Here is a 144179-nt window from a genome sequence, read left to right on the forward strand (position 1 = left end):
ATCATTTCCATATAAGACCCTAACATATTCTTTGTTAAACGATAGAATGACGAATTCCTCAACAAATAGACAAGTTAAAGGATCTAGATATTTCTGGCTTATTGAAAAACAATATTTGGTTTTTAGATTTTTGGTTTTGTGAATATACTTTTTCACTTAACTTGTGTTCATGGAAATATAAGACCGTACACATCGTTTAGTGTTTACCCATTTGAATGCTATACGTAAATAATATGTTGAGCAAAACCGACTTAGATTATTACAAAGTGCAATGTTTAAAAATTGACTACCTATACTATTATATCGAAACTCGTTCGTAACTGATTTAAATATACATTTCCCCATTTGGCTCTGCGCCCCCAACATTGAAAAATATTCAAAAGCCCCCGGCAATTGCCGGATAGCCGGGTGGGCCATACCGATACTGCATTAATCTCTCATAAAAATGTATATTTCTTTTTATACTAAACTTTTTTTTATTAAATTCCAATAAAGAAAACATATAAGGAATCATGTATTGAAATTGAAGTTTTATAGGTAAGTAGATATATAAAAATTGAAAAATGTGTTGATTTTAATACAAAAATATTGACATATTTTATTAATTTTTATGGTTAAAAATTCAAAGTTGTAAAAAAATTCACAATTGTAAAAAAAATTATAACTGCATTTTTGTAATTTGTTTAATTATTTCGGTAAGAACAACTTATGAGGATCCTTCAGAGCAGGTATTACATTTTCAAACTTTGAACTCACAAACAACAAATTACAGGCTTGAATTTAATCACATGAATCCAAAATAAACTAGTACATGCCGTTATAAATATATTTCAAGTTTCTACAGCAATTAACTCTGAAAATATAAAATTTATTTTATAAAAATCTAATGATGTGTAAGTATTTCCGTTTTTGCCTATTTTTTACCCCCAATTATTTTGAAAACAACTGAGAATTTTTCCTTTTCACCTTGTACAAATTCTTAAAGTTGAAAATTAACCATTTTTAGAGGTTTTTAAGACTAAAGTAACGTAGGACACACGGAAAAAAAATTCATTGTAAAATAAATACCTAACACTAATCGCTCCACAGTCTTCTTTTCAGAATCCAAAAATGTTTAATATTTTCAAGACATTGAGAGAACATTTTCAAACTGAATGATAATTAAATTATGTTATATTATATCTGAACTTGTTTAGTAGGCACATTATCTCCATAAACAAATAAATATCTGTACATGTTTACGAATCGTCTATTTTATATAGGCATTATGTCCTGTCATTTGTTGACGACACTTGCTGTTAAAGGAAATATTATTATAATAAGCACCCAATTACATTTATTTTTATGTTGATGATAACATTATTATTAATCGCAACCGATATAAGTATCGAATTTATCAACCTATCACTACAAAAAATAATGTAGGATGACGTTATTTATCGAATTTTTTTTAATATAATTTTCAGGATCTTTTTTGATTGTCATCATATAATATTAAATTCAAATTTATTGTAATAAGTAAATAACATACCACTATTCAGTGCTGTGGTGAGCTCATTGAGATGACAAGTGGGTGAGTGATTCCCTCCCCCAGCCTAACAGCAAGGGTGCGTTCAGTGGTTCGTTTAATGTGTATACATAATATATTTATATAAAATATCAATCAAATGTCCAGACGTTTAAGCAAACACTCAAATAGTTAAATGTGACAGAGTATTCATAACATTTTAGTGACCATCGCCTTTTTGTTAGCGTTTATCGTAGACACCATTGCTTACATGAAAAAATGAAAAAATGAAAAAATATCGATACACGTATTATTTATTTATTATTACTTGGATAATGATGTATGTATTTTACCTAAGTCTTTTAAAAATTGATAAATCTATAGTAATTAATTTTAATTTAAGCTAAAACTTATACGTACACCCATACATTTTGAAAACCCTTGAGTAGACCAAAACAAACTAAAACCTTTTGTATGTATTACTCTGTATCAAAATCTTGTATACAGCTAATCAACAATATACCCATTAGATATACTATACGCGTGCAGATAAAAGCACAGGGCACAGCGAATCCTTGCAAGTTATATCAATTAATTATAAAGCGTGTGTTGAAATCGCAAAATGTCTGTATAGAGAGTACAACAACCGAGAACCGTCACTAAACAAATCGATGTTGACGCAGTGATTGTACTTTGGACTATTTAAAACGCACGTTGCTAGTCACACTTCGTGCAGTAGATGTAATATAAAGGGCAAACAGTTGGCATTTAACCGAGGCACTTGGAACCGGACGCTCTCCAAAACCTCTGGATAGTCCACTTTGCCATATCATTATTTGTTTATTCGTGGATGAAATAAGACATCACTTCTGAAATATGTCAACGAATAATATTATATACCTATAGGCTATATGTTACAAGTTATATCTATTTAAGATTTAAATACCTATGCCAGATTGGACGTATACCTATTATATGGTTTTATTTAGCTTAACCTGAAATATTCACATATGTGTATGGATCTTAAGTCATACAAAATAAATCCGCATTGTCATAATGTAGCTATTCGTTACTGTATCGTGTAAATTTAAATAATTCTAATTACATTATATAATTATTAATAATTTATATGTTATGTCAGTATAAATGTATCAGTATATCATAATTATACATATACACATCTATAAAAAACTTCATTCAATAAAAAGCTTTTTTATATATAGGTATAAATTTAAGAATCTATTGATAAAAATATGATACCCTTAATACATTTTAACTTTTATGAAATAAGAAAAACCTCGTTTTATTTCCTTTCGACAATAAACTGTTTCTCTTGTAAAATTAAATAATCAAAAGAATATAAATAATACCTACGTAATTTGTTAAAGTACAATAGTTTGAATGGTGTAATAATAAATAAATAAATAAATAAAATATAATAAATAACATTAAATACACTATGAAGTAAAAAAAACTCGTTGTATACATGTAATTCTTAGTTATATTTGAAAATTGTAGCTTTTGTCAATTAATATTGTTGTAAATACCATGAATGTGTGACACCGTTACAAACTATAAACATAATTAGGAATAATGCTTACTATAGATATATTATATTCCTCCGTGTACTCATATACATATACTCATGACTCATGTTAATATAAATAAGAGACAGACAATGATATGTTCAATAGTCTTTGAACATTAATACCTATACTTTTCCTAATTATCAAATTGAAAAAACTAACAAAAAACAGCCAGAAAGTAGGATTACACAGAAAGTGAGAATATTTTCCCGACACTTATTTTCATCCAAGCCGATTTAATTTTGTTGTTGTTACTAACAAAGTGTGATATATAAAATCTTTGATGTTAAGATTGATAAGAAGTACATTTTTATGTAGTGCAATATGTTCTATGCACTCATTGCTTATGTATTAAAGTGACAACATGTTCTGTTAATCATTAATTCTTTAAAATAAAGTTACAGTTCTGTTTAAATTAAAATGTTCTATTTTATTCATCGCAATCTCCCAACTTATTGACACGGCGTCAAACATTACATTAAGAAATAAATTATTTTAATCTTAACATTTTAATGATAAAATAATTTTCTGTATACGACCAAATTTACAAAACGTGTTATTTATTTTAGATTAAATAATGATTTTTAGATTCTGAGCTGAACGACGAATTTTTTTTTTTTGTAAAATGAATGTATCCAAATCAAAATTTGAACAAATATAGTTTCTAAGTTATTAAACATTATAATAATTGTCAAGGTCGTTAAGGATAGTTAATAACTTGAATAGTGTAGTGAATCAAATTTTGATTTAGATACATCGAAGTTCAATATTTAAAATGTTCGAAAAACATATCTACAGAATGATTTAAAGTAAAAAAAACTTGATACAGAAATTGATATAGAAGTTTATATCACCACATCTTTAAATGGTATGAAAAAGATATAAAATAACCAAGAACACGGTCTTTAAGCGTACGCGAATTCCAAGAATCAGGCTTTTTATAGCTATCTACGCATGATTAAGGAGAGAAGCATACTAGGACATTCATTCTGTATTCGAGCACAAACTGCAAGGGTCGTTGGGCAGGTATTGTATACTTTTCCATATTTTTTTTATGTAAATTACGTTTATGTCATCGATCAAGTTTTCACCGTCTCCGGAAACGCATATATACTGCAGTCGGTGCACACATAAACATGCACATGTACATCATACATTTCTGCGCCATCATCCCTTTAAATATGTAATACATTTTTTTTATTCCAGAACACTGCCGATACCGGAAATCGCATAGGTATGTAAATAATATTTATACTGGGAAATTGCTAATGACTTCTGGTATGCATAATGATGTAAATACGTATAATATATACATAATGTGTTCACGACACATATGTGAGAAAAAACCTATGTATACTAAATAATAATATATTTATTACGGACAATGAAGAAAATCAGAATTCTGTAAAATTCCGATCACTAATATATGTACAGAATTCCAATGTATAGACCGGTAATGTAAGAAATTTAGTAATGAAATGAAAATATATTTATTTTATATTGTGTACCTATATTAATATTGTATGTATTGGGAAGTCGTTAATTATTATAAATAGGTATTATTTGACCTTTTTTTTAATTAACATATCATTAAGTTAACCAAATGAAAATATAACGAAGTCTTTGGTAACCATAGTAACGGTTATACTACCTACGGAATTATATAAGTACTACATTACTCATTATGCGTTATACTTCACTAACAGTAGTCTGTAAGTTTCATTATCGACGTAACTTGCCAAATAATTAAATAGAATACGAACCAAAGTAGCAGTCTATATATTTTAGAAACACAAAAAAAATCAATAATAATCCCTGACTATATTATAGGCATTCACAACCACCTAGAAATTATATTGTTAATTGATAAAAGACCATAGCAATATGATATCGTTGATTATAAATACTAGTAAACTTGTTTATAATCAATGATAATATTAATACTATAGACGATAGATTAGATAACCTTATTATATTATAATAGCTATAGGTAATGACCTACATAAAAAGTTTTATTTGGGAATAAATGAAAATTAGATATAGAAAAATTGTGTTTTATCACTATAAATCAATATATATGTAATTCAGTAATTCTATACTTAATACAACATAAAAATAAAAATGTATGTAAACGGTAGTTATTATTTTATGTTACATATAGGTATGTACTCGATACGTTGAATTATATCATTGATTTTTTTTGTTTATACCTATGACTAAAATAATAACTTTAGTTTTAATATTTGGTCCAATCATCTAATTGCATTCTTCTGGATACCTTTTTGAGAAATAATTTATTAATAATGAAAATATATGCATGATGATTTTTTTCATCAAACTCATTATTTAGATAATATTATTGCTATCATTATTTTTATATTTAATAACAATGTACATTTTTATTTTATATTCCAAACCTGAATATACTTCAGAGATATTTTATGTATATAAAAGTCAAATTTTGAATAATTAAATTATAATTATACAACTATCTAATTAAAGTTGCAAAAAGTTAACGTTTAGAGGAGCACAGTGTACCTGTATGTTATATAGTGCAGGATAAACATCTTGTGGAATTTGATGTTGATGAAAATGAAATTTCAACTAACGTTAAGTGATTGTATCACATTTAATGTAATATGATAATAATATTATGTCTATCTAATCTTAGGTAATACACTAAGCACCCGATTTAGAGTGAAAACCTTCAATTTTATTGAGTCAAAAATATATGCTCGATATCGTATTATATTATTATATGCTTTTACGTATCAAGTTTTCAACGCGGAACTGATTAAAAACAATTTATATCTTAAAGTGGTCAATGGGGAGGAGCTTCCCTTTAACTCCTGGGTACAGCACTAATAACTAATAAGTAGAATAAACTAATAAATAGGATATTAAACAAAAATTATATTTAACACACTGTTTTCAGAAGATAGTTTTTTAATTCAATTTAAATTTACGCTCAACTGAACAACATAATTAAGTATTATACAATTAGCATTTAATTTTATTATTAAAAAGTTTACATTTCCGTCGATGTCTCGGGCATTTTATCACATTACCCGAGCATTTTAAAGTATAAAATGTATAAATTGTTTAAATATATATTGCACCAACATTCCGAGCGTGTTTCGCACACACGAAAACGGTCGGATTTTTTAGATAGTTCGTAGCATATCTGCAGAAGTCTGCGTAAACAACAATTATTGCGTACTTCCAATGACTCCAACTAAATGTGCTGCGGCTGTGCTGCAATGTTTTAATGTTTAGACATCGCATTATAAGAAAATAAAAAATTTTAAAAGCAACTCCAATTAACATTATTGCCAATTAAGTCTGTATTCGATAAAATTCTAAACGAAAATTAGGTCAACGATGTTTGTAAGACCGATTTAGTGCAGGGCGAGGGATGCTTAATATTGAAACAAATATTGATGCGTCATTATAATTTATAATCCTAAGTGGATTCGTAACGACTAACTAGTCACGAAGGAATGAAATTTATACTGAAAATATTTAATATTTTTTAAAGTTATTGTAAAATTGCATAACTATATTTTATAGATTGATTGAGGGAGATTTGAGGACAATAGGCAAAGCTCACCACAGCAATTTTCCGTCAAAAAACAATAGGTCTCCCACTCCCATTAATTTAATTCCTTATTTATGCGAATATGATATAAATATATCTGATGATATATATATATATATATTATACCTATTACTCATATATTTTATATGACATAGGGTTTTCCAGGAAAAAGGGAAAATATGAAAGATGAAATAACTCTCAAAGATTTAAAAAAATGTGTTTATAAAATGTTTCCATGGAAAACAGAAACTACATTATACATGCCATTAGGAGTCCAACTGTTAAAAATCTATAAATATCCGTGAGATGGTGTCCATTCGTCTGAAATCAAACGCATTGTGCTTTGGAGTCCATCATTAAAATTCCAGTGGGGACATTGTACTTTATTATTATTTTTTAACTAAAATTAAGTTCGTTTACATAAAATATAATACCAACTATTATATTCAAAGTACGGAAAAGCCAGGGAACTTGTCCGCCCATTAATGCCCATGCTTGGCTCCTAATATCAACTTAAAACAGAGTGTGTACCATCAGGTGCCTTACAACAATAATTATTGGCGAGTTGAAAATACATATTCAAAGAGAAGTTGCTAAATTCTCAGATGATAGACGACGGAAAGAGACGTTCACAATGTCTGCAGAGTTCGATTTTTAGGAATTTAATGACAATGAGAATATTTAATTTCAAGATGTGAGATTTTTTTTTACCTTTGGACTCTTAAAAAATTTGTGAGTAGATTATTTGTAATGCCTATGTAATTTTTTTCCCCCCTGTTTTCCCGGAACACCCTATGTGAGTAGATATTTGGTTTTAAGTGATTAAATTCGATTTCTGTACAGGCTGAAACGGCGCGCGCGCGCGCGCGCCAACTAATATATTATTATAACGCCATTCGTCCGTTGTTAGAGTAGGTACCTAAGCCACGCCGGCGGGGCAAGAGCAGACATCGGATCGGCCCGTTTCGGCGCCAGGGCGGATTTGTGCTTTTCTGCGTGATATAATATGCGTCGTGCGGTAGTGGGGGCGGCGCGTGGAGGCCAACGAGTGAGAGAACAAGCGGTGAAGCTTTTTGGGCGTCCGCGTTCGCCGAGAGCGAGAGCGACATAGAGCCGAATTGCGCGGCTAGAGCGATACACAGACAATTCGCACGCCGAACGTTATCGTATAAATTATAAAGCAATATCTCTCCCTTTTTTCTTAAGCTTTTTCACTTACGTATAATCATAAATAAACGTTAATATGCCTACGCCGAGTTACTGCAATCACCAAACGGCTAATGAACCTTTAAACAAGAATTAGTGGGCCACGGTGATTGGTCCATTAAATTTTATAGCGATCCGTTAAATTAATATTTTTTTATGCAAGTCGACGTATTTTAATAACACGAAAACACGTAGGTATTTCATGTTTGTGTTTCGCGTTACGCAACGGTTTTAAAAAAGCTTATCGGAATGTAAATATATGATAGTATTTAAACCGTTCTCCCACTGCTACCACACGGCGCCGGCCCTGCGACCGTTTCTCGGTCTCCGAGAACAGCGTGAAGCCGGTGGTACACTTGTCGTTTATTTATTTATATTTATTTTACCTAACGTGACGTAAGACGGACCGGGACTGAAAAAATACGCTTATGCTCTATATATTGTGTGTTGTACTATTATTATTATTGCACATTATATTTTAGCTGGTCGCGGGTGCATCGTGTCCCACAACAGAGACGGCCTTTTTTTCTGGAATTTTTTGCTCTGTTCAACCGTCGAAACTCACAAACCCTCGACGCACTTAGGCTAGGGCTAGGTGAACGACGTACGTATATTCTAAGGTGATCGGTGCGCGCGCGTTCGCGACCGTGTGTGCGTACGTGTGTGTGAGTACGTGTGTCGAGTGTGCTTACGTGTGTGTGTGTGTGTGTGTGTGTGTGTGGTGCGTGCGGTAAACGCAAACGCTGCCGCGCCGCAACCGTAACCAGTAAGACCAGCCGCCGCCCGGGGTCTTCCGTCACCGACACCGCCGCCGCCACCCACTATCGATCGGCCACCAAGCCGCCCGGTGACCTAGCGGCAGACTCTTCTCCGTGCGTGTGTACATGCACGAACCCACACGCGCGCGCGGGTGTACCTGCCCCGTATAATATCATACCCGCAGCGCCGCCGAACGCCTATAGAGTCACCGTCGGGGTGGATATATAACACCGTCTTCAGACTTCAGCCGTCGCCGGCCATCCGACTGCGCCGAGAGACTATAGAGGTGAGTTTTATTGAATTTATTGGATTTTTTATTACTATTATTATTATTATTATCGATCGTCACGGACGCACTCCGTGCACCGCGATTGTTACAATATTTATAATTTATATTTTCATTTCCTATTTCTGTTATCGCCATCGTATTATATTATTTATATGCATTTATATTATCACGATGGATGGGTCATCGCCTCGGCGAGGTACCACTCAAAGGTGGCTTATTGTAGATCGATAAGTATAATAGTATTGTATAATATAAGGCTATCGTAGGTGTATCGCGAGAGCGGCTAGTACACACATTACTACTATATATTATACTTATACGTAACTATTATTATTTTAATATAGTTTTATATATATATATAGGTTACCTAACCTAACCTAACGTGAACGTATAATATCACCGATGTAAATAAATCTGCATGTTTTACCCGTACACTATCCGTCGCCTTTACGATACTTGCAAATAATAGTAGGTACTCAAATCGAAACAACCGCAGTCGTGGGTAACGTTACAGCAGTGCCTATACGAATTCCGGACATAGGACTTTTCTTATTTTCTCATTGGGACCGCCAAAATATTGTACATCAAATAATATTATTATTATATTTGCCGCAGTGCGTACGAGCACATTATTTTTAGCCAAACACATTTCGATCCATGCCGAATCGGATCCGAGCGTGACCTCGCCCGGGTTTGACGGATTTTCGAATAAAAAACGTAACAACCGCGAAACGTCCGCCCGCGATTCACATTATTATAATATTATTATGTGTTCACGGTTTTGGCGGGCTGCGGACGTACGCGTGTTGTGCTGCTGCAGATGTGCCGATCGGCGGCACATATAATAATATGTACACGGTATACACAAGACGTGCAAGCGAATAAGTAAGCGTGTGCGTGCGTGTCGTCGATGGGGCGGTGTGTGTGTGTGTGTGTGTGTGTGTGCGTGTGCGCGCGCGTGTGTGTGTGTGTGTGTGTGTGTGTGTGTGTGTTTGCGAGCGCGTTTGCGTGCGCGTACAAGCGGTGGCAGCGGCGGTGTTTTTGGCGTCCACGCCAACCCGGGAGGTCGTTATAATATGCAATTTTCGCAATAATACCGTGCGGCTTGTGTGCGACCGACCGGCCATTGTCAGAAAGAAAACCCATATTATAATATATCGTCGTTACAACGCGCTCTTGTTTTGCCCATTACACCGCCGCCGCTGCCGCCACCACCGTCGTCTGTACAGTCGTAACACGGCGTACCGGAGACGGCAACTACAACTATTTTTAACCGTTTCCAAGGGTCTGGCCGCCGTCGCAGCAATAATATAATGGTCCAGCACCGTCGGCTGCGGCGGCGGCAGCGCCATCGTCTCTAAATTTAGAGACAGACACATACGCGCACACACATTTCGTATGCTGGCCGCCGCCGATCTCCTGTTTTTCTCGTTCTTTCTTCCATCTCACCGTCTGCCGTCTCTCTCGCTCTATAATTCGCGGGCTCGTTTGACCGTTTTCGTGATGACGGTCGCCGCCACCGCCGAATGTACGACGATGTCAAAACCAACCCTACTCGCGATTCCGGCCAAATCCCGCACCACCAACCCCGCCACCTCCTTGTCGACAACGATCCGGCTGCACTTATTATAACTACTCCTAATTATATTTCATTAAACCACCACAGCCGTGTAGGTATGTCATAACACCATATTATTATATATGGGTACTATGTACGACGCATAATATTATACCACTGGTACGCTTCCACCATCGCCGTGTCGTACCCTCCTCTCACGTAATGACCTCAGGACACGAGTCGAAAGGGGAACTCATGGGGATAGGGAGGTTTTTCGTTTTTTTTGCAAATCACTCGACGGCCGCCGCCACTGCTTCCGACGGGTATGTTTCACAGCGGACGATCGGCAGTGGCGGCCGCGGGTGGCAGAGGGATCGTCGCGGTTACGAAAATAACTCTGTGGCGATTGTTATTTTTATCATTTGGTGGCGGCGACGTGCGTGCACTATCGTACGCCGGCGGAGTCGTCACCACCGATTTTCAGATTCATACGGTTTTTTATTATTATTATTTTTACGAATTTCAAACACGCTATATCTATGCAAACGCTACCGCCGCCACCACCGTCGCCGACACTTGATTTTCATGAGCAGACGCTCTTACTCGTTACAATATTGTATAATAATAATAATAAAATATATATACATTATACATGCACCGTCACGGCGCCACGCCAGCTAGGGCTGGGCGCCTGGGCAAGACGGTTGGAAACGTTCATTTTTATTTTGTTATCTTTCCAAACACTCGTCATGAGTTTCGTACACCTTTATGAATTCAAGATTCTATTGTTTTTAAATACTAAATGTAAATGCTAATGCTATAGCGGCCTGCCCAGTTTTTACTAAATTTAATTCGATAACTAATCGAAATCGTCAGCTAAATAAAAAACCAATAACAATAGGTACACGTTGTTCTTTATTGAAGTATGCGACTTGTTCCGTGTCGTAAACAAAAACTTTATAATCTTTCCCTTCGGTCTACCAGGCTATTATGAAGTGAAGCCACATTAAAGAAAAGACCATGGGTATATATATTATTTCAAACATTTTTCAAGGTATTTTTCATTTATTTAAACTATTGTACTCGAATACTCGCTGGTAAATCAAGCGAAACTTCCGGTTTTCCTATTAAAGCATTATCGCGAAGTCTAAGCTTTAAAGTACATGATCGAAAATTAAAAATCAACAATAACAACACAAACAATCACTCTATTGAATTTACAGATAAACGTAAATCATATTATTAATAATTATTATTTAGGTATTATATTATTATTTGTACACTACTTGTTTGTCTCGAAAACGTTACGTATATGAAATAAATCCAGTGACAGCGCCAAGGGCATGGACGGTCCCTGAAAAATCCTTGGTCCACCCTGAATACTTATGAAAATTTACCTCAAAACCTAGTTATTAACAAATATTTGCATCGTCTTTTATTGGTATGAGGTGAAAACAAAAATTCATAATACACGGAAACGCAATAAGTAATATCTTTAATGATCTATGTAGTATGCGACCGTTTGAATATAGAATATATCATAATATTTTTTCTATCGTCTTTTTACCTTTTTTTATGCATATGTAATAAACGAATACGATAATAGTACATTTGAAATCAATGATTTAGGATTTATGAGTGTTATCGTGTCATCCATATTTATATAATATTATTGTGTACTCGAGATCATCAAGAAACGTAATTATTCATCATATATCGCCTTCACCTATGGCCCTTTAAATGTTTGAAAACAATGATGTAACCAAGTACGAGGTGCGAGTTACCCTGCACAACGAAGGGTTATAAGAGCACCTCAGCCTAGCGCATCATCACTGCATGCATTAATATATGCAATCTAGGATTGCTCGGCGTCTCATGATTTGTTGTCGTCTATAATCTACATATTATTATTTATTATCATTGGACTGTTTGTCAAATTCTGACATTTTATAATATAATATGAATACATAATACATTCAATGATGATGGCGAGGCGTATAAATTTCGACGGGGAGGACACGTTTGAGTGTGTGTTGTTGTCGGATCGGTAAAAATACGACATATATCACCGTGGAGCGTATATTATACGCGTTTGGCTGGCACTGAAATACACGACAAAATGCCCGTGGACGATTGGAGTGGACTATTTTTGAACTTTTGATTTTCATGCTTTACGTTTATTACGCATATTTATTATCGTTAGTTTCCCTATGTATCGATTAAACACTAAATAGTAAATACACATCTGACTATACTCTGCTGCTATGATATTCTTGCATTCATATTCGTTTTCGTCAAGTTATCTTTTTTATACTAAACCTACAACCATTATTACGATGACTGCGTTTTTAATTTTATATTTTTCGGTATCGCAGACAGTTGCGTGGGACTTCCCTCGAACCGCAACACCGGTATAGTTATTGTTTGAGCAACAACTTGGACGTGCCTTTAACATTAAACACACTTAGTTATAGTCTATACAAAGACCCTACCTATCCTTAGGACAATACAAACAATAAACATTATATATAAACTTGTAGCCAAACAGATAGTTACGCAATTTTAGTATTTTACACACTCATTTGTCATGTTCGATACCTCTTCGTTACGAAATCTTATACTTTGCACGCTAACCCTTTAACTATATTTACAATATAAATCATGCACCAATGTGCTTTCGAGTTTACTATTTCCGTGATCTTGTTCATGGATTATTCATCCAGTATATCAATAGTATACACTTGGCTATATAACTATATATAAACTGTCTACTTCTAGATAATTGTACTTATTATTCTCGGTGTAATTCAATAAGATAAGCATTTTGGTTAGAAAACAAGGAGATCAGACATTCCAATTTTAAAATTAAGATTGTATGTTCTTAAATATTATATGAATATACAGATAAGTTCATCAAGTACTATGGTGACCCCTTTTTTTATCCTTAAATTATAAAATTATTAAAGCTAATTATAGAATTACAAGTATATAAATATTGTATATAAATATGGTTTATAGAATAGTTTATAGAATTATTTAGAATATTTATTACTAAAAGACACTAAATTCTTAGATTTTTATACCAGATTTAAAAATATGGTGTCCTGTGGAGAAACAAACTTTATTTCAGATTGAAAACAGAGCAATGAATTTATTGGTTCTATAAAATGGGGTTTTTTTATTTTTTATCTCGGACGTCACCCTTAAAAACAATAAAAATCTTTTAATTTTATGCTTTGAGTATGTTTTCTGGTAGCAATAAGATCTAGTAAATTCTTTAGGGAAGGGGAATCAAAAGTAAAATAATCCAATCATATTTTTTTTTAAAAATATTTGGCTTTGTTCGAAGAACAATAACCTTAGAGATTTGAAATGTTCACCAAATATTTACTACCATATTTTCTAAATATTTTGGATTTTTTTGTATTTTGTAATAAAAGACGACAATTTTAAATTTTCAACTTTTAGGTTTTTCTTCGGTGTAAGAAAAAATATTGATGTTTGTAAGTAAAAATGTTGAAAATTTAATATAACGATCTTCATAAGTTATTCTTATGGTAATTAAAAAATGTCGAAAATAATAATAATCACAATTTTATAAAATTCGTCAAAACTACGGAAAGCTACAAATTATTTTATACTGAACATTTATAAAAAATGGATTATACTGAATTCCTGAAAATGTGATGGGTATATACGTTTTTTCATTTTAATTTCAAAAAATATGTAAGGTGTAAAGCCAAAAATATTTTTATGAGTGTTTATAGTTCAAATGTTGATGACATTGCAGGATATTTAAAATTTTAAACAATGAATAACATAGCAACTTTTCCTAAAATGGCTTTTGTATTTTATTATTGTTCATAAAATATTAATTGTAAGATTATACATTTTCCACTACTACTAAAATAATAATGTGTTATAAACAATGAGATTTTCAGCACATTTAGACTTATTTTGAGCTATTTATAATTATTCAAATTTTCAAAATATTTAGATTAGTTATAAGATACATTATTATAACACCATATATTACATCTCCCATATGTCTCACCATTTTGAGACATGAGCGGTTATGACTTATAATAGTTAAGTATATATAGTCAATTATAATTATGTATGATAAAATATAAACGAAGTTTTAATAAAAATTTGTTCAACATACTGCAAGTACTACTAATAGAAAATAAATCATACTAAAAGTAATTAATATAAGTTACTTATAAAAGATTAAACTCCGATTAGAGGATGACACGCCGTCTCAGAATCGTTTTTTGTATGAATGAATTATTATTGATTTATCATTGAAATAAAATTAAATACATCCATTACAATGACCTACAAAAAGTACAAGCTCAATAACGATAGGTAGGTAGTAGGTACACCGTACACTCAAAACAATCAAATCCTTCTATACAGCAAAAAGACTTCATGTCTTATAAAATTTATTATAACTACTATTTTTACTGTAAATTGTTAAACAGATGATTTTTGGATAATTTTGATGCATATCTTAATCGAAACTCGACCTAGCAGATTTAGAATTAATAAACTTTATATGTACTGGCAAGTCTAAGGATACTAACTCTAAATTACGGTTTTAAATCAAATAAAAAATATATATGTAATATTTAGTCTAGAATAAGTAATATCGATGCTCAGATCACTTTTATATACTAAAAAATAAAAATAAATATAATATATTAATGATTATATTTATTTTAAAACTATCACTTGTCCATATCTTTAAGCCAACATTGCCTTGCGCTATTATCCTTAGCACCTAAATAAATCTATAAGATTCAGAAATTTAAATAGGTCGATTTTTACAAGTAACTTCATCGGAATTTAACAAATTTAATTTAATTTTTAACAAGTTCGTACTACTAGCTTCTAGTTTCAATTTGTTTTAAAGTTGTGCAAAATTTAAGGAAGCTTCGCCTATTTTTCTTCTCCCAAGAGTGAGGGTAACTTGAAAAATGCTTCACATCAGATAACAATTTGTCAATACAGAAAGTTCAAAGATCTAAAGTTGTGTTTTAAAATTTAAACGTTCGTATTTAATGCTTCAGTATTCAGTATAATAATAATATATAATTTTAAAATTTCTATGGATAGGGAAGGTGGAAGAAGGCTGTTTATTATACATAAAATGATAAGATTTTGCTAAATGCAGTGTTTGAACACTTGAGCTGAGGCGTACGCAGCAACATAACACAAAACAGATACCTATACAATGTATAATACAGCAGCCTCGTACAGTATATAGATGTCAAATACAATCGCTTCACAGACGACGTAATATAAATAATATATATTATACAACAATATATTATGTGTCCCATATCACACTACACACATGTAAACACATCCTTCTATAAAAGGTTATTATTATGTAAACAGTTAGGCTTCTGGTTTTTTTTTTATCTCGACGCTATAATCTTTAATATAATGTATGTTGTGTGTGTCTCTTGACATGTCCTAGACTGGCGTTTATCGAGAATTGCAGCCCTAAAACAATAATAACTCTATTTTATGGTTATTCGCACACCACGCCTATACAAAAACTCTCGATTTTCTCTAATATAATAAGACAATAACGCGAATAAAAGTAAAAAATAAAAATAAAAACAATGATGGGCGCATGCGAATTTGCAATAAACTAGTTCTGTCGACAATATATATAACAATAATAATAACGAAAGTAGCTTAAAATGTACTTTTTTGGTTTACCTGCCACGTAAAAATAACTTGACTTTTTTCACTTGCCCCTTTTGACCAATCAGCGACTCTGATTTTTAAAACAATAGCCGACGGGTATTTTATTTTAAGCAGTCAAAGCGGGCGATAGAGTGGCCGCGCCCGTATTATGTATAACATTTATATTCGTAAGTTCTACGAAAACTCGTTAGTGTTTTTAACAAGAGGAATATAACCGGGTGAAAATTTTTTCATTATGATAGTAAACTTACAAAAACTTTATAGCTATTGTAGACTGTAAGCTGTAAAATCATATAATATTAGCACAATATGGTACGTGCAAATGTGCTGTAATATCATCCAGTCTCCACGACGGACGACTATCAAAGCTCATAGAGAACTTTTGTATTTATAACTATAAATTTGTTCATGCAACTTAGTAAATAATCATATGCATTTATTAATTTTAACCCATAGTATATAGTTATTTTAGTAAAACTGTTTTGTGACAAATAATTAGCTATTGTTCAACTTAAACATTATTATATATATATTTTATTTTATTGCAGACAAGCGATCATAATATTATGCTACACCTAAATATTATATAACATTCACAATTTGATGGGCTGTATTATAATATATTAATATAATATAATAAATTAATAATAGTATGCAAGGTGAAAGTTCAAAAAAAAATTCGAATCATGTTTCAAAGTATTTAAATTTGAATAAATATGGGTTTTTACGTTGGCGGATTATGGATTAGATGCAAAATACAATAATGTATGCATAATCGCATGAATGTATTATATTTGAACACACATTGGCATTTTTTTTAACGCTTTGCGTTTTATGCTTGTTATTTTTATGGTTTTCAATTAATTTACTCCCGTGTTTTAAAAAAAAACTTTTTTCAAAAGGTTTTATAGTATATGGTATATTTTATATTAACATAATGATGATTATACGTGATATTAAATTACACACATTATACGCGGTGTCTAATATCTGTAAAGGTGTCACTGTGCGAGTAATACACTACAAGCAATACATGTAACCACTTCACATGACGTGTCAGTCGTGCATATACACCTACCTACATAAGTATTAAAATTTAAAGTATATAATATTATAATACATCGCGCAGCTAACCCCCTCGCACTGCAACACGACCACCCCACATCGAACCGTTGTTGTGCCACCGCCGTGGGTCGCTCATCCCGCGTAGCAGTGCAGCAATGCACGTTCCTGCCGTGGTCCCCACGGATGGCGCGGCGATACGGCGGCAGCTGTATGCGGCGGGCTGAGCGGTTTCAGACTTCTAGAAAAATTGGCCGGGATAGCGAATCCTGCAACTAGCTCCTCAGCCCCACCACACCGCCACCGTCGCCATTCCCGCCCAACACCCACTTTTTATACCCGGGGATATTATATATAATAAGTATTATATAGTATTATACATTATACGCGTATATAGAGCGTCAGACGAAAAGTCATAAACAATTTAATGCAAAAAAATACGACATTATTTATATCTTTCAGCTATAATATAATATATCGTTGCATATATATAGGTATACACTGCTGCATCGGTTGTAACAATGCGTACTATACATGCTTGTGGCCAGTGGATATTATTATGTCGAGTCGATAAACAAACAAAATATATGAATATAATATATATATATATATGACGTATGCGTATGGTGGTTATTATCCGGGATTGATCGTCGTATTATGGTATAATATACCGTACAATAATATTATGTTCTGATTTGTGAAACTCAGAATACTAAGAATTTTGCCGAAAATACCGATTTGAAATTTGTGATTAACCCATTTTGGATGTCTGATCGTCATAATATAAGTGTATTAATATGTTATTAAATTGTATACAATATAATATGTTGTACTGGTTGATTAAAAACACTGCTACTACCGTTGGCAAACTAAAAATACATTCAATTTATATTCGCTTTGTATAATGAATTCTATTATTATTATACTGTTACAACAGTCACTACAGAGTATTACGAATTCAATTCAAAACCACAGCGTTAGGTATTGATTATTTAAATTTTGTCCAAATCCGACAACCATATCCATTATAATATTATACATGTATAATTCGTATAATGACGATTCGAACGAATATTACGTGTTGGGCAACGGTGCTGTATCATCATATCCATCCGTTGTAGTCGCCCACTCAGCCTGACCAATCTAGTGACGGACTTATACTTTTCACATTATTCAGAAGGCTGATAGGAATACAAAAATATTCGGAATGCAGTTGACAATAATATTTCTAATCGGTATTTTCAGCAAGCGTTTTGCATACTTACATCACATTTTATTTAAATTAGAAAATAATATTCAGTCGCAGTTAGTTCATCGTATGTATACGTATGTGTATTATGTAGTGCGTGTACTACTATAATCCGCTGGCTTCAAATCTATAAAATGTATATTATTCGTCCTGGTAAATACATTTTTCGTTTGTGTAGGTTATGTACATTGTATTTTACGTTATATTGAATATTCTGTATTATATACATGAGCATCTGTCACCGCCCACCTCGTGTAAAAATTGATTTCAAAAACGTAATACAACCTTTCTGTCCTTTCTACTACACAATATGTAGTGATATGTTATGCGAAATTCGTTGATCGAAAGAAGAACCTCACCCGCGTCCAATCTTCGTCGCCACCTCCTAGCGGGGGTGGTAGCAGCTTGCGATAGCAGCCCAGCCGTGTGCTTTTCGCTCGTACCACAATTATATTAATATTATCTTTAAACATTAGAATTAATATTATACATGATAACGGTGCGACCGCGACGTCAGCCGTGGTTAACTGCCATGGCGAATGAGCGATGACGTACGTAGCCCTGCGAGTATTTTATATTTTAATACGAATATTATTACACGATCTATAACAATTTAAATTGCATCATCCGCGCTGAAGAAATTATCATTTGCATTATGCCAGCAGCTGCGGCAACGGCAGAGTTAGTGTCAGTGGCGAATTTAAGGGGGGAGGGCAGAGGGCTTGGCTCTTTAGCATAAAGCCTATACGTTAATAAACTAGATCATCTTTAATATATTTATGAATTTGTGGTGTAAGATTTAAGTGGTATATTTTATATGAGTAACAAAATTTAAAACGGTACAACATTTATTGAAATTATGAAAATTGTATGCATTGCTCTTAAAGATAACGAAGATGATGCAAAATGTATCAATATTTTTAATCGAGTGGTATCTAAAGCAGAATATACTTATGTCAAATATTGATGTTAAATTTCACACGAACATGAGGTTAACTACAAGCTATAATCAAAGCAACTATCAAATTTATTCACTTCAAGCACTGTAACTTTCATAATAGATAATAATATCAATATTAATATTCCTGGAATATTTTTAAATTGTAATACATATCACAGTTTTGGACAAATGTAAGACGTTTATTTAAAAAAGGTTTTTGAAAAGTCAAAATTTCGTACCATTTAAAATGCGAAAATTCATACCTATGAGTTATGACTACTTAAATGCTCAATCTGTAAGGTTATTTTGTACTAATATACCTACTTTTTTATTCATGTACATTATACTTATAGTAAATTCTAATTAATAGCTAATAATATTAAAATGAGCTAATCACCTTTATACTAAAATATGGATCTATACGTAATGTTTTTTTATTTTATAATTATGTAAAGTATTCTTTTGAAAAATACATATTTTGAGACCTCGCCCTTCCCGCTTGAAACTAAAACAATATCCTAGATCCACCACTGGTTGGTACTGCTTCTGCATGATGAGAACGACGAACAGATGACGATTTTTTGCTCGGCGGACGAAAAAGGGGGAAACAGTGGAGAAGGGAAACAACTGCAATGGAGTCGTGGTAGGGGGGCGCCTTCGTCGAAAATGACTCATTTTTCATTGTGTGTACAGCAATAACTACCATATATATACATATACAGCATACATTCAACTTTATGATGTACACCGCGCACCCACACTCAAGAGTCACGAGCGCAATACGATCATTATTATTTGATTCACCGTCGCCGCTATCGTTGGGGACTCGCGGGAGACCAATATTATCATAATAATATAATGACGCAAACGTTGGGGGACGGAGGAAAAAATGTCGCCGTCGCGCGTCGTCTTGTTCGTGTCCGGTGCGACCGCCGGTATACGTCTGTACATACGCACATAGAATAATATTATTATCGTCACGGACGTCGCTGTTAACTGCGGCGGCGTGTGAGCACTGTGTGGGGGTGAGCGTTAACGGCCGTCTAGCAGTGCTGTTGTATTATAATCTACCTATAATAATCGTGTAAATATTATATTATACCATACTAATAAAATAACATAATACTGTATAAAATCGGGCGGGCGCCAGCGTATAAAATAGTGTGAGCGGCGGAATTAGCCGTCGTCCGCCGTATTTTGTGACCCCCATCAATTAATGTCCCGAATGACCCGAAAACAAATTACCGTCGTCGTGCAGTCTATTTGACGGCGGACGGCCCATGTGTAATATTATTATCATCATCATAATATCATACGATAAATTCTAATCGAGTCATCGGTGGAGGCGGCCACGGCGGTTCGCGGTGTCTGCGGCGGCGGTTCAAATCCAATCATATTGTTAATATCAATTAGTTAGCGAGCTGCAGCATGCTATGGAGCTGCTAGTATACATATTGTAATTATTATTACTATTATACATGCGCGGGTGCACGGGAAGAGGGCTAAATAATTAAATCAGCGAAGGGCCAAGCGGGTCAATGGGGCGCGTCGGCCGTTCGTCATCGAGCAAGTGCCGGACCGTCCAAACTGCCGTGGATAATCGCCCTCACATGCCGCCACATCGCACTTCCCCTGAATATAATATCCTCTACGACCCTGGTTTAGCCACCGCCTTCGGAGTCGCTGTCGTGGTCGTCGTCGCCGCCGAATAATATTATGCATAGCGCCACTTTGACTAACGAGAGGGTTGAGCGAGCGCGGGCCCGTGTGAGTGCGTATTGCACTGCATAATATTGTTGTTCCCGTGGAAAAGCGGCTCTTCCGCTAGTGCGCGAACCCGCTCGCTGCAGCCAAAACTTCGGCGGGTTTTTCGAGCGGGCTGGCGGATGGGCTGGCGGAAGGGCGAGCGACGGCAGCGGTGGTTGACCGACGACGGGGCGCGACAATGTACGCGGCGTATGGTAGCAGCGCTGCGAGCGGTGCGCAGCGGCGGCGGCGGCGTACGTTACGAGCGTACTACGGCGGCAACGACTACGACGAATATAACGATCGTCGCCGCGGCCGCAACCGCCGTTGTCGTAGTCGTCCGATCGGTGCCTTTTCGTTCGCGCCATCGCCGCCGCCGTGTTCTCCCGGCCGACACGAGACCGCCGCCTGCAGTCGCGTAAGTATAAAATCCTTCAGACACAATTTTTTTTTACACATTATTATATATTGTATGACATGTACCTAATCAAAATTAAGTTGTTGTATCCGTAATAATAAAATGTATTAACGATAGATATATGATTATATTTATAAATATATTTTTTTCTATTTTGCGATATTATATAATATAATATAAATTCGCCGGGGACCTCGAGGTCGAGTGCAAAATGATAGAAGTATAATAACGATTTATCGGTTTATTTGATCTGATTTTTTTTCATGATATATATTAGATAATTATATATAATATGGGTTCAATGATTAACGTTTTAAAAAAAAAAATTCATATATAAAATAGGTATAATATAATTCGATAAAATATAATTATTATTATAAATCATTTCGCATACAAATACTTGAATATTATTATACGTGCGCTGTGTACGATATTGTTATTATTATTATTATTATTATTATTATTATTATTGTTATGCGGGACGGGAGTCGTGACGATCGTCCGGCCCGCGATAAGCCGTCCGCTGTGGTGGTCGTCAGCAGTCACATATTATAATATTATCATCGTACTATATAGGTGTATTATTATTACATTATAATATGATGCGAATTTAGCAGCGGGGAGAGCGAGTCAGCGATCGAGCTAGCGAGCGAGCGTGGGAGAGGGGGGCGATAGCGCGCGACCGGCCACTGAAGCCACGGGTACGTGATTATTGGAAATTGAAAGTTCCCCCAGTGCCCTAGTGCTACAACGCGGTCGTCGCACGTGCGCCCGCCGTAGTCGTCGTACCTAATCGTCACAGTTGTCGCGGTCGTATTATAATCGTAATTCTCTACTTTTTCTTCGCAAATCATTTCCCGCGTTCATGACAGTAATCCTGCGAATTTCTTAATATAAAGTGCATCGTAATAGTCAAATAGTTTTGTGCACATATCGCCACCGCCGAGTAATCAAAATTATTATGTAAAAACGCCGCGACCCCGTACCACCCGCACCACCTACACGGACCGCACCTCTGCCGGGTCACCATTTGAGGCGGGCGTACTCCGCTGCCGGGTGCACGTATCAAACCGATGCCGTTGCACTAGATCACACCATCGGCATTGGCCTATAACACTTTTGGCGATTGTTATCAGGACGAAGAGCACAAGCAACGGTACATAGATTGTAACCAAAATAGATTGTAACCAAACTATTATAATATTATTTTGTTAGGTAGGTGTATAGGACACATATTAACACCATAACGCCATAACCACTACATAACGACATGTCGTAGGTATCAACTCCTTCTAACGATATTTTTTTACGGGCACACTTTAATACTCATCGATATTTTTTTCGATTTTTGATATTTTATAATATAGTTAACACGTTCACATATTATTATACTTAGTCAACGTAGTTTTATTGGTATCGTTTTTAACGTTTTTTTTTTTTTTACCTTGTATAGTAAAATATTAATACGATAACATTGTATAAAATTATATAACGTCTGCTCTTTGTTCGAATACATATTATTTTGTTTTCAAAAAGCGCTTTGGCCGAGCAAAGGGTTTGGTTTTTTTTTATTTAACATTATTTTTATTTTTATTTTTTACAACCCATTTATATATAATAATAATATCATGATTATTTTTAATTAAATTTAACTATATTTTTTTTTTTTTTTAAGTTCTCTTTGAAGTTTTATTAAGATTGTTTTCCCTCGTCACACCGTACATAAAGGCATAAAGCCGGTACCTAATTAATACCCTGCGTATAATAATTTATTGCATTATTATAAAACGTGCTAGGTAGGTATAATAGTCGTCGTATACTCGTATTTGTACCGAAATCTATGCTTAAATACCCACATGTTTTCGAAAGCAATTATTTTGTTTCTAAAAAACTTTAGCACAACAAAAGTTAACAATCCGCAAGATAATTAGGAGGTGTTACTCATTATTGTGTTAAGACATTTTACACGTTAACCGACCATTATACACGCGTAGGTATCTAGTTAGGTGCCCATATAGAGACCACTCGCGCAAATTACCACAATATTTGAATATTGTAATATAATATATTGTCTACACTGGCGTAATAATAATAACAATAATAATTATTGTAATATATTATCGTGTGTGCGCATTGCACCTAATGCAGTATATTGTCCGCGTGTATTATATTATAGGTAGTACGTGCGAGAATTTTTCGCGTCCGACGATAGAAACACAATACAATATTATTGTTGTATTAATGTCGCGGATACAGTCGTACAAAGCTTATAAGACCATTTTGTGTACCGCCTACGGGCGGGCAAATAACAAAATATAATACTCGGATATATATATATACGGTCAGGCGTGACGGAGTGATTCGGGATGAGTAGGCGAGAGACCGAACCGATTTAGTGCGTTTTGAGCAAATAGTCAACTGCTTACCGCATAAAACCGGCGGCGCGCGAGAAAAGTTTAAATTAAAATATCTAAATATTTTAATAACTGTCCAACAACAGCGGTGTTTCGTGTAATGTAATAGTATTAAATTCGCGTGGATTACCCAGTGGGCCGCGGTTCCGGGATTTCCGAGTTTCGAGCAAAAAACGACGACTAATCGACATCAGACAATAGTGACAATATTACCGAGCGATGTTTAATGTTTATTAATTATATTATCATAATTATTGTATTTGTAACTCATTGCCGCCGCCGAGCGTAGTGATTCGAACGTATCATAATACCGTCATAAAATACGGAACGGCGTGCGAAATTCGAAATGATCGTCGGCGGTTGCGATCTGCAGCGACTCGCTGTGTGCAACGTCCACTTTTCCGCTGGCCATTTACACGTCGATAAACGTCACGGGCAGCCAGCGTGACGGTGCCGTCGGCACTTCTGAGTGACAGTCAAGAGGCGGCGATATTATTATTACTATTATTAATTAATTAATTATTGCAAAAATCAGAATCACCAACAGCCCGTGTATCGTAGTAATTGCTGCGATGCGCTTTAACAATATAATATCGTTTACACGTCGCGTCCAAACGAATTACCATCAGCCGAACCGAAAGCCGCGCCGGACAGTTTTAAGTTTTATCGGTGGCGGAACGATGATCGTTTGCGCATGAAAATATACCTCCCGCGATATGCATAGTAATAGTATTATGTCTGTGGTTTGTGTTATTATTGCATTGTACACACATTATGAACTCGTATCGTATATTGTGACGGAGGGCTTCGATGACCCATTTTTTTACGTACGCTATATTAATATTGTTAGGTACAGCAATGACGAAAACGAAATCGTTCGGTTATTAGTTCACACATTATAAAATGTACACACGTGCGCCGAGAGTCTGCTGTTATGTTATTATTATTAAAACTAATGTTTTTATGCTCCTCTACCAAAAGGCAGGGACTGGTGTTGTGCTACTACTTCCACTATCACAACAACTACGACTCCTTCTACCACCACCACTACTACTAACTGTCTACTACTCACAGACCAGCTATAAACTAGTATATTATACTAGTTGTAGTCGTCTACACTTTTAAAATTTACAACACACGTCGTCTGCGGTTACCGCGTACACCTAGGTTGGCAGTACTGGTTCTACGGTGACAGCGCGGCCCGGCTGCAATGATTTGCCGCGGTGGCAGATATGAAAGGCTGGCGGGCGGGTGGGGAGTGGGAACGTCGTCGCTGCCGCCGCCGGTTAAACGCGCCCGCGCGCTCACACACACGGACACACACTCACAAGTCGTGGTTCGCGGGCGGTGGAGAGGTGTGATAGGCCGGCCGACGAGTGGGTGAACAGAACGATATGCGGTAGGGCGCGGCCGCCGAGGTGGCCGGGCGGTCGTACGAGCTGTATAACGAGCCGTCCGGCTGACCGGCCAGCGAGCGACTGGCAGCGGCCAATAGTTTTAATACTCGTTGGGAAGTAATAATAATAATAATAATAATAATATAATCGCCGATCGGCCACGGAGGACTCCAACAAATTATTATTAAAACGAAAGATAAAAAAACAAAAACTGTTTATTTTACAACGACGATAATAGTATTATTATCATAATATCGTCATCATTATTGCCGGAACGTTTTGGTTTGCCGTTTTCCGACGATCGTCGTACGCGCTCGTAAGAGGTCGTAACGTACGCAACGCACGCATTCCGCGCACGCCGGGAACGGACGGTCGTCGGCGAACGCGGCGGCGGCGGCAGTAGTAGTTGGACGAGGAGTGGAGGAGGTCTACACCCGCCGCCGCCGTCGCTGCCGCCGCGATCCCGCATTTGTTTTTTTTTTTTTGCGTTTTCGCTCATTAACCGCTTACCGCACGGTCGTCGTTGCGCGTGTGTACGATTTTTTTTTCGTCAGCTCGCTAGCGCGTGCGTGAGTGTATGTAATTTTCTGTCCGCGCACGACGACGACGTTACGCAAACGAGATATTCGCGCGACGGCGTTCAGACGTGTCGCGATTACAGCGACGGTGAACCGGCGTTTGCGTGGCGACGACGAAGACGATATTCGTGTACCGCTCGTAATTAGAACCATAATATCATTGTATTTGTCTAGTGTACAGTCATTCGAGTCGGCCGTTATAAATCACAGTAATAATAGTATTAGAACGATTTCATTATAAGACGCACGCGACCACACGCAGCACGTACTGGCGACGCCGACCCAAAGGTGAGACCAAACAAATCCGACGCGCCGTAGGCGGTTGTTAATAATAAAATATTGTGTTTTCGGCCTTTATTGCGGCTGCCGTTTTTCTGTTCATCCCCTACTCAAAGGCCTAAAGGATTTTCTCGGCATTACAGTTATGACTCGATTAACGTTAATTCCCCCCGGCGGCGAGACGACATGTATCGCACAAAATATAATACGGCATTATCGACGGGTATCACGGTAACGGGCAATAATAGTTGACGACTATTCGACAATGACGGATATGGGTACGACACGCGACGACGACCCGATCGCGGTTTGTTTCGACTTTTATTGTCGTTATTTTTTTCGCTATCGTTCCGTTCCGATAGCGAAAGAAAGCGCTGAAAAATCGTTACACGCCAAGCGTTTAAAATAAAACACGATACCGCGTACCGAAATGCGCGCGCGCCGGAGTTGGTGATATTATTTTTATCGCACGCATAATTCTCGTCAGTTGGGTACACAAGAAACGGTGTGGTATTGGGACAGCGTTATCGCTCGGGCGAATTACCGTCGGCTTGTTGTTTTTCTTTCCCTTTGTCTTCCTCGTCAGTTCTGGACATCCGGTTTGCACACTATCGGGTTATCGTTGTTGTTGGCCGTGTCCATCGACGAAATAGATCGATTGATCGGACGACCGGCGAAATTTCATGAAAAACCTAATGCCGCCGACGCCAAAATGGTTTATCAAATTATCCACCGCAACCAACCGAACCGTTGTTAAATCGATCTTTCCGCAGATGATACCCTCGCCGATAAACTGTCGTACGTCATCGTTTCGGATTGTTACTCGGCTCGATTTATAATATTATATCTAATATTATTATTGTTATCACATTTTCGGCATCGACTTTACTGACCGTGACTAAACCGGCCTACCGCCGCCGGTTTTAGCCGCGCACGACTCGAAACGTTTTTTTTCAATCTGATAGAACTGTTGTCGCGTCGTACGATACCGAAAACGACGGCATAATGGTCACATCGAACCAGTACAACCATAGTTTTAATTATAATTTACCTGCGTCGGGGCCCGATGGTAACATTTACTTATTGCCACGATAATTAGTTAGTAGTGCGTTAGGTTAGGTTAGGTTGCGTGCCACACGTACAACGACGACCAATGACGTTATTGTAATCGAACACATTGGACCGTGTACACCGAGCCCATCAGTGGAAACGACCATCGGAATTATATTGTAATAATTACTATAAAATAAGTAAACAAGTACAATATACACACTGTGCACCGGTGCGCGTACGTCATATTATTTTTTACGCGGTATCATAGTAGGCATTGTTTTGTATTCGTTCCACGCGCCGCAACGGTCCGGTCCGGTCCGCCGGTGCTCGCCTCTTGTTTACGACGAAAAAGCGCATTTATTTTACTAATAAATTATCATGTCCGGCGGTCGAGGTAATGGACATTTTCTGGGAATCGAAGCAGAACAAACCGTCCTGACACTCGATGCGTTTTGATTTACGTCGGCCCAATGTACTCGACGATTCGAATCCGGGAGGTTTTCATACAATTATGATAAAATATTCAAAAATAGGACACTCTTTGTAATGTCGTATTCAAGTGTGACTAAATATTAGTAACCAAAGTGGTTACATGCAAAAATTAAGGTTTTTGTATCCTCACCACTGGTAATAATATTAAATTATGTTAATATGTGGAATAATAACTTTAAGACTCAATCCGGCAGATAGTATTATAGAAAATTATTATTAATTATTAATATTGAAGTTTATTGAATTCAAACTTATGGCAGATAGCGAATTGATAAAATGTTTTCTTTCACTAGTATTCAAAACCACATATAACCGTTATATTGTGTTAACTAGTAGACACTTCTACCGCACTAGTATACCATGTATTTTAAGTATAGAGCTGTCCTATTTATGTTCATATTCTTATTATCCTTGGAGGTTTTATGTTCTCTTTATTTGTCGCTGCTGTAAAAAGCGCCCTCGCTAACAACGTGAAATCGCCATAATCGTACCGGTGGAAATCGCTTTGTATTTTTTCTTTCGTATGTACAATATTACTATCGTTCATTAATCATTGCGATAGGCAGCATGTACTTGACCACGACGGTTCGTATTTGGTTTTTCTGAAACAATTTAGCTGTAAAAAATATTGTCGAACCATGATATCTCAAATGCTCCCCCCCCCCCCGTTGAGTATAAGTTATAATTTGAGGTGTAGGTATAACGAGAAAAGTACATAAATCGAATTTATTTTTATCCCCCTTGAGATTCGAACTATATTCAGACTCGCCGTATTATGACCTCAAATTAATATTATATTATGTTGTACCGCATCATAAAATGTAAAATGCACCTCCCATAAAGTAGTTAAAAGTTGGTGATTCATCGTGACAGGTCATTTTATTATTTTACAAAATATTTCGTAATTAGAAATCCATAATAATTTAAATCTATAGTAGGTATTAGGTACTAAACAGAATGTCTTTTAAACCTTTAAGTAATTGTTTTATTCGCGTTTCTCAATGATCGAAGATGGCCCATTTGCAGAATTAATTGACTTAGTAGGTATGTAAATGTTTTAAGAGTAAAATTATTACAATTTTTCATTAAGAAATCAAATAGGCCGCCAATATTAATAATATTTGTACGTTTAAATTTTTTGCGGGAGATGGGTAGAGAAGTGGTTTTAGTGGGCGACCGTGTGTCTGAGAGAGAATCATCGTGAAGAAACACCCTGTATAGTTGGCGTGTAGTCACACCTTCGGAATGTCTTCTACCGGGCACTATATTATAAAAGTATCTAGATAAACTGGCTAAACCGCCATTCACAACAGCCGTTATATCCAATAACGCGATTTGGGTATCGTCGATTTGTCGCGTAAAATAGTCGTTAATCAACAATCCGTTTTCGGATCGGTTTAATAATCGTGTACCGCAATAATTAGATTATCACCATTGTCGATTAATGTCGACACGCTTGGTTGGAGCTTTAGATGGAACGGTGTGTCTGCATTTTTCACTTTCGTTGAAATAATTCGAATCCTTTGGACATAAATCTTAGCCCTCAGGGTAAGGAAAACCCGTTTAACCTAATGTCAAAGATAGTACACGATTCGGTAAAATTATTATATATTTTATTTTTTTCAATATTTATGGCAATAGTTGGACTTCGCATATATTATGTACGTATATGAATATATACATACATAATATTCGTAGCAGCCGATGTTGATGATACGCGATTTATAATAAGTTAATGTGTTGTACCTACAGTGCAATAAAAGCTCTTTCCTCGTTGCCATCTCTGTGTAATATTAATACACATTACACCCCGTTGACGTAATAACATATAGGTACATGTTATACGAGGCGAGTCGTCGAAAAAAAAAATTTAACAGCCGTCTACTCGACGATGATATAATAACTGATGTTTCATAAACGGCGTGAGTATACACGCCGAAGCCCTCGACTGCGGTAGTTTTATAGATCTTTTTATTTTGAAGGCCATAGTTGGATTACGTCCTCGTCCGCGTCCCACCGAACCCCGCGCGTGTGTATTATTGTGTTCTATTTCACGCACATCACAAAAATAAATTTATATTATTATAATATTATCGCGAGCATCATAGGTTAGGACCGCACCTATCATCGTCATCGTTCATCGTAATGATGGGCGTACACACCTAAACATTTGTATAATAATAAAGTACATTATGGTTTCATCTTAGGCGATCGCGGGTAAATTATGTTTATATCCACACCGATGCATTTAGGTCTTTATAATATGATTTATAAATATATGCCGTGGTTGGCGACGACTTACGACCGTGACCTGCCTTGACGTATGTATTTCACACACGTTCGACGCTGTATTGCTGCGAATCGGTCATAATATGTATTATAACTATATATAGTACTGACTACCGACTTATAAGTTATATTATAAGTATTGCGCCGGCGCAGCCATAAATCATGACCGTTCGTTAAAACCCTAACAATATTCCCCTATGAACCTTGGAGTGTTGAGCGCTCGTGACGGTTTCAGTGCGACGTGATAAATTGTATTATTCATAATAAATATTTCGGTCCGTTCGTTGGAAATAACTCGAAATATGGCTAAGGATAGATAATAATATTATAATGCACAGCAGTGGTTGAATTGATATAGTCGGCACTACTAGTATAGTAATGTAGTTCTTGGCATATTATGTATGTTATATGACGTTTAAGGTCATTAAATCGTATGGAATACTCATTTTTAGAACTTTTCTGCCTAATTTTTCCAACTCGTCGTTTGTGTATATATCTATTGGGTTAGTTAGCTTATCTGAGATATATAGTTACTTCTGTAACTTGGTACTTATTCGTATTTTTTTTTTCGTTTAATTTATGATACATTAAAATCTTAAATTAAAAGTTCATGTTTATACTCAAGGACTATCAGTATGTCGACTTAAAACTTAACTTAATAAGCGATATAAATACTGTCTATAATTTATATAGTTCTATTCTATGTACTATAATATTTATATATATATATATATATATGTATACATCTATTATGTGCGCAATACACCGATAAGATATTTGTCTCCTCTGATAACAATATAATTTCACTATGCAACCAGACAATTTGAATTTTTTTTAAGTACCTAGTATATTAAGAAATTAGTAATGGAATTTTAGATAGACACATACTAGAACTAGATTTCGTTCCATTTCCATATTAAATGAACTTTAATGACATTAAGTCACTAAGAAAAAATATAATGTCTATAATACGGTATTATGTATTAACACAGTACTAGAAAGAAGGTTTCTATACTACAGACTAGAAGAACACAATTCTCCAATTTTCATATTTTATTATTGCCTTCTACTTTCAAGGACTTCTTACCTATCTAAATGTTTTCTCAGCCCGACGATAGCGAGTCTCCTAAACCTAACCTAAAATTATGACAGAAATAACATTTTAAACAGTAATTTAAAGTTCGAAAAATCATAAATGTATTATATATTTAGATTTGAACTTGCCTTTGCTCTTCCGCTCCATATAGCATTAATCAAGTAGAAAGGTTCAACTTTTCAGATAACGCCTTCCAAAAACTTATTCTTGGAAAGACAATCAAGACCACACATACCGAAAGTATTAGGTACCTCAATAAAATTAATTTTAAAACTTATATTTATAGTCAAGTTATTATGCTTTTATAGTATTATTAATAACATGCTATTATAACTACATTTTGTATCTTTGACATTTTATAAAAAAATTTACCTATACTGCCAAATAATTAAAAGTATCGATAATGTTTGTTGGTCTGTCGTGGAATATCAATGTATTTTATTTTCAGTATTTATTTTTCATCAATTCTGAGCACCACACCACTCACCTATTATAATATATAATAGGTATCTATAATGTTGGTATACGGGTCAATATCGAAATAAATAAATCGAATATACATACTAAGCCATCATACGAATAATGAAATCACGTCTAGCTGTCAATTTATTCAAACGTTTTCTGCTGTTTGTGTGTCAAATTACTGTAAGTTGCGTAAAAGTATGAATATATTTTTGTATAGTGCGATCGTAATGACGTGAGATTAAAATACTACGCCAAAAAACATTTCGTAAGGGCAAACAAATTGTTTGTCAATAATGGCGCTAACCGCTATTCTGCATGGTGAATAGGTTGAATGGACATAATAACTCAGCGGGGTTAAACGAAAGCTTCGGTATATTATTTTTTACACCCTCCCACCCGTTAACTGTTTGATTCAAAGTTGTGGCAGTGCGATATTGATTTTCATTTTCCAAGAACGCACTAGTAAATCGTAATAGTATTATACACCTGCATTGATATTCTAAGGCACATATATGCAGACTAAAGTTAAACCATAATATATATACAGTTAAAGCCCATTCAGTGCTGTACGTTCTAGCTTCTTGCAGTAGGTATAATAAAAAAATAAAAAAAATAACTACTCAAAAAAGGCATTTGTGTACCCTTTTATTTAAATTAGGTCTTATTTACATCGTAAATATGGGGCGTGAAATTATGCATTATACTATGCAAATACCTGTACATATTTTACTGAATAGTAGCCTCCCCGCTCTCCCCTATCGCAACTAAGAGGGTTATTCGGTCAAACTTCATTTCCATTATTCGTATTTAATATTGGGAATTCGTTTTCAATCACAGTTTGTTGTATATTTAAATATTTTCGTCCTTTGCTGTGATCGGATATCGGTTAGAATATTAAATAAGTCCAAATTCGAAATATTGTCAGTTAATTAAATCAATTTGTAAATATTCCTGTATGCATGGCTTCTTATACAGTTTATGCAGTTTTTCTGCATTATCATTGTGAATAACTATTCAGTTCATTGAGATATTAAGCACCAACTATTTATACTTCCATATAACATTTGTCTTAAACGTGTTCATGCCGAAATCTAACCAATAAATTATACAAAAATATGACGACATGACGTACACCTAAGACATTTATAAATTCATATTTCGTTTACAGCAAAACGTTTAAATTTTAAATTATGTTTTTTCAAGGAATATATTATAATATATACTCGAAGGAAACTCATAAATACCTAATTATGGACAAATATAATGTACTTATAAACCGTACTATATTGTACACTCCACTAATATATAAATATATATATATATGTATGTATGTATGTACAGAGGGCTTCACCATGTTTGTCTTCAATAATTGTTTTTCCGTTAAATATTTTTAAAATATGTGATTATGAGAAAAACTTATTTTATTAGAGATATACAATTATTAAAATTTGTAATAAATGTTGGTCCACCCGAACTCAAAATGAAACAATTTAAATTGTATTTTCAAGTTTCTTAATTATTAGAGACATACACAGAGCGAATTTGTGTAGTTATAATTTAAAAAATTCAATTACTAGTTTCTATAATCAAGTATTATTCAAATAATTGCCATGCGGGTATTACATTTTTAGCTGGTGGCTTGTAAATGGGGCGGGGGAGACAATCTGCATGTTTAAAAACATAATTTAGGCTCTATTCTTTGTGTTTGTAAATTGTGATATTGTTTCTTTAATATTACAGTTCATCCTGTACATAGACACAATGCTTTAATACCTGTCTTATAGCTATATGTCGGCTGTTTAAATAATTGATCACAATTACTGTATACTATATGAAGGTACCCAAAAAAAATCTGGTTCATGTACAACAATATATAATGTATTCAGCGCTTGAAATAAAATTGCCCATGTTTTTGTGTACACAATAATATGATATATAATTGCCACAGAGTACTTCATACGTGTGGCCTCTTCGCTCTGTGACTGCAGTAAAATACATATATAGTCGTGGTGTAAAGTACGAGATTTTGTATTATGTGTAGACCGAGTTTTGTGTCGCGGAGTAGCTTTCCCTAGATCTTAAATTATATACGTGATTTGAACGTACAATGACAATAATAATAATAATAATAATAATAATAATAATAATAAAAATAAAATTAATAATAGTAATAAACTAGTCGATCGCGCGACTAGATTACCGTAATACGTATACATCATATATATAACTATATAAGTTCATGTATTCTTAATAAGTCATCGACGAGTATGATTTCTCTACTTAATATTCCCGAGGCAGGCTGACTGGTGGTGATGTTTAAAACAACAAAAAATGTCAGTTCAAAGTGTTGAGTCTTTTGAATGAAATAATAATGTATATTATAACATTTTAATGTGTAGTTATTAGTTGAATACCTCATAAGTAGGCAATAATATTATATTATGGTTTTATGGCATAAATAGGAGTATATTTACTTGCCGCACAAATACGAATGCTAGGTTTTAAAGTTCCAAAGTGAGGGTCCGGGGATTTGCTACAGCACCGGATCCAGAGCGGCTCGGGGAATTGTATTTTATCGGATCGATTTGATCGGCTGCCAGCACTCTTGTTTGGTGGTAGGCAATAGATGCTATACAGGTACTATACATAGTATTGACTAAATGGTATAGTTACTATATTATTATTATACTTTTACAACCAACGTTAGATGTACCATAATATTCAGTCTTGTAAAGAACAATTTGTCTTAAAAATATACTAAGTGTATTTTATACTCATAATAACTATTTGAATAAATGGGACAAATAGTATCTTTAGTATTTATTCGAATAATGAATACTTAAATTAATTTTTTTTTTCAACCTACACTTTTATGGCTTCATGAAACTTTTAGGGAATTTGTTCAATATTTTATGCTAACTGCATTCTTTATGCTTACAATATTGAAAGCCCTTCAACGAGCTAAGTGCTAAAGCCATACAATTTAATTTCCGAGTTAATATTTTAAAACTTTCCAGGACAATCATAAAAGTTATTTTTAAATTATTGATTTAACGTAGATAAAAAATTAACCACTATTTTGTAGCTCAATTACGGGTTTTCTTGAAAAGTTATTAAAAATGGAACTATAGGGTTGTTAAACTCAGCCCATCCAAATATATTCGGTGATAGATACAAAAAAATTTATAGAAATTCTGTTTTTTTTAAAATAATATGTGCATTTTTTTATGTTAAGGGTTTTCTTTAAATTTGTGTGTTAGTAATATATGTACTGACGAGGCAAGTACAAAAATGTTTGTGTTAAAAACAAAAATTAGAGGAACGGATTATTATAATTCATGTTTAGATAAAAAATGTTTTTTCACATACATACAAAATACAAAAAAGAAAAATGATCAAAATATATTATACCCATGTAGATTTTAATAATTCATCTCATATATACATTGATAATTGTATTCAAATACAAACTAAGTATAAAATAAATACTAATAAATAAATGCTCATATTTGAATGCTTTATAAGACTGATTTTGGTTCGGTTATTGTTTCGGCCGTATACTTATTCAAACCGTCGCTGGTGATTATTACTCGTATATCACCTACCTATATTCAATCGTATGTTGTACGGTGTTTGATCAATGTCGATCCCACGTGTGCGCACTTAGTAACTACACATAGACAGTACTCGTTTTGTTAACGGGTTTGTATAAGTTTAGGTACGTTAATGGACTTTTGTCGCCCAGCCAATTCATTCGATCGCATACTCAGACGATTTTAAAATCAAATGCCCATGGTCATTTTATTTAATATGCTGCGTTGTATAGGTAGGTACTTGATTAAAAATAAAATTGATTGTGAACCATGGAATAATAATATACAAATAATTATAACAATTGGTTTCAAATTAAACTCTCAACATCTCTCATACAGTCATAAAATATAATAGTATTGCCTATTCATTTTGATGTTTTACTACATTAAACATAATATATATATATTTATGCCATGTATGTAGTTATATATATAACACCACAGTGTTAAAAGTTATATAATATTACACATTATGAGTGTTATACACGTTATATATACGTACTCTCTCTATCCTTAATAGACATATTTACTAATTTATCAGTCACGTGCCTAATATATACTTCCAAGTTTAAAATATTTCTTGTTATTCTTTAGTGTGCTAATGAAATGTGTAAATATTTTAATTTCATACATTAATAGATTCCTTAAGAATTCCCTATGGACTTTGGGATAATATCTATTGATAGTAAGGCTTTAAATAAATATAACATTGATCCTATAGAATTTATTAATTGTGATAATATGTATTAAGTTTTTGTAGTTTTTATAAATTTTATTAAAAATTTTAAATTTAAGTAGGTATAAATTAAATGTGCCCAAGTTTTATTTTGTTGGTACCTAATTTATTATTTATTTTAAAATAAACACTCCTATAAAAAATACCGTTTTGTTTATCCAAGACCAAAATTGTTCACAAAAAAATTGATTGATATTCTAAAATATCGTTTTAATATTATGTTTGATTTTTTAAATGTTCTCTAAATGATAAGCTTATAAATACAAATTATTGCGTATAAATTCTATCTATAGTTGTGCAGACCGTGTTATTTTTATTGTGTCTATTGTTATTTACTATTATGTCATGATTACTTTTACTATTTTCATTATTTTATAAAAAAAATTTAAAGGACTAATGGCCCTTGCTGTCGAGTTGTATTAACAGATCAATGATAATAAAACAAAAGATTTAGTTGATAAAATGGATATTATACTAACGTTTCCTTTTTTTGACAATTAAATATAACTAAAAATAAAAATAACTTGTAATAATAAAATATCCAATTTTATTGAAATTATTTTTTTTTTTATGTATATTGTATAATGCTATATAAATATTTATGTCGGTACATTTGTGTATATTAAATTCGCAAGATTTGCTATCGGAATAGACGAAAATAGAACAAAATGAGTATTTATATAATTAAATAACAGTGAATGACATGTCTACTAACAAAAATAATGAAATAACTCCACTCTGTGAAAGAAAGTTCAAACATTCTTTGTAATATTTTAGATACTAAACGTGTTTTGAATAATATCAAAGACTTTTTCATTTTCAAACGAAGAAAATACTCATTAGAAGGCAATCTTTGAAAACACCTACCAATGCTCTTTGTACCCCAAACTATTATTGGTTAATTGAAAATTAAACATTAATAACATAATTACATATTGACATTAGGGACAGAATTTGGAGTAAAGGTTACTGGTTCGATAATATTTGGCTCTGACGCCCTTTGTAAACAATACACTATCTTAAATAATTATAACTATTAAAAATAAATAATTTAAAAATGTGCTGATTAGTGTTTTCAACTTGTCAGTTATTCAGTGATCGTTGGGCGGAAACGCATATACGTAAATTATAAACTAAATTTTATGCGAGTTATATAAAAATTATACTGTTGTATTGTAATTAATTTTAAAATAGGGTAAGTAGGTACTAAGTAGTTACACGTCGTGTTTATTACGCTTAGGCATTTCAATGAATATATTTTTAATTTGTAATAAAATTTTTTTTATCAAATATTGGTAGCAGAGATCAGCTAGAATGCATAGAACTTAAAACCTATATTATGTATTAAAGCTAAATTTATTACTGTGATAATATATTTTGTTTTAAATAATTAAAAAAAACTTCTCAACGCAAAATATGGTTTCCTCGTATTTTTCCTATCTATTATAAGTTACAACTATAAATTCAGTTTATGACTGTTACATGGAGATAAACATTCTTAATAATGATTTAACTCACGTAGTACGTTACATAATTCATTTTATATATGCATAATATACTGATATGAAATTATGCAAATTGAAATGTTATCTTTTTTTACTTTAGTGTAAATTAATAAATTAACTTGTACTTACAAATAAAGTATTGACAATTATTACAAGTACAAGTGCCTTTATAGTTTTAAGTATTAAACGATGTTTAAAATACTCTTTTTCATCGGACTTTATGTTATATACTTATTTATATGAATGATCAGATAAACAATGAATGAGTAACGTGAATGTATTAAGTACCTATATATAATATAATTGAAGTATCTTGTAACGAATTAAAATTCTTCGAAACGTCGATAATGGAGATCAAATAGATATAATTTACATTATTATGCAGTAATTTATAGTACTTAAGAGGATACTATTTGTGTTTTATCACGAACCCACGCTCAACATTGCAAATTTTCGTTTGGCAGAACTAACTCTGTGTTATTAATTTTAATATTAGAGTGAATTCACCTATTGTCAAACTTAAAGTTAAGAACGTTACTTGTACTCCTATTTTTTTTCTCCATTTTTTAGTATTTTAATTTGTTTATAAGTTATATGATCATCTAAATTATTACAATTTAAAAATGCTTATAAATTATATAAAAATTAAAACACCGTGAGGAAGCCAACGTTAGGGACACGGGAAATTTTCTTAGCTTAAAGCTTGATAATAGGTGAATTTACTCTAATATTAAAATTAACAACAGGGTTAGTTTTGCTACATATATATTTGGTATGTTATGTGGGGCCACAGGGCAGAGAGAGAAAACAAAATAATGGTGCGCTAACATCCTCTTATAGTAAACTGAAAATAAACTTACCTCTTTGCTTTAGATATTTAAATTTATAAGCTCATTATAGTTTTGATAACTAAGTAAAAACGCTTTACATAGATTTAATTTAATACAAGTAATATGTATGATATGAATATATGATACTGTACATTTTCTCTTCTACATCTTCATAAATATTATATTTGCACCTTGAATCTTGACCTTACACATAACAAATTCGTGTTTTAGTTTTTCTTTTATCTTTTTGCGAATGAAATTAATATCATCGTTTTATTAATCTGTTCGACTGTCCATTAATTGAAAATAAGCTTACCAACCAACTACAAAAAATAAATAATCGCAATAATAATAATAATAATTTTTCAGAACATAGTTTAAATTGCATTATGGATTATTTTTGGCTCAAATGATATAATTGACTCTAGATGCAATGTGGAATATAAATATATACATAGGTTCAATTAAATAATTGTTTTGTAGTTCACTGTTTAGCGTATGTTTTAAAATTAATAGTAGGCTTTTTAATAATTGATAAATGGTGTTAAGTGTTAATAGACTGTCCACATGGAATTTATGCTAATCGTTTAAGAAAATTAATAAAGTGTAAATGTACTCACTAGAGGTGACTCTGAAGTTAATTATTGCTTATTTAGTATGATAATAAATTAAAACGACATACACATATTATTTACATACCTAGATAAATACAGTAATAATTAAAGTATATATATTATATAGTAAAAACGTATATGATTTTGTTAAATATTAACTCCATAGTGTTTCAGACTCTAGTGTCTATGAATCTATATACCTACTACGATCTAAACATTTAAGAATATTCAAAAGAATATTTATTGTTTGGCTAATCTTAAACGTATAAATTATAAAATCATTGATCATTGTGCATTGATAGTATTATACATTTAAATGATGGACAATTATGAATATAGTATTTAATTAGGTATACTTTGTTAAAAAATAACCAATATGAATCTCAATATCTCTTACAAATATCTATATAATATTTGGTATAGAATCATTGGACTTAGCTAGAATAATTATTATACTCGTTGATGTAAAATTGTAAATATTTTGACCAACACGTTTCAATAAACATTTTTTAATAATATTATGTTGATGTTAACAGACAAATTTTGCTACCGGTTCAAAAGACATCACTAGCACCACTGCAGCGGAAGCAGCAGGAGGTACTGCCGCCACTGGCGGTAAGTTTGCCGACGTCGTATGTCTGTCGTGTCATTAACGACAAAAGCAACACGACGTAATTGTATAAAAGTTAATAGGTATAGTTATATACATATTAATATTATATAGTATTAAAACTTATTTTAATTTAAATTGAACTTGACCCAATTTATTCTCCTACTGTATTTTTTTATTTACTAATCTGATAAACGTTGAAAGATTAACATTTTCAACTGGACTTAGTGTTTTTCATTATTTTTTTTTTGAATGAAGGAAATTAATAAAATATTAATTATCTAAAAGCAAATGTATTATTTTTTGAAGTTGACAAAAGTCGAATAATATTCATGATATATTTTGGTTTTTGAAGTAACTTTAAACCCTATAAACCATAATGTAATATTCAACTCGTTTGTACCTAAAAAAACCTTTAGAGAAGTTTGAAACTTTTGAAACATGGAATAGCCTAAAGTTGGCCATGGAATATTAAATTACCTAAAAAAAATATAATTTATGGTTTGAAAGTTTCATGAAGTATATAATTTTATTATTGGTATTCAGAGAAGTGACTAAAATAAAAGCTATACTTTTTGTTATTATTAAGTCCCTACAAACGCCCATTAATTCATATTGTCTAAAAAATAAAACAAATTGTCAAGTTAAGGATTGTGTAAAAACTTATTTCAATTGACTGTTCTACGTTAGTACGTGAATTAGTATTTTTGTTTTTGTGTACTTATAATTATTATAATATGAAATTTAATTTAATTACTAACGATCCTGCGCTAACGACTTAGTTATATTTTCTATCATTATATTCTTAACCCCTATATTATTATCGTTGGGGTTAAGCAATTGTATCATTGTAATTAGAGAAAAACACAATACAGAAACCTTTAGAAATTTTCATTTATAATGTATTAAGTACGAAGAGATTTCAGGTATTGAATACAGTAGAACTTCGATTAACCGTCACTGTCGGGACCGGGGCTATGACGGTTAATCGAATAGACGGTTAACGGAAATTTTGCAAAAAAAACGTGTGCATACATATATGTACACACATTTATTATATTTTTTACGTGTGTGTACTTTAAAAAAAAATTACTTACATATAACATATAAATTAATTATTATAACACATATAAATTATTAACATACATACCACTCATATTATAAAAAAAATCTGTAATTTTAGTTTGATTTTTTGATTCTCTAGCTTTTTTAGCAGCAATATTACGTATTTGACGTAGAAGTAAGACTTGCGTAGCATTTGACAATCGTCTAATTGCCTAATTATTTATTTTTTTCGGCGATGACCGATGACGGATAACAGAGAGTGACGGTTAATCGAAGTTCTACTGTATATTAAAAGAGTATTTATGTGTTTCAAAATATTACAAAACAACATACTAAATTTTAAATTATTTTATTTCCTTTCTACAACAAGATAAATATATTGATCATATTTGTGTAAAATTAACTATTAATTCCATTTGGAATCGATGATTCACAAACGACTTAATAACATGATTAATAAATATTGTTATTTTTACATTAGTTTATTGTTTAGAATTTATACTGTCAAGAGTTTCCAAATCTTTGAATGCTTTTTCTCACAAGTGTATATTTAGTACTTGCATGCTAATATATAACTAAAATTACTTTTTATGTATCCATTTTTCAAATTAATAATATTGCATTACCTATACTAAATTAAAGTAGTTAAATTGTATGATATGTATACACAATTTTGGTCAACCGATTCAAACATTTAAAATATTCAAAACTAATGAACCCTAATCATAAATAGCTGTGTTTAATTACAAAATAACTCTTAAATTAAAACATAATTATCTTTGAAAACTTGGCTATAAAAATAATAACTACCTTGGTAGTATTTATGAAATTATTCTGATGTATACAAATTGAATAATACTATACCTATAGCAATTTATGCATAATATATTTGTCGTTGTCTTTTAGAATACGATGAATGATAAATACTTGCTAAGGGAATCGCTATTAATATTAATAGAATAATATATTTCATAATATTAAGTGATGTAGGTGGCACTGTTAGATAAAAATATTTACAGGGTACGAGATCATTATGTATGATTCATACAGACATATTACCATGGAAAACAAATTCAAAGAAAAATACACATTAATAGATGGAATTGCATAATTTATGCGATCATTAACATATATAAAGGAGTACCGTAATGGCGTTATGTATATTGTCACATAAAAATAATTGTTATTGATTGCCCCTAATTATTTAATTATTTTTTAGATAAGCAAGTACAAATGTATAATATTATGATGTTATCGTTTAATTCAACCCCCGTAAGCCAATAATTCTTGCATCTTTCGAACTATAATATAAAAAAAGCTCGGGAATAGACCATAACGGTGACGGATCTGTGGTGTAATTTTTCAAGCACTTTTGCAGGTTTTTTATATTATTTGAGTTTGGAAACATTTACAGGAGTAATTTCAACATAACAAACAAGTGTATATAAAGAAAAATGATGTACAGCGACATCGCTCTGTACTTACTATTACTTATTTATATATATTACTTACTATTATTACATCAAAGTGACTAATTCTGTAGTATACTAAATTGGCACACAGAAGTTAGGCAATAAAAAGTGAATAATATATTATTTTTTAAATGTTTTTCTAAAAACAGAAAAACCAAAAAATCAAATAATTCTTTCTCGCTAGAATCTTAAATAGACAAAAAACCTAACCTATTACGAGATAATTTGGTGATATTTTTTTTTAGCCCTTTGAAATAAATAACTTTTATCTATCTTAGTGTATTTTTTTTCCTTTGAGCAACATTAACTTCTTCAATAGTACTAAAACGTATTTTTTTTTATAACAGAATGGTTTATTTCATTTCGGAACCTTGTAAACAAATATACTTTTTACATTATTAACTAAAAAAATATAAATACCTAAAAATCATTCATCGTTCATAATATTTACTAAGGTTTCTTCAGCCGTAGATGTATAACTTCTTTCACAGTATTTATTTTATTATTTAAGGTTTTAAATTTTTTTTTGAAACCCTTTTCGAAAATAAACTTTCTTAAATTATTAAAAAATAAGTACCTAGGTATAGTAAAGCTTTTATCTTTTACTTTGACTCAATATATTACACGTTTACACTCGTCATGCATTTTTTCAAATGTCTCGTGTAAAATATATTTTATCAAAGTGATTAAATTTTCAATTTAAAATACGGCTGAAAAGCTTCACTAATCGTAGGGGCTTTATAAATCTTTGTGATTTCGATGATTACATATTTAAATTGTATTGTTTTAAAATGAATAAGGATTGATAACCATAAATGTTAAATTGAAATAAAAAATAATATCATATAAACCCTCACAATAATAAATTAAAACGTCGATTATCATAACATTATTATTAAATTTTGTAATAGCATACAAAATTAACATTTATAGGACCAAATATATGGTGTTGTGAGGAATAAATAACAAATTAAAAATATTGATAAAAATGTTTTAATTAATCTATTTATCTTTGTGATATGATAATTTTTACTAGAAGAAAACAATTCCATGTACAATGTTTTATCTATATAATATACCTTGAAGTATTGTAAAATCAATAGAATTGTTGTGTGATTATACTATTTACAAAATACCATAGCTGAACACACCTGAATTTTAGTGCGTTCATAAAAATAATATTATTTTAAAGTACAGTTTTAATAAAAATTATTTCTTGTGTATCAACACATTTCTCTTATATGAGTAAAATATTAATAAATACAATAAGTACGACCTATATGTAAGATAATTTATTGAAATAATATACAAATAACCTACAAACCTGATAAATGCTCCATTTTTACAACAGAAACAACAGCTGTATTCAAGCTATACTTTTAATAACCAACGATGACTACCCTAAATATATCATACCTACTCAGAAATACACCTAACATAGTGAATGGTGTAAAAATAATTTCAACCTAGGTGACATGGCAACGCCCATTAAAAGCAAGTTAGAGGAAGCCATCATAAAAATAAACAAATAACTTTCATGTAACTATAGGGTACTGGTGTAGACGGCAACGAAATAGCAGAAAATCAAGCCAAAATAGAACTTAAACAGCTAAGCTGGAAGGAATATGCTCTATGATATTAAAAATTACATAAAAGCAAACATGTAACATAAATGTCGACTACTATGAAAACAACAAAAAACCAAATTAAAAACAGAACTTTAAATGGAAAAACTCCAAACTCAAATGAAATGAAGAAATTGCTATAAATCGCCTTTGAATATTTTAAAGGGAACCAAGTTGGCCCCTCGGATTCCTTATGTTCAAAAAAGAACGTGTAAAGTTAACCTTTCGATTAAGCACACAATATCTGAGTTCCGGAAATACAAAACCAAAAAATGTATTCAAACATATTTCAAAACCTTGACATCTCTTGGTCCGAAATTCCTAATCCGAAAAACAACAAAACAATCATACAATTTTTAAAAATAACCAACTTACTCAACAAAATCTATTACCATATGAAAAAAATGTACCAATTTATTTTTATTTTCACGAAATTTCGTATTCTTCCCTCAAACCACATTCAATTTAATATTGTAATTATTTAAATAACACTGTCACGAAATTGAACTGTGACTAATAGATTTTACCGCTGATGTTTCCTCGTGATAAATAAAAGAAAAAAAAGATTGACTGTAATGAAATTTACTGAATATATTATATTCTTGTTTAAAAAAAAAATAAGAAAGAATTATATTTTAAATAATAACTGAATGACGTAGAGTGTTAGTTAATTATTAAAACAACGAGTTAATGATGTCACAACTGAATAAATTAAAAGTTTTATCTCTATAAGCTCTCAAATTTTCCCTTTAATATAGCTATTTCTTTATTTAGTGTTTTAATTATGTATGCGCAAATCCCAATGTTTGCTTAAATTTCAAGGAATTTTTCTGCAAGGACTAAAAGAAAGAAAAACTAATCAAGAATGTAACTCACATTCCCTACGAAAACTGCTCGTAACAATATACCTTGGAATGTCAACCGTAATAACATGTGTGCATAAATACATAATACATTTAATGCTGCATATACTACTAAGTTGTTCTTATTATTGTATTAATAAACGATGCTAGATGAGGGTCAATCAAGTTCGGACCCCTCCTACTGATGTAACTATAGGAAAACAATTCCTAATACATTATTATAATAATATACAGGGTATTGGTATTTTAATCGAAATAATTAATTTATTATTTTCCGTTATGTGTGGGATACCTAGGTACTCTAAAAGTCTTACCAATTTTGAATGTCTTTTCCAATCGTTTTTATTTCCTATAGTAACCAACCGCCTCACTTATCATATGCGAGATATATCACCTGTATCTTTAACAAATAACAATATATTAATATTATTGTACAATGACTGGTTTAATTGCTCTGCATTCTAGACCAAAAAAAATTATATTTCTGATTACCTAATAACTTAGGTATAATAATATGGTCGATCAAGACGTATTAATAAATTACACATTAGGTATTTTAGCTGTGTTATTATTTATTTTATTTTTACTGCGTTATTCCGTTTGTCATTGCCCTTTCGAGACAACCGCCATCTTTGGGTTCGGCAATGTTATTATAATATAGTGGTTAACAAATTCTAAATTAATATAATACGCTTGTGTACAGTTCGTGCGTCATTGCTATCTGGGATCATCTGACGGCGGAAAGCGTAAGCGTTCTCGTATTATATTAGTATAATATAATATTGTATAACATACATTCGCCGACGCCGACGGACGGACAGTAGGTGTAAATTAGTAACGTCCGGTGATGATGAGTACAACAGTGGTAGTATATGTATATATTTATGTCAATAAATGTATTTAGTTTGTGTGCGAGTGAGGTGGTAAATGTGGCCAACGGCGATGTGCATTCGGTGGTGTTGATTATATAGACGTACATACGCTTGCTGCTCGTACGTACCAGTATGTGATCCGCAACTTTATCCCGTTTTATAAATTGCTAAATTAATTGGTACTGTTATTGTGGTAATAAAAAAAAAAAACTGAAATTCGTTTAAAAACTTAATAGTCGCAATAATTATATGATGAAAAAAAGTAAAAAAAAAATAACCATAATAGGTCATGATAAGATAATGATGCGTTAGACTCTATCGGTTAGAGTTAAACTCTATTGCGATGAACGGCATTTACAAATACGGATAATAATTTTTAATTTTTTTTTTTTATAAACAGATAAACAAATATGGCCACAATAGACGGGCGACCCGCCCAATATGGGGTAACGTTAAAACAATTACGTGAGCTCATGGAGCACAGAGGTCGAGAAGGAATCGTCAAACTAAACGAACTGGGTGGCGTTCAGGATGTTTGTAAAAAGCTGTATACATCACCCAGTGAAGGTAATTATTAGAATTTAATCAATGTTATTTGTGTATTTTTAACAAATAATTGTAACTCTATTTCGTTGTTTTTAATACGTTTTGTAGGATTAAGTGGATCTACAGCCGATCTGGAGCACAGGAAAGAGACGTTCTCCTCAAATACCATACCCCCTAAACCTCCAAAGACGTTCATGCAACTTGTCTGGGAAGCTTTGCAGGATGTCACTCTAATTATTTTAGAAATTGCTGCTCTCGTATCATTGGGATTATCACTTTACAAACCAGCCGACGAAGAATGTAAGTTTTTTCCGAAAGTGATGTGTAAATAGTTATTGTTTTTTTATATATTAATACTACAATTTTCGTTATTTTAGCAATGGGTGCAGAAGACGATGAAGCAAAACATGGATGGATTGAGGGATTAGCTATATTAATATCCGTTATAGTAGTCGTTATTGTAACAGCGTTTAATGATTATACAAAAGAAAGACAGTTCCGTGGTCTTCAAAACCGTATTGAAGGTGAACACAGATTTAATGTCATCAGGGCGGGCGAACTGCGACAAATCTCTGTAGGAGAAATAGTAGTTGGGGACATTTGCCAGGTAATTATACTTTGATAACTTAATCAATATAAATAGAAACCAAACGTCATCATTATTATATAGATTAAATACGGAGATTTGCTACCAGCTGATGGTGTGCTAATTCAAAGTAATGATTTGAAAGTTGATGAATCTTCTTTAACTGGTGAATCAGACCACGTCAAAAAAGGAGAAGCATTCGATCCCATGGTTTTATCAGGTATGAATAATTTAAATTTTAATTGTTAAAGAAACCTAATAAATTTTTTGTGCTTAAGGAACCCATGTAATGGAAGGCAGTGGAAAAATGTTGGTCACTGCAGTGGGTATAAATTCTCAGGCTGGGATAATATTCACACTCTTAGGCGCAGCAGTGGATCAACAAGAGGAAGAAATGAAGAAACAACGGAAAGGTAAACTGTTAGATCTCGTTCAAACTTTGTGTAGTTATAAAAATACATTTCTGAAGATAGTTTACTTCTTTACATTGTTATTCTTAAAATTCAAGTCTCGGAAAATTATCCAAATTTGTGTATAATATTATATGTATGTGGACTGTTCAAATAGATGTGATGGCATGTAACAACTTTTATTTTATACTAATTTTACAATTTATTTGATACATTGAAATTCGATTTACTAACTAAGTAATTAGTATCTGGGATATTTTATTTTTTTTAAGATTTTCTAAATGTCTGTCATTGATATTTTATCATACATAATCCATTTATTTTGTATTTATTAGTAATATGCATAGTCAAATACTAAAAAAACTATATACGACAATACTGGAAATTTAATTTGAATGGCTGGCGACAGTGATCAATTTCACCTGAGGTTACCTATTTAAAATACCACTTAAAAATATAGCATATTGTATTAAGGAGATGGATAGGCAACCACTAGTGAAATTGATCGCCACAGACCTACAGTGTCTCAAACAATTTTTGCTAGTTTTCCATATTGTCGTATGTATTATTTAGTATTGTACCCTTAAATAATTTAATTATACTTATTGGTACTGTTCATTTTTTTCTTCAACTAATGATTATATTAAAATAGTTCATTAAAATTAAATATTTTATAAATAGAAGCCAAAAAACTCAAGACAAAGAAGAGCTTAACTGATGAAGTACCACCTACCATCAACAGCCATGCCACTGATATCGGTATGAAACAAATGGATAAAGGAGCTGAAACAGATGACGATGCTGCTGAAGGTGGAGGAAAATCTGGCGAGTCAGAAGAACCAGCAAAAAAAGACAAGTCTGTGTTGCAAGCTAAACTCACAAAGTTGGCCATTCAAATTGGATATGCTGGTAAGTAAACCAATTGTTATCTTTTAGATTTTATATAACACATATTTTATTTTCATTACTAGGATCAACGATTGCCGTACTTACTGTGCTTATATTGGTAATTCAATTTTGTATTCATACATTTGTCATACAACAAAAACAGTGGAAAAATCATTACGCTGGTGAATTTGTTCGTCACCTTATTATTGGTGTCACTGTCTTGGTGGTGGCTGTTCCTGAAGGACTTCCTCTCGCTGTTACTCTGTCTTTAGCGTACTCAGTCAAGGTAATTAATATCATTGTGTTATCTTCATTGTCATCATTTGTGTTTATTAAAAAAAAAGTTGCACTGTATTTTTAATTATTAATATTTATTTTGTAAACTATGTAGAAAATGATGAAAGATAACAACTTGGTAAGACATTTAGACGCTTGCGAAACTATGGGTAATGCCACTGCCATTTGTTCTGATAAGACCGGTACACTAACAACAAACCGAATGACAGTTGTCCAGTCTTACATTTGTGAAGTTCTCAGTAAAACAATGCCTCAATTTGCATCCATACCATCAAATGTTGGAAACTTATTAGTGCAAGCTATATCTATTAATTCAGCGTATACGTCTAAAATTATGCCACCCGACGATCCAACTAGTGAACTACCAAAGCAAGTTGGTAATAAAACTGAGTGTGCACTCCTAGGATTTATCCTTGCTCTTGGTAAAAATTACCAAACATGGCGTGACGATATACCCGAAGAAATGTTAACACGTGTATATACATTTAATTCCGTGCGGAAGTCCATGAGTACAGTCATTCCAAGAGAAGGCGGTGGCTACAGATTATTTACTAAAGGTGCCTCTGAAATCGTACTAAAAAAATGTTCGTATATCTACGGTCGCGATGGTCGATTGGAGAAATTCACACGTGAAATGCAAGATCGTTTGGTGAGAAATGTCATTGAACCTATGGCTTCTGATGGCCTTCGTACTATTTCTGTTGCGTACAAAGATTTCATACCCGGAAAAACCGATACGCCCAACCAAGTGCATTATGAAGGTGAACCAGACTGGGAATCCGAAGACAATATAGTGTGCGATCTCACTGCACTGTGTGTTGTAGGAATTGAAGATCCCGTTCGACCAGAGGTAAAATTTACACTTCCTTTAAATTTAAAGAAGATATGTTGTTTACTTTGAGTTTAATTATAGGTGCCTGAAGCTATTAGAAAATGTCAGCGAGCTGGTATTACTGTACGTATGGTTACCGGAGATAATGTGAACACAGCCCGATCAATTGCTACCAAGTGTGGTATATATAAAACTGGTGAAGACTGGCTTGTATTGGAAGGCAAAGAATTCAACCAACGAATTCGTGATGCTAATGGCGATGTTAGTTTAATTTACTATTTTGATTTTAATAAAATATGTATTAAATTGTTTTGTTCTTACAGGTTCAACAGCATTTATTGGATAAAGTGTGGCCTAAATTGAGAGTATTGGCCAGGTCATCGCCAACAGATAAATACACACTGGTAAAGGGTATTATTGATAGTAAAGTGAGTGAAAGTCGTGAGGTAGTGGCAGTGACTGGTGATGGTACCAATGATGGTCCTGCATTGAAAAAAGCCGACGTTGGATTTGCTATGGTATTAAATATAAATAATTATACAATAAAAGCTAAAATAATAATAACTATATTTAAACATAACACTTAACTACTTATTAGTTGTAAACAATTTCTGTTACTTGTATGATTTATAACAGTTTGTAGTTTAGTTATTTAAACAAAGTAAATGGGTGTGATATTTATTATTAACGATTATTTAATTTAATTTGTTGTAAATTATATGTACCCAAACTATACTAATATACTGTTTAAATATCCATGTCCCGTAGTCCGTATCATTTTGACATTAATAAATCACGTATATTTTTGTTTTGAAATTTAATACTTAAATTAAAACTTTAAATTTCGTTTGATTTCTACCATATGAGGCCCAACATAGGAAGAATGCCATGGTCACTTATTAAATTGTTTTGTGAAAACATCACTAACAGTTAAAACTTAAAAGTCAAATATTAAGATTAGCACCTGAGAGCAATCGTTTTTGTGTGGTCTCTATATAACAATTATTGTATTTAATGATAACTTCACTATCCACACCACCGGCGAAAAACTATAGTCATGTGATATTTGTTCGAATACATTTATTAAAAATGTAATTTACTAATTCACACCTGTAAGGCTGTAAATACCATTCATGTGTGTTATATATTTAAAATACTTTCTTAAAAATAACAATTCACATTCATACTTGAGAAAAGACGTTCTCGCATGACGACCGTCTTTAATTGTTTAAAAGAAATGTCAAAATGATTAAGGACGTCCAATTCTCATGTGAATTTTTATTAATTTACAAGGAAAATCAACTTTGGAAAACAAAGAAGATATATTTAGATCGTATTGCAAAATGCTTTTCCCAATTATGCTGTGAAATAAGTTTTAACGTTTTTAGTTTATTTTTATTATTAATATCTATTCGTTATGATATACATTGTTTTGTTGAATTACATAATTTCTCCAACTTAATAAAAAATATAACTTATTAGGGTTTTTTAATAACTTAACGACACATGTCTTATGCTAAAGAACTTTTTTTAATAGAAAATAAACAAATCGTATAAGTAATTTTTAAAATTTTGATTAACTAAAAAAAACTTAATAAATAACTTAATTAATAGGATTACAAATTTTTGAATATTTCTCATTGGTTTTTTCTCATTTTAATCGTTCGCTTAAGACACTCTTATAGTCTTATGTTTGTTTTTGTAGGGTATTGCTGGAACAGATGTAGCTAAAGAAGCTTCAGATATTATTTTGACAGATGACAACTTCAGTAGTATTGTTAAAGCAGTTATGTGGGGTCGTAATGTATACGACAGCATTGCTAAATTTTTACAATTCCAGTTGACCGTAAATGTGGTAGCCGTTATTGTAGCGTTTATAGGAGCATGTGCCGTCCAAGACAGTCCGCTAAAGGTAAGCATAACATCAGACACAATTGTAGTTAAATTTGTCGTTTTTTTTATACAATTTTATGATTTTATTATTAATAATTTGCAAAAAAAAAGTACAAAATATTTTGTTTACGCACTTACCCAGGCCGTTCAAATGTTGTGGGTGAACTTGATTATGGACACGTTGGCTTCGTTGGCGTTAGCCACGGAGTTGCCCACTTCCGACTTGTTGTTGCGGAAACCGTACGGCCGTACGAAGCCTTTAATATCGCGCACCATGATGAAAAACATCATTGGCCAGGCCGTCTACCAATTGACGGTCATCTTTTCACTGTTGTTCGCCGGTGACAAGATGCTGGACATACCGACCGGCCGTGGAGCCGAATTCGGCTCAGAGCCAACCCAACATTTCACCGTCATTTTCAACACGTTCGTCATGATGACGCTGTTCAACGAGATCAACGCACGTAAAATCCACGGTCAGCGCAACGTGTTTCAGGGATTCTTCACCAACCCGATATTCTACAGCATATGGATCGGCACCGTGCTGTCACAAGTGTTCATCATCCAGTACGGCAAGGACGCTTTCAGCACCAAGAGTCTCACACTGGAGCAGTGGATGTGGTGCTTGTTGTTCGGGTTCGGCACTCTGTTGTGGGGTCAGATAGTCACCACTGTGCCTACACGAAAAATCCCGAAACTTCTGTCGTAAGTAAAATGCTCGTAAGCGCTGAGCCGGCTGTGACAGTCCTGGGGTGTCACCTACCCCCCCCCCCCCACTCATTAACACGCCAACAACATAATATTTTGATACATTTAATATTAGCGATATTCGATGTGTAGTTAGTAGCTAATAGTTAGAATTTAATCTCGGTTCGTATCGTGCAAGCCGTTTTAGTTTAAATGAATCTCTTTTGTTCCGGGATAAATTCACAGCACTCTGTCTAATATTAGATCACATAATTTGACCTCAAGTGGAACTACTTAAGGTTTGCTATTTTCCTACGGCGTTGGCGAATTAATGGTGAAAGTTGAGATCTACTTGAAACAGATTTCGTATCCGAGACGAACCCATATAATTATATCATACCCCAGATCAAATGTCGATTAGTACATTCGAGCTTTCCCACTCCCAGCACTATAAATGTCATAGATTAAATAACGTCCTAATGATTATATTGTTGTAGCATTATTATACCGATTGCGAGACGAACCGCGCTTATTAACCACTCTGTCGCCTTGTGATTTTTGTCATTCGCAGATGGGGACGCGGACATCCAGAGGAGTACACCAACGCTATTAACCTAGGTGAAGAGAACAGATACGATCCCGATTCCGGGCAAAAGCCGCGGGCCGGCCAGATCCTGTGGATCCGTGGACTGACCAGGCTACAGACTCAGGTTAGAGCATCATTGGCTGCATCACTGATTGCCGCCAAAATAGGGCGGATAAAAGTTGATTTTTTTGTCTATTGTTCACGTCGTTTTATCTTGTTGTCAATGTCCATTCTTATACTTTAAATCGTCCTTAATTTTTGTTTTTATAGATTATTTTATTTCTTCTTGCCAATCGATATACACGTTACACATAATTTTTTTAAATTAATGTCTTATCGTCGTATTTCTAATATAGTTATTTCGCGTATATCTTCACTGCTGCAGTGCGACCGTATTATATATTTTAACATGATACGATATATTCTTCATGGATACGACAATTTTTTCTCTTCGTCGTTTGTTGTTCGTTTTTCTAAAATTTGTGTGCAAGTTATTTTTACATACATCGTTTTTTCAGTCGTATTATATTGTTACTATATATTGTTACTATACTCTGTCTCACTATCAATTTCGCCGTTTTTCTCTCTTCTCTCTTAGTTAGTATATTACATTCAGTTTTATAGTTTTGTTTTTTAATTTATTTTAATTTACTTTTCTACCGTGGTTTGTACATAACGTTACCGAAATGTAACATTGTCGTATGCGTATACCTATATATTATTATATACATTTTATGACGATGCGTTTTCGTTAACGTATTTTACATGACACACGTCATGTTGTTAACTATTAACGAATTATTAACTAGAACAACATGAGGGGGCGTTACAAGTGATTAAGCCCTACCGAGGGTCCATAAGATTACTTTATACTAATATTAATACTCATCAGTGATCATATATTTCTAATATATGTGTTATATTATACTGTATAACATCGTACTTATATAATCAACAGAAAAAAGGAATATTAATGATAATCAAAAATGACATCACTGATATCCGTGTATTGTATTGAAAATCGTCGATATTTTTTCCTATAACGTTTTGTCGAATTCTTATCGTACTCTATAGTTGGCCGCGGAGTAGTAAAATAGAAAGTTATAAGTAGCTTACTATAATTTTCTATTTTAGTTTATACATATACGTTGTGTGAATAATATATTATATATTATGTCCGTTACAATATATTATCTGTGACGACTGCACGACATGATAATTTTCTTGTACATTCGTTAACTCTCTCCTCCTACAAACCTTGGGGGATGTTGTAAGCACAACTAAATAACCGTGCACGTCATTATTGTGAATCAACAATGGATTTTCATTCATTAGGACGAATTTCCTACAATATACGTATCGTACGACCGATGCATGACACGAGTGATGGGTCCATTTGTATGTTCCGAGTGGTTTTCATCATTAGGTACCTATATACTTATTCTAGTAATTCCTGAATCCATCCAACCGATCTCGTTATGAAACATGGGAAAATTATTATTCAATATAGATTTAATCGTTTCAGTCTTACACAAAAACATTGGTGTTTGAATAATACTTTTTTCTTGGTCGGTTGAAAACGCGAGTTACTCTCCTGCCCATCAATAGCCGAGCAAGCGAGTGAGCCAGCTAAAATCTACCAATCTCCTTCCTTTCATGTTATTTGGAAAAACCTAATAACTGATGTGTTGTATAATAAGGCAAATCTTGTCAGTGTTCTGTTATCATTTTATTTTTTTCGAAAAATCAATGAAATGCTACATAATAGTAGGTACATGTAATATTATACATATTGTTATTAATGAGTGGATACATTTTATGTGCTAGTTTTCTTTTGTTTAGTTTTGCTTTCACTAAAACGATTCATTATAATATATACACTATACAGTAAGTTTCGCTTCATGTGATCGCATTGGTGCAGATTATTTTGATTTTATTGACTGATATATTTCTTAAAACATATTTTTTTTAATTATCCTTTTTACTTAGTTGATTGCAATTGAGTAATTTATTACTCGCCTTATTTACTCATTAGTAATTTATTTTCTATATTTGCTTGACATGAATTTCGCACATGATATAATTAATAATATTATGTGATGTTATTATGATTAAAATGCTCTGTTTTAAAAGCCGTACAAGCCATACATTTGTGGTTCAATTATCCGGTTCACAGCGGTTCTAATAAATGGTAATTTATAAATATATAATTTGTTATAAATACAACAGGTAATGTTTTTCATTTTGATTCCAGTAGTTGATTCTACAAACCAGAGATCTCATAAGGCAAAGCTCACTGTATACCATATTTTCATTATCATTATTACCCACTTTATTATTTGTTGTATAGGATCTAGTAGAATTTACATAGATATATCTAATAAGTAGATAGTCCGCGTTCCAATTACTAACATCATTTTTGGTATATTACACGTTTCTTAAATTAAGAAATATGTATATTATTATCTTTTAATTTGAAATTGTAGATAGTTAAAAATGTACTGCGCGAAGTGTTGAGTTTTTAAAATAACGGATTAGTAATTTTTTGCATCGACACATAGATGCGTATATAAGTGGTTTTATTGTTTTCATTATAGCTTACGAATCATACTTGACTACGAGTTCGGTAGTAGGTATAATCGTCATAACATAAACTATGTTACCGATTTGGCAATTATTCTGTCACTGTCCAGCGTCCTCACCACCCCTAAATCCCCTACCCTTCCACAACATATCTCTAATTATATGGATTGAATAATAATAATAATAAAAAAAAGTGTATACTTATAATTTAGCACCTATATCGTAATTATTAATTTATTGAAATAAATAAAAATAAAAAGTTATTGTACACATCACCTAAAACAAGATAAAAACACACTTCGCATGACACGCGTGTTGTGTTTGTGTGTTTGCAGCTGCGTGTCATCCGGGCTTTCAAGTCCACACTAGAAGACCTGGAAGAACGACGTTCCATACATAGTTTCCGCACCACTACCAGCTCGCGGGGCCGTCCTTTGTCAGACAACATCACGTACATAGACGAGGAACACAACCACCACCACCAAGCTGTCCCTCCTACTAACAACAAGACACCACTCAGTGAGGGATAAAAAAAAAAATAATATTCATAATAACGAATTGTCCTATAACTGTCTTGTGAACGTCACGTTTAAAAAGGAAAAAAATCGAAAAAAAACAACAAACAAACAAATGAGCAATTTCGTAATAATTTATTTATTTACATAATATATTATTATAAATACAATATAATGTATGTGTATACATTATGTAACGATAATTATTATTGTCATCGTTATTTTTTATTTAACTACATAATATATATAATATATAACATATATATATATATATATATATATATATATTTATTTTTTTTACTAACGTTTTTTATCGACTTATTATTATTATTATTATTATTATTATTATTATTACTATTATTAATATTATACTTACGTACAAATTATATGAATTTTCGAGCTTGGGTATATTTTGTTTTCGTTCTTTTTCTGGGATAGAATATTTTTTTTTTTTAACTAACTGGGTGGTTTTCAATCCTATACATTTATATTACATTATATTCTCTCAATGTCTCAATAATATGTATCTCTCTCTCTCTCTCACACACAAAAACACACTCAATTTCTCTCTCACTCTCTCTCTCTCTCTCTCTCTCTCTCTCTCTCTCTCTCTGCCTTTGCGTGTGCCTCCCCACCAACTGCAGTGCATCTACTGGTCAACTTGGGAATTTGTACGCGGTGTCGGCTGAGTATCGGTTAAAGCTTATTTCGTAAACGCGCGGGCTGTGCTTGAATCTTGATGTATAATGCATTGTATTACTAAATGGGTATCGCGTAAAATATCGACGTATTACTGTTCTATACTAACTTTCGATTATATTTCTGATACTTGAGTTGTGAGATTACAGCGTACTGTCTACATAAACATAAAAAAGAACTAGATAGCCACAGTAAAATTGAAGCCGGTCGCTATATATGCCTACAGGGAAATACATATAGGGCATTACAATATATTACAACTGATAAAGATAATGATTTGATATTTTAATCTTAGATCTAAAAACTTAATATAGATTTTGTAGTCTTATCAATCATTATCAAATCTTATCAGTTATAATGTCTTGTAAATATTGCACTGTAGGCATACAGTTGACGACTTCAACCCTCTGACAAAAACAAGATGTATTTGGCTATCTATAGTTGTTACATATGATTTGTAATGCTGAGTTGCATGTGACATGTATTAATTTAAAATTTCATTCTACAATTTCATGGACCAATCATGGGCCACTAAATCATGTTTAAAAGGCCAATTAGGCCACTATTAATTCATTAAAATGCAACCCGGCATTTGACTGTCTGTCACGAAAAGACAATGCTAAAATCGTGTTATCTAATTCTTTTCAAACACATCCACTGTCTAACGTTGACAATCCACGATGCCTATTTAGTGATGCATTAACACTAACAACCAATATTCTTATTTCACACACAATTAATAATAATATTATAATACCACGCTACCCGTACTAACAAAAAAACGGCAATCGGGTTTTACTAACACAATTTACCAATAGGTACATCAATATAATATGTGAGTAGGCTGCGAAGGCAAAGTTATATATCATATTATTTACATATTTAATGTTATATTATATTTATATTATTACTGTTATTATTATAACTATTGTTATATTATTATTATTATTTCATTTATATTATTATTATTTAATAATGTGCCACATATTTACTTAGGTAAATTCGCCTGCGCTAATAGCTATCGTTTAATGTCTTATTATACTATACATTGTTTGATGTCTGGCTCTCTCGCTCACTCACTCTCTTTCACTCTGTCACTCTTATTTCTCTGTCTCCGTATGTCTATACCTTGTTTATTATCTATTTACACACTATATATTACATATTATACTTACTTATAATCACAATCTTTTACGCACATTCGTGATTATGATACTTTTATTATTATTATTATTATTATTATTATTGTTATTATTATTGTTGTTGTTGTTGTCTTGCTCTTGCCGAACATCGGGCATTATACGTTAAAACTTGCACACCAATACTATAATACTATATAATATTTTATATATTATTAGTATTTCTACTTGGGCCACAACGCGAGGTGTGAAAATTATCTCAATACTGCGAAATATGCAGTATAGCTTCGCAAGCGAAACAACGCTCTAATAATAATTCAAAACGTATGGCTTGTCTGGGCGTGGTTCGAATGATGTGAAAAACCAAAACGACACGCTTATCATGTCACATACTGAATGTCACGATAATCATAACATACTCCTTAGGAATTTTTTATTTGAAGTCTACCACCATTGATTATATTGCGTGTCCCTCATATGTCATAAAGATTTTGTTTTTTTAAACTCTAGTGTATGGATATTGAATGGAAAACATTACTTGTGTAATGCCTATAGCAGACATGCACATACAATAATTTCATACCTAACTCCATCTTAATTTTTAGGTTGTATTTTAATGCTGATGGCGATCATATACTGGTGGCTGCTTTGGGTTTCGATCTCTGTGTATTTGTCTGTATATGACGTTTTTGGAAATATGGCTTTTTTATTTATTGGTGATGCAGCGGTTATATATTGATTTGGTTTGGTTGCGTATACGCGCACTTGGTGGTTATCTTCATTATTTCTATCGCACTTTTTCAACCTAAATGCTATATTGATTTCATTTATCCTTATGGTAGTTTATTACATATTTTATAATATATACAGCCAGTTCATGGATCATGTATCACTATAATATGCGTGATATGCAAAGAATGAAATTGTAATTATTATGGATCTAAATTGAAACATTTAATATTATGTTTTTATTCCTAACAGGAAAATAGTCAGTCAAATTATAACAATATATTATAATTGTTATGATTATGTAAAAATTATTAATGCAATGGTAGAAAAAACATATTTAACGTGGTTTTGATGAAAATTATTCGTTAATCTAATACAATTAATATTAAACGTTAAAGGTGATAGGCGGTGAATTGCAAGAACGTTTGATTCCGGTCCCATACAGCAAGAGCTCCACTGACCAAGCTGTAAGCCGCTTTCTTCCTTAAACTGATTTTGTTTTATTTTCTTGTTTTCATTTGGTTTGTTTGATATTACTACTTTTTGGTCTGCTATTACTTTTTCTACTAATGCTACTACTACTACTACTATTACTACTACTACTACCACCACCTCCATTATGAATAATATTTACGCCATGTTTGGCACATATTTTGTCTTCGTCGATTTTGTTGTTGAAATATTTCTACTATAGTAAAGTAAGAGTAACGCGGCCATGATTGTACAGAGGGAATACAATTCAAAAACTTCACTCGTTTGTTGTATCACCGTAGCGATGGAAATCTATTGAAGTGCATATATTTATAACCTGCCAGATAATTGCAGTTTTGTATTTTATAAGGGTTATTAATGATAACGGTGCATTATATTATTATAATTATACACAATATCAAGCTGGTTCATTATTTACCGTATGTCTGTATCAGAGGATTTATGTGCCAAATTATTGTTTTATATATTAAAATGTAAAGTAGATGGATGTACTAACTCATCCAAGCATATTAACTATCTTTATAATTGCCACTAATAAAGTAGTAATTATAATACACACGCATACTAATCAAAGATACGAAATTGTACCAAAGGATCAAAGTTCGGGGAGTTCGGAGTTGATGCATGTTTAATAATTTAATAACTTAATAATTAATATGTTTCTGTCGATATTATTACATTAACTTAAGTATTATAAGGCTGGTGTGTGAGTGCTCATGTGTGTGTGTGTGTGCGTATGCGTGAAAAAGAGTTGATTTATATTTTGTCTGGTATTTTTGTGTGCAATCTTGGTCGTGTTCTCCATAGTTAGACGGGTCAATTGTTCCCTTGATGTTTAAAATGTTTAAATTAATTTTTAAAAAAACTTAAATTATATTTATGATAATATATCAATGGCGTATTCGAGCATTCATTAAAAACGTAAAATTATCTAAAATCAATTTTCAGTATCAAATATTTTCTACGAAACCTATACTATAGCTAATGCCACGCACACTGATTTGTTCTAACCGAAACTGTCGTGTAGGTATATACAAAATAAAAAATATATCTCTAAGATAAAAACTGAACGTGGACTTCGCAAAGGTTAACTCTCATGATCTGCGTTTATTTACTTACTTTATTGTCTGACCTCTCGATAGGTTGCCGAAATTTCATTTTAAAGTTAATACCGACACGTGAATTGCTTAACAATTACGATTTCTGTGGTCCACGGTTTTGGTTGTACAATATGCGTGTGTCAAATTTGCATCGTTGCGCACGACAGACGATCGGAGAACCCAAATCAAGAGCGTATATTGGCATTTATACTCATAGTATTGTTTTAAATACTCGAAAATTGACTAATAATGTCCTATATCTGATGTATTTGAATACGATACAATATGTTGATGATTACGACCATTGAACTAAGTAATAGTAGTAGTGGTAGTAGTAGTAGTAGTATAGTAGTAGTATATAGTAGTCGAGAAAAAGTAATACAAATACACAATGTAATCATAGAATATATATTATATGTACATATATATATATTTTCCATGATTGTATAATATAGTACAGTTATTATACATAACAATAATGACTATATTACATACTAATGCTGCTGCTACTGCTGACCCAATCCTTGAACCCCTTTAGATTTTATTTTTGAAATTTTATTTTTGCACGGTGTGTTGATTTTGATTTTGTTATTTCTTTATACAGCTTTTGGTATCGGTTGTTATCATTATTGTACTTGATAAGTGGCTTGCTTGGCTTTTTTATTTGTATACTCTATATATTTATTTAATTCTTATTTTCCCACGCGCACTTTACGTCGGAGACAATGAATCATCAATTTCTTTCATTCTAAATGCAATTTTCAACATTGTCGATCGCCGTTACGTTAAAGTGTGTGTGTGGGAGTTGTGTGTGCGTGTGTGTATGTGCGTGTATGTGTGTGCGTTTACTGCCTTTTAATATCTTCTTTACATATTATTACCTATATAATACATATATATTTATTATTCAACAAAATAATATACAATTATTTTCGTTATTATTATTATTATTATTAAAACGAAATATATATAGTAGTAGTGTTCAGGTATATATAACGCGAAAGCGCGTACGCGCGCGTGTGTGTAAAGATATATATATATATTTACAACATAAATATATTTATTGATGGTAATGTGATAGGAGTCGAACGACGTTTTCGTCGTCGTTTTGCGTTAAACACATACAAATATACAATTATTATGGTTTTATACCTCATATGTGATGATAATAATATATTAAATAAATTTACACATATTATTGTTTGGTACAATATTCTGGGTTACAATATAAATGCAATTGTTGATAAAAAATATTAACTAAAAAAAAAATCCGGATGCCGCAGTGTTTAAGGGCATTGCAACAAACGCCACTCGCACTTGAGGTAAGGGTATATATTAGTAAATCTAATATATATAGTATATGTATAATGATTATATTTTGTAATTATTATCGCTGGTGTCGCCGCTTAATATTACCTACTCAAAATTACTTAACACAATAATTTATTTTGTAATATATTCCATTTAAGGAATCGGCTACGTCGTTAATAATAATAATAATAATACATAGTATTATATACCTATTATTAATTAGGTACGTTTAATAATAATAATAATAATAATAATAATAATAACGTTGTTTGGATTTTGATTTTTGTTCGGTGTTTATGTGTGTGTAAGTTTTGCGTGCGTGCGTGCGTGCGTGCGTGTGTCGTGTGTGTGTTTAAGTTTTAACGCGTGTTTGTATGATGAATGGGTGTGGATTTTTTTTTTTAAATACACGCGTGATTTCATGCTTTCATATAATAACTGTTGTACTTTCGAGATGATCAATATACGTAATGTTTTACAATTGGCTGCTCGATTTTGAGGTTTCCTCGAGGGACTTTTTTTTTTCAGTGAAAAGCAAATTTCACTGCCGCTTATGCGATGAGTAATGCGAATTATGTGTGTGGATAATTTTTTTTTTTTATATATATATATTATATATATTGATTTTTTCTTTTGGTTTGCACTTAATTTTTTTTTCGATTACGTTGGATTTAAATTATTGTAACGCACACGTATTTCTTTTCAGAGAATGTGGCAAGGTCAAATGGTTTGACCGGTTGTTGTTGTTCGTCTCGGACACAAGGCACCACACACACGTTAATCGATAAATACCGCGATATTATTATTATTATTATTATTATTATTTAAATGTAAAATTATTATTATAATTAATTTTATAATACATAATAATAGACGCGAAACATCTCTCTTAAAACTCAAACGCGATAATATTATTATTATTATTATTATACTTTACACTTATTGATTATTGTTAATATTTTTTTCACTCGGTCTAAAGCCGCCGCTGTTGGTGGTTTTTGTTGTTCTTGTTCTTCTTGTTCTTGTTATACTTGTAATAGTAGTTATGTATGGTTATTATTAATATTATTATGTCATCATCGTTATTGCGTTGATAGTATCACAGCGAATTTTAACTACCCTTCTTTGACGGCGTCTTTAATTTTAGTAGTGTTTTTGCTGCAACGTCGTCAGAAAAAAATCTGTGCATTTCTTTCGATTGCTCTTCTTATTCTTCATCTTTTTACACGCAAGAATGCGTTTGATTAACGTTTTTTATTCTTGATATTTCCAAACTGTCGTTAAATACAACACACCATTAAATAATATGACAATCGCGATTGGCAAAAATATATAATATTAGACCTCTTTACTTTTTTAGTAGACATACTCCGTGAACGTAATGTATTCACCGGGGCGAAAATTAGCGAATTATTTGAACGTGATTCGCCTACACCACTATCTCACAAAAGAGATGAAAATATTGACAAAAATCTGAGACCATCTGCTTACCCAACCACGTGAACGTTAGCTTGTTTCCGTGCAACGATCGAACCAAGTGTAGGTATTAATTGTTGTACTACCCAAAATAAATTTCGAAAGTTCCGGGGCCAATCTCATTAGATTTAAAGTCATCCTCGATCCTTAACCGGGGCTTTAAGACTATACGCACGTTGATGTGCACGTATATTATTGTATGTATGATAATATGCATTTTTGGAATTTTCTGTGTCGTAAGCTGCTAATGTTCGAATAACGTATGTATTATTATGTCAGGCCGACTCGTGAGGATACATCATGACAATATTTCTGTTTCGATATTCTAATAATGATTCCGTTTGTTCCCTATCAGTAAATGTAATGATAATCGTGAACCATTTGACCAAACGAGTGCCACCATACCTAACAAAGTAATACACAATATAGGTACTGCTATTCGAAGTTTTTATTCTATTGTGCGTACTTATATACCTAAAACATACTATGCTGCAATTGACATTTTCGGCAGAATTCGATTTAATAAATGTTGTAATTCCAACTACTTCTAGATGTTAAAAATATTTAATTGGTGTAAGTTGTTGTAACTAACGTGGGCTCAAATCCATTTAACTATTATTTTAGTTATAAAAAAAAATTAATATATACTTAACTAACGCTTTATTAATTATATTAATAACAAATGTTTTAAAAATTAAGAGATTATTATATGTTCTCGCTGCCAACGAATATTATTAATTATAACAATGTTTATAATGACTTATAGTGGTGAGGAAGGGGAATAAATGGCTGTTTAGATTTTATGTACAATTTACTATTACTTATCTTCAAATGATAGTATTTACTATACTTATTATTATTAATTATTATTATTATTATTATTATTATTATTATTATTACATTATATTATATTATTGAATAGTTTTTATTGTTTGTCGATAGTCACCACCGCAGAGCATTATATAGTACTCTTCTTTATTTAGTGTTTACTTATACCGATTTTCAAATTAATTATAATTATCTAGTGTAGATAAACGCTTGCTATTATATAATATAGTTGATTATTATATTATAGGTGGATTCCGTGAATAATTAATGAAACAATGTTTCTGTTTTATATTGAAAAAAATAAAAGTGCACAGCGATATTATTATCGTTACGTTTATTTAAATTATATTATTTTAAATTTATACATCGTTTGGTTTTACAATACATTTATATATATATACATCAACAATGTATTGGTATATCGGCAACAAATGGATACAGACGCAATGAAGTGTGTCACAAACGAAAAATGCCTATAAATTAAAACTGCAAGAGCAGCGTCAACTGCAATGAGTATTGAAGGAAATGATCGTCGCATGTATTAAAAATGGCAACAATATTACACGTATACACTCCCAAGTATGTTAAAAACAGTTAAATGTGTTTTGTTTCTATTTAGTTTACAGCAGCTCACTTACTTGTAATACTTAAAAAAATGGTACCTACTAATTTAATTTATCTTTAATATTTTTGTCTTCAAATTTTATTGTCGACCTATTGTTTAGCCAAAGGCCGTACATATTATAATAGTTACACATTCAATTCTTTGTTGAGTTTGTGTATAAACCTTACAATTTGCATAAACTAATGTTCATATGTTTTGTTTTTCACACGGAAGACAACAATAGTACAAAATATTCTATTATTACGTTTATTTATTTTAACATCAATCATCGTTAGGTATGTTGTATAATAATATGTGTGTTGTGTGTGTGAGCGTGTGAGACGGCGACTAATTACTATTAGTGTTTTTTAAAATAATAATTAATATTGTTTAGACATATTCTGTCTATGTGCGTGTTTCAGGTTACTTATTACAGTAATAATTATTATTACCTAATTCGCTTAATGCGCGTGTGTACATGTCACGCATTGTTTATTTTGATTTAAATTTACTTATAAACACACTTCTATTTATTCATATTATTAATTACCAAATTATTTATCTGCAACGCAGACAAAATATTAAAATATTCGATCCTTTTAAGACCCGTTTCACATTAAAGCGTACATTTTGACTCCGCCTATCCCCTTGCCAGAGTGACAGTATTATATCGTAAATGTAATTATTTTAATAAATTAACGTAATTTGCGAGTGATGATTAAAAAACACTTCCTAGCCTATATTAAATTCGAGAGATACCTCAATTTATTTCATAATTTATATAGGTGATTCTATATTGGATGAATGTCGTCAGTCCGAGTAAAAAAAAATTTTTACCTGCCTACTATATAATATTATAGCCTCCGGAGGTTTTAATTGGTCTGAGATTAATTACTAAAAAAACACACGCGCGCATCTATCATATTATATTATAATACGGAACATTACTGCACGATAATAATTGTAAAATAAAATAGGTACCTATTAAATTCTCCTCTGCAAAACAATTATATTTTAGTCGTTTTTTTTTGTTTTTTTTTAAACAAAATCATGAAACATAAGAAATACTTATTGTGTTGTCTTAATTTTTGTTTTCTCATATGTTCGTGCATGCAAATATACTTACATCATCAATCATCATCATATAATATATTATATATATATACATACAATGTATATAATATATGTCTCATGTATACACACTATCCAACCGCCGCCGCAGCAGCACTAGAATATTTTGTTATTGTAGTAGATGTATTTAAACTTTCTTGTTTTTTCTTTTAAGAGTAATATTATTGCTATATAATAATAAAATATTTATTGGTAGTGCTCATTTGACATATATTTTTAACCGTATCGTAATTTGTTTTTTTCCCTCCCCGCTTGTTTTATATATGATATAATATATCGTAGTTTTTGTTTTTACTTAATATCAAACGATTATTATTACAAATCCCGTCGTTTACCTGTCGTGTTTCGGCTTCCATTTTATTGATACGTTCTGTATATTATTTGGTCTAAAAAACGTAATATCCGATTATTACCAATATTATATTACAATTATATATAACAGTTGCTCGTATAATATATTATATTAACATACACTATTGAAATATTAATTGATTAGATCTCTGTTGACGTGTTCTAGTTCCTCTTATTTTTATAATAATACAATAACAAATCCTATCAAATTTACAGAGTAGTAAAATATTGCGTGAAAAGCTTTGTTTTTTTTTTTTATCAAGCGTATATTTTACGATCCATATCTTTTGTTGTATTTGGTGTGTAATTGGTTTCGGCAATTTTTTTTATAAGTAATTAAATGTCATAAAACCGATGATGTTATAGTCATCATAATAGTAGTATATATTATATAGAGTTGTATAAATACTTTTTTATGCTCAGTTGTCTGTATAGGTAATACCTACTTTTCTTCTTAATATTTTCTCGACTTATTGTATTTGATTGACCGTATTTTTTTATTAACTTTATTTCAAAGATATAATATTGATCATAAATTCTGTGTGTGGTGGTATATATTACCCTTTTATTTTTAATCTTTTATTGTTGCTCTGATTTTACGGTGTTGCTGCTGCTACTGATACCTCAAATTTTACTTTTATTTTACTATATTATACTTGTTAATATTCAATACTATATTTTCACTGTCGCTATACGTGTATATAATATGTGTGTATATAATATATTATATACTTCTAGGCGATTTGTCGTTGTTTTTTTTTCTTCTACTACATAATATAGATAATTATTACTTATTAGTTATTACCAAATGACATTTTTTTGACTTTGAAATTCCCCTGTCGTTTTTTTGCATTCGATTTTTTATAAGGGTACGTTTTATACATGCCCATACTGATTTGAAAAAAAAATATAAGGATAGCAGTAGGTATATAATATAGAATAATCTGCGGACGAGCGTAGTGACGTGCGAGTGTGGTATGTGTGCGCATGTGTAATGTGTAGTATGTGAATATTGTATTTATTAAACTTTAAAACTATAATCTATTATTTTATTACTATTATTTTAATTCAAATTGTATACATGCATTTATTACAATCATAAACACTCAACAATACTAATATTTTCAAAACCATTAAATTCATTTCGATGTCACGGTGTATTGTAAAAAATGACATAATTGCATTGATACTCCCGTACTACAGATCACTGCAGTATACATATACCATACATGCATACACACCATACTTGCAGTGCGCGACTGCACCAATGTGCTGTATATAATATTATGTTACACGTCATGTGACAATAGCATAATATTACTATCATGCATATACGTGTTGTACGTGCTTGCCAGTGATCTAACGATAATAGAAGTGACCTATATGGTGATACGGTATAGTGTGTTTCCGCTTATTGTAATATGATTTCGTCGAGATAACACGTCATAATGATATAAAGATGCTCTATAAAAAAAAAATGTTTAACATTACTTGGATGTTATTATTGTTCATCGCATTTTCGTATGTGCACTACACAAAATAAAACACGTATGGTGGTGATGCTGCTCTAAACTGAGTCTCCGCTGCTGTTGCTCTTTCCTCCCGTTTTCGTGCATAGTGTTGTTTATTACCATATCAATAATATAATAACACTATGCATTGTTTTTCTATTCATGTTCACTTTCAATAATAATTTAAACAAACCCAATTTTTTTTTTTTTTTTGTGGCGATTATTGATTCTGTTCGAAGGTGGCCGTGAAGAATAATAAAATACAAGTTTGAACAAGACAACCTCCGACTCGACACACGCGCTCGACGTCACCGCAGGATTCCGATACATACCGATAAAACCGCGATCGCGCGCCCGCATGTGTGTGTGTCCCGCAGTAGCTAACGCCCCATGTACACACGTCCGTGCTGTGGCTGCTGCTTTTTTTACTACAGTATAACATTAAAATAGGTGTGATCGTCTAATTTTAACATAATAATAAATAATATGATTACAGTTTAATTAAGGTTATTATAATAATTATTATTATTTATCAAGTTTTGTAGTAGGTAAAATCGTTATCTTTCCTCGGCGACAATATTTATTATTAATTTATTATTATAACTGTTGTACCGTATAATACATAATACTACAATTATTATTAGACTTAAAACGATTAGTTTATGCGCGTGTATAGTGGAGTTGAGTGCAAAAAACCAGCAGAGGACTTTATATTTATATTTGATGTACAAATATAGGTATAATATGCATTATTATTATAATATATTATATTATATTATATTATATTATATTATATTATAGTGTCACGTGTTCTCGTTGATGATGTTTTTTTCTCATTATTTTTTCGTCGTCGCAGTTATTATTATTATTATTATTATTATTATTATTGTTACGTGTAACATCATTACAATCATTATTCTCATATATTATATTTAATGCGCGTAGATGCTATGTTTATTGAATACATTATACTTACTCATTGTGTTAAATATAATATGATACGATTAGGATATAATATTATTATTATGTGTATTCAAAATAGGTTAGTATAGTGAGGCTGGTTGCGTGTATTTCTACGACTTGTACAAGTACGCGATGTGCGCGTATCGTGTATTGTAAAATTTAAATACGATTTTTGCTCATCGTCATCAGTCAGTCGTTCGACACGTCATTATCTCGTAATTATTATTATTACTATTATAATTTTTTTTTTAGAATCGTTACGAATATTGTTATTTAGTATTACTAATTTATAACATAGTTTGTACGTTTACCTATATATTACATATAATATATTATATTTATATAGACTTTAGTGTTATAATAGTATCGTTGTTGTTGTTGAGAATATTGTTACCTATACCTATGAAGTAGGATATTATTTAATAATGTTGACGACGGTGTTTATTTTGTATAGTGTTGTTGCCGATGTTCAATACTTTTTTTTAAATTTAATTTACACACGTCACACATTTACAAGACTCATATTTTTATTATAAACATTATTGCGATTACTATATTAAAATAATTATAGTATGTATAATTATATAGAAACAAATTATTTTTTTATTTTATTTTAAGCAACGGCGTTGTAGACGGTAAAACGACCACCCCACTCGGAAAAATAATATACCATATAAAAAACATCGCATTCTCAAATAATATTTCCAACTAATAAAATTACCTGCGACGAGCACAATACGCACCGTGGACATTCCCTTTCGACGTTATAATAATATATATCTCCCCTTATCTGTGACATTTTACCGAGCACGGCGATATGCCATCATTCATCATCAGGTCGACGCGTCCGCTCGTCGCGTGTACGAAATAATACTATTTTACGATATTTTGATATACTTTTTCCTCACGGCGCACAGCGTGTATGATTGATTTATTTTCCATAGACGCTGGAGTTCAGTGGTATGGTGAACGCGTACACAGGTAACACATGTTCGGAGCTCTCCCCCACAACAAATATACGCTATAACCTCTGCCATAGTTTACACGCTTCACAGTGATCACAGTCTCATACACCATCACTGACGGTATAGACATTTGTATAGTGGTGTACCATATAATGTCATGTCGACGGTAAATATGTTATCGTTTCGCGTAAGGCCGGGGTTTGAAGTCTCCTCCAACCCTATCCACCACCGACGACGTACGTACTCTATACCTCTGCCCGACTGTGCTCACAATGCATATTATTCCAGGGATGAAGATTTCACACATGCGCGCGTATGATTGGTTTTTTCCTCTGAAACTATTCTCAAAATCTTTATATATACCATTCGCACTACTACTATCATTACTATATATCACTGCTACTATAATACTATATTATATATATATTATCATGTGTTCCACTAATCTTACTATATTGTAATACTGTTGTTTACCATTATGTAACCTGTAATTAATATAATATTATTATAATGTGTGTAGCTGTCGCTTTGAACTATTGCTTTTATTGCATGCCATAACACTTGTCCGTGTATTTTATATATTATGTGTACTTACGTAGTGCCCGCGGGGGAAGATTAAAGTATTTTGTATTGGTGCGTTGTATCATGTAATATACAACACAATACGGTACGTCGTCTTGACATGTATATATGTAAGGTGCATCTGGACGGGGGACGGAGTTGACAATTATCGTTATTTAAATTGTCGAATCCTCCAGATACACCCTTTCATATCGTGTACACATCTGATGCCGTTTTTGCATGTAAATCAGTAATTACACACCCGGCTCCCCGTCAGTATAATTTGTGACTTGTAAGGTATAATATTATTATACTTTTCGTGTCTCTCGATTGTAATAATGCATATTACAATAATGACGTAACAGCGTTCTTATTGTCGACGTGCAAGTATTATACATATTATGTACATTGTGTACACATATTGTACCTACCACCGTGACACGGGGGAGGGGCATGAACTATATTGTAGCCATCCCTCCGTACAGGGCTCAATATTAGGCAGGTAGTTATATTGAAGAAACCGTTGAATTTACGTGGGGAACAGGTTAATGGGTTATTAAGCTTAAAAAAAAATCATTGGGAAATATATCACGCGTGTTGTGAAAGGAGCTCCCCACCCTCACCCCTGGAGCATCGTTTGAAGCTATTTGCCGTGCCGGGTTTTCCAGCGTGTTTCATCATCATCTTCATCATCGGTGACGATAAACATATATGTAATATGTTTAACACACTACCTAATCTGTCATCTGATCATCCTCATCGTCTTCATAACCGTATGGTACACATTTTTAAGTGCGTCATTACATTCTTATATCCATGTATGCTATGTACACGCAGTTAAGCCAGGACCTATATAAATAAAATTACCTACACACACGCGCGTCACATACATTATTTAACTGTACATGTATCATTATACTACATATATATGTATATTGTTCATATCACAGCAATGCGTGTTGTTCTAATCGGCTCGCAATTGTTCGCAATTAGTTGTCATTACGATTGCCTACTGTTCATTATACTATTTGATTATATTATATATTTTACGCTCATAACACGCATTATATATTATATAATTATCATTATGATATTATTGTAATATACAATACATATAATATAATATAATGTATACCACCGCTGCCGCTGCCGACGCCGCTGCTGATGCTGTTATTGATTTTTGATTTAATTTCATTACAACTAACATTATAATATAACATAACCGTGTATTACCTATCCTTCATATAATAATATCATCTCATAATCATCATCATCATCATTAATAATACTTATAATATTATCTTCGCACACCGCCGTATATCTGTTGTAACATATACGTAATATACGCGCAACGATACGTATATACGCGCATTATGTATATTATAACGATTTACATTATTACTACTCACATTTTAATGTATTGATGATGATTAACATTAAATAATATTATAACGTTTTGCGTACTCACACACCCGCATTCGAGTCGTATTATTATTATATTATTATAATATTATATAGGTACCTAGACATATTATGATATTATATTATCGTTGCGTATGTGTATATTATATACCACGGCTTCGTTACATAATATAATGTACCTATATAGTGGGTACGATATATTATAGTATGTAATATAATATAATCTATATACATATTTGTCACCGGTGCGCCGCGGATGTACAGGGCGTACGTTCTCCCGACTTTCTTTTTTTAAGGCGGCGTAGATCCCCGTTTCAACCAGCCGCTATTTATTGCTGTTTAAATTTCAAATCCGGTAAATACTAAAAGGACTACACCCGCGCCCTGTATATACTGCGCGCACGTCATGTAATCACCATAATGACATTATTATTTGTGCATATATACATATAAATATATATAAGCACACGCTGATTATTTTATATTTTTGTTTACCTGCGTAGGCGCATTTATATAATATATTGTGATATATTATAATAGAGCTCGGTCGATTTTTATAGTTTGTTTGTTTTTTTTTTTAGAATTTTTATTCTTTTAAACATTAATCATTTAATTATTACGCACATACGCGTAGAGCAAAACGTCGCGCGTTGTTATTCTATAATCGCATAATTTATTAATAAATAATAACCATAATTATTTATAACAAAATATTCCGCGCTTTTTGCCGGGTCCACGCGTAATACAGAAGAGCTAAAATCCTTTACTGGACGGTACAAATTGTGTTCAAAAAACGCAAACACTTCTGTTTTTATTTGGTCGTGTCACCGCGTGACATTAATATTATAAGATAAACGATTGTTACATTTTATACTTGCAATACAATTTAATGCGGAAGTATGTGAATAACAACGCTCGCGTTCATATTTTTGTTTTTTTTTGTTTTGGTTTATTTTTGTTTTCTTATCATCGTTATTACTAAAACAAAACGTACACATGAATACCATTTATTACGCAGTAAATATATGTTTATATAAATGTTGTTTTTTCCGACAATTTCCACAGATACGAGTGGTTAACGCTTTCCGGCAGGGTCTGGACGCACGTTACGGCGAGTCGCTGGCTGAAGTTTTGCGCAAACAGCCGTGCTTCAGCAAGAGACTGTCTGCGGCGACGGGCGGCAGCGGCGGCGGATCGTCGTCCAACACCGGCGGTGGCTCCGGCGCCGGCACCGGCGGATCCATCGAATACGCTGACAGCGACAACGCGATCGGCGTCCCTCACATCGACGTTGAACGTCTGTCGTCTCACAGCCACACGGAAACGGCCGTGTAAATCATTTTTATTACTAATTATTATTATTATTATTATTATTTTACTTTTTCTTTATTTCGTCGCTCGAAAAACACGACATTTATACTTTATATACATTATAATATCCATTCGTTCACCCCTTCCCCCTCCAGTGACAAACCACACACGAGCTTTTCGTTTCTTATAGTGAGTTTTTTATTTTGTTTCGTTTTTTGTTCACAGTAGTCATATGTAGTATATATATATATATATACCGTCAAGCCATAAACTCTCGTTACCATTATTATTTTTTATTTTTTTTTGCTTAAGACATAAAACCTACTCGAATGTCAGTAAACATATTATTTTCATCAAAATAATATTTTAAGCCTAGCCCTCCGTATCCATCATTCCGGTCCCGTCGCGCGATGTACCAACTCACCATAATACTTCCTTCCGTTCCACTACTAAATATTAATGTTAGTGATAAACAAAAACCAAATCCCCTAAACAAAGTACGCCAACAAACGCTATTATTGTTTAATAATTAATATTCACATCACTTATATTTATATAATGCTATAGTATAATAATATGCGTGTTGTATATCCATTTTAAAATATAATATACGTATTGCAAATATTTTAATTTCAACTAAAAAAACTCGTTACGTGCCTTATACCAACAACAATAGATAATAATATTATTGAAATATTAAACGTATTACGTACATTTATTATTATATACACGTTTTATATTATTAATATCGTCACGTTATATATTATTATATTTCCGGGCGTCGAAATATTGGACCGGTGTGGGAGGGTTAGCTTTTATCGTTGACTCATCACATACATAGTTGTATCGTGAGCGCAGATAATGATCAATTTAATTAAATCAAACCAATTATTTTACCATTCCGACTTGTCCGTCATCATTTATGTTATTATTGTTGTATCGATCAAGCTTTTAAGCTCTCTCGTGTGTACATCGCAAAGTACAAAATAAAAAAGAACCAAATTCCGTACGTATTTTACACTTTTTTCCCCACGCCCTTCTTGACTCAATTCAACTTTAATATTATATATTACGATAAGTGTGTTGTGTGTGTTCCTTTCGCTAATTCTCGTATATGGCATTACCAAAGCATCGTTACAATTAAAAAATTAATAATAATAATAACAATAATAATGATATCAATAATAGCTGATTACGGAACACGATTTATATAATATATACGCTATATATATATATATATGCTGCCGCCGAAGTTGCATTTATCATAAATACATTTAAATACTAAACATTTTTTATTGTCGACGCATTGTAGAAACTCTCGGAATGTGTTCTCTTAAATACCTACATAAATTATTACCTACTACTATATTATATTGTTAATACAAAATTTTATCGCATTTTTAATGTCGTGTACTTGTATACATAATATTATATACCTATTAATACATTTATTTCGTTTGTAACAATAAAAATAAAATAATAATATTTTAGACGTGTTTCGATCAAACATAGAAACAAAACAAAAAAATTAGTTTTGTAGTTTTAATTTAATTTTTTTTTATACTTAACGTAATATTATTTGTTTTGTGTACATATATATAATAATATAGTTTTTTCTTTTTTTCTTAATTTTTTTTTTCAAAATCATTAAAATTAATATTCGATTAAAATATTATTATTACCTATGTTTTCGTTAAGCGTAATATGTATATATTAATACTTTTGATATGATATATTATTGTTATTTCACGTGTAGTTTATTTTATTAGCAACACGGAGTCGGAAACGAGCCATACGACGCTTTTCGTATTAATAATAATACAACATTTTAAATAATACTCCAGAGTGACTATGTAAATTTAATGTATAGGCGTGTATACAATAACATTACATTATGTACACTAATATTATAATAATATAATGTTAAGGGCGTCTTGTTTTATTTATATATGTATATATATATATATATATTTGTGGGTGTGTGTATATGTGTATGTATAGTGTTAGGTAGTACGTTTTGAAACTAATCGGCTCAACTTTTACCACATGGTTCTCATATTATATGTATAAATATTTAGATATAATGTATAGACTATAGATAGGTATGTACTAGATACTTAACCCGCGTGCCATCGAAGGTCCGACCTATTATTTTTTTTTACGATTCTAAAGAAACGAATAGCTTCGCCTTGTTGTGTGATTAGGGGAGAGATTCAGAGGAGGTAGCCTTAGAACTTGTCGATTGATAGCCATAGGTGTAACTGTCCCATCCTGTCGTTATTTCACGGGCGATGAGATGAAAATAGATATACATTTTTAGTAATACAAGGCTGTAACACATTCGAATATATATTATACCATCAAATTCGGTTTGATTCGTCGTCGTGTTCTCGTGACGAACAAATAATTATATGCCTTAACGGGTGGGGGAGGGGAGAAGGGTGTGGGCAACCCGAGTGAATACATTTAATGGAGTCCTGACACTGCCGTATTAATAAGGAGAAAAAAATTGATGAACTTCAGCAAGTTTTAATGATGAACTTCGAGTCAGTTTACGGATTTGCTAATTATTGAGAAAAACCATTTGAAAAATCCAAAAACAAACCTACTCCAATTATTATTAGTTTTTACCATCCGTATGTATTATTATGAAGTACCCGCTGATGATGTACATCACATCATTATACTGTGTTTTGCACTGCGTGATTTCGATCGTTTCGCCAAAAAACTGCACCAACCGTCGATAGTGTCGCGTTCGGGTTTAGGGGGAACAAAAATCATTACGTATAATAAAGTCAGAAGCTACCAGCCATTGCAGTGTCGAGTAGATCCAGATATACCGATATTATATAATATACAATATATATACACACACAACGTGAACATTTTACCCTCCCGTTGTAGGTGCCATGTTAATTGTTTCGGGTCCGTTACTATATATATATATATGTATATAAATACATAATATTACTTTATGTATTGTTATAACCGTAGTTTAATTATATATTTTTTTTTTTGTTTTCGCATATCGATGATAATATTACTGCTGAAACATTCTGGAGTATTGAGTTCGCCTTATTATACTTAAATACAATATTAATTACACGTATGATTTAAATAATTAATTAATTAATTTAATATCGTATATTATATAAGTCAATATTTATTATTATGCAGTAGCAACGTACTCGTTGGAAGCTATAATAAGTATATGTTTAAGTGCGCCAAAATATGTAATATGTACTTTGTAGACGGCCCAATGGATGTCAAAATGTCAAAATAAAATGCAATTTAAATTTTGTATTTAATTTTTTTTTTCTTTAAATGATAAACAGTTCAAAATGTTAGCGTAGAAATTAAAAATTTTAACGTACATACATCACGATGTACCTACAGTATTATAATAATACATACATAAAATATAATATTTGTGTATATATTATACATATTACATAATATATACCTACCTACAATATATAAGTATTAAAGTATATACCTAAAAACACCTCGTAGTAGTGTAAGAAACATTCGATCAACAATATATAAGCAACATTTGGTTATAAAAAAATTATCATAATTGTTGTTATTTATTGCACCGGATTACCATCATACACAATAACAAAATTAATATTATATTCATATATTATGTTACAACGGCTTACGTATAAATTATATTATAGAGTATTATGGATTTATGGTATCTATATTTACAGTGGCGTATTCAAAGGCCATGTCTCCTACCTATTAATCATATATTTATATTTATTTAAGATTTATTTTCTCAAAAATAAATTGTCCACATCTATTTGATCTGCTGTGAAAATATGCAAAAATGATATTTTGTTAAACGCATACGGTTAGTGGTTGCATTATAAAAGGTTGAATTATTTATGTTGCAAAATTACTTTAATTTTAAATGTTGGTCGACAAAATTGTGCTGTGATTAACCGAAATAACTATTGAAGCCCAACACTAGGTATTGGTAAAAAAAAACTCCATGACTATATTTAAAACTATTAAATTTCAATAAATATATTTATCGCCGATTTTTTTTTTAATACCTAAGAATGATGCGTAATTATTTATGTTATAACAGAGATTTTATGATAAAAACTAGTTTGTGAAAATAATTGAACTCATGCAAGATTAAAAAGGGGAGAAGTAGGTAACCACTCTACTGTATAGAAGGATTCAAGTGTGCCTTGGTATTGAGTAGTTTACTGTAATAGATGTGATAATTTGAATTCAATGTTTATCATTGCATAGTATGATGGTCAATTGATTTTGTCTAGGGCGGGATATGGCTGAATTTTTAGCATGCACTATTTGATTATTAAAAAGTTTTGTTTATGGTCATCAGCTCCTAAACATTGAAAAAAAGTCATTGGAAGATCTATCGCTCTCGCCCCGTTTGACCACCACTGATCACATACGAACAACGATTCGGAGCTCAGATGATCTGATAGCCTATACATTTGTCATTGATTATTAGTAGGGCTCGGATTTTAAAGCACAATAAATAACAAAAAAAAGCAAAAAAAAATTAACTTAAACTAGGTGTCAACAATTTTTAGAAACAATAATAAGTTAATTTACTTTTGAATATTGAGTTATGTGAAAATTACTATTATAAATACTGTATAGAGAATAATATAATTTTGACGATTATTTAAATACTTCACGGTGAAGATTTTTGTAAAATCTTTTATAACAATGAATTGAGTAGGATATGTGTGACTTTTTTAAGGAGTATTAGATAGGCAATTATTATAACGCGTTTGGTTATTTTTTTTAAATATCTAATAATGAAATTTTTTCTACGAGAACGAGAAACTAATTATAACAAATCCTACCTACCTAAAAGTCTACACTTCTAGAATAAGTACCTAATCAAATTTTAATCACGTAAAAATATTTGATTCTTTTTCTAGATATTTGTGGAATATAATGCACAGGCCATAGAAGTTCAAAACAATCGTAGAACATAAAAAAATATTAATTTTTTTTTGCTAAAAACAGTTACGCTCTTAGTTGTGTGGTTATAAATTGATCTTCAAGTTAAGTTCTCATAATAAATGTAATAATCTAATAAAAATCGGGTCATTATTCAGTTAAAATCAAAAAAAACATTTTCTGTTTACTGATTTTGATTTATTTAAAAACGAAATAATATACTATAAAATATAACATTTTAAAAAAACTAATAATATTTTTTTATGGATAAGAAAAAAATTAATGTAATTCTTAAGTACATAAATTTTATATTAAAATTATTTTTATCCGTTTAGTGTAGATAACTGATGCTACTGAGTACTGATGCTACAGATGAATGCTTAAAATGATTTAAGTAATTTTCTATTGCTTCATTAAACTTGATTTAATCTTGTACCGTATTCTCTAATCCAGGCAAAGCTTCTGAAATTTAAAATTAAACAAGTTTAAGTATAATTGAAATATATTTTAGACAATGGATACTTACGGTGCGTAAAAAGGGTAGAGAAAAGCGCATTCCGTTCTATTTCCCATTGAAGCATAGGTAAAGTTGATAAAGTTGATCTATTTCATGATTCATGGCTGCAACTGTAACCTTCTCAGTTCTCACAAAGAGTGCAAACTGGCTCTAAAAATCTGAAACAATGAAATCAAAAATAGTTATTAAGATTTTAAAACATGTATTATATAGTTTATAAATTACCACTAATGAATAAATGTATTGACAATTAAACTTACCAACATTTCGAAAAGATAAGAAATTTAATCACTGTCGATAATTCATACGTAGTAATTAGGATATAATTTCAATACTTATACGCAGTGATACAGTCATTTTTATTTGAGCCTGGAAGATAAGCTTATAAGCTCATCATATTTTTTTATTTTATCAAATTTATATTGTAACTGACTTAAGTTATATAAGAGTATTGGAATGACAAATAAAAGTTAACCCCCCCCCCCCAAAAAAAAATACTTATGTCATACATACATTACACTACGGTATGTAAAAAAATGTTTATATCTATTTTTGCTCGAAATATTTTTTTTCATCGAAAATTCAGAGCAGTATCTAATCATGATTACAATACAATTTAATACATTGTAATTTGTAATATAGTCATATAGGTTTCAAAACATACGATGATAACTTATTGTTTTAAAAATGAGTGTATTTGTGACTATGTTGTTCAAAAACGGTTCTTGTTATAGGGACTTAAACATTAGAATCAGATTTAAGACGAGTATAGTATTATAGTGACAGTAGTTATTCGGAACCGCAATGTCATATTTCACATCATTATACGTTAATATCAAATATTTTTAAAATATAAGGAATTTAACTTTAGAATATTTAACGCATTATATGAACTAGAAGTAGGATACATATAGGGCACATTAAAAATAAATTTAAGTATAGAATTCAGAGTTATTTCAAGATTCTTACGATGAAATTTTATTTACAAATTTATTTTGTCGTACAGTTTTAAGATTATTTGTGTGTATTTATAATATATATTAATACAATTATTTTGTACTCTAGTATGAATAGTAAATATACTGTTAAGTTTAGGTATATATGTTGTTTTTTTTTTTAAATCTTTGTTTATCTATAGGTTTTTCTATGTGATTTTAATTTATTGTTAAATGTTATATTTTTTCATATCATTGGGAGTAATAAATATGAGTTATAACTTATAACTTATGATCATGGTAATATAGGTGTAATGTGTATGTACTAATTATTACTACATTTTATGTGTTAAAGAAGTAAGAAAATAACTGAAATAAATTAAGAATTATGAATGAAAATAATCATAATTACGCTTCCATCGTATGTAAATGGTGGGGGAAATGAAATCCGGGTGGCTCTTTTTCATTATCACTGGAATAATGGTGAGTCCGCTAGCCAGTATATATTATTATTATCCATAAAATATTTAAAGAAAAATTAAAATATGCTAAAAATTATTCATTTTATATGAATAGAAATGAAATGAAATATTTGTGTGATTCTACTTAAAAATTATGTATTGGTTCTGGCTTATTAAAAATTATAAAACATGAAATGGTACCTAATGTTCATAAGACAACTATAATAGTATCGTATAGTACCTTATAGTTTAAAATTGAATATTACTTACCTATTACCGAATTTTATCATTTTTACTTGAAATCATCCAAAATATTTCGTTTTATTAATATGCATTATAAGTTATAACATTTTGATTACAATTGTATCATTGTAAATATAAATGATATAAATGACTGTTTTGGATATTGTATTTTAATTATTAGTTTGGATTTACTTTATTTTGATTGATTGATTAATAATATTTTTTTTACGTCCAATCTCAATATTCGTTTTTTACATATTGTACTTGTGTTTGTTTAAAACGTCAGTTTGTTTTCAATACAGATAATTTAAGAATTACGAATGATTTAGTTTAAAAGTTTTTTGGTTATTATTATTTGCTTACAAACTCATTGGTGGTGGATATCCGATATGAACAATATAGGGTGACTGATGAGAGTAAATCAAACAAAATTCAGCATACACTAAAGAAAACGGGGTACTCGTCCAACATGCTTTCTACCGTAAATATTTTATCTACTGTAATTTTATGATAGTTTAATACGAGTATGATATCTGCCGTATGTCCGTATGCTGTATATTATATATACTTTGAAAATATGATTAAACTTTTAACCCCAAATTATATTGCATTTATACCTTAGTGGGTTAAGTAGGTCAGTAGGTATACCTTTGTATTATACCTGTTTAGTGTGTGTTAATGAGTTGTGTCGATTATATGTGATTCTACTGTGATCTTACAGTGATTTATTTATTATTATTTATTAACTATTATTATAAGTTTGTCAACTATAAGTTATTTATATCGACACATAATTCAAAATGAAGAGATGTGCGAAAATTGTTTAAACATACGCTGTTTATTACCAATTTGTAATCGACCAAACATGTACAAAAATTAAAAACCAAACAATTTGTGTTGATGAGTTAAAAAAAAAGTCAAAAACGTGATTCGGAAGGTAATATTTTGAAAACAATTTATAATTGATGTACAAGAAAGGGTGAAAAACATTTTACTCCAAACGCAAAAACAATAACTTTTTTACTTATACATGGATAAAAATGGGAAGTGTAACAGTGGTTTAAGTTTGTGTGATATCATAGAATTTGTTTGGTATTGGATATTTCAATTAAAGGTAACACAAGCCGAGGTGTTTGCGAATAGATCAAAATCAACTATAGTCGACGGGTATGATGGTAGATAAAATGTTTACAGTAGATAGAATACTAAACCATCATAGGTACGTGCTGTAGAGCATAATGGACGAGTAACGAAAACGGAATAATAGGAGAAAGGTATTAGTGTATAATATTAACTTTTAGTTGTTATTTTATATTATACACACAACTTTCACAACTTACTATTTTCTCTGGATAATATAATATATCAAATTATATGCAAAATGTCAAAATATTTTTGCAAACAGGTAGGTACCTAATACCTAACGACATAGAGATTATACCGAACACGGTAATCGAGATGATAAACTAATTTATCTATAGTACTTGGGTACATAATAATATGTGAGTGTGTACACCCATAAATAAATAAAACCAATGAATTTCACGAATTTTCCGAGACACGAATTTGAACACGTGGTTTTTTTGAAAAATATATTAATTTAAAATATTAGGTATCGATATCTAACTGTTAACTGAAAAGACTGTTTGTATATATAGGTACTTTAAAATATTAAATATATGTATGATAAAATTTAAGTTAATACTTACCTAAGTATATTGTATCTTAAAAGAATAAATAGAAAACTAAACATTTTTGAAAATCTCAATGGTTCAATGTCTGAATCAGCTTCAAATGAAGACTCAGTGAATACATCGGTATTTCAAAGTGACACCAGAAATGTAATAAACCCGCAAGTCAGTATTTTTTTTAACAATTATTAAAAAGGTAACTATAAGTCTACAGGCATATTAATTCAACTACCTATATTATGAAAAATCAATTTTATATTCAGGTGAAGTCTTGAAAGAAAACACTAATGAATTTGAATACATAGATATTCCAACTATACCTGGTTACAATTATCTAATAGATGATGATAATGTTCAATTAATTAGTCATTTATTACATGAATGGTGATTGAGCTGTCTACACAAAACATCCCTAAGTGTATTTAACATAGTTTGTAAATATATAATACCTAGTTGTATTAGTTAATAGTTTGTATACTGAACCATGTTAATTTTCAATGAAAAAATTAATTATTCAACATTTAGTATCCAACAAAATAGTTATGTATGTGACACTTGCTGAAAATATTGCAAAATAAATTCAAAGAATATTTCCATCTGAACCGGAGGTTTGAATGTTTGTTATTTAATACCTATTTTAAAAATAATTATATATTAATTGGAACTCAGTAAATACTTAATGCTTAAAGAGTGGATTTATATGTAGGTACCACTACCATTGTATCAAAAACATAGAAAATGTATAAAGTACCTATATGATACAATTAAAATAAAATTATGAGTAGGAAGGTACATACACTATCATATAGTCTCTAGGTACTATTGTTTATACAATTAATGAATAATGGCAATAATATTTTACATAGTAACTTGTTGAACTGTTGAAGTATGCTCCCATTTAGTTATTAAATAGTTAGTAAATTATTCCATTTTATATGAAAATTATTTTATGAAAGACCAATTTATACAACCCAAAGGCAAGATTTACTGTAAATATATTAACACAATATGAACATTAAAGACAAGTGGGTTGATAACTAAAAAAAACAAATGAGAGACAAATGATCAAATTCTCCAACAGTAAACTTTTTAGTCGATGAGATAGTAATAATTATGGTAGGTAAGTTCAACAAATTACTAATTTTTTTAGTTATTTATAATAAAATATATTACTAATTTATTACAGAACCTGAAGGAAACATAAATTTAGTTACAAGCCAAATCAGACATATGACAACTGCAATTTACCAGAATTTGAACGTCATTAGGGTGAAACAGTAAACTATCGATGAAATACAATTAAAAAGGCCACATCTACTGAAGAAATCATTAAAGAATTGCCAAGCTATATGATACCAATGGGATATAAATTAGTTTTTATGATAATTGCTTATTTTGATTAAATTAAATTTAAAGTTTTACTGTTATAAGAGCTATATATCTATGTTTTAATATATCTCAACTATTTAATTTAGAATATTCAATTCAATCGAGTGCAGTTTGGCTATTATTCAAAAATACTTGTACTCGATTATAACAAAATTTGATAAATCTCACCCTAATTTAAACCAGATAATGTATAATGAACAAAATAATGCAGTCAATTTAAACAAACTAGGTTAGTTTTATAATTGGTTTTACTATACTATTATAAAGCCACCTACTGTCAATATTATAAAATTAATGTTAAATTAAATGTAAATTAAAATTCACTTATTAGTCATTACTCATTACATTACACTGGTTAGTGGTTATAATATAATATAAGTACCTACTAATTTATTTAATTTAAGAGTATTATATTTGTTTAAATGAATGTTTCTACTACCTTTTGCTCAATGTTATTTTGTTTCTCTTTATGTTTATATATAGTATACAACCTACTGGTTATACTAATATTACATTTATACTTATAAGTACTTGTACAGTTGTACTTAATAATAATACTCAACATAAGTAACTTACTGAGTTTTATGTACAATTTTAAATTATAATATATATTTATCTAGGTACTAACATATTAATTTTATATAGCTACCTACTAATTTAAGTATAATAGGTATATACTTGTTTAAATTTATATACTTTCTGCTGAATACTTCCTTTTTTTATTTTATGTCTACCTATATATAGTTTGTCATTTTCACAAAAAAAAATTTGGTCCTTATACCTATTTATAAATAGGCACAATTTATACATTACATTATAATTTATACAAAAGGGTATATCCGTATGCGCAAAAGACCATGATTATGTAGAGGTTGAAACAAATAAATGCACATATATTTAAAGTAAATTTTTATAACTATTTAACATTGTATGATTAATAATAATAATAACAATTACAGTTTTTAGATGGACACAAATATGTTTAATTTAAATACAAATCAATGTAAATATAACCGTCCCAAAATTGGCATCAAATTATTAAAAACTAAAGTGGAAGTAATGGAAGGTTTCGTCAATATTATTAAAAACAATTTTAATACAGATATAAACAATTGAATTCATATTTAAGTCTTATAATAAGAATTTTCAAAAGTGAAATTGACAAACTGTCAAAATAATTGAGATATCAAACATTTTTCCTAAATTTGAACTTCGTATGAGTGAAACGATTCACGCGCGTGCGTTGGTGGTCCGCATTAACGAGTTTGACGGTAGAAATTGACTTTCCAGCGAAACATAAATTCTTTCAAAATAATTAAAAAAATTATCAACTCTTTCATCGTTAGGTTTTATAGCCATTAGGTCTTCATAAAAACAGTTATTAACCCCATCGGGTTTTAAAAACGAAAGACCAAAGAATAATTTGCTAGCGTGAACAAAATTAATTTCCAACAATAAATAAATTGTATGCCTGAAAATATTATTTTCTATTTTAAGTGTACAATTGTAAAATATTGTTAATTAAAATTTTTTTTAAAATAATTTTATTGACAAACAATTTTAATGTAATCAATTATTTTATGATAAAGTATAAAATACCTATGCTAAAAAAAGGTTTAGTCAAAAGTTCGTTGATTATCGAGGACCTGTTATTATTTTATAACTCTATACCTCTCGAATTTTCGATACTAAAAAGGAAATATTTAATTGCACTAAATGAACTTATCGCACTATGTATTAAATCTAGAATTTGCAACTAGTTGCTTAAAGAATGAGGTACTTTAGAATTAATTATTTGTTACTGTTTTTCTTTATAGTTTTAATTTATATTCGTGTCATTAGTATATTTAAAGTTTATTTTATTGTAAATTACTTTTAAATTTTAGTTTGCCAACTGGCAGTATCGAGTACAATTATAAAAATTCAATTTAAGAAGGGATTATTTTCTTCGTCCTGCAGTAATTTTCGGTTGTTACCTGTATTAGCAAAAATTTGTTTTTTAGATGCGTATCCATTAAAGACGTTGGCCAATGACTAATTTTTGTTTCATTTAAACTTAATTTTTAACGAATGTCAGAAGCAAAAGCAATAGCTCAACGTTTGGTGTGCGGATTGTTGAATGCTTTGTAGTATTCGATGAGAAAAGGAATGTTGACATCTGAAATAATATATATGATAATATAATAATAATTATGTTTGACCTAGTCTAGCCTACCACAAGTGTATCTATTAAAGGGATATGTACCTAATCTATGTATTTAACATATAAAGACAAAATGAATAAATTAAAAACAATTTTTATCTAACAATTTAATAATTTTACTGTAATGCGTAACAATAAAGTCGGTTAAATTTTTTTTTCATGTTTGCATACCTACCTAATAATATGGTGCGTTGTTGTCCACCATAGTTCCCTGGGCCGGGGCCCAATCACATCCAGACCACCGAGACTGGTAAAAATGTCCAGGACCCCTCAAAAACCCAGAGTATTACGGATACAGAGATTAGTTTCGAAACAATATTTAGAGTTTGCGAGTCCGCGGCGTCCTTCGCGTGGCCGACGACGGTAACGACTTATACCCGCGGCGTGCATGTAAACGGTGCGCCCGATTGTTCGATAAGGGCAACCGCTCTAAGTCACATATTATCATATGTGTTCATATTTCTGTGTGCAGGCGCAATATGCTTATTGTTGTCGGGCGACCACCTCTCGAAAAACTGACCTCCTGTATTTTTATCCGCCCTTTCAGCCGGTCCGTTTTTAATTCTTCCTTGGCGGTCGTTTCGTATAGGTACTTACATACCTAATATTATCGTCGTGCTAGTATATTGTTCGAGCATTTACTATTGACCTTTTAACGACCGTGTAACCTTCTGCGGTCCTTATACGATCGCAGCACATTAGTGCAATATATCATAATATACAGTCTACTAATATATTAATACAAAATATACAGCACAGGTATATTATATATTATTATTAAATAGTTTATTACCACACTCGAAATTATATGATATCGGCTGCAGCTATTTGGTATATGAGGTATTGTTTTTAACGTCGCTAATAAAAAAAAATTCAATTTCGATTAGGATACCCTACGGTTTACATCAAAATTTAAAAAAAAACATCTGCTTTATAACTTACAGTATTTTAGGTTGGTTCTGATTTGAAAAAAGTTCTAAATCGCCACAGAACACTCCTTCAATGGTGTAACAATCTATACTTCTTAGAAAATATGATGGTGTTTAACCTTAAATGTGATTAAAAATCCAGTTATCCATTGTATCTAGTTGATGTTTGTTCAGAAGTTCCAGTTTGTATTATTAGTTTTAACACTGGAGTGAATTGACATATTACCTATCAAATTTAAATGTACTCAATCATATGTTTTTTCGATATTTTAAAGCGAGATATGAGTAAACCGTAAAATATCATAATTTAAAAATGTTAAAATCTCCCTTTAAAGTTAAAATATTTCAAAAAAAACATAATGATCTTAGTTCTTAGGTAAATTAAAGTTTGATAATAAGTAAATCAATTCTCTCTACTATTAAAACTAACAATACCAAATTGGAATTGTTGAACGAAAATGTGCTATGTTGTATGTTTTTGAGACGGATAAAACACACGCAGGTGACATCCTCTTAAAAGTATAACGTATAAGTATACCTAATCTGCATTTTATTAAATCATTACTTTTTTTAAGTAACTCTTGAATTTATTACTAACTATATAGCATAATATGACTTTATTTAAAAAAATATATCAAATAAATCTAGCAACAATAAAAATCATTTTTATATTTGAAGCAGATGAAAAAAATAAGGTGTTAATTATTAAATAAATTATACTTATTCGAGCTTGTTTGAACTCGGACGCAGCAATATTTATAAAGTGTGATGAGATGTTAAAAGTAATTATTTCACATAATTATTGTAATTAAACATTTTAATTACATTGCTCAAGTTGCTTTAATTATAGTGTACTTATAATATGATTTACTTATTTACTACCTTGTACAGTTGTGAGTTTATATAATATTTATACGACTATTTACCAAGTGATCCATTTAACGTAAGACGCTTGTTATTTCAAAACCTACTAACGTTTTTAAAAATATTTATTTTTACATTATTTTGAGTCGTTGAATAACCACATTTTTTACCATTTTATAAGTTTTTACTCTTTCAAATGACAACATACATTTTTAATTTCATATTCCTACGCAGAATATTATTTGGTGTGTTTTGATCTATAAAAATCACTTCCTTGATTTCGGGAGAGTAGCTTATTAGTTATAAGTAGGCAGGTATTAAAAGTTTCAAATGATAGGAGTGGAGTAGTACACTATGAAATGCTGGTCCACTACTCCGATCATTTAAACTTTTAATACTTATAACAACTAATAGACTAGAGTTGTCCGAAAATTGATTCATACCGAATTACTCCAAATAATATCCTGCTACAGAATATGAAATTAAAAATGTATGTCGTCATTCAAAAGAGTAAAAACTTAAAAAATTACTACTCAAAAAATTGAATAAAATGTAATTTTTTTTTAAAACTATAGCTTTATAACGATTTAAAATCCTATAAAGAAATATTTTCAAAAACGTAAGTGTCTCGCGTTAAATGGATTATCGTGTAAATGTATGCATAGGAATAGGACTATCTGAGTATCTGAGTCTCGGTACTCTTATGTTTCGTCAACTGCTCTCATGAAACTTTAGTGAGTTAAAGTTATGTTCTAGCTTTTTGTTTTAAGGCTACACTTACTTATAAGAACAGTTCATATGCATTTTGTAATTTTGTCTAATATTGCATTTTTAACAACTAATAATATTATGCAATTTATCGGTAGATTTAATATTGATTCGAATAGATATTTACTGAGACGAAACATAATCGCACAGTGGGTATAATCATATAGAACTATATTATATAGTTCAATTAATAATTTCAAAAAAATTTCAGCCGGTGGGTACAACATATAAATTAAATGGACCGGTATCTGTATAACCAGTTTCGAAAAGCCGACGGCCGAATGCTATCGTAGGTATATTGTCTGCGGTCACAATCGCAGACTTGCACACATCACTTGTCGAAAAAATAATATAGATAGATACGTATAACGTGTTCGTCCATTCCGTATATTATTATATTATGTTGTGATTCGTGGTATTATACAACTCAAATATAATTTATTATGATGAAACACAGAGGCATGGAGTTTATAATAAGTAATAAACAATTTGCCGAAATATAGATCAAAACGATTTTCACCATTATATACTTTCATTTGACCATATAATATTTTTCTTTTATGTATTTTCATTGAGTTATTGAATCACTCATTATTTTTATATTCACTTTAATTAGTCAAAGTGACCGATTCAAATTTTATTTTATAGGTATATATATATTTATTCAAATAAACGTAATGATAAAGATAAGTATACTTTCCGAAAGTTCTTACTTCTGACTTCTAAAGTTCTAAGTAGTAAAACAGTAAGCAAGTTATAGGATAGGTACTAGGTAGGAAGTTATTCTAACTGATTTCCTATTAGCGCTGCAGCACCTATAGTAATATTATAATACCTATTTAAACTTGACTAAATACTTAATAAATATGCCCCATATAATACATTACCATTGTTATACAACGAATTAGTTTATTTTAGAAAGCAATTGATTTTATATAACTATACTACATATATGTACATATATTATTGTATTTTTACTCCAAAATCACGTACTGAAATACAGGCCCGGGGTTAAGACCTTCGTGAAGTCCATAATAGGCTGTGGACAATTTGGTGCCCCTGATCGTACTACGTATAAGAGCACATATCGCAAATCTGTATTATTTAAACATTCAAAATCACGACTTTATTTGATTATAATAGTTCTACACACAATGACACGATGTAAAACATTTCAACCACTCGACGACTAAGTCAACTCAATTATTTGGACATGATAAATAAATAATTAATGACAAGATTTTGCAGACGATTAGTTCAGAATTGAGTTTTATTTTTGAATATTTATGAATATGATAAAATAAACCATTAATTTGGTGACCAACATATAGATATAGGTTGGCCAAATACTATTCAATAAGTATTTAATATTATTTACTATTAATGTTAAATAAATTACATAAATATTCATATTAAACATTAATAATAAGGCAAAATTATCGATCACTTAGGAAACCACAAGAAGAAGATGGATACTGCTCTGCTGTACAGTCTATAGGTTACAATTGGGTCACTGTAATGGATGGTGTAAAATTTGAATTCGATGATTTAATATTATTATATATACGAAAAACGATTTTGAGCGTAGACTGTAAGGTCTGTCATTAATACAATTTTTAAATTACAACAAAATAACAAGGATTTTTTTATTAACTTTATTCTTCGTTCAAATATCTCATTTCGTCCATTTTCGAACTGAAGATACCAATAACAAAATTGTGTTTGTATATTTTTTTTTTAGATTTTTTAATGCCTGTATGGACTACCTATTTATGAGATACCTTGTTTTAAATTTTCAATTCTCGACTATGTAAAACTGAAAATTTTATAAATTCGGGACTACTAAATAATTTGCAAATTTTTAAGATTTTGATCAATTGTAAACTTTAAATACTCATGAAAAATGTGCATGTGTGTATCATTAATGTTTTTATTTGTTATTATAATAACTTATGGAGAACTTTGAATTCAATTTTAAAGCTTTTGACCCAATGAAAAAGAATTAAATAACATTTATAGAAAAAGAACTACAAAAATGTAAAATATTTTATATTTTAAATTTTTGTAAAATAATTAAAATAATTACAATACATTTATATTATATGTGTATTCGTATAGGTTACAGGTAGCTCAAAATGAGACAAAATATTTTGAAAATGTTATCATGAAAAATGATAAAATAATTATTTAGTAAATTTTAAAGTATTTGCTGTCATTTTTTTAATGAATTACAACAAAATAAGAATTCATTTGCTGAAAACACATTACTCATTAGGCTAAAAATCTTATGTCAAGGAAATTTAAACTTCAAATGCTCATAAAAAATTAGTTTGATTTTTCGGAAAAACATTTTTTTTTGTACAAAATTGAAGTAAATTTTCAAATATTAGATATAAATTGAACATTTTTTATGAATTTCTAATTTCATACACCAAAAAACACATATTGTTGTAAAATCAATACATTCTCGATCAGCCCAGAATCTAAAAGCACATACAATTTAAGCAAAGGACAAAATGTATGTAAAGATGTATCTTTTAAAGATTAAATAGTGTGATCTTATTCTTGAAATTTGGTACTCAACTTTTATACTCTCCTGCTTACAACCGAGGGATCGAAATGTTTCACACATTTTGTTTGTCGAATAAATTTTGATCGATTTCAAAATGTTGGAGGTAACAATTTTGGATAAAATAGTCTATAATCAATGAGGGTTGTAGACGAAATGTCTACGTAAATGTCTTATTAATAAAACATAATTTACACACGATTTACAATAATATCATTATTCATAACGGATCTTCGGTGTTAATAATTACATTTAATAATTACATTAATAATTACATATTAACATACGACATTATATAAATTTACCATCACAATATTTTTTCGTTCGTGTTTATTCGAATATCGACTTTCAATGGTTTGCAACAGGAAATCGAGTCCATCATTGTAGGTATTTAATGAAAATATCATTTCTCTATATTTTTTGTTAAGATTTAAGGATTAGCGTTTTGAATAGAAAAATATTAATTTAAAAAAATGTTTTTAACCTCAACTCGATGATATACACAATACATATTTGCAATAGAATTTAATTATATATGTGTATATGTGTTGAAACTTGTTGACAAAATATTTTAATATTTGGCTCATGTTACTTACCTAAGAGGTTATAACTTTTACTACTATAGATTGCTGTGAATATTTTATTAATTAATTATTTAGAAAAGAATAATCTAATATACGTATGTATGTATTATATTGTAGACATAATACATAATACATGCCCTCGAAAAAATTATTTTCGTAATAGGTGTTTTAGATCTTGAATCACTTTCCAATTACTTACGCTGATCGATTTGAACTTGTTTTTGAAATGTTACACTTGTGAGAAACAAATAACTGACCTTGGCGACTGACGCATGTTGTCCCCTTAACCACACGCATAGGTATACATTTTATGATTTATAAATTATAAATCTGTGCGAGGGAGAGACATACCCACGGTAGATTGTCGAACTATACATTTTTAAATTGTGTTGCAAGTCTGCAAACATTTAGTCGAACAATCATTATTATATCCTTACAGATCGTATGTAAGAAAAGATAAAAAAAACGCGGTCGTAGTAAAAGTAACTTTTCTTAAATGGAATGTGATAAAAACAATAATAAAATGATTTATGAATGATCGAATAAAATTAATTATTGCCACTCATGAGCTATTTTTTTTATATTAATAGTCATATTTATATGACTACGGTATGACTGTATGAGTAACTATAATCTTCCATCATCTGCACACCGCAATCGTAAAATGTATATAGATCAATCAACCATATAATGTTACCTATACCGTTGTGTATTCCTACATAATTAATACACGTTACCTATTGCATAATATAATATTTATATTATATTATGTTGTTCGATCAAATTCCTCGTACTCGTACCGGCATACGAAGGCTGATCAATCGCTATGAGAGTTATTCGGGGACAAACATACATACCTATAATATCATGGTCTTTTTTCGCATATAATTTTTGTTGAGAAATTAATCATTTCAATATTCTAATTTTATCTTCGGAATATATAGATAAAATTAGGTATGTAACTACGAACTTTTGTTTTTACGTATTATTTAAAGACATTTTTTTTCAATGATGTAATAACCAAAAGTAAGTCCTATGAATGTACCTATGAAATAAAACTCGACATGTGCGGACCAACTCTGGTCAGTTTATGTACCTATTTATGAATGAAAAATGTATGTCACATAAAAAGAAGAAAACACTAGATTCTCCTAACTTATAAGTTATAACTTTATAATGCCACAATCAAAATTTGGTTATTCTATTAAGTATATTTATTGAATATTAATATTTTAACACAAAACAAAATATTTTTTTTGCATATTTTCTTTATTTTAATTTTGAACAGCCAATAGTTGAATAAACCTTTATCAATTTTTTTCCCAAACATTTTCTATTTTAAAGAATATCTTTCCCCTTTTCGCCAAACCATAAATTAGTGTATTCCTTTTTCCGTCATGTTTAAGAACGCATAGGATAGCTTTAAAACAATATTTAATAGATTGATTGTGGACGAATAAATAGATTTAAAAAAATTTTTAGTTATTATATTAAATAAATTCATTTTCGGTTTATTTATGAGTAAAATTGATTAAGAACTAAATTCAATTTTCCTCATAATAGTTTTAATATGTCCTGACTGCAATTTAAAATTATAAAAATATTAAGTTACTTTGTTTTTACAAGTGTACCTATGAAGTTCAAACCCTAACAAAATTCCTCAAAATTATTTAAATATGTTATTTACTTTTATTTTTTACACAAGCCGTATTATAATAAAATGGCGTTGGAAATAACAGTAAGTTATAAATTATAATATTACGTATTTAAATTTAATACATAGGTATACAGTACACACGGATCATGAGTTCATGACTTATGATTATGTTTTCAAAATTTGTTAAGATATCGCGGAAAAGCGAATCGTATGGTTATTGGTGGATTTGGCGGAAAATTAAACCGATAGAAAAGGAAAAGGTATAATTTTGGTCGAAACCAGCACCAGCTGTGCCCTATAAATGCACAGACAACACCCAATAATAAAACAATTATAATATTTGTCAAACACTCAAATGTATAAGTCAATGTTAAAACGCATTAATAAATACTGAAAAATCATAGTTTTAAAAATTCTACATCTACAAATGACTTATAGGCCATTGTATCTATTCTGGTTTCTTGAAAGTTGCACAAAAAACTTATTAATTGATTTAATTTAAACCGTACCTACTTTAATATAAACTATACTTCCTATATTAGATACTATAGATAGGATTATCAGGAATAATAACGAGATTTTAACTAAGTATAACAACATTTGCCTACTAAGTTAAGCTAAAATAAATAGGTTTATGATATTTTGCATAAAATAACTTTTCGTTAAAAATAAACATTTTGAACTTATTTTAAATGTTGGTAATTAATTTACATTTAATACTTATAATTAATACCTATATATACCTTTTTTATATTGATAATCACTTATTAATTACTAGCCAGTACGTTTTATTGAGCTTAAATTATGATGTTATTATTCTATCTGCAGGATATAATTGAATAACCCATCCAAAACCATGTATAGGTACTAGGTAGTATATTAGGTATGTATTTTAATGTACATAGGTAAGCCGATAGCTGATATTATTTCAGTCTTATAATTCAAAACAATAATGCAATACTGACTAGCTCACCAGAAGAGTGAAACCACGCAGACTCTGTGACCTATGCCATATACTCATATATATTTACCTACTTGAAAGTGGTATTACAATTTTAGATCACATTAAAAATTATAATCATTATGCGCTTTTAATAAATGTACTATATACCTAGTTATATCATACAGAATGTCAGAATATTTTTCGAACAATTCTCAATGTAGAAATCAAAACGGGCAATCAAGAACATTAGAAAATTATTATATCAAATAGATAGGTCGGTAGTCAATATTTAAGTGTAATATATGTAGAACACATCATAAACAAATTTCACAATAATCATCATTTTGTATTTTATATTATAATTTATTATTGTATGTCAGAAGTATTGAGGAAGTGAGGAATGACACTAACTACAATTATTATGATTCAAAACTAAATACATATTTAGTATTTAAAATGTGCTCTATATCTATTTCCTATAATTTAGTTTAGATTTGTTTAGGTACTTCGAAATTATTATTATTATATTTATGGAAATAACTAATGGAGAACTCGCTTCTGCTGCATAAAACAATATTTCAAGTACACCTGACATTCAGTAAGTCACTCTTATGGGTAGCTCTTAAATTGTATCTATTTGATATTTCATTGATAATTTATTGTAATAACTAATAACGATTGAGATCAACGATTGAGTTATAATATATATAATATATATATATATATATATTATAAATATAAAAGGTTGTTTCAATTATATTTTATTAATTAATTCGGTAGGTTTATATTGATGTTTGACCAAAAAATACCATTATAATAATAATAATTTTCGTTGTCAAATCACGAGCTGCAGTGTGCATATTTTTATCCCGATAATATCATTGTCCGAATAACAACAAATCTGCTGAGTGGTGTATTTGTCAATTGTTGTGTCATTTTCTTAAGATTATACCTAATTAATATTTTGATCACTGTATTATCCTGTATTCATCTCTTCGTTGATATTGTACGGACTATGGACAAACTAACAATAAAGTGCTTAAATTGATGAGGATTCGAAGACTTGACTGCACAATTTAAAGGTAAGTTTAACTTAGTTTAATTATCTAGAAACTTATTAGATCAAATATAAACACCATGATCAAATGTGTCAATGTATATACATTTTATTGTGAAATGTAAATTTACTAAAATGTATTTGGTAAAATGCTTAGTTTAATTATTCATCAACGTTTACCTAAAATTTATGAATTATTGGGTACCTAGGTATAGTTGATTACATATATGCTTTTGATTCCATAATATAATATTATAGGTATAAAATTTAAATTATTTTCAAAATACTTTGAATCTGAAGTAGGTAGATACCATAGATCTCCAAACAAATATTACAAAAGTAAAATTATTCAACATATTTAAGTACCTACTATGTTTACACAATATGTTATTTAATGATTAATGGTAAATTAGAATTAGAATTTGTCTAATTTCAGTAATAAATAAATTGTATGAGGTTAATCAATGCTGATTACGATTTACGATATCGAATTGACGTTCTAGTTCTTAATCTGATAATGCTAGGTATGTTTATAAATCAATTTATTTTATCTAAAGGGAGGTTCACAAATCATCGCGTCCTGTAGAGTTGAATAAAACTCAACTTGTAGGTAACGTGTGACCAACATTTTGTTACCTATACATTAAATATACGGGACACTATATACACGACACGACGATGTGTGAAGCTACCTTAAATCTTACTTAATACCTAAATACCTACAAATAAGTGACCACGGTGTAAACATAGTATGGATATACCACTTATTTTTAATTGTTATGTTTCTTTTAAAAAAAAATGTTAAAGACAGGACTAAATACATAACTGATTTACCTACAATATCTATATCTATGTATTCTTATCGTTGAAATTTTATTACAAAAATTGTCAATTTATTGACAAGTCTGGGCAAGTTCGTGATAATTTTTAACAGCGTTAAGTTAAGTTAATATAAACCATTTAAAAATGTTTAATGTTAATAGTTATTCAAATTTTTTTAAACGCAGTTAGTCAGTTATATGGCAACTTACAATTAACTTATTAACTTAAGTTAAGTTTTAGATTATGAGTGGAGCGATGAATGTATTGATTTTACAATGATGTGTGTTATTATAATGGAAATTAAAAAAAATTGAGCATAAATCCACAATAATTGTTTATGAGCGTTTAAACTCAGAATTTTGAAAAAATTCGTAAAAATCACGAAAATTAGCAGATTATATTTATTTGGAAATTCATAAAAAATGTTCTATACCTATTTACTATTTAAAAATTCAATACAAGATTCCTCAAAAGTTTGTCTACAGTTATAAAAAAAAAATTCTACTGGAAGTTAAATTAAATTTTTATGAGCGTTTGAAGTTGAAATTTTTACAACATGTTCTTATTTTGTTGTAATTCAAAAACGAATTACTGTAGACACTTTTAAGTTTCACCAAATATTTATTTCATCAATTCATATACTTGATAAAATTTTAAAAATATTTTGACTCGTTTTAAGCTGTTGACGGACATTTTAAATTTTCATTTTTTTTTCATTTTTTTCTTTAAATGTCAATAAAATTGAATTGGTTATTTCAACAAAACCGTGTAATAATAACAAAAAATAATAAGGTTTTCCCGTAAATATTTATGAAATTATTAGGTAATAGATAGGCTTATAGTTGTTACTGAGTAGGCGTGGGTGTGTGATGGATGCTAATCGGCACTGGAGCATACTGGTCATCGGAGTGCGGCCTGCGGATTGACTCATTTCACATATAACTCGTTTAAGCATTTAACTTTAGTGACGCTGTTATTGCAACTTTGCTCTTTTGAAGTTCTTAAGTTTTAGTACTATTACATAATACTATTGCTGACACTGTTTGTGACTATTATGTTGAAGTTTTCTTATTACAAATTATTATATTTTTCTAAAATGAATAATATTAAATATATTAATTACATAATATTATAATGATAGATTGCGATGCAGTTGACTTTCTTAAAGCTTGGAATTTAGAGCAATATGTATTAAGTTTTTCGTGGTAAGTACCTCTTATTATTTGATACGTTTACAGTTTACTCTTGATAGCAGAGAATCCCAACATTTTTTTTTCCGTAGACCACTATAATATTTGATTTTTACATATTAATCGAGGTGTTATAGTAGATACCTTACACGGAACTCCTCACTAGAATATGGTTTACTATGGAGTGAACAGGCTAAAATTCACTTTATCACGCCCCTCATAAATTTCGATTTTTGTTTTTTTTTAACGCTGATTTTAGAAACTATGTGAATAGCCAGTATGCGAAGGGAGCCACTATATTACTATAATATACTTAATATTTATAATATAGTTATGTTAGTTTAACAGACTGGCCTTCGACTCTATTGAAATCTCCAACAACATTGTTTAATTCCCAAGACCTGTTCAATAAGGTGGTTTTACACAACAAGTCAAGGGATATTTTGGATTTTGTTGTTGTTTTAATTTTTTTAAATATTTCAACAACAGGAAATTTCTCTTACCATTGGTTGTGAAATAACGAAATCAAGTAAATAGATCATAGATATTTACCTAACATGAATGGGGAAGTTTTTGATATCAAATTGGCAAATCAAAAAATTTAATTAAGCACCTACCTATTATCTACGGAAATGCACTACTCACTAACTATAATGTAGAAATTAAATTTGTTCACATAAAAAAAAAAAAATAAAAGTTAGAATAATTTAAAAAGCTTCAAAAATTGATTTATAAGATTGACATATTGATTTAATTAAAAAAATAAGAAAAAGCAAATAAAATAGCCTAGGATACAACACTGCCAATAATAATAATAATAAAATGTAATTATCTACAGAATCTTATTTTTTCTTCGACAGAAAACGATTAAGATATGAAGATCATACCCTTGCTAACTGAAGCCATAATTGTGGAATTAATTACTAGTGTTGGACACCGAGCTCAAATAAAATAAAATGTTGACCAATGGAAAAATATTATTCAGCAGATACCTCCACCCTCAGTAATTGTATATTATAATAATTCATAAGTACCTATATGAATCAATTGCAATTTTAAAATAGCTTATCCGTAAAAGGTAATTGGTAATGTTTCAAGTTTTGTTAGTACATTGTACCTATTGTTATACAAAATATTTAGACAATTATTTTGATACTTATTTTAGAAGATGAATATCCAATTATAAATATTTTTCTTTATGGCCCAGATAGAATTATTTTTGAAGTAAATGTATTCTAAAGTATTTGTTTTAATGAACATGTGTTGTGTTATGAGATTAATAATATATCTGATATAAAAAATTACGGTTTTACATGTTCTATTTTTCAAGATTTATTCATTTTTTCAGTACCTAACAGTTTAAACATAGCATCTACTGGTAAACAATAGATTACTGTAAGAATTCCTTTTTAATGCTTTATATTATAGATTAATAGATATATTATGCATTTTTCTGTAATAATATTGTAAATTGTGTTATTCTAATTGTATTTTACAACCTATTAATTATCATACAATACCTATTTAGTATGTATTAATCTATTTTAAGTTAAAACTTGTTATTTATTAAGTTTATACCATTAAAAATCAGTGAAGTTCAAAATGAATTTAATGAAAATTAAATTTAACAAGTTAAAATTAACTTTTAAATTTAAATTTTTAACTCTTTTATGCCCAGGCTTGGATATTGATAAGTACCTATAGACTATTTTAAAAGCAGAAATTAGTCATTATGAGTCTAGTTAAATCTGAAAGAACGTATGTTGAACTAATTAATACCCGAAATCGGAAAAAGGTCAAGGTCGTACAATATTTTAACTAATTATAAGGAAAGTCAAGTAAGCAATTAACAATTTATTTTCGATTAGTTGCTGCCCATATTGAGTTCGATGAATTGAATTTTGGAACCAATTTTCTGCTCAAAATCGTGATGACAGGCACAAAAAAAGTAGATAGGTCACCCCGAAATATGTTTCTAGCCACGTCACTCTCCATACATGCATTTTGTTAAAATTTACACACACACGATTGCGAGCAACTTTATAGGTAAGAGGTCTACCTACTACGCAATATTGTGTGTACTAAACATAAATGAGCGAAGCCCACTGCAAATAAATATCTTAACTTATTATAACAAAACAAGTTATATAAAATATTATAATGTCTGTATATGAAAGCGAAAATAAAACACGAAACTCAACTATAGGTACCCACCTATATTATAATACTAGGTATAGCTATATATTATTATTTGTATATTTACAATTAAAGAGATTGCAAGAGGCAAGACATCAAACAAAGCTGAAATAACGAGTGATATTGGGGCTTCGACTTTTAAAGTTTATGTAGGTACCTACTATACCTATCTCATTAGGTGTACTCACTTGATACCTATGTTTATAGTTAATTTGTTAATTAGTGTAATGTATCTCACTCATCAAAGATAAAATAATTATGAAATAGGTAAAAAAATACCCAAAAGTCGTGAAAAAGTTTAATCCAACATCAGCGCAACCGTTGTTATCCACTAACATACTATGTATTATAATATACCTATTTTATTTTATGCAAATGTAACTTTTTTAGATTCTGAGAGTAGCAATTAATGTATTTACAATGATGTGAACTGTATTTTTTCTGGCTGTCATCAAAATTTGGGGATGGTACTATGGCGTGATTAAATGTAAGCATAGTTACGTGCATACCGTGGAACATTTTTCAAGGGAATTAAATTTTTTTCTCGATATTGATGGTACTGCATATTGGCTCAATGAGACGTATTACAAATTGCAATTGAAGCCCCATACCAAGGTATTTTATTTATCCAGTGTCTGATTAATTATGAAAATATTGATAAACAAGTATAAAATATTGCATTGAAAAAAGTTTGCGGCCATTTGCGGTATCTAAATCCTGAAGCAGCAGCATTTTCATTTTTTGATTCAAATATTCCTTTGCCAATGAAAATAAAAATGGTAGATTCACTTAAAATTCAAGATGAAAATGAAAATATTATTAAACCTTATATTACCTCGGTGAATAATTTAACATGGCTAAAAAGTCCACAAATTTCTGATTTTATCAACAGTTCATCGATGGAATTTTTTGAAAGGTTTAACATTGCTACAGATTTTCTTAACCAAAACCTAGAAGAATGGTACAAAAATGTCACTATCAGAAAGATATATCTGTACTTAGTCAAGTTGAAATTGTAAATGATGCAGTTGAGAGGGGTGAAATTAATACCTAATTTCAATGACAAAATTACTAGACGAGGAACAAAAACAATTTGTGATGCAGACAGTTAACGACTACCGGCATAAGTATCCTGGCGGGAAACGAAGTACACATCAAAACAAATTTAATAATTTAATACAATTTAAAATTGTGAGTTCAAATTTAAAATATAATATAGTACTTAAGTTCTACAATTTTTCTCCAAGATATGTATTTTTTAAATAAATTCATTGTCTACAATTAATATGATGTACACTTTTTTTTATTAATTACAAGAATTTTTGAGGTATATGAAAAAAATGAAAGTACACCCTCTCAAAAGAAATTTCAACCATCTTGAGGCACTTTTTAGGGTTGTACTATTGTTATAAAATTACACAGATTTTATTTTTTTATGGTTTAGTTTCAATTTCGAACGTGGCACAGTTAAAATGTTGATCTTCAATTTTGAGGACCACCCTTATATATATATATATATATATATATATCCAACAATCCAACATACGTAAGCGAAAACAAAACGGTGGAAAAGTAGTAAGAAAACAAAGTATAATTGCCCAGGAATACTCTTTATTGTAGGAGTTCCAATCATGTACTTCAAATTGAACATACCCATACGGGAAATAATCAAATTCAAATAATTGAAAAACTATACATTAATTTTTTGACGATGATTAATTTTTAAACTGACAAGTCATAATATTAGATAGAAATTATGATTATTGAATTTTTTCCTTTAAATATATTATTTTTGATATTGTTATACATACATATTATGGTAGGTGCCAATTTTTTTTTTTAATATATAAATTTTTTTAACGATAGTTAATTAAAACTAAATATTGTGATACCTATACCGAACTTTTTTACCTTCGACTTTTTCCAGATCGTACTATTTAGGCTTCGGACTTTCTTACCGCGATTTTCCTGTACCACTCCACTCCGCCCAATAAAATGCTTTTAAAAGACTCATCAACTACTCGTTTATAAATCGAAGAACTCAAAATTCCAAAAACAAAAATTTTTTTTGAATAAGGAATTAGAAATGCACGTTATTATTTTTTTGTCTTTATTTGCCGTTATATATGTTACCGGCAATATGGATAACTCGGTATTTTGCAAAATACCAAAAATTACTCGGAAACATACATAATACAAGCTTTGCCTAGGTTTTATGTATACCTCCCAACGTGGAGTAAGAAATATGATAAAAATGAACAAAACTGGGTATCACCTATTACCAACGAATTTACTTATAGTGTGTTGTACCTAAATGAGTGTACCGTGTCCGTGTGTGCACGATTTGATGCAATAAAGATTAAAATTCTGAAGTTCTGAAGCAGTTATATGCAAGAAGTCAGTTCACAATATGTCAGAAAAAGCTACTACAAATTTAGGAGGTACCAACAGACACAGAATTGGCGTTACGAACAGTCGACAGGAACTGGCCAATGACTTTTAAAATGTGTTTGTAAGACCAAGTGTCAAAATAAAAAGTGCATTTGCCTAAAAATAATGTTTTGTGCACTTTAAAATGCCATTTTTCTACAACATGTTGTAATAAGTAGCTATTATAGTAGTTTAAGTAAAATGTGTAAATAATAGTACTTAATATAACAATAATATTAATAATATAGCAATAAATATGTATAAAAATATAACAATAGATAAAAATTAAATTTTGTAATATGAGTATAATATATAATAATTATAAGAATCTAAGTATAATATCATAACATATTATGATAAATTATTTTTACTTTGCTTAAAAAAAAATTAGTATTTTACATAACGCTTAGGTATTTTATAAAATAATATTGAAAATCACATGTTTTATTTACATTGCCTTAAATGGGTTGGCAGTATACGTAATGCCTAGGCATTTTTCAAAATACCTGAAATATCCATATTGCCGGTGACATATATATAAGTTTGGATTGTGGCTGTTTTCTCTGAGACACATGTTTATAATGTGATTCCTTGTCATTGGCTTACTAACTTATTAAAGAAAACACTAGTTTATCTACATCATATTGTAAATAACAGAGGTACTCAGTAACAAGCACATATTTGAAAGAAGCTCAAACCCCATGGTAATAATGTAATATTTTTTTACTAAAATTAGTATAATTAGTAAATTAGAATATAAATATTCTAAATTGTGTTTTTCCTGGTCCATTTTTTCAGTTTGGTAAACTTATATCTATATTTACTCACTAATAAGCCTAAAAATTAAAATTTAAATAATTTGCTTTTCACAATATTTTCTATAGCATATCTATTTGAATATTATTATAACATAATTTTGTTACAGGACATCATAACCAATAAATAAATATAAAAACGTTAAAGCCTCATAACTTATTAGTTTTAAGTATTTAATTGTTAAAAATATGTACTAAACCACTTACGGCATTGCTATGAAAAGCATTTATTAAATATATTTATTTAAAAATATGAAAAACTAAACAATAATTTATCTAGATTTTAAAAATCTATTGTAATAAACAAATTAATAATTGACTTATTTGTCAGTTGGTTGAATATACTTATTAATTTATAATATAGTTATAAATTCAAATAGTTACAAATTAGTCGAGGATCATATAAAAAACAAACTGAAGTCAAAAATTGGTGCCTATAATTAATGGGCACAGAAGTACAATTATTAAAAAATAATTTGATTGTTTTATGTATAAACGTGTACATAATGTATCAATATAGAATATCTTTATAGAAAAGTTTCATAAGAACCATTGGTGGGACCAGTTTAAAAACCGATATCATCAGAATCTGAACACAACTCATAATAAACTGTAAGCCATACAATTCTCATGGACTGACAGAGGCAAAAATATTAATACGAGAATAAGAGATTCTGATTTAATGAATTCAATCAAAAGTAATAAATTATAGGTGATGGTTTAAATTAAATTCCAACCACCTATTTGAGACACGACGTAAGTCTATAAAAGGTAATTCGGAGAAAACAAGAAAAAAAACTGTGTTTACGTTATCAGTAAATATTTTTTTTGAAAATGTTCACATATGATTCGTCTATCATTTGATAACACGTTCAACTCAATATCTCAAGTTATGATATTTTGTGACTTACGTCATTTCTCAAATCGTTCATTTACTCTTTATTGTTATACAATATATCCTTTAAAAGTTACACCATTTCACTAGTTTTCAATATATTTTAATTTTGTGCTTTTTAAAAACATTATCCCAATTTCACGGATTCAAAGTTCGAAAAAATGGTTGCGGAATGGTTACGCCATGTTAACATAAGATTTTTTAAAACAAAGTAGTGAACTTTATTAACTATTCATAGCTGTTTTAATTTTTTTATTTATATAAAATACTGTAAGGCCACTGGCCAGACATTACTTAAAACAAGTTTTTATTATGATTTTTCTTGAAGTACATAACTATTTATTTGATCATTACTCAATAAAATTAATTTAAAACAACATCAATAAATATTATTATTTTTTAAACATTAATGCTTAAAATTGTTTAGATTTAAACTGTATAAAATTACACAAGCATTTGTAAGACAAATGTTTTATTGCCCTATGGTATCCAATGATAAATTGCTACTGTTTTACGTTATTTTGTTTAGATAGTAAGCTATGAAAAATATTTTTAATAATAATATAACATTTATTAATATAGTTTTACTGTAGATAATGTTCTGTTATGAGTTTTAAATATACAATAAAATACAACTCAGTTTAATTTAATTATTCTAAAATCACTTTAAATTTCCGAGGGACAACTACAAGGCTTTTCTTGTTGTGTTTATAAAGTGCAATGTCAAATTTAACATTACGCTAACTTCAAAGCGTCAGTTAAATTATTTATTGCAACTGTCCCTGACATATTATAATACTATAATACAATAATAATTGTTATAATAAATAACATAGATAACTGATTAGTAAATGTAGTATAAGCGTAATTAAAAATATATTGTAAAATATTTTAATCCATATAATTCAAATAAAAAACCAATAAAAAAAAATATGTAAAAAATTGAAATACGCTTATATTACCTATATATATATATTTATTTATTTATTATGCCTACCTACGCATCGGGTCTGCATTTTATTTACGTTGCAGTGGTCTCGTTGATTCCACAGTTCGAACTATTCGTTCGTTTAACGAAATAGTATCCTTGAGCGTTTATAAACGTTCAATTATAGTATTATAACTCGTAGTATTATGACTAGGACTGGATTTCGATATAGTTTTTTAATTAAGTAAATGTTAAGAGTATTTTTGAATAGTGGTGTACGACTATATTATGACAAACATTGCTTATACGACATACGTGGATATGATGAAATAATGTTTTCTTTTAAATTGCGTTTAATTTGCATGTTTGTATTTATATTGCATATGTAAGTATGTTGTGAATAAGATATTATGTCTTCTCATCTATAATAAAACTTTTTTTCTTTTTTTCTTTAGGGCATTACATTCTAGTCCACGTACCAACTTATAATAATATCGTATAGTAAAAGGTGAGCGAGTTAATAAAAAAATATTTGCTCGAGTTACAGTAAGGTTAAACTGTAACACGGCAGGGACCTATAGAGTCAAAATTCATAGTCAAGAAAAAATAAATTTTACAATTATAACCATCAATTACAAATAAAAATAAAAATAATAATAAATATGTCACATCAGCAGTATTAATACGGTGCTATTGTATAATTTTTTTTAAGTATTCATTTTTCACAATGGATACTGAAAATATCTGTTAGTATCAATGTGCCAGTACGGTTATTATAAATGTATAACAGCGTGGTTGAATAATAGTGCCTATAATTATATTATATTTATTTGTATGTATTATAGTGCCACCAATATAAAAATATGTGTGCCATTTGCTGCTGTAGGTCGCGATTTGAAAAAAAGGAACCTTGTCGTGTTACCTTAGAACACTTTAACTGCGAGGGTAGGCCACAATGTTGGTACTTAAAAAAACACGATGACTGGTCGAGGAAGAAAAAATAGTGTCAGCGAGTAGAAGGTAAACGGTAGTGGTGATTTGACAATTGCTCATTTGACTCGTTGCTCAAATCATTAAATCTTCCCGGGCTCCAGGTTTAGGTAATACCACAGATATATACTAATACTAGATAGCCGTCTTCTCGTTATCAGTGAAACACGCCGCCATATGCAAAGAATATTACTCGATAAACAAACGTTATCAGATAGGTACATACACTAATATTTATCACTTTATTCAACGACAACCAGACACATTTTGTTCAAATTAAATAATTGTCGTTGGTAAATTAAATTATATTTTATTTTACCTAACTTTAAAATGCCTACTTGTTGCGTTGTTCCAAATTGTAAATCTCGAGGAAGTACTGGTAGCGATATCCACTTTTTTACGTATGTACATCGTAAAATCAAACATTTTTTATGTTTTGAAACAAGAGTAGTTCCCTAAATACAATTTTAAATATTATAACTTTAGGTTTCCAATCAATGATGGAATTCGTTTGGAAAAATGGCTGTTGGCTATAAATCGTCATGGATTTATACCTAAGAAGTCTAGCCGAATATGTAACATCCATTTTTTAAAAACAGATTTTGTTGATAGTCCAGGAGGCAGTTATAAGTTAAAACTTAAACCCAGTACAGTTCCATAAATTTTTCCTGATAGACCTGTAGCATCAAGTAAATAATTATCAACATTTAATAACATATTATGTTATGCATATGTAGTTATTTTAAAAACGCTTGCCAAGTTAGGGATCGGCATGTAAACTTTCTTGATTTTTAATTTTTAGAAATTTATTAGGTAACTGATATCACACTCGGTATAACAATTTGAATCCAGAAAAATGTCAGTGTGAACAGCCCCACAAAATTATTTCATTTAAATTACCATACTTACTTGATTAAAAATCAAGAAAGTAAAAAATTGTATATTATCAACAGCTTCAATATCCAGTAAATCTCCAGTACATCAGTCAGATGTATTAAATACGACGCCAATAACTATTCAATCACCTACAGCAAAACGACCTTTCCTATCATCAAGTGATGATGATAGTAAAGACAAGTCCTGGGTTTGGTCATGGACAGAAACTAAGATTCCAAAAGCAACAAGTTCCCCTGTACTTATTACTCCTTCAAAAAAAATGCGTCCAGAAATTAGTTTCCCTATGTCACCAAGAGTTAAAACTAGTACTCCAACTAAGTACAAAAAACAAATAAGACTGTTGAAACAAAAATTAAGGAGACGAGAAGCTACAATAAGAAACATGAAAGGACTCTTAGATGATTTAAAAAACAAAGGTATAGTATACAGTTTGTAAACGCTAATTGAGAACACTCATAATCCTGATGTAAAGCCCTGCATTTTAATTTCTGCTTTTTTAAATATAATTAGACTTGCTCATGCGCACTACCACTTTTTTTTCTTAAATAGAAACCAACTATTTTAACCACTAATTATTATTTTCCTAATTTTTTAATGCATTTTGGTAGTATAACCAACTTTCTAAGTAATAGAATTTCTCACATATGTGTACTTATTTATTTAATTACGTACACTATGACAAAACCAGGAATGTTGAATGATGATTCAGAGGATATGCTACTTGGTATGTTTGAAGGCATTTCCAGCGATATTTTTAAAAACCAAATTAAAAATGCAGCACGAGCAGCCAAAGGTCGTCGCTACTCCACTGAAATAAAGCAGTTTGCTCTAACGTTACACTATTACTCACCTAAAGCTTATGCTTACTGCCGGTAAATTGCTTGTTTGCTTATTTATTTAATTTATTGTGCATAATTTAATCATATTACTGTTGCTATTTTCTTGAACAAATTTTTTTGCTTATTTCATTTTAAATAGATCCATTCTTAGTTTGCCTAATATATCGGCTATACGGAATTGGACATCTTCTGTTAATGCAGAACCAGGCTTTCTTACTGAAGTTTTTGATGCTTTGAAAACATTATCCCCAGCAGATAAACATTGTAATTTGATCCTAGATGCAATGGCAATTAAAAAGCAAATAGTATGGAATAAAAAAAATGGTAAATATGTTGGATTTAGTGATTATGGTAATGAATTGGATTTAGAAGGAACAAATACGCCTGCCACTGAAGTTTTAGTATTCATGTTAGTTAGTTTAAATGGTAAGTGGAAAGTTCCTGTTGGATATGTTTTTCAAAATAAAATCAGTGCTTCTACTCAAGCTGAACTCATTAACTCAGCACTGACCATCTCACATAATGCTGGACTAAAAGTTTGGGGTGTGACGTGTGATGGGGCTTTTACAAATTTTTCAAGTATGAAAATATTGAGCTGCTTATTCGACAATATAGATAATTATGATGAATTGAAGTGTTGGTTTGACCATCCTATTACAACGGAAAAAGTATTTTTCATACCGGATCCATGTCATATGGTTAAACTTGCTCGGAATACTCTAGGTAATAACAAAATATTGATTTCTAATGAAGGAGCTATTAAATGGAGTTACATTGATCAGTTGTTTGAAGTTCAAAATAAATTATCACTTAAATTAGCTAATAAATTGAGCCAGGTCCATGTTAAGTGGCAGAATAATAAAATGAAAGTGAAGCTTGCAGCACAAACGTTAAGTGCATCGACAGCTGATGCATTGACTTTTTTGAAAAATATGCACATGGAAAATTTTCATAATGTAGATGCAACAGTTACTTTCTGTAGAAACATTAACCGGATATTTGATTTTTTGAACACCAGGAATCCATTTGGAAAAGGATTTAAATCTCCAATATTTCCCTCAAATGTTGATTTTTTGGAATCGGTTGTAGTTCCCATTATACAATATCTATTTAGTTTAAAAATTCAAAACCAATCCAAGAATTTGCAATTTGTACACACAACAAATAAGAAATCTTTTGTTATTGGTTTTGCAATCGCTACAAAATCCATTTTGTCAATCGCGAAGCTTTTATTTCATGAAACACCTCATTTTAAATATATTTTGTCATATAAGTTTTCCCAAGATCATATTGAAATACTCTTCTCAAGATTTAGACAGAAATTTGGTTCAAACAATAACCCAAATACATTACAGTTCAAAACGGCACTGAAACAAATATTAATGAAAAATGCTATTACTTGCAAAACAAATGGAAATTGTAATACTTTTGATAATGACGTGTTTGGAGATTTGTTTGAGTTTAAATGGAATAGAAAAAATAAAAACTTAAATGATTTTGATGAAATAGAAGATAAAATTGATGAAGACTTTGTAAATAGAATGACATTACTAAATAGCTCAAACAAAGCATTGATTGAGGCAAAAGAAAATATTTTATATTATATTACAGGGTACATTGTTAAAAAAGTTTGTAAAATTATAGATTGCAATTCATGCATAACATCACTTATAGAAAATAGAAATGAACATAATTATAGTTTACCACTCAGACACAAACAGTTTGTTCTCCTAAAAAATCAAGGTGGTTTGGTTATAACATCTAATTGTGTATATAGAATAATTAAAGAATCAGAAATTAGTTTCTTATATCATACAAATTATCTTTCAAGTATCAATATTAAAAATTTAGACAAAAAAATTATTAGTCATGTTGTTAATAAATTTGTTTTGGACCGTTCTATATTTAAAGATTTAAGTTGTGAAAATGTTGGTATTTTAGAAAGACCACATAAATTAGTTTTAATAACTTTGCTTGTTAAAAAATTTTTAAGTGTTCGTTTACATTCCTAAGGTAAACAGTTTTCATCAGACTTGTTAAACCCTGTGAGTAAACGTCAAAAATTAACGAAAACTATTCTTTTTTATAATCAATAGTCATGCATACTACTACCTACAACCTACTCTACGTTTATTTGCTAACTGTACAATTTTGTTTTTTAATAATAATAATGTTGTACGTATCTACCTACTTATATTTGCATTACTAATTGTAATTTTTGTTAATAATATAGGTAATTATAATAATGTAGTACCTGCAATTTATATCTTAGTATTTTTTACGATGTTTCCTTGTTTCATAATTCATAAAATATTACGATTTAGTTAAATACCAAATTTATGTATATTAATATACGTACATACTACATAGGTTGTCTTAATTAATGGCTCTATTTAATAATATAAAACATATTATTGAGTTATAAAACAGAGAACTGAGAAATAACAAAATATAGGTAAGTACTAAGTTCTCATTTTTAAATAATAATAACAATAATATACCTACATACAATATAATAAAATAATAAATCTATAATATTAATATGTATTATATAATTGATAATAGTCTAATATTGATAACGTTTGTTTATCGAGTTGTCTTCTTTGCATATGGCGTCGCGTTTCAGCTTATTTTGTTGTGGTGTATTCGAAGACGGCTATCTAGTATTAGTATATATCTGTGGGTAATACTGTAATAGGTGCACTCTGTAGCAACTTAGAATCTACTAAGCTCTGTAAAAAGTATTACGCAATAATTAAGTAGCGGATTTTTATGTTTTTACATATCGTTACTGGGTTTATGCAATCTTGTGAGAACAAAAAATACGGACAATTTGTTCAAGTCTGAGTTCGCAGAACAAAGTTTTTTTGGCATATTTGAGAATATTTCATGGGTTAGGGAATATTTAACCCATTTGGCATATTTTGGAATATCTTGTAAATTGTGAGAAAAATATTTATTTATTATTAATTTTATTATTACGATACCAGAAAAATTATTTTTATCATTTTGATAAAAGGAAATACGCAGTGTATAGGCTTATAGCACTTTATTATAAGTTTCCATGCCGTTCACTAAACATATTGACTAACCTGCAGTTGTTTTCATAATGTATAAAGTATACGATTCTTAAATATTAAAAATTCAAATGTCTAAACTTTGTCTTTCACTTTTCAACTTTTGATATTACATATTTTTACGTGTAGGTTGATTGTTGGTTTTTGAAATGATAGTATCCATTATATAATACTCAAGTATATGCCTCACTATTAATAGAATATTGTAAAAAAAACTTAATAACCGACCACGACTGGGTGAAATATATTTTAATAGAATAGAGGTGACCGAGGCGGCGGCTGATAGATTCTGACTGGAGAGATGAATGCATAATATGGATCTGCAATAATATATATTTTACCTACCTGCCAATTTTAGATTCTGAGGGGAGCGATTGTATACAACGATGTGTGTGTAAGTGTGTTTATTTTGTCCATATTGTGTTCGCGATATTGCTTAGGCAGTAGAAAAAATTCTGGTAGAAAATTATAACTCATTAATTACTACTAGGGCTCGGAAGTTGAAATATTTTGCATTTTTTTTTTTAGTTGATGTAGGCATTAATCTATCAAGCTAAAAATCCGATTAAGATAGTCTAGTAAAATAATCTGAAAATTTTATTTTGCATTTTTTTTGCCTTTTGTGGGTTTATTTCTCATAGATATCATTTTATCACGTTCCTACATTTAAAATTTTTTTTTTTCAATAAATACGTCCTTTTTCTGAAACGTAGCGAAGTTTTCTCATACATATATTTAATGCTTAATTTATTTTTCATTATATGTGAAAATTTCATAAAAATAAAATCTTACTTTAACTTTTAAATATAGCTTATTCTTGCCAGTGTTACGAAAATAACTAGGTACACTAAAATGACTGGCCGTGGTCGAGCTGTTTAACTCGGAATGTTTGAAATAAGGTATATTTAAAGTTTATAGTATATTTATATTTATAGTCATATATTATTGTAAACAATAAAATGATTATCTTGTATAATATAATTTAGTATTCGACTATCTCGTGTAGCGCGTTGTTGTCCTGTCTAAAGAATTCCGAAAAATAAAACTTCGACTAGTGCTTGTTTACGTGAGTTTGTGTCAGAATTCGGAAGTGATATTTTTTCAACTGCTGGATATATACATTTTGTATGTACAGTCAAATTCGCTTCCATCTTCTAGGGACCTAGGGAATCTGAAAAATCAAAAAATCAAAGTTTACTAACACTACCATCCAAAAAATTTACATTTAATTATGATTTGTGTCAAGACCTTTTATCAGCTAATATTCCACTGAGAAAATTATCAATTGACTGTTTTCGTGACTTTTTGGAAAAATATACAAGCAAGAGTATTCCCGTCGAATCGGCATTGAGAAAATCGTATGTTGCCCAATGATAAGAAAAAACAATGAACAATATAAAAAAGTGAAAATCAAAAACTGTGGATTTCTATCGACGAAACCACTTATGTGGAAGGCCGGTACTTCGCTAATGTAATTATTGGTACGTTAGAAATGCCCAGGAAAAATATTTTTACTTCACACAGAAGCACTGGAAAAAGCTAATCATACCGGAGTTGCTAAATTATTGGATAAAGCACTTCATCTTTTGTGACCTCAAGGGATTAAATACGACAATATTGTTCTGTTTTTGAGCGATGCAGCTTTTAGTCAATTAAGAAAGCACAAGACCTGGACGATTGTGATTTGAAAAGTGACTTGATATCCATTTACTGTGATTTTGGAACATAGAGTGATTCTATAACTCAGTTAGAAACATTCTTCACCATTCGATAAAAATTGTATAAGATGTAGAAAATTAAATTAAACAAGCAGAAAATAGAGTGGGACAAGATATAAAAAAAATTAAAATCCGTTTAAAATACGGGTTTTAAAACATTGACAAAAATTTCAAAAATTTTGAATGGTGAAAAAGTGTCGAACCAAAACTTTCCAGACGACCTCAACAATTCCGATTTTGCTAATTTTCAATTTGCATCAATTACAACAGTAGACGTGGAAAGGAGTTTCTTCATTCAAAAACGAATATTGTCTGTAGAAACTTGAACTTTTCACCAAATGTTTATATTAATCTATTGTACTTTCTTACTTGTGTTTTAATTTTCTAAATATTTTTGCCCTTCTTGAGTTATATACAGATGTTTCAAATTTTAAATTTTTCTTTCTATACATTTTCGATCAAAAAGTTGGATAACAAGCTTGAATATGGAAAAGGTTTCTCATAACTTGATATTATAGCTATTAAAAAATACATAGCACATATTTTTCTTATAAGCATTTGAAGTACAAATTTTGATAAAATTCATAAAAATCACGAAAATGTTCAAATTATTTTATAGTTAAAAATGTATAAAATGTTAATTATTATAGCTAAGGATTGAATACGTATTGCAAATTTCATCATGAGTAGTTCATACTTCATATTGTGACCAAAAACTAAAAATATATCTGCCAAGTTTTTTTTATGGATATTTTAAGTTGAAATTTGGACGAAATTTAGAAAGAATAACGATTCTATTCGGTATTTTGTTGTAATTTAAAAATATTATTTGTGGGTATCGAAAACTTTTAACTTATAAAATATTATATACATGAATTTTAAAATGTAATGTTATGTTATGTAAAAATTAATTCAACCTTCTGTATCACTGATAGTAAAATAAATTAAGTAAGTACTTTAAAAGTTATATAAATATATCATAAAATATATTTATTAATGTAAGTTGATAAGACCGTTTTCGATCAGAATTATTTTCCCGTATTCAAACTGGTATGCAATGATAATTATCATTGATTTCAAATTTAACACATACACTAAAGTGATTAATCAATTCTGACGTACACTCGAAAGTTGACACATTTTGTACAGTAAAACGGTTACCAATACTTAACACCTTCTTTGTTGATGTTTGAGGGGCATCTTTAGGCTTTAGAACCAATAAACATTCTTCAATTTTCCATTTTGAGGGTTGTTCTAGGAAGAACATTTTTCCTAGTTGGTTCTTTGGTGTGTGGAAAGTAAAAAATTCTCAGGAATATTTATAATAATTAGAGAAAATAGAAGTTTCAACCATAGCTAGTTTTCATCAAAATTGTTTTTGTTGTTTTGTATTTATTAAAAAATTAATAACAGTAGGTTCAGAATTCAATTTTTCACCAATTATTTATAATAATATTTTTTAAATATGATAAAATTGTCAAATTATTTTCTCTCTTTTTGGACTATTTGTAGACATTTGAAGTTTATTAATTGTATACTTTTTTTTAGCCATTTATTGATTTATGCATTATGATATTTTTGGTTTTTAAAGTACAGAATATCGTAAAAAAATTCATCAAAATCAACAATATTGAAAATGTATTTATGATTAAAATTTATAACTTATAATATTTAACAATCTTATAAATGTTCCTCATAAGTCCTTAATTACCTAATTTTTCATTTTAATCTCTATACTTACACTTCGTATACGATAAACATGTAGGTACAACCAATCTTTTACGCCAAACGTTAGTGTAGAGATAGGTAACGCACGTTGATGTAACAATAACGCCAGCTCAATTGTTGGCCAACAGGACCAGTTCTACATACGCGAATTTTACGTTCAATTTCGCGAACAAGCAATAATAACACACACACAACAATGTGCGTAACAGCTGTGTGCAATAACCTGATTTTGGTTGTTCGATAAAATTATATTATTTCGATAAGATTTCGCCCTGGAGGCACACGCCTCAGACGCCGGGATAGCGCAATCCTGGTATAATATTATGGCGATCGAAACGTACTTGGCCCCACCTATCCAACAGCCCTCGACGGTAGCCGGCGAAGACCGAGTCAGGCGCAATGCTGGTATACGAGTAGGTATATAAGCCCGACTGCCAGCCGTTAGAACTTTACATTCAGTCAAAACGTTCAGTGACTTCAACGCGCTCAACGACCCAAAAAAATCTTATTTATTCGCCATGGCATTCCAAGTGAGTACACCACATGTTGTTATTTTTTAAATTATGTTTTTTGTTTCGTCATCCTGCAGTCTAGAACGTAAAACAAATTCTCTGGTATCTAGTGATTCTAAGACTCGCACTAAAATCAAATTTCTTTTTCAGTATATAACAATAAGTAGGTCAATAGGAATATTTTACAAGATGTTAGATAAATTATATTTACTTAATATCTATAAGTGTCGTAGCAGATAGATCTCAGGTTTAGAAATGCTCACATAAAGTTGTGTAACAGTTTTCTCACCTTGTTTTTTATAGCTTAGGTCATTAAATTATATTATTTAAATTAATTGTATTCAAATAAAATTGTTTCAAATTTCAACGGTCTTAAACCATATTTTAATTAATATCAATCATATTGATGTATTGGTTGGATGGAAATTCTATCGATAACAATAATATATTCTATCATCCTATCGTCCACCTTTAAACACGGTTTTATTGATAACAAATTTATAAAGATGGTTTCTAAAAATCCGTCTTGTAATTCTGAGATTTCAACGTAAACGGGCGGATTACAGGCGTACAAATTTAATATATAAATCGTTTATCATCTTAAACCTTGCAGAATGACAGCTACATAAATAGCCTATTTCGATTATAGTCACGTCGGCCAAACCGGACATTCGGCTGCACTTATAACAATTACCATCCCGTCGGCGGCACGTGCAGGCTCCAAGAAAATATATAATATTATATAATATTTGTCTAATTATTGATTAGTTGGGGAGTAATAGGATCTATATAAATTCAAATAATACTTAGTGTTTCGCATCTGCAATTGGTTTAATCGTACCGCAAAGACACCAACTATACAGAGTGGACCACTAGACCAATACAAGAAAATCTCGATTGACCACAGAGTATAGTGCAGTATAATTCTGATGTTTCGATATAATGTACTGCAATGTACCTTGCTGATACCACCCTCCAGACTGTTCCACATAATATAAATTATATAATATTAATCGCTGGTATACATAATAATATACATGTCCTAAAATAATAAGCGTGTACTAAGCACAAGGCTTATAAAACTACAAAGTTAAAAAAAATTTTTTAAGGAAACGTAAAATGAATATTAATATGTATTTTATCATTTTATTAATAACCTAATAACCGAATTGGCTCAAAAGCCAAAAAAAATAAAATTGTCTACAAACAGAATAATTTGTTTCATCGCTAGTACTAGCTATATAATAGTATTATTTATATAAAAACATAATTATTATATTGTTCAATTTCGCATTTCAGACCGTCGCCGTCTTCGCCTGCGTGCTCGCCGCCGCACTCGCCGCCCCAGCCTACCCGACACCAGCTGCTTACCCAGCACCGGCCGCCGCCTACCCAGCACCCGCTGCATACCCAGCACCAGCTTACTCCGCACCCAAGTCTTACGCCCCAGAACCCGCCTACGCCCCAGCCCCGTACAACTTCGAATACAGCGTGCACGACGATGCCACATACGACATCAAAAGCCAGTCCGAATACAGCGACGGCAACGGTTACGTCAAGGGATCCTACAGCCTGGTCGAGCCCGATGGCACCAAGAGAATCGTCGAATACACCGCTGACGACTACAACGGTTTCGTCGCCGAAGTGAAGAAAGAAGGCACACCGTCTTACAGCTCCGCCCCGGCCTACAAGCCAGCGTACAAGGCCCCAGCCTACCCAGCGGCCCCAGCCTACCCATCGGCCCCGGCTTACCCAGCAGCTGCCCCAGCCTACAAGCCAGCTTACTCCGCCCCGGCTTACTCCGCACCAGCCTACTCTGCACCAGCTTACTCCGCACCAGCTTACTCCGCACCAGCTCCAGCTTACGGATACTCCACCCCCGCCCCAGCTTACGGATACTCCACCGCCGCCCCGGCTTACGGACACGCCGCTCCAGCATACAAACAATCTTATGCCGCCCCAGCATACAAACAATACTAATTTATAATAAATTCTAGAAACAAATAATTTATTATATTATTATGTAAATAAAATATCGAATTGTCAACTACCAAAATTTCTTAAAAAACTTTTTTTTATTTGAAACATTTTACCTAATCGTCCTGATTATACCGCACTGTCTTATATACTTTTCAATCAAGGGTCCGATCAAATATACCTATATTTGGACCCAGGTGAAACCAAAATTAAATGTACAGAACTGCAGTTGTTTACCTACTGATCGCTGACATGGCGTTTTTATGGTTAGTATATATTGCAAGATGAGAAACGTTTATTTTTTTTTTATCTATAGGTTCCATGTATTAATTAACAGATTAACGTGGGTGTTCATACAGCGATAAGCAGATTGAATAGGTCTGCAGGTATCAATGAATGAAAAGAGTTAAATCCAAGATGAAATGCATCGCCCCTTAAACGAAAAACCGTACACCTCTTGTAGATGTGATAGGAATACGCAAAAGAAAATGCGTCATTTTTCTTGAAATAAAACAACTCTACAGCAGCCATTGATTGCATTAATTGAGTGTATAGGTATCATACATTATACGTACTTAGAGGTTATTTGTTCGCCTTTGACTCACCACGAGTTTCGAGTCTACACTCTATAGCCTTGAACTGTGGTTTGATAAATTATTACTTATTATTTAATATAATATGAGTACAGGTAGCCATTTAAGTATATCAGATATAGGAGTGCCATATTTAATATTAAAAATATATATTGTTTCACAAAGTAATGAGTAAATACCTACCAATGTTCACGTGTTCTATTTTTCAGTCAAATAGGCAATTATTCACGATGATTATAGACAACATTAAAAAATCAACGGTCATCTCACATCATTTGAAAATTATTTGCTTAATAAATATTATTGAAGTGACATTGACATACATATTGTAAATATTTCACCAAGGTGAACAGTATATTAATATTAATTACCAATTATCACAGCATACGCACCACTTAGTCGTCGATGAACACCTAGTTAAACAATAAATCGTATTTAAAAGACTGACTAAGTGTACCAAGTCCATAAGCTATGGATAACCGTAAGATTCATATACGGTTCGTATACACTATACAGTCATAGGTATAGTCATAACAAAAAAACGGGTAAGCAGATGTCGCTCTGCTGTACATTAGAAGTCTAGTTTAGTAGACTGTAATAAATTGATGTGTTAAATTCTGAGCAAAGACGGTCTGTCAGCATATAATATTTTAAGTAGGTATATTAATAGGGCAGAATTTCCAGCTCTAAAAAATCACCAAATATGCACTAAAATGTGCAAAATATGTATTTAAAATATGCATTAAAAAATAAGATTATTTGTATGAATATATTTTATTTAGCTGATTTTGATGTCTGCGACGGACGTCTCTGTGAACTGTATTTATAATATCTTATGCAGTGAACAATATCTGTTCATAAATAAAATTAATAACCAGAAAATAAATCTAATCGGCAATCCTCGAGACGTGTCTCTAGGAAAAACATGCGTGTGGGAACAGTCAACAACCATATTAATATGATCAAAATTTAAAATAATTTAAAATTCAACATTATTTTAATTTTATATTAAATATTTAAATTAAATAAAATATTGATAACAAGATAAATTATTGAAAATATGCATCTTAACGTATAGAATCGAAGAAATATGCACTAAAACCAAATAAAACTCAGAATATGCATTTATATGTAAAATAAAATTTAAAAACTAGCCTTCTTTGAGCATGAAGCGTATTTGTTTCTTACTCTGCTATTTTTGTGATCGTGCAAAACAAATATGCAAATGCTACAAATCCTCAACCGTACATATTAATAATATTATTGTGATAACAGTAATTTATTTTACTATACTATATAATACTCAATAGTATTAATATTGAATATATAATATGCACTTTTAATATTTTTCAACTGCTATTGTAACAATATATCAGGAGCTTTGTATCAAATTTTCAAACTTTTTGACCCAACAAATAAAATTTTATTGACATTTATAGAAGAAAAAACCTAAAAGAAATGAAAATTGAAACTGTATATAAATGGCTCTAAACAAGTTAAAATATTTTTTAATTTTATCTTGTATAGAAAATAATAAAATAAACAGTTCTTGAAAATTTTGAACAACCACAGTTAATAGTTTTTGAAAAACAATAGAATAAGAAAATCGTTTTAAGAGATTTTGTAAACTATACAATGTCTAACTTCAAACGCTCGTAAAAAATTAATTTAAATTTCAGTGAACTTTTTTTTTGTTAACTGTAGGAAAACTTAAGGGAAATTTTATATTAAATTGTCGAAACTTAGGTATAAATAGAAACATTTTCATGAATTTCTAACTTAAAATAATTTGTAAATTTTCGTGATTTTTAAAATTTCTTGTCAAAATTTGAACTTCAGAAGCTCATAAAAAATTATTATTTATAACGATAAAATTTTTTTTGATTTACATTTACGATAACTTATGAGAAACCTTGTATTATATTTTAAAGTTTTTGGACTGAGTAAAAACTTTTTTATTGACATTAATTTAAAAAAAAAAACTAATAATCGAACATTTTATATGGCTATAAATGACTTAATATGAATCAAAATATTTTTGAAATGTTCTGGTTTATAGAAAATGGCAAATGCAAATATAATCATTCAGTAAAAATGTCATTTATCTACAGTCATTTTTTTAAGAGTTACATCATAAACCAAAATTGATTTTTTTCTAGTGAAACGAGTTTTGGTGAAAATAACAAGTATGTGGAAATGTCCTGGAATCTAGAATGTTCAAGAAGGATTCTATTAATATTTAATGTATACCAAAATAACTTAGCAATGTAAAATAAAATGTTTCATTGAACACTTAGAATCATAAATAATTTTTCCAATGTTGATACTACTTAATACTACTAGTATACTTTGTACATGAACTTTTTAACAATGACTTATCGAGTTTATGATTTCTTTGTTGAAATACAGTTTTTCACTGTTCATTTGATAGGTTTTTTAGGTATTTGATATTTCATTCATGTTATTTTAAAAGTAGCAAAAATGATCACATTGCTTATCTTAAATTTGAGTAATTTCGTATTGTCACTTTTGAAATAGAGATAAATGTAGCAGAACAATTTTCTATCACTAATATTTAAACCTATAATTTTGATGAGTTATATTTAATTGAATTTTATTGTGCACACAAGAAGATTACAATATATTATATAATATAATGTTAACTCTTATTATAAATCCCAGTTCATAAAAAATTAACGTAGATACTGTGAATATAATTGAGTCTTACAACAAAACTTCATAAAATTTAAATTGTTGAACTAAATTAAAAATCAAACATGGAAAGTTTGTTGTTATAACAACATTCCTATTTGAATTCTAATAATAAGTAGTTTTAATTTTAAGCTAATTCTGAAGAGAGAAGTTGTAAATAATGGTGACTGGCAGGATACAAACATGCCCCCTGGCCCCAACTAATTTATAGATCACTATTCTATCAGCAAACACATATGGTCACCACCTTATTTTTAGAACACTAATCAGTTATCAGTGATAATATATTTTTATAATCATTTTCAAAGGTTATACGTAACGGAGCATAAGTCAAGTCAAGTATAAACATCTATTGGATCTCACTGTAGACTAAAATATTACACATATTATGTCTGTAGTCTTACAGAAAAATATATAAAAGAATAGGTACCTAACTTAAACGTTACACTGGCTACATAACTGTTTGAAGTCTTATTGGAAAGTTATTCTAACAAACAAATAATAATAATTGTTGCCCAAACTTTTTGAAATGACACTTCTACAATAATAGTATAGCACTTCCAATGGACGAGAACAGAGCTATATTCGCATAGGTGTGTCCATAGAACAAATATAGGTCAATAATTAAAACGCTGCTGCTCATATTTTAGATAAAAATCAAATCAAAAGAAAATAATGAATAAATCTTGGGTCACAATCCAGAAATTCGGTCGTTTGAGAATCGTCTGTTTTAACAATATACTAAGGTTGAACCTTAGAACTTAAAAAACTGGCTGCATCCTAATCCCATGCCAAAAAAAAAGTCCAACTCGGAGGGGTCTGTCCGATGGCACACTGTGAACCACATGTTTATTTATGATAGCATGCACTTATGTACACAACTTAAACTTTTATTTGTACTTTCTTAATTTAAAATTTAAAATACAACAATGCTTTTCCAAATCTTTAATTTATTATCATTATTATATTGTAAAGTCATTTTTCATTTTAATTTAGGCCTGAATAATTTTAAACTATTCCCTCTTTAATATTAACTGTTTTACAAATTACTGTTACTATTATTATATTATGATTCAAAAAAAGATGTTTCCGGTATTAACATTATTATTATATATTTGCCATATTTGCCATATTGACATATTTTATTATTATGAACTATCGTCTTAATTATTTTCTTATAATGAACTATGGTCTTTATTATTTTATTATTGTTTATTAATATTGTATTGTAAAATATTTGTACCTAACTATTATAATTGTAATATTGTATGTGCGAAATGTCAACAAAAAAACTCCGCCAAATTTTAAAATATAATAATTTATTTGAAATAGGTACCATGTAAAAATATAGAATACATTCACTTGATTACCCTAAACGGCCTAAACTACAAAAGTGTTATCTAATATTTATTATTCACAGTTTCACCTGCTACAATATTTATATATTTCGTGGTAATGTAACAAAAGACCGTTCCTTCAGTGGAAATGTAAGTTATTTAGTTATTTTAGTCGGACAGACCCCTCCAAGAGACGGCATGCAATTTGGACATTCCAATTTATATTTATGTTTTTGGTATGCAATTTGGATGCACTGAAAAAACTTAATTCAACTTTTTCAACTTGGTTCAATTTAATAATAGTAGGTGATTGCTATAACGTTTTTAACGTTTACAATTAAGTTACCTAACTTAATTAACTCAATTAATTTTTTTCTATGAATTTGGCAACATCGCAAACAACATTTACAAATAATATTTGGAAGGCAGTTTGCTTGAAGTCTATATCGACTATATCGTATTACCCGTATTTCGTCAATAAACGAAACAATTGGTCAAAATGCGAATAGTTAGTTTCTTACTCCTTAAATTTTAGCAAAACATCGGTGACGTGAAATGTCGAATATCGAAATATCTACTCGAAGGTATAACTTACTGTAGTCTGTAAGTCAGCGGCGATGATCAATATTAAAAATTCGATTTGTTTATAAAATAATACTCCACTGGGCACTGACCCACACGGCAATAAAAATCATACATGTGTATACAATAACCATAGACGTATAAATAAATATAAATATTCATATGGCTGTTTGTAACACAAACTTCTATGACTACTTGTAGTGTGATAATATTATGTGTAAGTTCTTAAACAAGAAAAAATTCGGTAACGGCCGCCATAAGTAATTTACCGTCTATAATATGGAGTTAACTGGTGTCGTAAGCAGTTTACCATAACATAATTGTAGGGGGAGGATATTTTAAGACATTTTTACTAAGCCACATAGTAATATAGGTATATAGGTAATAGGTATATAGGTTAATAAAGGTAGTTATGGTCATATATTTAGTCTTTTAATATTTTAAGAAATAAAAATAAAAATTGTATTAAAGGTGTCCACTTTAGTGGGCAACGGAAAAAAAGAAATACTAATAATCTATCTACTCAATTATTATTTTATACCAAATAATTTTTTTTTCTACATTTTAGGTTAATCTATCATTTTTATATTATTTTTCGGGGAATAATAATTAGACATACAATAATAAATAAATCAATAAATAATAAACATATTACTGTAACTTGTTTTATGATAAACTATTTAAAATCAAAATTATAAGTATTTTTCAAACATAATTTTTATGAGCATACATTTTTACCACAAGTATTTGGTGCATAAACGCACATTTGTTTTTTAAGAACATACTTTTCGTGATTTTCGTGATTTTCAAGAACCTTATTTTTAAATAGGTTCCTAAATTTGTAGTGGACATTTTGAGTTTCGACCGACTCTATATTTGTTTATACTATTTGTTCGTGTTTTTTGTTTTCTTTTTAATAATATTTTATGGAACATGCTTTTCATACATTTATATTTACTACAGTATACTTTAATAATTTGCATAAACTTTACTTTCGTATTTTTTGGTCGTCATTTACTTCAGTGTAGTAACTACACTATTGAGCTATATACGTCATGTATATATAGCTATATACGTGACTATTATCATTATTTTTTTTTTAATCATTACAAATTACACAAATAAGATACTAAATTTATTTACACGATTATCTATCTCTTTTATTGGTGGAAATTGGAGGGGGGCTTAGCGGACTTAGTCCTCCAAAAGTTATTGCAAAAGTATAGACATTTTGTAGTTTCATTTTCATATAATATACTTTTAAAAAAGAACAAATTATTTATTTATGTGTTTAGAGAAATCATTGGAATGAATATGTTAAATTTGACATATGTTGAATTATTTAGATCGGTTATTAATTATTAGTGTATCCACACAGCATTAATACTGAAAATATTAGTTTTTTCACAACATTTTATAATTTCCCTTCCTACTTTATTCATACTTAGGAGTGACAACTTTTAGTGTGGTTAAAATGTATTTGTTTTTTTATACTTGATTAGGTAAGTATATAATTAATAATTTTAAATTGAAAATAGAATCAATATAAAAAATATATTTATATGGTCATTTGGGAATATAATGCATTTTAAAAGAGTAATAACAGACCAACAAAAAAAATATATCAAAATAATTGAAAATATTTTGATCATATATTTGTTTTATATATTCCATATATAGAAAATTACCATTTCCCAATTTCCTTAAGATATAATTTAGGTGAATTTTCTGTTAAATTAATTTCAAGCTCTTCTGCAGTGGCTTCCACACAGCTTACCTCAAAACAAAACTGGTTTCGACGGGGAAACTGATATCTGTATGTAGGTATAATAGCCGCGTAGGTATTTAATATACCCACTTGCGATTATGGCTATCAAGTCGAGTAAAAGTAAGTACCTACCTATGTAATATTTCGCAATGCATTATACATCCGTCATTATGTATTCCGAATGTCATTAGTTTTATTAGAGTTGGCAAATAATAATAATTGTATTAAGTGCTTAATGAATAATAACATCGACAACGTTAGCTATCCAAACCGAATTATGTCCATTTTACATTTTTACCATCATTACCGATTAAAAAAACAAAATTAGAGTCACTCGAACTGTTTTGGTCTTTTTCTAATAGAGCCCAACACATTTTGAGTAGGTAATATTATTGCAGTCGACACACAATATTTTAATTTCCAGGCACTTTTAAGAATGTACAAATGTGCCTACCCCTGCAGTGGTAGAGAATATGACTGAATGATATCATTCGCCATAAATGAATTACAAATTAATTGAAATTACTTTTAAAACGTTTTTATAACATCTTGCGGTGGACAAAATTAGTAGATATAACAATTGTTACTAACCATTAACCAACGTTATATAATTTTTACAATGTCAAACTCCAATCACATCCAAATAATGTTCTAGTTTCCTCTATATGTATATACATTCTAACCGACAAACCCGTTTCCAGTCTAAATGGCTGTTGCGTAAATACGTCAACGGCTCAACTAACACAAACCCATAATAAATAATAATCAAAATAATCAAGTTACTTAACAAGCAACTTAATTTTAAAAGACGAATACATTTTGAAAAAAATTGCTATTGACAAAATCATAGCAAAGTAAATCTATTATATAATATAAAGTTATAAGAATATACGATTTTCAAACAAAGATTTTGTTAATTCCAAAAAATCATGACAAATGCACAATAAAAACATAGGTACTCAAATTTAGAAGTATAACAGATAAAGTTCTGGATAAAAATTAGCAAATGATTCAAATGTTAAAAAAAAAACAATAAAAAGAATAAAAATGTAGGTATGTACCTATACAATTAATTTTCTGGTCAAATGATGGTATACATTTAATATTTCAGACATTTTTAGTTAAGAAATTATTGTTTTTAGAACTTAGAAGAAAATTTTAAAATGCTGGTAGAAAACTCTTAACACTAAACACTGTTAGGTATTTACGGTACACGCACACCAATTTTCCAATGGATCGATTTTGATTATTTTGTTGTAAATCAGAAAGACAGAAAGTATGATAATTATTAATGTAAACCCAGTGACTTGACATTTTGATATACCTACCTAATACAACATGTAACACAAAATAACTCCTATTCCTATAATACGACTACTTATACATTTTATTCTAGAACTGATTTTTTTTTTAGGTTTATTCAGATTGTAAGTACACCGGGTCTTTTTATGATTTGTGTTACATGGTTCATTTTATTGAACTTTAACTGCATCTAAACCATTTCAACACTAATTTTAATTATATTTTTAATAAATATTAACGTTTAAATTATGGCGACGTTTATAGTGAATTACGACGATTGGATTTAATTGAATATATCACCATACACATGTTTACCATGGTCAGGTAATAAGTGTAGATTTATTTTAAGTACGGTTCGTTCGATTTGTGAATTCCAATGCAAGGTTACGATACCGGGAATACGCCCCGCTATGCCATTATACTATATTGTTGTGAATGGTCACCGTACCACCAAACACCCAGTCAACAGCCGCCGGCGGTAAACACGCTCGGATAAGCGTATATATAAAGCCAATCGTCGACGATAAACTTTACACTCAGTCAACGTTTAGTGAATCAAACACACTCAACAACCAAAAAAAAATTATTTATTAACCATGGCAATCCAAGTAAGTGTTCCAAAGCTTTTTATATTATTCTTAACTATATAATAAGTTAGGTACCTATAACTAACATAAGTAGGTATGTTATTATTTTTTTTAAATTATTTACCTAAGTACGTTTCTTTAAACACTTCATCATAAAAATTGACACAATAAAGTCTAACGCATTAAACGACATGCCTGTAAAAGTGATTTTTGATTTAACACGTCATTAATGGCCGTACTTGGTCATTTTTGACAAAACACAACGCCACTGTAGATAAATAACGTTTGTCTTTCGTGTTTGATTCAGTTCAATCTTATTTTTTACAATAGTTATTTGAAATTAAACTGTAGGTACCGGAATATCATATTATACAAGTTTTATTACAGCCAATAGGTAATACTGCAATAGTGATTCGTCTATTCTCGAAGAACCGTATATAAGTTATAACGAAATATTAAAAAAATAATGCCCAAGTTCGAATACGTCTTTTCCGAAGATAATAATCGTAGTCACACTACCATAATAGAATTTGGTCCTTCAGCTCGATTTATAATTACAGGGCAGCGGCCGACCGCGAGAAAGTGATTCAATTAATTAACGTTATAGACATTACCTACTATACATACTTAATAATTAGAACGTCGTCTAACCTTGTACCTACCCTAAAATGTATAACTATAATCTATATCATATCAATTTTACATAACTGCAATATTAAGGTACCTTAATAATATTAATGAAATCACGCAATACCTACTATATTCCCATAACAGACAGGATAATGATTAAAATCTATTAAACCGCAGTAGATACACTACATAATATAGCCTATTGTCGGTTCAAATAAATTGTTAAGGTCACCGTCCGTTAAGTTAAAAAGACAAAAAATATGAATCTATGCATTATAATAGGATAAGATAACAATAATAACATATTACATAATATTATATGTATCTTGTGGCAAACACCCAATAGTATCATATTAACTTGTGCCGTTCTCCTGTTGCAGACCGTCGCCGTCTTCGCCTGCGTGCTCGCCGCCGCACTCGCCGCCCCAGCCTACCCGACACCAGCTGCTTACCCAGCACCGGCCGCCGCCTACCCAGCACCCGCTGCATACCCAGCACCAGCTTACTCCGCACCCAAGTCTTACGCCCCAGAACCCGCCTACGCCCCAGCCCCGTACAACTTCGAATACAGCGTGCACGACGATGCCACATACGACATCAAAAGCCAGTCCGAATACAGCGACGGCAACGGTTACGTCAAGGGATCCTACAGCCTGGTCGAGCCCGATGGCACCAAGAGAATCGTCGAATACACCGCTGACGACTACAACGGTTTCGTCGCCGAAGTGAAGAAAGAAGGCACACCGTCTTACAGCTCCGCCCCGGCCTACAAGCCAGCGTACAAGGCCCCAGCCTACCCAGCGGCCCCAGCCTACCCATCGGCCCCGGCTTACCCAGCAGCTGCCCCAGCCTACAAGCCAGCTTACTCCGCCCCAGCTTACTCTGCACCGGCTTACTCTGCACCAGCTTACTCCGCACCAGCTTACTCCGCACCAGCTCCAGCTTACGGATACTCCACCCCCGCCCCAGCTTACGGATACTCCACCGCCGCCCCGGCTTACGGACACGCCGCTCCAGCATACAAACAATCTTATGCCGCCCCAGCATACAAACAATACTAATTTATAATAAATTCTAGAAACAAATAATTTATTATATTATTATGTAAATAAAATATCGAATTGCCAATACAAAGTTTTATTTATTTTTATATTTTTAATTGGTATTACCCTCACAGTTACAATGACTGAAATCTGAGTTATTGGTGTTTGAGGTAAAGCACTACATTACATTAATTGTAAGCACTTGTTTTTAGATGTTCGCGGACTGTAAGCAAAACCGATTTTATACAAAATCGATTTGGTTTTTGATGTAACTCTAGAACAAATGACTATAAATGTTTGAAATGTTCACTAAATGTTTATATTAGCATTTTCTATACACGATAACATTTTCAAAATATTTAGACTTGTTTTGAGCGGTTTACAGACATTTTCAGTTCCCAATTTTTTTAGTTCTTTTTTCTATAATGTCAATAACATTTTATTCGTTGGATCTAAGAGTTTGAAAATTTATTACAAAGCTCCTGATATATTGTTATAATAGCAATTGTAAAATATTTAAAGTGCATGTTTCTTTTTATACACTTTTAAAGTTCAAATTATAACAAAATGTACTAAATTGAAAATTTGCAAATTATTTTGGAGTTAAATATTTATAAAATGTTCAACTTTTATAGCTAAGGATTGAAAATTTAAAATGAAATTGTACACAAGTAGTTATTGCGGTAACCGTAAAATCCAAAAAATAAACATTGTTTTTTTATAGTTATTTTATGTTCAAATTTGGACGAAATTGCATATTAAATAACCAAGAATAATGATTTATGTCACTTTGTTTATTTAAAAATATTATTTGTGGGTAATAATTAGTTAACGTTAAGAGTAAATTATTACATTTTATATTATATACAATGACTTTTCAAGTGTAATTTGTTTTGGCAAAAATAAAATTAACCTACCGTACCTTGTACTAGTAAAATAAATTACAATATCATGAAATATACTAAATTACCAAGTAATATCATAGGTAGACAGAACGTTAGGTTCAGAATCGTCAGAATCGTTTTTTGTATACAATAATTTTATATTATAATTGAATTCAAATTGAATACCATACATTTCAGTGACCCACTTGTAACCTGTTGTACAGCAGAACGACATCCCGCTTTTTTAAGATGTTTTTACTTTTGAACTAGTAATTTATTACAACTTTTTAGTTGTAAAAACTTAAAAAGTTAAAACAATAAAAATAGTAAAAATACATTTGTTTAAAAAATTATTTTATTATTTTTAATAACATTAAATTATGTAAAAGAAATATATTAAAAATATTCGTTTTTGAAATTATATGAGTGGTTCATGATAAAATAATCACTTGGCATTTTACCTACTTAATTATAATAAAATATAACTAATGTATTAATTGTTCTATAGTTAATTTTTTCATAATATACCATTGATAATATCTACAAATACTTCATATTGACAATACATATTCAATAGGTACTTTTTTTTTTGTATCAATAAGCAGAAATAATTTTATCATTGAAAATTATAATATAATATTATGTACAATTAGGTACAATTAGGTACCTATACCTAAATATATTATAAATGTGGTATATAGATTTTTTTCAGTATATACAATTTTTATTATTTGCATATTTGTAATAATTCACTGACAATGGTTTTAGTGTGTGATGGGGTACTATTTGAATCTAAAAATAAATAATCAGTTCCTACTAGCTAATAGTTGCCTTAAAAATCTAAGTAAGGTCAAAAAAATAGTCAAAACATTAACAATTATGCTAAGTTCTCAGCTTCAAATTGGTCCATACATATATCCAGTAAACATTTTAGAACAGTTTGGTAAGTTACATTTTTTAAAACTTTTATTCAATATAATAAATGTATACAACATATAATAACATATGTAATATAATTATAAGGTGAAAATAGCTGTTATATTATACTTTTTTAAATTAAAAAAATTAATAATTAACTGCTGCTAAAGAAATTGCAATCTATATATCTTTGAGAACTGATCTACAAAATGAATTAGATAATAATAGTGATATTTCAATATTTGTTAAAAAAAAAATTTTAATAATTCTAGTGAGTGGAAGAAGATTGTATTTTGATGATATATAAAGCATTTAGCTTCTAGCCCAATTCCATGTGTCTCATTTCAGTCATTTGTAATGGTAAGATTGGAGGTATATTATTCTGTTTTTCACTTTTAATTTGTTGTCAGGCCCAGGTAGTTGCATACTTTTTAAATTTCGTTGTCTACAGACTACTCAAGTGATAATTATTTTTAAAAGGCATGCAAACATTTTGGCACAAGCACCTACTTAAAAATCTTAAACGATGTCCTGTTTAATTACAATATTAATAGAAAAATAGATGGATAAAAGGAAATAATTAGTATATATACCGTCCAGTAATGATAAAGTTATAATGATCAGTCTCTAACACACACGAGCACAGCCATTCTCAATAGGTATATAATATTGCCTATATTCAACCCCTTATAAACGATCCGCTTTCAACAGCCTTACCAGAATCGATAAGATGTTAGATGTTAGATGTTATTTTCGACGTTCTTTAATATCATCCAAGTTCAAGTTACTTTTCAATGTTAAACACAAAATGATTTCAAATGATTTCCCTGTTAAAGATGTTGAGGCCCTATTACAGTTGGATGAAATTTTAAAAAATATCAAGACTGAAGAGTATACGACAAATTGGTAATAAAACAAAATACATTTTATATACTAATAATATAAACTATTTTATTTTATTTTCGACAAATCTAATTTCTTCTATGATGGCTCTAGTGCTCACAACTGTATTAAGCGTGTTATCAAAAATATTAACAAATGAACTTGCTTCTAAATGCTCATGGATGGTTAGGAAGTATAACTTACGCCTGGACAATTTGATTATAATACAAACTATGAAAAGTAATAAGTCGTTATACTTAAATATTTTATCATTTTTTTTTTAAATTCTAATATATATATATATACATTTTATTTAGTCTTAAGGATGTTCTATAGAAAATAAATAGGTCACTATAGCAGACACTTTATTTTAATTTTAAATAGCCATTAATTCTCGCTTTGAATTTAAAACAAATCAACTAATTTAAGAATACATCAATCTGAAAATTTTTTAAACAAATAATACAGTTTTTTTATTTTATGCACTTTATTAGGGATAGCATCTCCAAATGTATTTTTTATACATCAACATTGATCATTTTTTAAATAATGATTTTCCTACACATGGCTTTGTAAGAATAACGAAAACACCTTTGAAAGTTTGAAATGCATTAAATAATGGTTCAGGTGTGGGGCCCAGTACTTAAAGAGAGCTGTTATCGTAAATATGTGCATGTTAAAATATATTACAAAAATTATCAACAGTTAATAAACTGTTTGTTTTTGTGGTATCGACAATTTCTGATACATGCAGTAGTCATGTTAAAGTAATTTTAGGTTATGTTCATAATATAAAACCATAGGTTAGGTAGGCTAATACATCGAAAAATAATACTAATAAACTGTTGAAAATGTTGAGATCAGAGGAATTAGATTTACCCATTGATGTTTTTTTTTACTTTTATTAAAAAAAAGTTTAGAGAAAACTTAAATTAATTTTTATGCGTGTTTGAAGTTGAATTTTTTTCGGCATTATATCACAAATAAATATATTGATATGTATTTGATATTCAGTTTAAGTACGTGTTTGTATATTTGTTAATTAATATACATACAGTGTTTTGTCGATAGTCGAAAATCGAACTATTAGTTTATATATTTCTATGATAGATTCTCTACATCGAGATATCAAAAAATAATTAGTGCGCAATGTTAGTATATAAGATTTATTAGATATTTTTTGTGTGGTATCTGCTGTACTTAATATAATTAAAATGTATTTGTTTTTTTAAAATGTTTATCCTAAATAACATATTTGCAGTAATGTGATTGAACAAAATATCAAAGTATTTACCATACTCATGCTGAATGTTTGGACAGCCAATCCTAACATTCTTTTAATTGTTACTAATATGTGTAGAACGAATTTTAGTTCCTGTATATAAACCCAAAATTATCTTGATGATGTATAAAATCCTCATAGTATTTCTATTGTATGTTTGTATCGCTTTGTCATTTCCATCATATATTGTTTGCCAATCGCCCAAAGTATTTCTGTACAATATGTGCTGTGTTAAGTAATACAGGGTGGTCCAACCACGAAAACCGATTCTGAGTGAAGACTGTCTGTAACCTATATTATAGTATAGTATATAAGGCACTAAGTATATTTTGTGATATTTGTACTATTAAAATAATTTATATTACTATAAGTAATGTAGTAAGTAAGTTGACTTTATTTTTTGTTGAAAAATTTGAATTTTATTGTGTGTATGCACTATAATAAAATATGTACTTTGAAATTCAAATACCCCAAATAATAATTTTAAACTAGGTACAACAAAACAATTAATTTTATTACTCTCCAATTAAATATTTAATGCTTTAAACATTTTAACTTAAATAAAATATACTTACATAATATGATAAATCTTGTTTAAATGTTTGGCCCTTATAGCTATTATAAAATTGAAGTTATTAGAGATTTTTTACTACAGTTCATTAATTTGTATGGATTTTTGATCCTAAATAGAAAATAATTAAATAAACATTCGGTGAAAATTTAGGGTATCTAAGTTTTATTTAAAAATTTGCATTTTTCATTAATTTTTTTTCTCCTGACAAATATTACTGTTCATTTTTAATTTTGACCACTTAAATGTACCATCTAGATTTAATTTCCCACCAGAAAAGATATTGAAGTTGAAGATCAAATTGTTGTTTTTACTAGAATAAATTTTAACAGACGGAAAAAAACCATTCATTGCTCTGCTCAGAATCTAAAAATACAGATCACTGTAAAATTAACACATTCATAGCTCATTTCATAATCTAATATGGTTAAAAATAAGGATCAATTTTAAAATTGTCCAATTAAAATTATTAATGATAATAATAATGCAACTAATATATTTTTAATTAGAGTTATGAAATTTTATTGTCTTAATATAATATGCATATTTTGTATGTCTAATTTATATCATAGTACATTTAATCATTATGTCTGAATTAAATAACAAAATGCTAAATCTACATTTTCGCTTTTATTTCAGTCAACAAATAGAACCATAGATTTCACTGCATCTATAATAGATTGGATATTACAAAAGTATCTTCGTGATAAAATTTAAAAATACTATAAGAAGACAAACTGGATTTACTGCATATCATTGATTTTAAATCCAAGACACAAAGCAAAAACTTTTGATTTAACGTTTTGGGGAGTAGAGATAAAAAAATGAGCATGCAGAAATTTGGAGTAATCTACACAACATACCATGACCAAAAGTCAATGTTGAGTTACCAGAAATAGAAAGTCAAGACACTATAAATAATGATGAAGACACTATAGATTTTAATATTCATCATATGGAGATTCAATTCCGGTTAGTTACACAAATTCACATAAATTGTGTGCAAGAACTAGAAACATACTTAAGTCAGCTGAGGAGTATAACCAGTGAAGATATTATACTACAGTGTCGGAAGCTAAACCAAGTTCACTTCAATGTATTAGCTAATATTGCAAGAGATTTTTCATCAATTTAAGCCACTTCTGTTCCTACAGAGAAACTTTTTTCTAAAGGGTCTCTAGTCATTCGTAATATTTTTATTTAATGATGTAAAAATGCACTTTATCTAAAGTACAATATTACTACTTATTTTAGTTGATTTTATGATAATTAAAAACTTATTGTAAAAATAAAGTGTACCAAATAAGATTTACAGAAATGGTCTATTACAAATATATTATATTAAAAGAAACTTAAAAATTTAGTAATACCGTACTATACATTGTTGAATAAAAGCTTAATAATTATTATTATAACAAATATAATTATTAAGAAACTCAATTTAATTTATTTTGACTTAAAATGAAAGTTTTTTACCAAACCAAAAATTATCTTAAATATTTTAAACCAAACTTGACTATAATAGTTTAATTATAATATTAATACTTTTTTATATGAACTATTTTTGATTATTGAAAATTATTTTAACAGATGTGCAATGTAAACTAATTATGAATTGACGATTTAATTCAGAAATAATCAGTAGAGAAGTAGCGATTAGCTAAATAAAACTAATAATTAATGAGAACATTATTACAATGCTCTCTGTTTATTTATTATTATTTATTTCTATTAAGTGTCGAGTGGTATTCAAATTTACGTGTGAACAGTATACGTCACTTCACAATTCAACATTCAATTTCAAGCAGTGTCATGCAACTCACTGCTGTGACATTAGTATCCCAGTGTAAACTAGCATTAACGGCGGCTGTCGATGTACGCCCCCGTTCTCGATACTATCGAGTCCATCGTGAAATATAAATCCAGTGAATCGGCCATCGGGTTGTACGTGCCCAGACCGACAATGTTTCGCAATATTTGCTGGCCATCTGAGAAATATGTGACGCACAGGAATACCAGTTGTACATGTACCACCAGCACCAGAAGCAACGTATCGACGGCTCCTTTGCTGCCAGAATTAAACCAATTGTGGCACGCACTTGTCACCAGTCCGTACACCAGTGAACACCGTTTCCAAGTGAGCACATCGGTGAACACCAGCCTTTGATATGTATTTGTCGGGGTCATCTATGTGCGTGATGTCATCACATCAATATCATATAAAATATAGGTTATGTAATGATATGACAATAAAGAAGATTGAATTATTTACAACAATAATAGGAAAATTTGTGTTTTTTTGAAGGCACCCATTTTTTTTTTGTTTCTACGTATGCAGTTAAGCATGTTGGAGACGATGGCGCAATTAGAATTTTGAGGTCGAACTTAGTTTAAAAGTTTGAGCTAATTAAAATGTACAGTATTTTCATATACACCTGGCAAGCGTCATAATTACTCGCTCAGTCACTCGCTGTGATCGCTCGGACAATTCAATTCGAAAACATCCTTCGCCTTGTTATGTAAAACCACTTCGAGTCCGGACTTCAAATAACTATAACTTCAAAACTAGGCCCAACCACCAAATTCTGACTTCACAGTCGTTTTCAGCATATTTAACTATATACGTTGAAACAAACAAACGGTGTCTATTAAACAAAAGTATACCCAATAATATACCTATCTATTATGTTTAATGTTTATACACTCAAATTCCATGCTTTGGATCAAGAGTAGGAGCGGGAGAGATGTACATGTAACTATTTTCTCATTTAATATTTCAAACTATGTTTTTAGAAAATTATTAAAAACCTACGTAATTTAATAAAAAAGAGTTTAATTTCTTTAATAACGATGATATTTTTAAATTATATAAGACTATAAATATAATTATCTTTTATTTGTAATATACTAATATGTATTACTATAATACTTTATTGACAACACATAGCGTATAATACCATAGCTGTTAAGTATAAAAACATATTAATATGACTGTCTCTTAAATTATTTAAACGAAACCTGTTTGACCGAAAAACGAGTCTGTAACCTCCTACCCTCACCATAACGAAATAAGTAAATTATCTATCAAATATAATTCGAGGCCTCACCAATATGAGTGTAGTCAGGCAGAGCAACAGTAACATAGCGACGTGTATCGTCGTCTTTTCGTATTTTTCGTAGCACATGGCTTCTGACGTGGCTATCAGAACCAAGTGGCTCACAAACAACATCGCTTTGTAGAAGCAGTTGGACCTTGACCAAAATAGATGATACTTGATGACGAACGCGGCTACGTTCAAAGTTACTTTGGATGTCAGGTAGTACCGTGAAGTTAAGTCTACAATACGGGTGGACAGGATCAGTCTTTCGAACGCTAACAGCAAATGCCAACACAAAGTAAAATTGATTGCATAGGGCGCCGCGTACATGGCGAATGACCAGCCGTTGGCCGTCACCAACCGAATGGCGCGTGGATGTCTGGCCATTAAGAAATATAAGAGTACGGTTATTCCGGCTACCATTGACATGCATACCAAAAGCTCCCCTGCTAACAGTATGGTTCTGGACGCCAAGGTTGCGCCATCGGTAATGTTATTCATGTTAAAACAATTTTTTTAATTTAAAAATTTTATAGCATGGTTATATACTTTTTATAAATAAATAAATAATAATATATTATAAATTTATACATCCTGGCGTGTAAACAAGTTAAGAAAACCAATGGTGACAGACTTCATCGCATTGCAGCAGATGATACTAATGTATCTATAAGTGTCAAAGTTGTATTCAGTTTTTAATTTTTAGACATGATATCCTTATCATTAGTAGAATGGAATACAATTCTGACACAGTAAGTAGTAACCTTCCCATGCTAAAGTAGTGCTCCTAGATAACATGCGCATCACGTTATTACAATATATCCCCATAAAAATACTCAAACGTAATTATAAAAATTATAAATTTAGAATTTTGTTTGTCATATCAAAAAAATAGGCACATGTTTTAAATTTTGTAATTTTATAATCTTTAATATTAAAATTAAATAATACTTTATAAATAGTTAGTAAATAAATACTTAAATAATAATAATTCTGATTGTGTCCTGCATGATGCTTAGAAAGACAAAGTATGTATAATTTAAAAAAATTCATGTGTAATACATTTTTTTCATACATTTTTATGTTCTTCTATTTGTCCAATTTTGGATTTAGAAAGGGGACAAGTTGATGGATCCAACATCTTAGAAAAATCGATCAATCAAAAAATTATACACAAAATAGGGGTTTCCATTAAAAAAAAGATAAATGCCCGTATGCATAGTCCACTGTTAAGGGTTACCTAAAATTGCTTAGGTGTTACCTAGCTACGGGGCATGTAGCCAATACTTAGCGAGCCCGTAAATTTGAATTGCATAGTCCAAATTTAAGTAACCCCTAGTTAGGTAATACTTAAATAAGTAATCCTTAAAATTACGTTTTTATTCCATGATATTTTATGTTATCAGTTGAGTTATCACTTATCAGTGGTTAATTATTATATTCGTTGGAATTTTCATTTTTAAATTGTCAATTTGTCATTAAAAATTTGTTAATAAACGCAGTTATAACATAACTTTAGTTCAAAATGAAAAGTGTTAAAAGAGAAAGAGGGCCAAACTGGGATACACAGGAAAAAGAAATATTTTTCCACTGTGTATCCAAATTCAAACATGTTATAGAAGATCCAAAAAAGGATTTTAATTCGAACCAAAAAAAACATGAAGCGTGGGAAAAAGTGACAAATGATTTCAATTCACATGCTCAAGTCCAAAAGGTAAGTCATAATATATACTAAACAGATACAAATTAGAATTTTTAGGTATTTATTTTATAAAATATACTAGGTAGCATGATTATGTTGTAAAATGTTGTTATAATTAATGCTTATAGAGAGAGGTTAAGAATTTAAAAAAACTGTGGGAAACAGAAAAAGCAAAGTCCAGGAAAACGTTCACTTCCGAAAGATATAGCCGTTTGAAAACTGGGGGAGGTTCATATGAAGCAACACCTGATAGTGTTCAAAATCCCGAGGTGGAGGAGCTCATTGGAAAACCACATATTGTCGAGTGGACTAATAATTATGATAGTGATGGTGTGGCATTCAGTAAGCTATGCCTTATTTTAAATATAATTATTAACATTTTTTAAATTTATTTTTATGTTTTTGAACTTAGATAATATTTTAGTCAGCTCAAATCTTATGGACAATTCAAATATTATTGACAGTTCGGGTAATGTTAATTTGGAAATCATCAATATCGAGACACCCATACTGATTTCCGGTACCTATTGGTTATTGCATTGATCATATTATGTAAATATTAAATTAATAGATAAGTTTATTATTTATTTGTTTAGAAGAATTATCTGCTGAAATAGCATCTAATGAAACAAATCCAGCTATTATGATAGATATGACTAAAACATCAATTAAAGAATGCCATACAAAACCAGTACAACCAGGTTTGCATACGATCCTAATTTATGGAATTTACTTACCTAATTTACTTTCTACCATCTATACTATACTAATAGGTGCCAATAGGTATAATTAATTTTGTGTTTATTTAAACAAAACTATTTTGTGTTTTAGAAAAAAGAAACAATATAGAAATCACTGCAAGCAAATCCACCAAAAAAGATGGCATCTTAAAGGAATGTGAGCTGCGGGTAAAAAGGCAAAAAATGGCAATCGAATCGGAAGAAAAAATGAATAAGTTACAGGTATGTAATATAAAAAAAAACATATTTTAAAAAAGATGAGATACGATACAATGGAATACAGTTATTATTGATTATGCATAATTTAAAATATAAGTTATTACTAGGCTCCAGATTTTTATGTTTTTACATATTATTACTGAATGTGTGCAGTTTTATAAGAAAGGTATTTACAGTTGACAATTTAAATTTATATAGTTAGAATTATATAGTTTTAATGATAGTTTGAAAAAAAATTGAATAGAGCATATTTTGATGATCATAAAATATTTGTATTTTTTATGGTAAATATTAGAATCACATTTCAGTTTTAAATTATCCTAAAAATCTGGGCACTAGTTATTACAAAAGAACTTGATTAATGTGGTAATTTAATTACGAGTATTAAAGGTATACAGTGTACTAGCTGATTAGTTAGCTAACAAATTAATAATGTTCAAAATAGATCTCATTATTGTTATTCTAAATACATTTCCTAATTTTCAACTGCCTAGATTTTAAATCAGAAACTAATAATGCAGTCTGTAGTGGCTAAGCGCTTTGAGGAACATAAATTGTTCAAGTTACAATGTGAAAAAGTTGCTCTAGAAATTAAGAAAATTAAAGAAAATCTTGTTTAAGTACCTACCTATATATTTTGTTTTTTATGCTTATTGTTATTTAGTTAAGTTAAAAAGCTTATAGTCATATATATCTTTATCACACATACCTAAGTGAATACCTATGTTTTTGTTACTTTTATAAATTAGTTGTTTTGTTTGTTTATTATATTATATATATTATATATATTATTATATTACCTTTTTTTAAATTAAAATTCTTTAATACTTATATGTATTTTTTAAATATAATAAATAATGTGATGTTATAGTAAATTGGATTAAGTTTTTGTTACTTTTATGAATAAATAAATGCATAAATACCATGGAGAAATATAATGGTTTATTATTATTTTTTAACTGAAATGCCTTATGATATAAGCTTGTCTTGCTGCAGGTCCTAGTATACTGTGGTCAATTTCTCCAGCAACTTCACCATCTTCCTCTTCTAAGTCTTCCTCTTCTTCATCACTGTCTGTAGTATATTGATTATATTTTCGAGAGATGTTGTGAAGTAATGCACAAGAAAGAATAATATTTACAGTTGTACCAGGTGCATTAGCAAGACATCTTCTCAAACAAGGAAATTTTCTTTTCCATATTCCAAATGTCCGTTCTATTATATTTCTTGTTCTAATCTGACATTTATTATACTTTCGCTCTGATGGTGTTACAGGGGTTCTTAAAGGTGTAAACAAATAAGGTTTACATGGATAACCTATTGAAAGGAAATTAGAAATATTTATTGTATAAATAATCAAATTTAATAGTTAAAAAAAAAAAATTAATTACAATCAAAAATATCTCATGACTATAATTAGCATAACTTTTGAGAGGTAGAAAAACTTATTAATTAATAACTGAAACAAAAATTCTCAAGGCTTTTACCTATACATTAAATATAAATTTAAATTATAAGTACATTAAATATATAAATATAATCATACCTCCATCTCCAAGCAATAACACATGGTCAATACTTTCAGAAAAGTATTTGTTTGCATGGCTTCCACTAAATATAAAGCTATCATGGTAGCTTCCTGGCCATCTTACAACTATATCTAAAAATTCCATCGATGGTACACAAACAGCCTAGTATACAGACATACAGTAAGTATAAAAAATAACTTTTAAATAAATAATTCTTTATACTTTCTCTGTGATTGGGTTTAAATCTCCTGTTTGATAACTGATAACTAATTAATGCATACCTGAACATTTAAAGAAAAATATCCTTTTCTGTTTCTGAACACTTCTGAATCAGGACCTCCAGGATTTTGTATTTTGATATGCGTACAATCTATGCATCCACCAATTCCCGGCATCTTGTACATTTGGTAAAATTTTTCTTTTATAATATTCCATTCATCTGCATTTCTAGGGAAATGTACATGATTTTCTACATTACTTGCCAACATTTCAGATATATTTTTAATTATTCTTGATACAGTTCCTTGGTTAATTCCTCTTAAGTCACCATTTACAATCTAAAATTTAAATTAACAAAACTTATTTTACAAACAACTGAATGGGACTTGAAATTGGTGCCTACTTGAAAGTTTGAAGATGCGTTAAACCGCAGTGTTGTTAAGAGTTGTAGAATAGGTGGGATGGGCAAACCACGATTATTATTGTGATGAATAGTAATTAATGGCATAATAATATCCATAACTACTTCTTTAGAAAACCTAAATTAAAAAATACATTATTATTCAATTTGTGTTTAATGTACCTACAGTTGAATCTATTAAAAAGGGTTTATTTCACCGTATAATTATTATAATGTAAAATATTTACAGTAGTACAATAAATAGTTCCTATAACAGATACCTACCTGTATCTTTTGTAAAATTGAAGATCAGAAAATAATTCTACAGGGTTTTCTTGATCCATGATGTACCTTTTAGGTGCATTATCTTCATCAGCAAACTGAGCAAAATCAATTAGTTCGAATATATCATCCATATTAACTATACTTTAGGTAGGACAATTTAATAAAAACAAAAACATAAATCGATGCAAATGGTAGAACGATAATTTTGTGAACAATTTTAACAAATTGATTACATCATTATTTTTATTTTGAAATGATTAAAAAAAAAAAAAATAGTTTACGGGCTCGTTAAGGGTGGTCTATCCACCACTTAACTTTAAGGAAACCTTAAGTGACAGCTATCCCGTAAGTATGACTGTGCAACGCAATTTTAAGGGACTGTGCTTAGGTGACACTTAAATTCATTTTAAGTAACACTTAAATGACTGTGCATACGGGCCAAAGTGTATTGTGCATGAATTAAAAGAAAATTGTAGGTCAAAGGAATTTATGATTTAATAGTCTAGTTTAATTTACAGCAAACATAATTTAAAAATATGAATAGGGTACTAGTTTATACACTTTAGTCTGTTTTAGCAGGCTTTCCACTCACTTACTGTTTTCACTATTTCTTGCTATTTTGATTATGTCTTACTTTTTATCACTATCCAAACAAATTATTCACTATCCTAACTTTTTACAAAGCAATGGTTGCAATGCCATAATGATATCCCATAATTTACCTTAGATGCATTAAATGATAATGAAATAAATCTAGGCTATGTCTGTTTTTATTCAAAAGTGACCTTACATTGTAGTATAATATATTATGTGCCATCAAATAGATTTATATAAAAAAATATTATGGTGCGCAACAGCGGTGTATGTGAATACAATACTTATAGTTTTGCAGAAGTTATTAATTGGTACCAATAGTTATGGATGATATGAGTATGTGACTTTATAATGAAGTTGCAACGACATTTAATGTGTGAAATTCTAAATTGGTTTATAAATATAACTAATATTAGTACATCATTTATATGAACAGGGTTTTCATGGAAAAACTTTTGATAGTTTATACAATTTTCAAAAATTAACATTACTTATATTATATATTATCGTACATGTATAATCTATACATAGTATATAAATATATACATCACATTATTATTAAGCAGTGCTTAATGTGGGGGATGTGGTGGACCTCTTTTTTTTTGAGTGCACCCCTTACATCTTTTTGAAATGGAACGTTGGGTACGCAATATTTACTAATGAATTAGAAAATTGTCAGTTTTTCGGACTCAAAATATAATAGCCATATTATATTTTGAGCGGAGCGATGAATGTATTGATTTTCAATGATATGTGTTTTTTTCTAGCTAGGAGGTAAGCCATTATATTAGGAACGCTTTTATACGACCCCTCAGTAGGGGTGTGTCTTTTGAGGCAAAAGAACTGGATGTTTAGAATTTTTATCCAATAGTCCATGTTTTAATCTTCCACCGACTCGAATGATTCTTTTTGGATCGACGAAGAGAGCTAGCTTGGCTATCGTTATCTGTGTTATAGATGCTTGATATTTTATTTGTGTATGTAGGTCCGGCAGATACGTCCTGACTTATATAAGATCGCCTTGTTCAGTGTATGATTGTATTCCATCCAAGAGATAGGATCACTACTCTTAGGAATATTTCGATGATGCGTGAAACGAAGATAGTACACTAACAAACGTTGAGTAATTCAGTTATAAAGTTATGCCATTTATTGATTTTTTCGGGTGAGGGTGGTGAGTCCCAGTCTAACTTTTCTACCCATAATTATTTCATAATATATTTTGCCCAAAGCGCCAACAGGATCATATTGATGGGCGATAGTTGAAAGTATTGAGCACTTGGTTTGATCGACTTTGCTGACGGTAGTATGATTACCAAGGACGGGTCCATTTCACGGTCTTCAACAGCAATACATTTTAATAATACTTCTCAATTACCCATTTCCTTAGATTGAACCTTCCTCTACGTAATAAAGATTTAACTTGTTGCAGAGGTTCCACCCCCTCTTTCTCGGTATCGGCACTTGCTACAATGCCGTCAACATACGTTGTTGTTACTAATGGGTTCCTTTGCTAAAGGGGATTCAGTTCCATTTTCTGAATTTAGTTGGTATAAACATCTGATTGCTAAAACGGAGCTGCATTGACACCATAAGTAGCAGTACATAATTCGTATTCTTGGACCTCTTCATTATGCAATTTTCTCCAAAGTTTATGTTGGGATACACAATGTGCGTCATTGACTTGGGGCTGCCTGTACATCTTCTCGATGTTGACAATACATAAATACTCGATAAAACGGCTTAGAAGTAGTATGTCAGTAATATCACTCTGCAATTTTGGACCGGTTGCCAAGCAGTCATTAAGTGACAACAAAGATGACGACTTGGCTGACGCATCAAAGACTACCCAAATTTTCATGTTACCGTTTTCCTGTTTAACTACAGCATGATGCGGGATAAAAAATATTCTTTCTTTATCAACTAAGCGCATATGATCGAGTGATAGATATTCATGAAACAGTGATACTCGAAATATAGTTCAGGGTCTTTCGTTAAACGACGTTCAATATTAAACCGGTGATTTACAAACATAGTACGCGAAGAACCAAGACCACTTGGCATATTCGAATCTAGATTTAAGTTACATTGAGCATTTATTGTAGACCTAAATGTCAGAGAAACGCAAAATCTACCTGATGTGTCCCGTGACACTGTCTTACAAATTCACTCCTCGCATCATTCATCCTAGGGGACATGGTAAGAGTCCGTTCGTGGCGTCCCCTGCATCGCGATATTGAGTCTACACCAGGACATATATCGCGAACTAATCTTACCTACACTGGTGCTGGAATGCCTAGGCGTTCAAACTCAAAACGGCCTTTTTCAGGGCCACCCCCACCAGTATTTAACGTGATTACACAAAACATAGAAGGTTTCTCAGCATTCAAAGGTGAACTTCTTGCAAACCTTTATGAAAAAGAGAAATGCGACGTGTTATGTGTTCAAGAGACGCACCAGGATGAGGTTATCACTCGTCCAAAAACACCGGGAATGATTCGAGTCATCGAGTTACCACATTCAAAATACGGAAGCGCTATATATTCCAAACCAGGACTCGTGGTCAAAAGCACAGCCACCTGTCACAGCAAAAATCGAAATACTATAACTATTGAGGTAGGAAACTGTACAATCATCTCACTGTATAAACCACCGAACACAAACTTCACTTTCGAAAAACCGAGTAACTTCACAATTCTGATACAAAAGTAGTTCTTGGTGATTTCAACAGCCATAGTACCACATGGGAATACCAAGAAAACGACCAAAATGGAGAAAACGTGGAAAACTGGGCTGAAGCTGAGGGGTTGTCTCTGATCCATAACCCAAAACTTCAATCGTCTTTCAATAGCGGCCGGTGAAAAAAAAGGTATAACCCAGACCTAATTTTTGTCAGTGACAAAATTAACGCACAAGCCGTAAAAAACGTATGTGATCCCATACCAAACACTAAACACCTAGGCCTAATACTAAGCGTCGCAGAAGTAGTGAGATCACAAACAATACCCTTTATAAGACGGTTCAACTTTAGAAAAGCAAAATGGGAAAAATTTAGAGAAACACTAGAAGAAATATATAATCTAGACCCAAAGCCAGAGAACTATGAGGCATTCGTAGAAAAAGTGAAAAAGATTTCTAGATCACATGTCCCACAAGGCTGCAGAGAACGATGTGTATGCGGAATGACCGAAGAAACCAGAAAAATAAAGGAGGAATATGAAAATCTTTTGCCACAGACCCGTTTAGCGAAGAAACAATTATGATAGGAGAAACGTTAACGAATCTTTTATGTAAAGATAGAAATGACAGATGGCATGAGCTTATAGATAACACAGATATGACAAAAAGTTGTCGCTATAAAGCTTTGGTACCTAAAACATGGAGGAAAGCAAAGGTAGTGGCTCTGCCCAAACCAGGCAAAGATTACAAGGACCCTAAAAGCTACAGATCTATATCTGTACTCTGCCATACATTTAAATTGTATGGACGAATGATTATGAACCGTATAAAAGTACAAGTAGAAAGAAAACTTATCGTCGAACAAGCCAGTTTTAGGCCGCGTAAAATAATCCTGCACAGAACAGGTACTAAACTTATGTCAGCACATTGAGGATGGTTATGAGAACAAAAAAGTTACAGAGGGGGTTCTTGTTATTAAATCATTTCAATTTAATTTTGAGGAATTAATTAACATCAATTAGACGTAAATGTTAATTTACTAAGAAAAGATTTATTAGATAGTTTTAAGATATTTTTTACCCAAATAAATAATTGAAATTATTAAAATTATAAAAATTGTGTTAATTAGTTTAATCTTTTCTTAGTAAATTAAAGATATACGTCTAATAGATGTTAATTAATTTCTCAAAATTAAATTGAAATGACTTAATAATGTCTGCAAGCCTACGGACACAACAAAATGCTTGAAATTTCATAATAATTCATAAAATTCTAGTATGATTATTGAATCATTCATGAATGGAATATTTCAGAAAAAGTCTTAGCCGTGGTTACTGACAAATATTCTCAATTCTATTCCGTTAATTTCATCAACAAACGAAAAACAATTTTTAGTATTAAATGCGCAGCACATGCCTTATAATTAGATGTAAATTATTGCTTGAAAAACGAAAGTATTAGTTGTATAATCATCAATGTAATACAGTTGTTGGACACTTTAAGCATTCAACATTAGCTATTCAATGAGTAAATTGGCTAATCAAAAACACTTCTTCAAAGTTATCAAACGCGGTGGAATTCAGTATGCATTATGTTAGACCGTCTTTACTTAAATAGATGTGTTATTTTTAATTTACTAGCAAATAAACATATTATGAATCGAACAATAGCTGAACAATTAGAAATAAAAGAAATTGAATGAATATTGATTCACTTATAAAAGTTCTTAAGCCTATTAATTAATTCAACCACAACTGTTTTGTGAGCTGAAAAACATTCTCCAATTTCAATGATAAGACTAATAATAAAAAAAAATATGGAAAAACACTTATTACGTAGAGGTGATGAAGATACTGTCATTCAGAATTAAAAAAAAACAATAGTGTTAAAACTAGAACGCCGATCTTCTCTCGACTGGAGTCCAACAGAACAAATATTACCTGAAAAGATTGCATCTTTCCTTGACCCTCGATACAAAGATTAGAAGCACGAGACATTATCCGCGAGTGAGTAAAAAAAATGTGAAGTATGAACGATAAAATAAATTTGGATGATAAGACACTGAATAATTCAGATGATCAGCAAAAATGCCATCGAAGTGTCCTGGAATATATTTATGGCACTGAATAAAATGATGATGATGTGATAAGACAGTTTGAAAACTATTTAGCAGAACCACAATTAGGGTTCACACTGGATTACAAAGAAAACTAGGTTTTCTAAATATCCTGTGATTAGCGACCTTGCAAAAAACTATTTAACAATTCCTGCAACTTCAGTTAGTTCAGAAAGATGTTTTTCGACGGCTGGCAACACCGTTATTCGTAAAAGAGCATCTTTATCACCTGAAAACGTCAATATGCTTATTTTTTACATCAGAAGAAACATTTATTGAATAAAAAATATTAATTATTTAATTTTTATTTAAAAGGTATTGGTATAATTGATTGTTTTTGATTTGTGATACAATTGATTATTTTGTTAAAAATGTACCCAATTATTTATTTTTTAATTTTAAGTTAAGTTTAAAATTATATATTTTTTTCATGATCTATTTATTCAAAATAACTCTTCTTATTTGTTTATACTTGAGTGATCTAATATTTATACCCAATTTGTACTATATTTTTTTTATATATTAGTTACAATTATGTTATATTATTGACATTGACTCTTGTTTTTCCGTTTATTACTTAATAAATTACTCTCATTTTACTTTCATATAACTCATACCACTAAATACTTTTTTATTAAACTGTACCATTGATTATATAATACACAGATAAAAAATTCCATAAGAATATTCGTTGACAATTAATATCTGGCAGCCACTACGGAGCGCTGTCGGCAACGGCTGACAGACGTTAGAAGCGCTGTCGGCATTCGATAACCGCTGACAGTCGTTTTCGTTACTTCAAATATTTACAGAATCAGCGTATAATA

The 144179-nt window shown here is 30.4% G+C and overlaps 8 protein-coding genes and 1 long non-coding RNA gene across 25 annotated transcripts; 5 read left to right on the plus strand and 4 right to left on the minus strand.

Annotated features, from left to right (window-relative positions):
• The first annotated feature begins 8819 nt into the window (after positions 1–8819).
• On the plus strand, positions 8820–73174 carry LOC111038354 (plasma membrane calcium-transporting ATPase 3). Of its 17 annotated transcripts, none has more exons than XM_022321407.1 (17): positions 8820–8942; positions 39517–39673; positions 45888–46054; positions 46142–46333; positions 46411–46640; positions 46704–46839; positions 46898–47032; positions 47711–47938; positions 48001–48203; positions 48309–49064; positions 49128–49307; positions 49370–49564; positions 50752–50958; positions 51082–51644; positions 52198–52336; positions 58276–58344; positions 71658–73174. In XM_022321407.1, exons 3-17 carry the CDS (start codon positions 45898–45900, stop codon positions 71925–71927), a joined length of 3660 nt encoding a protein of 1219 aa, XP_022177099.1. In that variant the 5' UTR covers positions 8820–8942; positions 39517–39673; positions 45888–45897; the 3' UTR covers positions 71928–73174. The 17 variants fall into 17 exon arrangements, with proteins under 17 accessions (XP_022177099.1, XP_022177103.1, XP_022177097.1 ...); XM_022321411.1 differs by having other exon boundaries at positions 39517–39595; XM_022321405.1 differs by lacking the exon at positions 8820–8942 and adding an exon at positions 21511–21639.
• A 3949-nt stretch (positions 73175–77123) lies between these two features.
• Positions 77124–84828, minus strand: LOC111038358. The gene is made up of 3 exons (XR_002604976.1): positions 84471–84828; positions 84069–84250; positions 77124–77531 (listed from the first exon to the last, which is right to left on the minus strand). It is a non-coding gene; the product is annotated as an uncharacterized LOC111038358 (long non-coding RNA).
• Positions 84829–104262: 19434 nt separating this feature from the next.
• On the plus strand, positions 104263–105265 carry LOC111038353 (THAP domain-containing protein 8-like). The gene is made up of 3 exons (XM_022321402.1): positions 104263–104333; positions 104419–104579; positions 104886–105265. The coding sequence occupies exons 1-3, from the start codon at positions 104263–104265 to the stop codon at positions 105263–105265; spliced, it is 612 nt and encodes a 203-aa protein (XP_022177094.1).
• Positions 105266–112593: 7328 nt separating this feature from the next.
• On the plus strand, positions 112594–125325 carry LOC111038352 (cuticle protein-like). Its single transcript, XM_022321401.1, has 3 exons — positions 112594–112721; positions 114003–114673; positions 124610–125325. The coding sequence occupies exons 1-3, from the start codon at positions 112710–112712 to the stop codon at positions 125250–125252; spliced, it is 1326 nt and encodes a 441-aa protein (XP_022177093.1). The 5' UTR covers positions 112594–112709; the 3' UTR covers positions 125253–125325.
• Positions 125326–131628: 6303 nt separating this feature from the next.
• On the minus strand, positions 131629–133370 carry LOC111038351. Its single transcript, XM_022321400.1, has 2 exons — positions 132879–133370; positions 131629–131958 (listed from the first exon to the last, which is right to left on the minus strand). The coding sequence occupies exons 1-2, from the start codon at positions 133368–133370 to the stop codon at positions 131629–131631; spliced, it is 822 nt and encodes a 273-aa protein (XP_022177092.1).
• Positions 133371–134388: 1018 nt separating this feature from the next.
• Positions 134389–134995, plus strand: LOC111038359 (myb/SANT-like DNA-binding domain-containing protein 3). The gene is made up of 3 exons (XM_022321424.1): positions 134389–134583; positions 134700–134903; positions 134984–134995. Exons 1-3 carry the CDS (start codon positions 134395–134397, stop codon positions 134993–134995), a joined length of 405 nt encoding a protein of 134 aa, XP_022177116.1. The 5' UTR covers positions 134389–134394.
• A 5-nt stretch (positions 134996–135000) lies between these two features.
• LOC111038356 lies at positions 135001–135734 on the plus strand. Its single transcript, XM_022321422.1, has 3 exons — positions 135001–135091; positions 135168–135272; positions 135403–135734. Exons 1-3 carry the CDS (start codon positions 135010–135012, stop codon positions 135561–135563), a joined length of 348 nt encoding a protein of 115 aa, XP_022177114.1. The 5' UTR covers positions 135001–135009; the 3' UTR covers positions 135564–135734.
• Positions 135735–136485: 751 nt separating this feature from the next.
• LOC111038360 (putative nuclease HARBI1) lies at positions 136486–138094 on the minus strand. The gene is made up of 5 exons (XM_022321425.1): positions 137964–138094; positions 137682–137817; positions 137341–137616; positions 137077–137221; positions 136486–136847 (listed from the first exon to the last, which is right to left on the minus strand). Exons 1-5 carry the CDS (start codon positions 138092–138094, stop codon positions 136486–136488), a joined length of 1050 nt encoding a protein of 349 aa, XP_022177117.1.
• Positions 138095–140124: 2030 nt separating this feature from the next.
• Positions 140125–140490, minus strand: LOC111038362. Its single transcript, XM_022321426.1, has one exon. The coding sequence runs from the start codon at positions 140488–140490 to the stop codon at positions 140125–140127; it is 366 nt and encodes a 121-aa protein (XP_022177118.1).
• Between the last annotated feature and the right edge of the window lie 3689 nt (positions 140491–144179).

The sequence above is a fragment of the Myzus persicae genome, unplaced genomic scaffold, assembly GCF_001856785.1.
Source record: "Myzus persicae strain clone G006 unplaced genomic scaffold, MPER_G0061.0, whole genome shotgun sequence".
Taxonomy (NCBI): domain Eukaryota; kingdom Metazoa; phylum Arthropoda; class Insecta; order Hemiptera; family Aphididae; genus Myzus; species Myzus persicae.

Excerpts from the sequence above, each read along its gene's own strand:
- LOC111038354 (XM_022321407.1), top strand. The coding sequence starts at position 45,898 with ATGGCCACAATAGACGGGCGACCCGCCCAATATGGGGTAACGTTAAAA. Across the intron at positions 46,334-46,410 it reads CAAACCAGCCGACGAAGAAT|CAATGGGTGCAGAAGACGAT; the intron begins GTAAGTTTTTTC and ends TCGTTATTTTAG. Across the intron at positions 58,345-71,657 it reads AGAGCTCCACTGACCAAGCT|ATACGAGTGGTTAACGCTTT; the intron begins GTAAGCCGCTTT and ends CAATTTCCACAG.
- LOC111038351 (XM_022321400.1), bottom strand. The coding sequence starts at position 133,370 with ATGAATAACATTACCGATGGCGCAACCTTGGCGTCCAGAACCATACTG. Across the intron at positions 131,959-132,878 it reads GCCTGACTACACTCATATTG|ATGACCCCGACAAATACATA; the intron begins GTGAGGCCTCGA and ends TCACGCACATAG.
- LOC111038362 (XM_022321426.1), bottom strand. The coding sequence starts at position 140,490 with ATGCGCTTAGTTGATAAAGAAAGAATATTTTTTATCCCGCATCATGCT.
- LOC111038359 (XM_022321424.1), top strand. The coding sequence starts at position 134,395 with ATGAAAAGTGTTAAAAGAGAAAGAGGGCCAAACTGGGATACACAGGAA. Across the intron at positions 134,584-134,699 it reads CACATGCTCAAGTCCAAAAG|AGAGAGGTTAAGAATTTAAA; the intron begins GTAAGTCATAAT and ends TAATGCTTATAG.
- LOC111038360 (XM_022321425.1), bottom strand. The coding sequence starts at position 138,094 with ATGGATGATATATTCGAACTAATTGATTTTGCTCAGTTTGCTGATGAA. Across the intron at positions 137,617-137,681 it reads ACGCATCTTCAAACTTTCAA|ATTGTAAATGGTGACTTAAG; the intron begins GTAGGCACCAAT and ends TTTAAATTTTAG. Across the intron at positions 136,848-137,076 it reads GTTATTGCTTGGAGATGGAG|GTTATCCATGTAAACCTTAT; the intron begins GTATGATTATAT and ends TCCTTTCAATAG.
- LOC111038356 (XM_022321422.1), top strand. The coding sequence starts at position 135,010 with ATGGACAATTCAAATATTATTGACAGTTCGGGTAATGTTAATTTGGAA. Across the intron at positions 135,092-135,167 it reads GACACCCATACTGATTTCCG|AAGAATTATCTGCTGAAATA; the intron begins GTACCTATTGGT and ends TTATTTGTTTAG. Across the intron at positions 135,273-135,402 it reads TACAAAACCAGTACAACCAG|AAAAAAGAAACAATATAGAA; the intron begins GTTTGCATACGA and ends TTTGTGTTTTAG.
- LOC111038352 (XM_022321401.1), top strand. Across the intron at positions 114,674-124,609 it reads TATGCCGCCCCAGCATACAA|CGCCGCCCCAGCCTACCCGA; the intron begins ACAATACTAATT and ends CGCCGCCGCACT.
- LOC111038353 (XM_022321402.1), top strand. The coding sequence starts at position 104,263 with ATGCCTACTTGTTGCGTTGTTCCAAATTGTAAATCTCGAGGAAGTACT. Across the intron at positions 104,334-104,418 it reads AGCGATATCCACTTTTTTAC|GTTTCCAATCAATGATGGAA; the intron begins GTATGTACATCG and ends TTATAACTTTAG. Across the intron at positions 104,580-104,885 it reads TAAGTTAAAACTTAAACCCA|CTTCAATATCCAGTAAATCT; the intron begins GTACAGTTCCAT and ends TATTATCAACAG.